General features: G+C 41.1%; 6 protein-coding genes across 18 annotated transcripts; 2 read left to right on the top strand and 4 right to left on the bottom strand.

Moving 5' to 3' along the window:
- The first annotated feature begins 216 nt into the window (after positions 1-216).
- On the top strand, positions 217-19,545 carry ACTA2 (actin alpha 2, smooth muscle). 8 transcript variants are annotated; one of them, XM_064430784.1, is made up of 10 exons: positions 274-319; positions 2,694-2,794; positions 12,597-12,768; positions 14,614-14,742; positions 16,065-16,175; positions 16,640-16,724; positions 16,808-16,969; positions 17,207-17,398; positions 18,304-18,485; positions 19,254-19,545. In XM_064430784.1, exons 3-10 carry the CDS (start codon positions 12,640-12,642, stop codon positions 19,395-19,397), a joined length of 1,134 nt encoding a protein of 377 aa, XP_064286854.1. In that variant the 5' UTR covers positions 274-319; positions 2,694-2,794; positions 12,597-12,639; the 3' UTR covers positions 19,398-19,545. The 8 variants fall into 8 exon arrangements, with proteins under 8 accessions (XP_064286856.1, XP_064286854.1, XP_064286853.1 ...); XM_064430783.1 differs by having other exon boundaries at positions 315-485; XM_064430786.1 differs by lacking the exon at positions 2,694-2,794 and having other exon boundaries at positions 217-319.
- Positions 19,546-20,205: 660 nt separating this feature from the next.
- STAMBPL1 (STAM binding protein like 1) lies at positions 20,206-42,528 on the bottom strand. 2 transcript variants are annotated; one of them, XM_064430779.1, is made up of 11 exons: positions 42,394-42,528; positions 31,303-31,496; positions 30,189-30,406; positions 28,576-28,651; positions 27,080-27,175; positions 26,102-26,456; positions 25,403-25,527; positions 24,397-24,534; positions 23,646-23,758; positions 22,017-22,116; positions 20,206-21,426 (listed from the first exon to the last, which is right to left on the bottom strand). In XM_064430779.1, exons 2-11 carry the CDS (start codon positions 31,384-31,386, stop codon positions 21,370-21,372), a joined length of 1,362 nt encoding a protein of 453 aa, XP_064286849.1. In that variant the 5' UTR covers positions 31,387-31,496; positions 42,394-42,528; the 3' UTR covers positions 20,206-21,369. The 2 variants fall into 2 exon arrangements, with proteins under 2 accessions (XP_064286849.1, XP_064286848.1); XM_064430778.1 differs by lacking the exon at positions 42,394-42,528 and adding an exon at positions 41,897-42,076.
- Positions 42,228-69,397, top strand: ANKRD22 (ankyrin repeat domain 22). 5 transcript variants are annotated; one of them, XM_064430792.1, is made up of 8 exons: positions 45,078-47,502; positions 58,102-58,318; positions 59,133-59,206; positions 65,389-65,580; positions 66,313-66,420; positions 66,727-66,804; positions 67,603-67,701; positions 68,317-69,397. In XM_064430792.1, exons 3-8 carry the CDS (start codon positions 59,171-59,173, stop codon positions 68,392-68,394), a joined length of 591 nt encoding a protein of 196 aa, XP_064286862.1. In that variant the 5' UTR covers positions 45,078-47,502; positions 58,102-58,318; positions 59,133-59,170; the 3' UTR covers positions 68,395-69,397. The 5 variants fall into 5 exon arrangements, with proteins under 5 accessions (XP_064286859.1, XP_064286862.1, XP_064286864.1 ...); XM_064430789.1 differs by lacking the exons at positions 45,078-47,502; positions 59,133-59,206 and adding an exon at positions 42,228-42,461; XM_064430794.1 differs by lacking the exons at positions 45,078-47,502; positions 58,102-58,318; positions 59,133-59,206 and adding an exon at positions 59,223-59,445.
- On the bottom strand, positions 44,855-53,907 carry LOC135306576 (lysosomal acid lipase/cholesteryl ester hydrolase-like). The gene is made up of 9 exons (XM_064430795.1): positions 53,776-53,907; positions 51,806-51,920; positions 51,360-51,558; positions 50,476-50,585; positions 49,508-49,644; positions 48,435-48,575; positions 47,616-47,687; positions 46,239-46,307; positions 44,855-45,088 (listed from the first exon to the last, which is right to left on the bottom strand). The coding sequence occupies exons 1-9, from the start codon at positions 53,905-53,907 to the stop codon at positions 44,855-44,857; spliced, it is 1,209 nt and encodes a 402-aa protein (XP_064286865.1).
- Positions 69,398-70,128: 731 nt separating the features above from the next.
- Positions 70,129-80,044, bottom strand: LOC135306572 (lysosomal acid lipase/cholesteryl ester hydrolase-like). The gene is made up of 9 exons (XM_064430777.1): positions 79,863-80,044; positions 78,438-78,579; positions 77,221-77,419; positions 76,494-76,603; positions 74,833-74,969; positions 74,103-74,243; positions 72,905-72,976; positions 71,913-71,981; positions 70,129-70,954 (listed from the first exon to the last, which is right to left on the bottom strand). Exons 1-9 carry the CDS (start codon positions 79,992-79,994, stop codon positions 70,721-70,723), a joined length of 1,236 nt encoding a protein of 411 aa, XP_064286847.1. The 5' UTR covers positions 79,995-80,044; the 3' UTR covers positions 70,129-70,720.
- Positions 80,045-85,076: 5,032 nt separating this feature from the next.
- On the bottom strand, positions 85,077-93,902 carry LOC135305871 (lipase member M-like). Its single transcript, XM_064429484.1, has 9 exons — positions 93,716-93,902; positions 92,488-92,605; positions 91,606-91,804; positions 90,989-91,098; positions 90,135-90,271; positions 89,489-89,635; positions 88,410-88,481; positions 86,800-86,871; positions 85,077-85,678 (listed from the first exon to the last, which is right to left on the bottom strand). The coding sequence occupies exons 1-9, from the start codon at positions 93,752-93,754 to the stop codon at positions 85,445-85,447; spliced, it is 1,128 nt and encodes a 375-aa protein (XP_064285554.1). The 5' UTR covers positions 93,755-93,902; the 3' UTR covers positions 85,077-85,444.
- Positions 93,903-109,774: the final 15,872 nt, after the last annotated feature.

Genomic DNA, 109,774 nt, shown 5'->3' with positions numbered 1-109,774 from the left:
GCTTTGCTCTGTCATGCTTCTCTTTCTGGGGTATCATCTGATAAGTAAAACTAACAGGCTTAGATAAAAGCAGTGTCGTGTGGCTGAGACTCCAAACACACTTGGTTTGGTTTCTTTTGATATCACTTAACCTTTGAAATACTTTGGGGGTGGGGAAGACACAACAGTGATGTGAAAAGCTTTATCCCTCCCACTACCATCTCAGATGCAGCTTGGCATCCGCTGTGACATCAGAGCCAGAACAGCCTGCAGTGATCCTTCTCTGGGTGTTTGTCTCCTGGGCACAGCTGTGTGCCTGCCAGCAGGACTTGTGCTTCAGGTAGATGCTCAACAGCTAAATCCTGCTAGAGAGGGGCTGTTGTGGTAGGAACAAAGTTTGGAGGTCAGAGGGTTATCACTGTTTCCTGCCTTCACCAACTCCCCCACTGCCACCACACATTTGCACAAACAGAAGAGAGGCCTGGCTAGCTGCTGAAGCTGCAGGAGTGAGTCATATTTTCTCTATTCAGCTGCACAGCCCACTGCATAGTAAGGTTTTGTGAGCTGTAGCAAATGGATTGAGTATGTAGTACAGAGTGATTTATATTTCTGTCAAAGTGCAGTGGATTGTTTTCTGTCGGTGGTTCTCATCAGCAATTAAATGATGTGCTTGGATAGCTGTGCATCTCTAAGGGTGGTCACTAGGAGAAGGAATGCAGTGATGCTAGCTGTCTGAAGCAGTCTGTTCAATTCCCAGATAATACATCAGTGTTATTTTTCAGCTGAATAATTTCTCAAATACTTGTTTTCTTTTGAAAGAGGCATCCTTTCCACACTGCACAGTAGCTGTCTCTCCTGCTGTCAGCCAGCTCAGATGCAGGAATGGCATGAGGGGCTGCAGAGGGATGGACAGCAGAACAGGCATTTCTGGTTCCCTGGGATGGGCAGCAGTCTGGTGGTAGTGCAGGTAGTGCAGGCCATGGCTCTCAAAGCCACAGGTTTCCCATAGGTTTCTCCCAGCTTGGGGATTCTCAGAAACCTCCCTGCCTGGAGGCAGCCAGCTGAGAGGAGAGCAGTTCCTCAGTTTCATAGGAGAAATGAAGAGGAAGTCACATGCCTTTGCTGTTAGTGTAGGGAAATGGTCTTACCTTTTCTGAGCATTGGAAGCAGAGGTTTTGGACTGAATTCTCATCTCTCATTTATTGACTTCAGAGAGTCATGTCTTTTGGTTGGTTTTTTTGTTGGTTTTTTTTTTTTTTTTGAGATCAATGGTAATTTTGATATTGCCTTGATTGAAGCTAAGGTTTCACTAACCTAAGCATAAAGAATATGCAAAGATATGTCAACACCCGGGGATTTGCCTCTCTAGGGAAGGCAGGGCTGGCCACCAGCCCCTTCTCCATCAGCTCCCTGAAGGGGCAGCGTGGTCTGTCCTGCACTGGGCACATGTCACAGCTTGGTGCAGTGAAAGGCTGTTGGTACATGGAGCTTATTCCTTGTCCTGGCAGCTACTGCCCCACTATTCCTGAGTGACCTGGTATAAACCCCTCGTTTTCTCTTCAGGGGCCCATCTGAAAAACAGGATCTGACAAAGACAAGTTACGAAAGGATAATAAGTTATTAAAAGCAAGGTGATAGGGAAGGTTTAGCCCTCATGAAAACAGTAGCTTGTATTGTATGCAGAGTAAAAGAACACAGATGTTAGCCCTTTTTTCCCAAGTGTGGTTATCCCCTGTTCCTTCCAGCCCCTTTTCCTGAGAAGGCCTCACTCATTTGCAGTGAGTGGTGTTCAGTCTCTAATGCAATAAAATGCTATAGCAACACTGTTTTGTTTAAATGCAGTTCAGAAAGGGGGATGTGTTTGTGCTGAAGATCTGCTAATTGCATCATTTTCTCCTTGTATTAAACAATGAGTTCATGCTGTGTAGTGCAGAGTAATCAGTGTGCAGGGAAATGATTTATACTATATTGAAGAGGTCTGAGCTTTTGACCTTGTAAATGAATTCCCAGAGACAGCTAAATACAATGCAGTAAGTAACAGGCTTTAATTAGGAAGCTGGAAGAATTGTACATAGTTCTGGTATCCTGATGTGGAAACTATCCAGGCATTTTCAGGATCCTTGTACAGCAGTGTTTTGCAGCAGTGAAAGGAGTTACTATGCCTTCAACAAGTTGCTAGCAAGGAACTGAAAGAAAGGAAACTCAGGAACTACTTACAGGACTGACAACATATGGTAGAAATTATAATTCTGAGACTTGTCTCTTTTTTAGTGATGTTTCTGGCTTGCAAGAAGAACAGAAATGGATCAAAAAGCAGTTGAGTTGGCAGAAATCTCCCAATGGCAGGCTAGACCTGGGTCCTGACAGTTTTCATCCCCCTTGAGACCAGTGGTACAAAAAACTGGTCCTGAAATGGGCTGGAATGAGGAAGAGCTTTAGAGAATTCTGAGTTTTTCCATGTTTCAGGAGCATGGTTATGTTTGTTTCAGAACTATGTATCTAACTCGTCCTTACCGTCATAAAAGGAAAGGAACAAAATTTTGTTCTTTGACCTGTAAGGGAATTTGAGCAAGCAGTTAAAGCTGGGCATGTAAAACACATTTAGTGGAAGAGGAAAAGAAAACCCTGAGTTTGGTTGGAAAATGCTTTTACACTTTCAGAAAACCAATGAAATTATTGAACAAAAATAGCAGGTTTTCTGTACTTTTCCGCAGTTCTTATGGCTGCCTGTAAGAAAGAGGAAGAAGAAACAACCTTACGTAACTGAGATGCATCTGCAATCAAGGACCAAAAGCCTGCCTGCTTCAGTTTTCTTGTGAGGCTTTAGCATCCTTTGGGGAGCAGTTTATAAATGGAATATTCTACAGCATGAGACACAGCTGTGTGCTAAGCCATCATCAGCTGTCTGTCTCCTTTGTAACAGGGGAAGGTCCCAGGGCCAAGCAGCAGCCAGGATGAGTGCAGGGAGGTGTGACAGAGCAGGCTGGCACTGCACACGGGGCACAGGAGAGCTCCAGTGAAGTCCTGTTCATCCTGCAAGCTGCAGTGGGTTAGGCACCACGTTTCAGGGTGTGTTTTCATCAGCCAAAATGGCATTCAGCAAAAGTGCCATGGGGCCATGGGGTGGGAACCTTCTGCACAAGTCACAATGCAAAGAACCTTCTCCTATGACGAATTCTCTATTTATTCTATAATATTCTCATATTATAAATAATTCTCCTATTATAAACAGGATTCTGTTGGAGAGAACTCTCTTTTATCTTAGATCTGTAATGTAGGTTGTAGCAAGTTATCAAAATACATACATGCTCACAAAGATTTTATCTGTGACCTTTTTCTGTAACTTATGTTATTGTTCAGATCACTGATAAAGGCATTAAGGTGTACAGCCAGTGCTGGGTCCCATGGAATTCCACCCACTCAGCAGTGATTTCCCTGCACTGTTGTGCTGTAAGGCTTCAGAGGCAGTTCTCATGCTACTCTGTATATGTTGGATCTGCAGTTGTTTGGTTTTTTAATGTTTTAGAATGTAAAGGGGTTTAGAGGGCTTTTACAACTATGTTCATAATATTCCTCAAAAAAATTCACAAGAAGTAATTTTTATACAGCCTTATTTTCAATGTTTATTATATTTTATCCTTTTATTTTTGTTGTTTGAATTCTGTATTGGCAGCTGTGATAGGTTGACTTATAGTGGTGTGTTCATCTGGCATGTTTGTAATTAGCTACTTCTTGTCATTACATGCTTGAAATTTTTGTTAAACTGCCTTTCTTCCTGGGGAAAACCCCACAAGCATTTTTAAGGGCTAATAAAAGTAAGTGTTGATTTTTCTGGAGGCACTTGGGCCTATTTGTAACACCTGTGTGGATGCAGGCTATTCATGCCTGCTGCAATGTCTATGCCCAACTATATTGATGGCTCTTTTAACGTCCTCTTGCAGTGCAGTTGAAATCCAAAAAACCCCAAAGAGTTTTTGCAAACTTTCGAATTGACTTCTGACTTCTTTTTTCTGATACAGAAAATGCACATGTATTCAATATGACTGCATTTGCCACATTACTTTTTACTTTTGCCTGTAACAGCACACACTTTCATTTAATGGCATGCCAATTCCAAAAGTGGGCTTCCTTTTTATCCAAAGGTATTTTTAAAAGTATGCGTTCACTTTAGTCACAAAGGTGATAGAATTTAGAATTCCTCTGGTATATTTTGTACATTCTTTAGTTTATTGCCACTTAACGCTCATTCCTTCACTGTTATTCAGTGGTTCTTGTGAAGTTAAAAAAAAAATAATTCAGCTGTGCTCTCAGCTGTTTGTAGGTTGTGCTGAGTGACTCATACAGAAGACAGGGAAGTTGCCACATCTCCTTGTGTTGCCCGACAATGACACTTAAACTCTGAGTGCTCTAAACCCACTGACAGGAGCAAAAAATGGAGACCAGGGCTGGGCCATTGGGAGAGGCAGGTACCGCCTTAGTGACATTTGTGGTGAGAGTGACTGCACAGTTTGCCATCATCTAGAGCCAAAAAGTGAAACTCTGGCACTACAGCAAATTATTAGATTTGCTAGTGAAAGAAATTACCTTGTTGAGGACCTTGTAGAGGTCCTCCTCCTCATGCTTTGCTGGAGAACCAGGATTGGTTCTCCATATTGGCTGACACAGGAGTTGAGCTGTGATATAAGCAAGCATTCACAGACCACAAGCTTAATCTGTCAGCAATAGCTCCACGAAACTCACTTCCAGCAAGTTTCTCTCAAGGGAACCATCTGATTTTTTACAATGTGCAAGCTCCCCTTGAAATCTTGCTCTTGGTAAGATAATAACAGGACAAGCACTTGCAAAAATGTGGAGGCGGACTTGTATCCTTGCTGCTGTCAGTCTGGGAATGTGTTGGTTGTGGAGCTGGGAGTTTTGGGGAGGAAGGACCCCTGAGCCCTCCCTGTCCCACACACAGGCTCTGTGGGTCTGACTTCCCTAGAAGAGCAGCGCTTGTTTTCCACAGAGCTGTGGTGGGAAGATGCCATTTACATTTTGACCAGTTTGGATAGCTTGTTGCTGCAGAGGTTTCTAATCATCATGGGGAATCTGGCTCCTGGGAGGTGTTCCAATTATTATTTCACATTGTTGTGAGGCCTTATCTTCAGTGCCGTTTTGGACAGCTGTGTCAGTGTGAGCTGTGACCCGGCTGCTGAGGTGCTGCTGATAGTTTGCACACAGTGGGTCAGAGCTCTGCCCTGGCCAGAGGCCTGAGGGCTTACCCAGCACCTCTGCTGTATTTGCAGCTCTTGGTATAGACAATGTTTCTTTGACTATCTTTCTGATATATTTGTTGCTTTCCTTGTAACATTAGGGATGTCTACACCAGTTAGATTGTGAGCTACGGGAGATGGCTTGCAGATAAAATGCAGTGTTTATTTCTGCAAAATAATAATAATACTAAAAAAAAATCTTGAAGAGCATTCAAAACTATGTATTTAAACTAGTCATATTTATGGAGGGAAAATATGAAATATATCTGCATCTCTTATGCATGAGGATATGGGTGCATACTCCTGTCTCAAGAAATCCTTCTGCTTTACATAAGGAAGGAGAGAGGATATAGGAAGAAAATTACCACTGTAGGTGTCCCATTTGTTTCCAAGCATCTGCTAGCAGGAAATCTCAGACACAGGATACTGAGCTATATGGATATCAGCCTGACCCAGCAGGACTTGTGCTTATGTACTATTTATTTATCTAAGAAGGATGACGAGGGAGACATTATCTCATTTTTACTTTGAACATGTTCCTTTGATTTTGAATGAAGGATAATTTTACCACATTACCATAGAGGAAGATACCTTGCTAAGAAGATGAAGGAAGGTTGTGAATTAATATTTTTCATCAGCCTACTTAAGAGGCCCAGATGGCAAACACTGTCTCCTCTAGCTCTTGAAGAGCACAACCAAAACTATTTCCCAAACTTTGAAGGTTGAAAACTGCTGTATTTGAAAATGATTAGAGCAATTTTGTCTTAGCTATTAGAGAGTGACTGCTGCAGGAGCCTGACAATCACAGAGAAAGCTAATCTATGGGTCTGACAGTTTATGGTTAATCTGACACTTTACAGATGCTTACTGTGTGACAGCTGCAATGAATCAGGTTATTGGAGTGACTTTCTGCTCCCTACAGCTTATTTATTCCTGTCTTTCTCAAAATAGGGGGTGGGGATGTGTCAAGCCTATCAATGAGATAGAGGAGAGGGCCTGAAGCCAGACAAACCAAAACATTTAGAGATTCTGCTAATGTTACGAAGATGAAAGGAATCCCCAAATAAAAAGGAGCCAGAGACATATTTAGCAGAGCCTCATTCCTAAACAGCCAATTGGATGGAGGCAGGAAGGTCTCCATGCACAACTCAGAAGTTGTTTTCCCTTATAAAGTAAAGCAAAGGGATTACTTTATTCACATTCTTCTATAGACTGGGATAAGCCTGCAGCTTCTGTCCTCCTTTACCAAAAAAGTATGGCATCTACCCTCTGGTGCTGGGCCTCTGAGCTGGCATTCTTTTGGCCATTTCCTACAGCTCCTGCTGCTGAGGAGCCCCAGGCACACTTTGTGTCCATATGGCAACCCACAGTTTCTGAAAATAAAGAACTTAAGGAAGGCATAGCTAAATTTCCATTGATACAGGGAAAGATGCTGGAACCAATAGGAGTCAATAGTTCCCAATGTGCATTGGAGCTTTGCTAGTATCTCTACTAGGAGATCAGGAGGAAAGATGCTGAAGAGAGAGGCAAAATTAGTTTTCCTCTTCTTTTTCTTTCTGTTATTGTACTCCAGACAAACTCCTGTGATGCAAACTGCAAAAAGGTTTAGCATGGAAAACCTAAGAAGTTCTCAGGGGAGTTAAATAAAAACCACAGGTTTTGGCTATGAATACAAAGAAAGAACAAGAACCTTGGAGTATGGACACACCAGGCAAATTGTGCTCTGCAGTTTCTGTACAAATGAGGGGGATAAGGACTGAAAGGCAGCAGAAGCTGGTGTTGGAAGTGGCCTCCAGAGGGAAAGCTAAACTACTTTCAGGAATGGTGTTTTGTTCTTTTCCTTGAAAAACAAAAAATAAACCTAAAGCCCCACTCCATATATATAGATATATTTCAGATGAGCTCTTATTTCTCCATAGCTGCAGAGGAAGGTTCAGAGGTTTGATCCCCAGCATCTAGGCTTGATTCTCAGATTTTTCTATGCAATTCTTTTTAGGTTCTCATTCATGCCTCATGCCAAGTTCATTCTTCCCTTTTTGGGAAGAATCCCATCCACTCTGGCAATGACCTAAGTTACTGAGAAGAAAGGTGTAAGTTACTAATGCCGTTTTTTCCACATGAGCTTTTATGTATAGAAATATTTTTGTGATCATAACTTCAGCATGGAGCCACTAAAAAGAAAAGAAATTCTTTTATTCTATAATGTCCCTGGAGCTGGACTGACCTAATTTCCTTGTATAGTTCACCTGTTTGCCTTCCTTCCTTCCTGCCCTGGCTTTTTCCATAATGTCCCACTGCAGAGACAAGCTGCCTGCTGAGCACTGCTCTTCATTGTGCTCTGGAGCTGTGGCTGGGCAGCACCTCTGCATTTTCCCTCTGCTGTTGCTGCCTCTCCTTTCACCATGCTCAGTCAGCCTCTGGGCTTACTTCTTCCTTCTAGTCTGCCTGTGCCTTTCTCTAACAAATATCCTTCATAGGGCAGCTCCTTCCAAAGAGCTGGTGTTTGCGCTGTATCACCATATCAACACCTGCCTGGTGTCAGCTGTACCTTTTTCATGAGCACCCTGAAATCCCCTGTGCCCATGACAGGGAAGGTGATGTGTCATCCCCACCCAAATAACCATTTCTCAAAGCAGCCAAGGGGCTGCTGCTGCCACCAGCAGTGATTGTGGTGTGCACCAGGGTAAGGTTACAGCAATCATGATGAAGCTTAACAGAGGTCCAGTCTCTGGCGTCTGCATGGCCACTGTTTCTTTGTGTTCTCAAAGACAGAAAACTGTTGCCTGTATTTCTAGCTGTGCCAAGGAGCAGTGTGGGTGATGTACCAGCTGTGCTGAAGGGTTGTACTTGGCTCTGCAATCTCACTTGTGCTGTACCCACCATAGTACAATCACCACCAAGTTTTTTTGGGATTGTGAATTTCTGCTCAGTAAGGCAGAAAGTTTGGATTCTTTTCAATCTTTGTCCCAGTCTGGGCATTTAAGGATGATGTTTCTGAAAACCTTGGAGTGTGATTCTTCTGATCTGGAAGTAATTGATGTTTGTATCTAAATCAGACATGATACTGCATTGAAAGGTTCTGCTGTGTGAAATTCCCCTTCCCTTTACCAAGGTTCCCTGATCTAATACCATATGTTCTATATGAGGTATGCAAATTTTCTCAGCTATGTTGTTGAGTGTTGTTTAAAAAGAAAGAATTTGGTTTTGGCTGTCCTTCGAATGTCAGTTGGAGATATGCAAAAAAGGGCCTGTTTAGATCCTCAATGGGTTGCTTACCTCAATGGATATTTTCTTTTTCTTGCCCATTTTTTTTCTTTCCCTTTTCCTTTTTGTTCCCCCCCTTTCTTTTTCTTAATTTCTTTTTCTTTCATTTTTTTATTATCTCTGTCTTTTGCCCTGATGATGGAAGTGAAATAATAAATAGCTTTTGCATGGCTCATGTTCCAGCTCTTGTTAGCTTCTGTTTCTGACTCTCCAAAGCAGTTACATTCCTTAAAAGTTCCTTTCCTTAAAAGTTGAATTCCTTTTGGTGTTCAATCCATAATTCTGCCTATTTACTATCTCTGCTAGTAGCTTATGCCTTGAATTTTCACATCAGAAAAACTTTCACTGTGGTTTCCTTGGAGGTTTTCTTGCATGAAAGCTACTCAGGCAGCCAGCACTCCATAAACAAATGCACAGTGCCTCTCCCTGTTGCAACAAGACTTGCAAAGCAAGGATCTCACTTGGATTATCACATCTCTCTTGGCTTGTGTGCTTGGAGAACTTTTGAATTTTTAAGGCTTAGTATTGCAGTTAAGAGATGCTGTTTCTCGTCTGTTGTACAAACTTAATGACAAAACATTGCTGGCTGTGAAAGGGCTGCTTCACCAGAATTAATCTGTCCACAGAACAGTTGGCTACAGCTGCAGAAATCCAGGCCTGTGCTGAAAATAACTTGTACAGTGAGAACTGTTCCTTTGTTTGTTAAAAGTCTGTTCAGTGAAATGATAGCTGAGGTTATAAAATTCAATAATCTTATTATGAACAATTTGGGGTGTGAGTTTCTGACAGTCCAGATTTGTGGGCATCAGTGGAGCAGCTCTAGGGCAAATTTGGCCTGCAGAGCCTAGAGCTGGAAAATAAGCTTTCACAGAAACAGAGTGGATTCTAACCCATCACAGACCAGGGAGGATCATAACAATCTTTTAACTGAACATTTTCACAACCTTCAAGGATTTCTCTGTGAGCCTTGTAAAACAGCAGGTCTTTTTTTACTATCCGTAAGCATGTGGGCAATATTTCTCATACAAGCAAAATGATAAGCTTTTAAAGAGACTTCATAGAAAAAAGTGAGCAGCTGTTTAGCTGGCCAAAAATATTTATTCATTGTTTTTATCAAAATCTTCAATGACAGCAAGGTGCTTGTTTAAAAAGACCTTCCCTGTTATAAATGACTGCTCTAAAGATTTCTCATTCTGCTTCTTGGATGTTACTGTGGAGTCCTGGACCTCTCGTTTGAACACATGATCCTCCTGCCAGAGGATGTCTACTGTGGGCACACACTCTCTGCATTTTAGCAACTCTCCTGAAGTCTTAAAGTGTTTATCTTACACAGCTGAAAGTCTCCTCCTGTTTCATGAGCTCTACACTGGAATGCAGTGGAAGAGACCCAGGGCCTGTGGCCACCCAGATTAGAGTTTTTTGTGTTAAGGTCCCTATATGGTTTTGTTAGAGACTTCAGCTCTGTCTCTGTCTGTCTCTGCTCCTTGTTTGGGAGGCTAGTGGGAGGAGAGGAGCTGAAGGGGCTATATAACCCCTGAGGTTTCAGATACAGAGTGTACCACCCTAGAGCAGCCATCCTCAGCCAAGCGCTGTCAGGGTAAGTGGCACGGAACCAATGGCATGATTTACAGGTTGCTGGAGGATTTCAATTAAATGATGTCAAGTGGAAGCTGTTCAGGAGGATGTACTGCTGTGCTGTAATTTGCTTAAAAGACTTATTAGAATTGAGTTGACAAAATGCTTTTAGTATCTATACTGAGTTGTCTTTATTTTATATTCTGAAAGGAAAGGTTCTACCCTAATAATTTTACTGCTTCTACCAGCACTTCAGCAACTGTATGAAGAAATGGTTTGTGTAATGCTACTGCTGGAATTGCAGATGTACTCTGGTTTAAATGAACCCGTGTGACATTGGGGGTGTTGGTTTGGGACAGAGCTCCTGATGGGGTGTGTAGTAGTGTTTCCTAGCAGATTTGCTTCAGTGCTTTCAGTCAAGTGTGAGGTGCAAGAGTGTTTTTTGCAATGTGACTGCTGGAAGTATGCAAATCGGCAGTGTCTAATAGGATAAAGTGAGGATGCATGTGTATTCATCCTTGTCTCTATGTATATGAAACTACTGTTCTGTAAAATGCCAAACATTCATTAACAAACAGGCTACACGCAGCACTTGTGGAGCTGGAGTTCTCTTTATAAATTATTGTGGAGATTGGGGAGGTGATTGATTATATTTGCATGTAAAACAGGGAGAAGTAAGAGGCTAAAGACTGTACTGTTTACTTGGGAGAAAAATTTCCTTTCTTCACAGCACTCAGTGACATTTGCTGCTCTAAGATCTTGCTACTGCCTGCCATGGCAGTCCTGAGTGTAACTCACTCGTTGGTAGCAGAGCCCTCTGTCTGATTTTTCAACTTTTTGTGCTTTATTACTAAATATGGTTTTCATTTAGAGTCCACTAAGCTCAGAAATGTAGCCTTTCCTGCCCCTTTCTTCCCCTCCCCCAAGTGATTTTTGGCATTGCATTAGCTGCATTGGTTTGAGCAACCCCCCTGACCTCAAACGCTGTTCCAAAAACAGACGGCTGAAAAGCATATTTCCTAATTAGGAAATGGTTTGTCCAAACCAGGCTGTTCATTCATGTTAGATAACAGTTGTACTCCATTCAGTAAATATTTTAATATAAAGAGCCTAAGGAGTTTAATAAATGAAAAAATTGCAACTTACTTTCCTTCCACAGTTAAAATGAAAAAATATCGGGAATACAAAGTTAGGATTTCCCTATCCTGGTCTTCTCCTGGGAGCTCTGCCCACGCAGCCTGCAGGAGCAGGGCTGCAGCCATGTCTCGTGGCTGCCTGGCTGGGAGACACAGAGGATCTCAAATGAAGCATTTGGAAGAACTGTCTGTGTTTGTTCCATCCATTGTAGAGGCCAAACAGATTGTGGCCTCTCTTGCTCATTGGCCATGGCTCTTGCTGACCCCATTCTCATTTCTGCCTGCACTTCCAGTATTCCTGCAGCAGAAGGTTTTGGAGGCTGCATGTGGAGCCAGCTGGTCCATGGATGACAGCTGTCTCCCTTAGCTGTTAACACACTGCAATTTGTTGAACTCTGCATGGAAACCCAGGCTTGGAGTGGGCCAAGTGATTCCCTACCACGCTATAAATTGTGAGCAAATAGTTATTCTTGAGTCCTGGTATTCCGTGCTTGTTTCTGTAATTGACTTCAATACAATGCCTTCAAAGCATTTTTATTACCCGTATTATCTTCCCGTTGCCAGAGGAAGAAAACAGTTTCTTTTTACTGAGCCAAGGAGCCAACATAAATTGTTCTGTCACTCTACAAATGTAGTTTATTATCTGCTTTGAAATGATGATAGAGCAGACATTATGACCTGTTTTTAAAACACATACTGTCTCTGACTTAATTTTAAAGGTGGGTTTATTTTTCTGACTGATTAGGGGAGAACTGAAAAAGACTTGCTTCTTTTTTTCCCCCCTTTTTATTTGGAAAATTTCTACCTTTTTAAAATGTTAAATGTAAACTTAATTGGCCATCTTCACCAGTGGATTAATATCTGCATCAGGAAAACACCCCTGGTACATGCATAGCATTTAATGTTGCTAGTTTTTGGGAAGCCCAAGACTAGAAGGGGAAACTGAAGTGCTCTTACCTTTTAACAGCTATCCACAAGTGTCAGAATTTTGTCAGGGTGATAGAAGAGCAGGAGAAGTTGTGCTGAATTCAATGCAAACGAATCTTTGTTTTTGCAGCTGTCAGTCCAGTGTTCTCTTTTATCTCCCTCCCCCAGCCGTGGATTTCTGAGACCAAATTTAGATAAACATTTGCTGCTCCCTGATCTCTCTGCCCGTGCCGCAGGGTGGGAAGTCTCCTCTGGAATTCCCTGAATAATCTCTAGTGCACACAGACATGGTTGATACCTCTCATGCTTCCAGAAGAAAGCCCATTCTCTCCCACAGCCCTGAATCCTTGTGATTCCCAGCCCAGGGCCATTCCCCTCCTTGCAGGTTCTGGTAGCCAGCGGGGCTCTGCTACCTGACTGTGATTTTTGGTTTTGATTTAATTCTTCTCTGCTGTTTTCACAGGGTTGTTTTCTGTCTGGAAGGCCAGCAGGCTCTGCCATAGAAGATGTGTGAGGAAGAGGACAGCACTGCCCTTGTTTGTGACAATGGGTCGGGGCTCTGTAAAGCCGGCTTCGCCGGGGACGACGCTCCAAGAGCCGTTTTCCCGTCCATTGTGGGTCGTCCCAGGCATCAGGTGATGGACTACTTTGGTTGTTCTTACTGGGCTTGTAGAAGGCTTTGCTGCCCTGTCCCCAGCTCTTCAGCCAGGGCTATCTGTGTCTGGGGCTAGTCCAGCCTGGGGTGATCTGTGTAACACAGTATTTCCAGGCAAAATGAGACCAGCACTGCACTCACCTGAATCAAGGCAGGTATCTTGCCTTGTAAAGGAATCCTTTTAAAATTTTTCACTGCCTTCTATGCCACCTTTTCCCTGCCCCTTAATTTTGAATCACCCAGAGAACTTGGTGAGTTAAACCAGCTTAAAGAAACCCAACCCAATATCCAAATAAGCCCAACACAGGGACATCTAGAAATTCTGGCTGCCTGTAAAGCTGATAAAAAGTAATGTGTGGAAGACTAAATGAGGAAGCAGAAGTTTTCAGTTAGCTTTCTCCTAGCCTTTCTGACTTTATTCATTAAGCTGTACCAGAAATAGGTACCTGTCTAGGGTTGAGTTTCCTTAGCTTCAGGCTTTACATTTGAGTGTACAATGCATTCCACTCCATTTTAATAGCTTGCAGAATACATTTATTACCTGAGCTGTTAATTATAGAGAGTTTATGAGACAGATCACCATAAGCATGAATTAGAGCAGCTTGTCTAGGTCACAACAAACTAATCCAAGTAATTAACAGATCCACCTAATTGCTTCTGTGTCACCCAAGGCCCTGGAGGGGAAAGGCAAGTTCTTTGCCAGATGAAGATTTTATATGCCCAGCAAATGCATTTTAAGTTCTCCAGGATCAGAGAAATACCTGCCTTTCAATAAAGAAACTAGGACAGGGCTAATTGTTGCCTCTGGGAATTGCCATAATTTGAAAAGTGCATTCAAATGCCACCATCTGTAGCTAGTGTAAATGATAACAATTGCTCAAAACCAAGCCATATAGTTACAATGGAAACAAATACAGATTTCTAGAAACTTTCTTTCCTGATCATTTAGAATGGATCATCCCATTAAAAATTGCAAAGGTGGGATGCCTCATTTTAAGACATGGATTTAGAGATGCCAAGGTTTGAAATCTCTAATGACTAAGTTCTGATAGGAGTATTGTGCACTTAAAGGATCCTACTATATTTTCTTTCATTATTTCTGATTTTAACATAGAGTCTAGTGTATATCCAGAGTAGTTTCCAGCTTCTGGTCCTTTAATAATATCTACAGGATCCATGAAAATATCTGTAAAGGAGACCAAACAGTAGATTTAAATTGTCCATCCCTATTTACAGTATTATGGCATTCAAACTGAGGATTAAAAAATGTTGAAATTGAAGCTTTGAGAAATGTATAGTGTGTCTCACTCCATCTTGACCCTTAGATGGCACAATATCACCTTCTGCTTTTACTCCACTGTATTATCATTTAGCAGACCGTCCATCACTAAATAATAACAAACATAAAACAACTCAGTTTTCCCACTTTATGAATTCTCACTTTAGAAATTATAATAATAATTATAATAAAATAAGTATAATTATTTTATAATGAATAATAATACAAGTATAATTTTATAATTATTATTTTAATTGTTTAGTGATAATTATTATGAAATTATTAATAATTATTTCCCACTTTATAAATGGTGCATTTAATATTGTACTTGTTCTGTTTCTTTAACTGGAAATATGGACTCCAGAGATTTAATAACCAAACATTTAATATTGGCAATTTAAGAGCAACACATTGCAACTCCATTTGTTAGTATTAGTAAACTATGCTGTAACTAGTATAACTGGCAACTGGATTTATTCCACAGCTGTCTGTCTACTTTATGACAGTTCTCCCTGAGAGACTAACACAATTTGTATTATTTTATAGGGTGTGATGGTTGGTATGGGTCAGAAAGACAGCTATGTGGGTGATGAGGCTCAAAGCAAGAGAGGAATCCTGACCCTGAAATACCCCATAGAGCACGGCATCATTACAAACTGGGACGACATGGAGAAGGTACTTCAGCTTTGAAAATTCCGTGTGTACTACTGGTAAACAGAACTATTTGAATCAAATATTTACAGAATATCCACTAAATTTTAGATGAACGTGTCATGCTATCCAGTATGGTTCAAGGAGAAGCTTGTTAACAGTGAAGGTTAATGTGCATCTAAAGCTTAAGTATTAGTAGGAGTACATCAAAATTGTAATTAGGAGTTCTTCTACTCCTGCCTGATCTTTCCTAGTTACTGAAAGGGGGTAGGGGGAGAGAGAAGGAAAGGAAGAAAGAAAAAGGAATGGATCAATTTGCTAGTAAAAAATGGAATTTAAGAAGGTATCTGTTTCTGCAAAAATGCAAAGCATGTATGTGATTCTGATGAGAAGGGCAGTGTTTATACACATACTTTTTAATGCTTGGAAGATTAGCAATATTGCATTGTAATCTATTTCTGAGCCAGTATTTGACTGAAAAGCTTCCAGAATCATGTTTCTAGTCATAGGCTGTGCAGATAATATAATTTCTAAGATTCTGAAATGGTATCTCCATTTAATGTAGTTCTGTGAAAATAGGGATATTTGGAACAGTCTGGACACCCCAACACACTGTAAGTGTGTGGAGTAACCCAGCACTTAATGACTCTCAGTATTGCACAATTTGCTTGAAAGCAAAATCTTTTAGATGCCAAACATATCAACCAGTCCCTAATGACTTGAAAACAAGCTTAGGAAAGACTTCTTGGTGTTCAGACTGAAATCTCTGGTTGGTTTACGTCTTATGAGTGTATTAACCTCCTCACTGCCTCATTTGGCCTCAGTTTTTTACAACTTGTAGGAACAAGTTGTGTAGAGGTGATAAACACAAGTTGACTTTCAACCTCACAAACCATTTATCTTCATTTATTTTTCATGAATTCTTGGGCTGGCCTGTACAAACCAGAAGAAGAAACTGTCAAGAGACCCATTATCTATTGAACTCTGTACATGTTCTCTGAGTGTTCTGGAACAGTTTTCCCTTTCAGTCATTATTGAAATAGCATTGCTGGAACCAAGTGTGTCCTGTTCTGTCTTTTCTGTTGTAAGAGTACCATATTCATTTTCCTTATATGTCCTTAAAGTGTGTCATATGTTACTGGTAGTAAAGCCTGAGGATGGTGCTTTTCTTTCTACAGTTGTTCTGGTAGTCTCTGTGGAGGCAGTAAGAACAACTGCATGACAAACATCACCAGCCTATATCTAGAGCTGTAAGCAGAGTGCTGGAGCTCAGTACCTGCCTGGAAGTGATGCTGAGCTGCTGACTGATGGTGTTTCTTTCCCTTGGCTTCTCTCACTATCTTCAGATCTGGCATCATTCTTTCTACAACGAGCTGCGGGTTGCACCTGAGGAGCACCCAACTCTGCTGACTGAAGCACCCCTGAATCCCAAAGCCAACCGTGAGAAAATGACACAGGTGAGCTCACACTAAAGCTATGGAATAGCCCAACCTTTTCATTCAACAGGATGTGAACGTCGTCATTCCAGTTAGTCCCACTGGCCAGCAGTCTGTCTCTCTCAGTTATGGGAGATGGAAATCACATAGTGACCACCTGTCACATTTACATATTATTACATATAGCTTAGAAAATCACTGTGTCCACTTTGAATGTGAGCACTCCAGTAAGTCCAAACTTTGTGATCTTAATCTGTTTTTATGCCCAGGCCTATTACAAAATTATCTTTAATATGTGCATGTGGCTATATTAGTATACAGGGAGATACCTTACAGGACAAATATTTTTGGAATTAGATTTTGTATTTTCCTTTCTTGCTTTTACCAAGCATAGACAATCTTGTATTCTACCTCTTTTTCAGTAAATTTCTTCAACTAAGCTTAACCTTCTAATGTTAAAGACAATTATTTTAATTGCATTTCAGATTATGTTTGAGACGTTCAATGTGCCAGCCATGTATGTAGCTATTCAGGCCGTTCTGTCCCTCTATGCCTCTGGACGTACCACAGGTAAGCCTCAGGGGAACCTGGCACAGATGTTTAAAATGGTTCCGTGGGATGATGGGAATGATCCATGTGTTGCCATCTCAAAGGGATCGTGCTTGACTCTGGGGATGGCGTCACCCACAACGTGCCGATCTACGAGGGCTACGCCCTGCCACACGCCATCATGCGCCTGGACCTGGCTGGCCGGGACCTGACAGACTACCTCATGAAGATCCTGACGGAGCGGGGATACTCCTTCGTCACCACTGGTAAGGACACACTGCTGGCCGGAACAGGGCATTGTTCATGGGCAGTGTTTCTACCAGCCTCAGAAGTTCTGCAGTTGAATAGGCATGAGAAGGTCTCCAACATCAAAGTCCCTTGAAAGACTAGCAGAGGATTTTTTTTGAAATATGGGGAGGGTGTTGGAGGATGAAAGGGAACAACCAGTCAACAGGTCTGGGTCCTTCCTGAATGCCATTTTAAACATTGAATCCTCTTTACAGCGGAGCGTGAAATTGTCCGTGACATCAAGGAAAAGCTCTGCTACGTGGCCCTGGACTTTGAAAATGAGATGGCCACTGCTGCATCTTCCTCCTCTCTGGAAAAAAGCTATGAGCTTCCTGATGGTCAGGTGATCACCATTGGAAATGAACGCTTTCGGTGCCCAGAGACCCTCTTCCAGCCATCTTTCATTGGTAGGTTCAGTGACTGTTCTGCCTTGGTAAACTGCACAGAAATACAGAGTCCCTATTTCCTTTTGCTTGTGCTCCATTAGTAACTCACCCAGATCTACACATGAGTGTGTCCTAGCACCCATTATAAAACAATCTTTTAGAATAGGTCTATTAATGTGGTGGGAAGAACTTCACGTTAAACAATTAGCTAAAATGCCTTCCCAAAATAAACCCACAATGTTTATTCCTGCCTTCTGGCATTGAGCCTGTGCCATTTTGTATGTCTGAATGTGTTTGCCAGGAGTGGGAAGAGGTGGGAGGGGCATGCAGGCAGCAAGACCTACTTTTATTTTTCCAAAAGACTGCTCCAAATCCCGAATCCATGCTTCATTGCCTTTTCAGAGCAAAGCCAAGAGGATGCCATGCTAATCAACACCCATGAAGACAGATTTGCAACTAGGTCACACAGAAACCCAGTGTCAATTCTGCCAACAGGCAGAATTTCAACTCAGAGATAAAGCAGTTGCATACCTAGAGGTATTAGGACATATTTTGACTGTTCTGTCTCGGAGTTGATTTAATTTGAAAAGGAAAAAAAAAGAAAAAAAAACCAAATTATTCCAAGACCATATAAGGAATTCTTAGGACAACTGAGATTGCCTGCAGAAGCCTAGTGGAAACTTTGCAGATCCACAGCCTCAGCTTTCTTTTTAAGGAGGACTTGTGTGTACGGGAGAGAAGAGGGCTGTACACTAAGGAACACTTAAGCAAATAATTTAGGCAACTGCAAAATGAATTTCCAGATTTCCAAATCTCTGAGACTGATGTTTTGCAAAGAGTCACTAAACAGCATGTAAGTTCTGCATTAACAATTTTAAGTCTCTGTATGGAGTTGCTTCCTCAGTGTTCTTCTGTACCTTCCCCAGGCATGGAGTCTGCTGGCATTCATGAAACCACTTACAACAGCATCATGAAATGTGACATAGACATCAGAAAGGATCTTTATGCCAACAATGTGCTGTCTGGAGGCACCACAATGTACCCGGGTATTGCAGACAGGATGCAGAAGGAAATAACTGCTCTGGCTCCTAGCACCATGAAGATCAAGGTATGTAGGGTGCAACCATTTGTAGACTAAGTGAGCTGGCATTTACAAAGTCCTCAATGATCTAGTGAAACGTGCAACTAAGTGCTTTTAACACATTCTGGATCACATCTGGATTACCTAGGAAATAATCACCAGCTGGTAACTTTGGTGCTGGAAGAAAGGAGCTTTCTCTCATTTCCTTGTTCATGGTGATTTTGGTCAAATGTCCTAATGTGGCCAAAGAACAGCATGAACCCAGGAACATAAATTTTCCTCTGGGGTTGTATGTGAGCTTCTTCAGCCCTTCTAGTCTGATGGACACAGAAGAGAGCAAATGCTGGTTTTGTCTTTGGCTAAAGTTTGAAAAAGAAAGACACCGTGACAAACAAATCTTTGTTCTGCTCCTTCAAAAGTTCTGTTCTTTGCTTTACAAACATTTTATCAGCTATACCAAAAGTAGTGCTCCATAGGTCATTGATTTTTTTCAAGCCCACCTGGACTGTCATTATGTGTTTCCAGAGCAATTATCTCCCCTTTTCTCATATATGCTCAGGAGCACATGAGTGCACCAGGGATAGGGGTCACTGAGGAGGCTGAGTCGGCCAGAGAATTTGAGGGTATAGATTTGTATAACAAATTCTAAACTTTCCTGCTTGCAGCAATGGATAGCACTAGCACATAGATACAGTGTTTTTGTTAATATCACAGATCACAGCTTTAGTATTTTTGTATAAAAATGTATTTTATTCACAGTAGACAGTTGTACTTAATGTTTTATTTCTTAAACAGATCATTGCTCCTCCTGAACGCAAGTACTCGGTCTGGATTGGAGGCTCCATTCTTGCTTCCCTCTCTACTTTCCAGCAGATGTGGATCAGCAAACAGGAATATGACGAAGCTGGCCCATCCATTGTTCACCGCAAATGCTTTTAAATTGCTTTTTCTTTATATGTCTCCTTAGCGTGAATGTATTCAGGGAAGTACATTCTTATAATTCCATTCCATAAAACCTACATCATAATTAATCTAATTAATTGGATACTGTGTATTTCTTAAAATAAATTTTAAATATGCTATGAAATTGCTGCTCCTATTTAAAACAAAAAAAAAGCCACGCCATGAGTGTGTGGAGATGCCATTACAGCTGGCTTGAAGCTCCATCTTGTGACATGAATTTATAATTACACTCTACTGGGCTTAACAGAAATGGTGGTACCTTTAGCTCAATTATACCAATGCCAGAAGATGCTCACCTGTCAGGCTGCATGTTCTCAAAGTTTAGCCTCAGAAAACATTTTAATCTGCAGACAGAACCAGCCATGGTTCTTACAAAGTTCTAGGCAGTAGCAAAGGAGCACAGCATCTGTTCAATATCAGGAATATCATGTTCAGTATCATGGGCACGCTGCTTTGCATCTGCTCTATCCAGAAATATAATCTATCCACATCACTTCTTACTTCACAGCTGTCATGCTGGAAAAGCTAATTTCTTACAGTGCATGGCCCAGGGGTGTATGATATGTACCACAACAATCCTGTGCTTTCTTTAAAGAAATAAAACCTGTTCCTTTGGGAGCATATCTGAACACTAATAGTAGGTCAAACATATGACTTTCCTATTGTATGCCCTCAGGATGAGTGCAGCCTATTATTTTTCTTTTGTGACGTCTAGCAGGATCTAAAGGGTAATTAAGCTGGCTTAATATACTTTATTTTCAGAACTGTTTTTTTAAAGGGGGGGGTAATGTGTTCAAAGCAGCTAAAATAATTTTGACAATTTTTTTTCTGTGATTTTTCTGATTCCATTTATAATCTTAAACACATCAGCTAGAAATATATGCTTAGAAGCTGAAGCAGTAATATTGACTTAGAAGTATATATATATGAATAAAGAATTCACTGAGACAGACCTGGAAAAGGTCACTTCTAAGGAACTTGCTGCAATCTGTATTCATTAGAGTTCAGGATAAAGGATGCTATTTATTTTTGTTAACCTATTTTCCTCTCTCAACTCAATAGTTTACCTCACTCACCTGTTACTTGTTGCCTTTCAAACTGTAAGCTCTTTGCAACAGCACCTGTTATTTACCATGTCTTCATAACCCCAGGGTTTCAGATCTTGTCCAGCTTCTGACTGTTAGCACATGTTGCAAACCTCCTTGTACTAACCTTATTATTTAAATTATAAGTCATCTAGGTTCTTGGAACAGTTACTAAATAAACTCTTGTAAAAGCAAATAACTTTGTATGGCTCTTCCTTCTAACTCTGTCTAGATCTTTTTATCTAACTCTAGATAGATTGAGGAAATCCTTTTCTGGATAAGGAGTGTCTTTCAATTTAAAGTTTCTACTGGCAGGTTTCTGGAGAAGACACATTTCTCCAAGGGACTCTGATGCATCCCTGCTCTCCCAAAATGGTGAAGATCAGCTCTTAGGTAAAGGATTTAGATATTTCTAAGTATCTTCTGCTTAATAGCTGAAACTTGGGCTATGGAAGATGGACAAGATAAAAATATGAAAAAAAAAATCACCTGAACTGATTGATTTGCCTCTACTACATATAAAAGCCAACCACTGTTAAAAACACATAATTCTCAGAAGGTAATTAATGTGAAAAAGTGACAAAAAAACCAATACTTATTTCAACATAGTTACTGTAGTTTGAAGTTCATTTTATTGTTGTGTTTTATGGGTGAGATTTGTTTACAGATTCAGGGTTAATGCCACTGAACTCCATCTTGACAGAGCAACAAAATAACTCCAAAACAGGCTAGAGCAATAAATATCAAACCATTCAATCTAAAATGTATAAATATAAAAGTAATTTCTGAAAATGTAGGAAAAAACAGGAATCCTTTTTTCTTTTTTGGCCTTTTGTAGAGTACATTGATGTGGTTCATCCGTATCACCTCAGATCCAGCACGATTATCTTTATGTCTTTCCCAACCACATGGGTACATGGCTGCAGAAGAAATCAACCCATTACTCTCAGAAATCTCAGTAAAATACCCAGTAACTTCATCCAAGAACTAAGTCTGTAAAAGACCACTGAAAAGAGCCTACCTGGAACAAAAAAATCTTAACTTTTTTCAGAGTTTGACTACCTTCTCATTATCCCTACACGCAATGATGAAAGAACAAAACAGACCAAAAATCTCTGACTTCTCGTTTTGAGGACTAATGATGACAACACAGTAATTTCCAATGTCTCTGAGCATGACTGCTCTGTACTGGATCATTTTGTTTTTAAGATATAGGAGATGCTTCTGTATTTGAAGTGAACCCCATTGAAAAAACCCAAACCCTTAATCATTCAAAGGTAAAGGCTCTTATCAGAAATGCCATTTGAATGGCAGCTTGTAACACTCACTTCATGGCTGCTACTGAAAGCTTAAGTAGTCTCCTGATGTCTACCTTGGTCAGTGAACTAAGGGTAATGAATTAATAAAACAGGGGGAAAATTATTAAGAATTATAATCTCAAGTTTCTGTTTGCAGCAGAACCATGGTCAGGAGTTTGAATAGTAAAAACTGTGTTGAATTATATACTTACATTAAATAACCTAGGCTCCTTTGTATGTGGATGGAATCCCTTCTTTTTACAAGCAGAAACTTCTAGCATGCCAGCATTAGTCAGTCTGAAGATGCCAGTGCTGAAAAGCAGAACATGAAACTCCTGTTACACACTGCTCCCACAGGACACGTCCAAGGTTTCACATACAAATTGCTTAGCTTAAAAGAAGGACAACAGAAAGGTGTTTGGTGACCTTCAATACACAGGAGCCCCAGCTGAGCTGGGCTTTTTAAGGTATTTTAAATCAAGGGAAGTTGTATTCCTGTAAAGGAAGAGATGATGAGGGGAAGTGGAGAAAAAGGACCACAGTACTGGTGCTGTTCCTGTTAGGCAGGTTAGGCCACTGAGGGATAAGGCTGGCTCACACAGGAACAAATGCAAACCAGAAACTTACGTGTTCTGGATTGCATTTCACCCAGGGCAACTTAAAAGATAACAGCCTTAAAACCAGCTGTGTAAATGACTAGTAGGAGTAAATCCTCCCCACTCGTTTAGGTAATCACACAAGCATTAGAAAATGCACTGCTGCATTTCTCCAGGTATTGTATAAAATGTTACAAAGCCATCCTTCTGTGAAGAGAATCTATTACCTACAGGGCAGCTCCTGACAAGGTAAATGTTACAGGTTAGAGTTGGTTACAGGGTATCAGCATCAACTGTGAGAGAGGCTTGTAAGAACAGAAATTTGGAAAGGTGTGCAGGCATGCTCAGGGTTAGAAATGCTGGTGCTTGTGCCCTTGCCTCCCAGTCTGTGCTCACAGCTCTGCCACCTGAAGAGCCCATTCAGGAAATTAGGCAACCAGGACAGGATTTACATCTACTGAGGCAGAAGGCCAGAAGGAAAGGCTGAAGAAATGCACACTCCAAACAATGGAATTGGCCCTGGCAACCTGACATGCCAGGCACACCAAAGGAGAATTACAAATTTGTTGAGGTTGGAAGGAACTTCTGAAGACTGTCTGGTCCAGTCTCCTGCTCTGGCAGAACCACCTTGAGCAGGTTGCTAGGACCACGTACCATGTCCAGTAATGTTTTGCATATCTCCAAGGATGCAGACTTCATGACATCTCTGGGAAACCTGTTCCATTACAAACCTTCACATTAATATTTGCACTACTCTATTTTTTTCCAGATACATAGTTTGTAATTTATGAAATACAAAAATAGATCCTTATTATCAAAAAAGTGACTTTTACCCTTCTGCTTTACAAACTGCAATTTTCATATCATTCTAGAGAAATAAGCCTAAACTCCCTTCACACTCTTAAGTAGCAGAATGAGGACAGATCTGTGGTAGGGCATTGGCAATGAGTACTCCAGAAGAATAGCTCTTGTAATTATTACTCTGTTGAGCAAAATATATTAAAAAAAAAATTTAAAAGCTGGATCTTTAAAGGGAGGAGAAGAGAAAAAGAAGAGAGAAGTGAGAAACAATGCCGTGCATAGAGACTGACTGAAATGCAAGTCTAGGCAACTTATAGAAAACAAAGTCACAACACAATGCTATGCCCTTCATCTGAGTTGACATGTACCCTTTGCATTTGATCAGATTTTATGACAAGAAGCATGGAAAAATACTAAAATATTACTTAAAAAATCAGAACTTACTCATTATGCTTTGGTGAACAAACAATTGCAATGGCCTCTGGCAACATTAGCTGATAAGAACAATGAGTATGGAGATCAACACTGGATAAGAATGCAGTTTGTGTTGGATGTGTCTACAAAAAAGAAAGGGAAAACTCAACATCATGAAATATTTCTAACAGATCAAGGTCAACATGCATTTAAGAACGAAAAATAATTTGTTACAAGCAAAAGCATCAGTACTTCCCCAGGCTGGTTTCTAAAGCTCTTAGCCCAGGTTCTATATTGTTCTACACTGTTCAACCTGGAGGTTGAATGAAAGCTTTTCAGGATGAGATTTATGGAGGCATATGCACAATCAGATATACAAGCACTTTTCTGATCATGGGGAGGAAAAGGTGGAATGAAGAAGCACAAGACAAATGGAAATGACCTAATTGTCGAAAATCTCTAAGAGAAAAATTAATATAATGTTTAAACAACACAATGCTCCCCTCCCTGACTTTTGAATATGGCATTAGAAAGTAATAAAATACGCCTAAATCAACATAAAAAAAGTTGCAGCAGCAAAAGTAGGCCCACTGTGTCAACAGGATGTCTCAATTGCTTTAAGGAGTTCTCTGTGGAGAACATGAGTGCTTATTTACATCACTACAATTCGAATTCAGTAAGCAAATTTGTATTACTCCAGTTGTTTCTTTTGTTTCTTTTTTTTCCCCACATAGTATGTAGAGCCAATATAGGAAAACCATAATCTGTGAGTCATACATACATGGATCCAACCCAAAGTGAGGAGATCATACTGATCCTGAATACCAAATAATTCTTCCACGTTCTCCATGTCACAGTAGTCTGGTCCTGCAGTTTGCTTTGGCACTATTACGTGTGTAATAGTAAATTCATTATGAGTCTGCAAAACAAACATTGACTTAGGGTGGAACAGACTGCCTAAAGAATAAATGCTGAATCAAAATCTGAAAGATGTCAGCTAAAACAAAACAGTACAGCTCCACTGATTCCAGTGCAGCTCTACCAACATACTGTACCTAAAAATATGCCTTAGCATTTTTTAGCATTTTACCATGAAAACATACAGGGTAGTATTAGTCACAACACAAGACTGTTGTGTTGAACCATTCTCAATGATCCGTGTGAAAAGACTGTCCTTTAAAATAATTAAAAACACATAAAAGTGCTTTGAGAGGACTATCATGATTTTCTGTGAAACAAGACTAACACTGCTGTTCTTTCCCTTCGTGCAGTTCAAATACACTTGGGATCATTTCAAATTCTTCATGTCAGCATCAGCCATGACATCTTTCCCTGCTCTCAAAGGACATTACGTGTAATCTAGGTCAAAGGAAAAAAAAAACCAGCCTGAAAATCAGATGTTCTACAGCTCGATACGGGGATTTCTGTTTTGTTGTGCCATTATTCATTTGATGACCCCAGTGGATTCTGGCAGTCTTTATATTTCATTGTCCTGTAACTAAACCTCACTTGCCTCTAGATGAATGCCAGAGAAAGTACTGGAAAAAGCCTGTATTGTACAGCATGCTGAAAAACTTGCTAGGCTTTACAGCAATAGCAGTGTACTTTGAGCAGATGTTTCCCCAGCAAAGCAAGCCCAAAGTGCTGAAACGACCACTCAATATGAAGTTCATTACATGGAAGGCTAACCATTTATATCTGCTTTTGCTCCGAAATCAATACATCACAGGATATTACAGCACTATCAAGTATATCTTCCCCATACAAATTTGAGGGTTAAACTGTACCAGTTTTCCACAGAGAATTCCACATGTCTCTATTCCTCTTATTGTATTTGCCTCTGCCAGCAGCAGAAATTTGTGACAGAGATCCCTGGGCAAAATGACACCTCTGAGTGCTTCGGCCAATTGAGCTAACCAAGAATAAAAAAAATAAAGAGAGAGAAAGAGAGATAAAAAGGCATTTACAGCCAACAGCTAATACAATGAAGATCCCTAAAATAAGGAAATATACACAGTATGTTATACTATATTACTACAAGTGGAAGAATTATACTTACCACATCATCATAGACTTTAATGAGAATAAACCTACAGGACAAGCACTTCTAAATTGAAGCCACCAACCCACAAGATGCACTCACTAGCCTGTCCCTGAGGTGACAGTCAGCTGGGACCATCTCCCAGGCCAGGGCTTTCCAGGGGGAACCACTGCAACTTCTGTTTCTGTTCTCTTGAAGCCCATGGCAAGATTCAGACTTTGTTTCACAGGAACACTAAATCTGAATCTTTATATCCATCCATTGGTACTCAAAGGGAAAATGCGAAACTGTGCAAGTGTCCCTCTTAAAATGAAGAAACTGTAAGGAAGTGCTGTGTTTGCACAAACCTGTTCATGGTATTTCAGTATGGGCATCCTCACAGTGAATGAAGTCATATGCAGGTAGATAAAATAAAATAGGGGATAAGAGAAATGTCTGCACTTACTCTGAACAGCACTTAGAGTAGCTGCTGGCTTTAAGACCCGTTCCACTGGCGGCGAATGTCCAGCACAGCCAGAGGTGCTGTGCCTCTCTTTCTTCTCCAGCAGCGCCGCAGATAAGGAGCTGTTCTCTGGTACAGAGATACAAGACAGCATACCTCCATCTATCTGTTCAGACATAACCACACTCTCTTTGATTTTCTGATCTCGAGCTAGCTCTTGCTTCTTAAGTTGATCCTCAAAGAATTGAAACTGCTCTGATTCCAGCTGCTGCTGCCGCATATGTGCGATTCGTTTCTTCTCTGCCTCTATGAGCTTCTGGTGCTCCAGTTTCTTCAGAAATTCAGTTCTACATTTGTTCTGAAACATACACAACGTAGTGACATTCTCAGAACACCAAAAATGCTGCAAAAAATTGAAGGAAAGGAGCAATCTAACAGTTCAATAAAACCATAAAATCCTGTCATTAAAGAGGAACTCATTTGGAACCTGGTTACTGAACTGGAAAATACAAATATATCCCCAAAGGTAGGATGGAAAACACAGCATAGATGGATGGAACAAAGAAGACATTTCTCGGATGCTTTTTCCAAAACAAGTTTTTAAGCTATAGATCCTGTTTTCAGTGGCTTCAGTCTCAGTTCAGAGTAGAGCACATTTGGAACTAAGGAATCTTTTCCATTTATTGACATGAATATCAATTTCATTTCCTTTATAAGGCAAAATCAGAGCATACCAAAAATCTACTTGGATCTTTGTAGATAGTTATTAATTAAATATGATAGCACATGTATTTCCTAGCACACATTTTCATTACATATTTTTAATGACCAGCTGATTCTGAAGAAGAAATGAGAAGTTATTCCTAAGCAGCTCAGGAAATTATTAGGTTCTTGTAAAACTGGCATTTTACTGCTTAATTTTCAAGTTTTATATGACAGAAATATACTCATGTCAATATTTAATAATCATATAAAACTTACTTTGTGTTGCATGTATTCTTGATATTCCAAGTTATATTTTTTTAAAAGATCTCTTTTCAGTTCATCTGTCCGTGGAAATGCAACCTCCTTCAATTTCTTTGAGGAGGGATGGGGAAAAAGATAAAAAAGTTTACTTTTCACTTTTAAAAAGAGCCACCTGGAAAACAAACTCAGCTGTAACACAGTTTTTTTTTAAATACAAAACAGAAAAAACCTACTATTCTTACAAGAAATAAAGCAAAAGAGGAAACACACACTATATCATCACTTTATGAAAGTTCTACAGTACATCAGTTTGAATAAATGTATTGATTGACATTAGTGAAACATGTGACATGGCTGCTTCTTATCTCAAGGTAAGATTAGTCCTTTTACTAGGAGTCTGTTATCTCTGTCTTGTTTAATAGGTGTGTGATGACTAATGTTTTTGTTGTAGGTGTAATTCATAAAAAAATTGCTAAGGCCAACTTAGAGAGTTTCAGGTAGGATCATTGCATTTTTACCTGAAACTTCCCAGTCAGAAATATGTCTAAATACACCCATTTTCAAGTCGGAAAAAAGGTTTTGTTTTTTAAGAGATAGTTTTACCTGTAGCTTTCTGTCACAGACCTGGCAAAACAACATTTCTTATAAAACAGAACCAACACCCAATGCTTTCTACTCATGTGAAGGCTACTACAAAATAACTCCGAGGCTGTAGGCAAGGGAGGGAAAATGACCTCGTGCTTAATGCTACTGAGTGCTACAGGAGAAAGCAATGTTAGATGCCCTTTCTCAGTAGGGATGCTCTCCTAGTGGACCACAGTCAGAACTTTGGCATGGATTGTTTTGGTTTTGAGTAAAACATTCAGTTTAACAGTAGAGAAAGCAAGCAAACATGGGGGCATGGAGCAAGAGACACTCATGGTCCTGTTAGCAACTCTCACTGGCCAATTCCAGCTGTTTTAAGTTCAGTATAAGGTTATACTTATAATTTATTTTCTGGAGGGGAAAAAAACAAAAGTAAAACTATTTTGTATGGAAGTGGAGGGAAAAATCTGGTAAAAACTAAGTAAATACATATTTGGTAATAAAGAAAGAAAAAATATATTTTACTTTTTTAGCAGAGTAAGCAAATACTGCACAGGCATCAGTAATGCCACACATTTCTCCTTCTGTTTGCAATAGTCAGTTTGGACCATTATCCATTCACATAATTGGGACCAGAATCAAACTAAGTACAGTTAAAATGTGCATTTTTAATATGCAGACTTTCAGAAATAGATGTACCTGGGCTCCCAACAACCTACCTACTTACTCAGACCGTTCTCATTCACGTTTTAGATAAATAATTTAATTTCCAAAATAAAACATGTATGAGTAGTGGAGAAAAGTATCCGAAATTGAAGCTGTGATGGCTGCTATGGGGAAAAAGAAGCTATGGCCTATACGGGCTAGGAAAAATGAAGAGGTTCTGAGCAAAATATTTCATAAATACCAGGAAACTATAACCCTACCTTAATAATATCTTGTTTTTCTGGTACTGCACACTGGTGATAGTCTCGGTGACTGGGCAGCTTTTCTACAAACAACCTAGAAAATTAAACATGCATGTGTTTAGTCAGAAAAATATCCATAATAGCGTGCATGTTGGCAAAAAAATCAGTTTCACATAATGGTTAAACACTGAATTCCAGATGACTTGGACCAGGGTTCTACACACAGTAGTTTAAACTAACACATTATGATATGGACCTGTATGGGACACACAGAATAAGGACAGAAGATTATTTTCCACATCTGATATATTTTGGTTTCCACTAGGACTGGGTTAGGTTAAAAAAAAAAGGGCAAACTAGCAGCCAGCATCTAAAAATATCCCTCAAAAACACCCTCCACTCTAGTCAGTGGTAGTAAATCTTATTTCTACTCTCTTTATCTGTTCTTAGCCAAAATGCTGACTCTCGATGAAAGACAAGAATGCAACACTGACTGTCACTAAAGCAGGTATTTTTACCAGACCAAGCTGCACAGATAAATTATGGCAACACTAAGCTGCAAAAAGTTTGTAATGCACAGCTGCTATCATTCTTCCAGCAATTTGCACAATATTCACCTCCAGACCCTCTTTTTATAGAGAGATACATTTGAAAACAGGTGGGCTAAGAAAGGTTATTTTTCAGAGTCTAAGGAAAATAAGGAGGAAGGATTTTTCCTTTACAAAAATTTTTAAATATGCACATTAAAAAAACCCCCAACCTTTCCAAAGTAATAAAACAAACCAATCAATCCTACAGCAAAACTAGCTAGGTTAAAAGTTTAAATCTGCCAGTGATATATTTCTCAGCTGTCTATTTTGAGAGTTGTAATGAAAGCTGGCCAGATTTGTTCTTTTGTGGTAAGGAGAATAATCATGAACATACATTGCAGATTTTGCATTTATTGTAAGAAACAATAAATTATACTTAAACCTTTTTGGGGGAAAAAAGTAAAATGAAAGCAAGAAAACACTTTTCTCATGCTTTTTAAATATTGCGCAGTACTACCATCCTTAAGATCAGCAGATGCTCATAGGACATAACTACTAAAGGCTTAGAAATCTTACTTAAACATTGCTTTTACAGTAAAAAATTGTATTTAACCAACATGGTGACATGGCTTAGAAATCTTACTTAAACACCGCTTTTACAGTAAAAAATTGTATTTATTATTGTGCAATACTACCATCCTTAAGATCAGCAGATGCTCATAGGACACAATTACTAAAGGCTTAGAAATATTACTTATTGCTTTTACAGTAAAAAAATTGTATTTAACCAACATGGTGACATATAAAGAATAATCTGGGGGCAACAGTGCTCGTGGTATGGCCTGGCAGAGTAAACTCAAAACTTCTGTATGTTAGGTTAATTCATGCCTGGCAGTTCACACATGGAAGGACAACCACATGAAAAAGTGAGAGGAAGTTTCAGCAAAGCCCATGCTCAGTGTAAAAGATCTCCAGTGAACAAATCCGTTCTGCAAGAACGCGTTGAACAAATTTCTCGTTATCTAAAGGGGTTCTCAGTGCAGCTCACCATTTCAGTTCACTCAGAATCACAAGCTGTAATGGCTACAGCTGCTTCCTTACGTTATGAACTTGTTGTAGAAGACGAAAGCGTTCTCCAGGTTCCCCTCCTCCATGTAGACGGCCGCCATCCGCTCCATCTCCACTCCCGATCGGAAGTAGCGCCGCGGGGTGATGTCCTCGTTGATGCTGATATTGCTGCCCAGCTTGCTCAAGGCACGCACTCTCTCCTCGGGGCTCACAGAGATGTCTGTGTGGTCAGGAATAGCTACCAGCTTTTTCTGAGAAAGAGCAGTCTCGTTAGCCAAGAGAATATTCTGTTTCGCTTTCAGTAAGTGGTCTCAGTCAAAATGCTCAGGGGAAACATTCAGCTAGTTTTTTCTGAAAATAGGCATTGGTTTCCCCACCTCTAGCCACAACTGAAACATTCCAACATATTTCTCAATCGCAAGTAAATTGTGATCTAAAAGAAAAGTGACTTTATTCCTTTTGAAAACAATAAAAAAGGATAAAATTAGGAAAATACCTGTAGGCAAAAAAAAAAAAAAAAAAAGGAAATTGCTGCAGAAATTACTAAAAGCAGTATAAAGTGTGTCCTCTTAAAAAAACCCCACACATGAATTCCACAAAGTTCTGTCTTAAGTTACTGAAATAATTTGATGGATGTCCTGCATACTCAGACTCCTATTACATTATGTATAGCATTTGACTGCTAGAAATAGTTCAGGAAACAAAGAGCAATAAGCTCCTCTGGTCAGTCAACACTTCACTTCAAATCTTCATTTCCAGTTTTAAATGAGGCCGTTAAAGACTAAGGAGTTTGAACTAATTACTGAAGAAGAACCATAGCTGCTTATTATGGTCATTACCTTCCAGGTAATAAATAAATAAATAAATTAATTAATTAATTAATTAATGGCTACTGCAAGTTGTTTCCTCTTTGATGAAATTTCTTATTCTTTCTCTGCAAAACGCTCATTTCAACTTCTTAAAAATCTGGTTGCAGACACCCCATAAAGCACACATACAGAAATATAAAAAATTCCAACAAAACTGTCAAGCAGCATGCAGGAAGAGACCCATGGAGCTGAGAGCCATCACTGTTAAACAACTCTCGAAATTTTTCCTCATTGAAAGAGAAGTTGCTCAGCCACTGTAACATCTCTGCAATACATACCAATGAGCTGACAGTGAATGGTTGCTCCATGCTGCTGTCTGCCTGCAAACCAAGGAGATTGCTCTTTTCCTCCAAAGTCTCCATCTGACTGAAAAGCCAGTATCAATCCTGAGCTCAGTATTTGCCACCAGATGTCTCAGGGTTTAATAGCCCATGGGAAACTGGAACATAGATATGCTGATTGTGGTCCTGTGCTGGAAAAGATAAATCATTCAGATTAGAAATATATTCAAATGTCACGTAACTTTGCATGCCACCACACACTCATTACTTTGGTGGCACAGTACCTACACATTTAATCATAATTTAAAACTTACCAGGTGTCTAGAATTTAAATTGGGAATGCATAAGGGCTTACAGTGCAGTTGTGGACTACTTGACCTGTACTAAGGTTATTTCAGCAGATTTGAACACAATAAATTATTTTTACAATTTTTATAGCAACTTAAAAACCCCCTAATTTTCAAGTATTAAATGAAAAACACAGAAGTTTAAGGACTTGTTACAGAATCTGTGTTTCCTTCAGCATATGTTTACAAACATATTTATAAAAATTATAAATCTGGTACCTTTATTTTCTGCTAAGACTATCAGAAATAAACATGCACAAATGTGTATCAGTAATATAAAGCAGAAAAAATATGTCAAACACCATGTGTTCCACCTGCACAGCTTGCTGATTTCAACACTCAAAATAAAATCAACTCTGATGAGCCAACTAATAAAAATTCCTCCTTGCACAGCTTTGAACAAGTAAAGAGAAAAAATGTAGATGTTGTGGTCATCAAAAAAAAACCCCAAAGGGAAACTAAACCAAAACAAGAAAACCCAACTCTGAGAGAGTAATGAAATACTCAAATTACACAGGAAATGTGAAAATTAAGTTTCTAAAAGTTTTTTCACTTGTGTGCTCAGTCTAAACGGATTTGATCCCGCATGTTGAAGGTTCTTTACATGTTGCCATAAACATGCTTGTGCTTTTGTAAAAGCATAGAATGGGTTCAGCAAACATATTTTCTCAGCACACCTCTCTCTGGAGGCCAGAGGAATCTGGGTTGAAGAAAATAACCCTAATGTCTTTTTAGATGGCTGTATTTCTCAAGTATTGATTTTTGTGTTTGTGTCTTCCTCATTTTTCTTCCAAAAAGCAACACTATCTATTAGATCAGTCCTTAATTTTAACCATTAGTGCAATTCATTTTCAAGAAGTTTTGCTAATTAAGGTATTAAAACCGCTTGCACAATTTGTAACAAAAAAAAATAAGCAAGGCTTATATATTTGAGAAAACAACCTTAGTTGTGGCTGCAGTGCTAATAAAAATAGTTCTCTAAACCATTTAATTTTATGGACATGGAGCTCTGGTGTAAATGATCACCTTGGCAGGAGAGCCTGTTCATTCCCTATTCACAAAGTGCAGAAAGGCCCCATGGGACAATGATAAGGAAATATTTTTGCTTTAGCCTACTCCAAGAAACTTTCTGTTTTGGGGCTTGTTCCACCTGAAACCCTTCTTCACTGAAGCCCTGTGGATGTGGAAGGCTGTGAAAGGACAGAGCTAAAAGCTTGGCCAGTGCAGTTTGTGTCAGACTTCTGGCCCTGCAGCCCAGATTCTAAGCAGAAATAAAACCTTCAACGAGAGACTCTGCATTAATGTGCTTTGTGGAACTCAGGAACAAAAACCAAACCAACCAAAAAAGGATGTAAAAAGCACATCTTTTACAAATATTTATCCATTCACTTATCCATCACTTGCAAATTTTAAATTTTATTTCCCCTAGAAGCATCTGGGACAGCTAAAATACTTGAATGGAAGAAAGGATTTGGTCTGAAGTATGCATCCAAGTACAACAAACTGCAAAATGTTCTAGTCACTCATATATATAAAAAAAACCTGTTCAAAGTAAAGGTGCAGAAATGTATTTCTATCCAATTTCTTATTTCATTTAGTAGCTTCTGGCAAGAAAGCTTTTCTGTAGCAGTTTTTCATTCTGCTTTCAAGGCTTTCTCCCTTAACAGCCCTTCTGCAAAGCCTAGAGAGGAAATGGACATTTAGGACAATGCTCATGAGATGCTTCCCTCTGAAAACATGGAATATGGATCAAATACTTCTTTCAACTGTTACTACTCCTTGGAGACTTTCAGTCTAGCTGGTAGGCAAGTGCAAAAAAGTTATTGCAAGTGGCAAACACAGGAGCCAGTAATTAGGAGTTTGGTTTATTTCTTTGGGGCCAGTACTCCCAAAGAGGTCTTTGTTAAAGAAGCCTATGGTCAAAATTCCCCTGTCAAAATCTCTTTGGAAATGCCACAGGAAGACATCATGGAACCCTTTACTTGCAAATATTTCTCAACTTGACTGGCTCTAAGAATATTAAAGTTATAAACATAATTCAGTGAACTTTAAACCTAAAGAAGCATTAGTTATAATAATTTTTTGAAGCGTAATAACAGGTATTTTAAACAGGAGACATCTGGTAATAGCAGAAACTCACACTTCCTCAAAATTGTGTCTGAGCCTGGAAAGGATGAAGAAACTCTGCAACAGACATAAGACATTTCACAGTGCAAGAGCTTAGCAGAAGAATGTCTGAAAATAAAAGAAGAAACTGGCTTTTTTAAATTTAGTTTCAGGAACACACTAAAAATGAGACATTGTAAATAAAGAAGAAATACTAAGATGAATTTGTATCCCTTGTACAAAAATGTCATAGAAGATTCAAATACATCACTATTACAGGTGGCAATGTAACTTCAGAAAAAACTATAAAGATTGTGGGCTAACTTATAACTGCACTCCAATATATTATCCTTAACACGTGAATACGCTGGCAGAATTATGAATGATTAAAACGCTGAGTGTTAAGCTTTACTAAAAACACCACCAGAGGCATGTGTGCCAGGTGCCTGGAATGCCTCTGTGCATAATGCTCCTCACGGCACAGCTTCCCAGTCACCTTCAGCTGCCGCAAGGGCACGGCACTGCCAGGGGCTCCCCTCGCCTCCCCGTCCTCCTCTGCGCTCTCCCTGTGCTGCCTCCACTGACCTCAAGGCAAATTGTAGCTGATCCAAATTAAAATTAAATGAACCTTTACTTCCTTCTCCAAATCAAAATGCAAAGTAGCAGGCAGAACCACGAAGCCAGCAAAGCAGAGAGGTTTGTCACTTTCTGAGGCAGTGCTGTCCTAGACTGATGAGCTGGCTTTGAAAGAGCACCCTAAGAGTTTGTATAGTTCCTACAACAATTGCCCAGTTCTGGCAAGTGACTCTGTTTTCTGGAAATATATTACACTTTACAAGAGTAAAGACAAATTCAAATACCAAATCTCTCTGTATAGCTGAAACTAATTATATTCAAACATACAAAATACTTACGCTAATAGAGTGAACTACACTCCAACCTCCACCACAGGGGATAAATACCAATGCTAGCTTGGAGTTGTTTTAGTCTATTATACTCTGAAGTGCTCAAAATTCTAAGAGTAAAGATGCATTTTTCTATTTCACTATTTCAGGCATTCCAGTTAAATTAGATGGACTTAGGTATGTTTGTTTGAGGAGAAATGCCAGGACATTTAGCATTCAAATTAAGTTTTTTTTTCTAATTATGAGTTTTCTGATAGTCATTACCAGATAATAATAATCTAACATTTATTTAATGGTTAAGAATTTTTTTTTTATTTCATTGGGAATAGCACTTCTCATCAAATCCCATTTCCTCCTCAAAAAGCATTTGTTTTCCCATATGTCCCATCTTATTATTGTATGTATTATTCCTTGAAAAATCCAGGTTTATTAAATCAAAGCCATTCAGCCACAAGAAAACAGAGTGAACTGAGAAAAACAGCATTTTAAATGGTATTGAAAGTGACTCCTGTTCAGGCTAACAAGCGTGGTACCAAGTAGCAGGGAAATGAAAAGCAGAGATAGCAATTTTAAGTGAAAGTATATGCCAAGAGTAGTACACAAAGACAGAATAAGCATATCAAGTACCTCAAGAGCAGGCTCATGAGACAGAGGTGCTGTGAGAAGGTCTGGGGAAAGCATGCACAAACAAACCCTTCTGAGAGCTGCAATATCACAGTTCACCACAATTCTCCAACGCCCTCACAGTTTGCTGGCATTTCAGCTGCCAGGCTGCCTGGATGTGGCCAAAGGAGGCACCCTGGCTGTGCTCAGGGCCTGACAGGCATGGCCCTGCTGACCTTCCCTGCTACAGGAGGGTGGTGTGGCAGTGACAGGTGACACACGCGGCTGCACAGCGTGGCTGCAGCGGTGCTGTTGGAGCTGCACAGCTGGCGCTTGCAATGCCTGCAGCACAGCCAAGGCACAGCCCAGCACAAGGAGCGTGTCTCCGTGCCCTGCTGGGACAGACCTCGAAATGTCCTCCCCTGACAGAACCTGGCCCTGGGAGAGGACTGTCCAGCCAAGCCAGGGACACCAAGCAGGACCACGCTCTGCCCAAGGATGCTCACAGGGACTGTGGCACCCAGCGGGAGCTGTGCTGCTCCAGCCCTCTGGAGAGGACACAAAGAGAAGCTCAGGGTGTCAGGACCTCCCAGAAACTGACTGCAGAGTGCTAGCATTGAATTTCAGCTCCTTGTTGTCATCTGGAGGCTGCTTTCCCCTCTTCAGTTCTTCAGAAGAGGTTGAACGAGCAATGTTGCTCATTCATGAGAGGTTCCGAGAAATGTTGAAAAAGCGTTTTGGATTTTCAAACAAGTAACTGAGTAACTTCCATAAATATTAGTTAAATATATAGTTTTCCCTTTGCAACATTAGTTACTTTGAAACATTAGTTTCCTCTTTGTAACACATTTTTAAATTTCAAGGGAGTTAATCATAACATGGACTGCACTGCTGTCAGCAATATTTATCAGTATTTTGATTATTTGTCTTATGAAAAAATCTTTGTTAAAGAGATCACTGGCAAAATTTTCCAAAGCACTTTCTTCATTCAAAGATTACGTTAAAAATAATCTATGCAATGATTTATTCTCTAAATATTTTTAATGGTGCATTATTCCAGAAATACTCATCCTTTTGTTTGATACTTTTGTGGAATGTAAAGCCTAGATGAGGTTCCCACCAAAATCATTGACTTCACTCCATTGGGATCAGGATTCTTGAAGTATATATAGAAATATTTGCTAATATAGAAGTTAAAATGTAGTATAGTTCTACTTTTTGAAGTTACTCTTGAGAGAACTGTTCTGCAGCTATCCCATGGCAAGAAAAAGCTTACTTTAATATTGCTATGAGAAGTTAACACAATCATACTTCATGTTACTATACTAGGAAGTGTGATGATTACAGAATCCTAGAATAAAGATGCATCTCAAACCATAAGGAGGTCAGTCCTCATTAAAATAGCCAAATTAGCAAGTGCAACTAACACCTTTCAATTACCCATAATGGAACGAAGTTGTCTCAGCAAACTTTAAATAGGTCACACCAGTGATTGCCAGATGAAGGTAAAGGACCATTTCATGCCAGTAAATCACTCATGAAGCAGATACTTAAAATTTTGTACTTGGAAGTGGATACTCAATTGAATTTGGTAAAAACCAGGTTAGAAATACAGGCACCTATCTCATTCAGCTCTTTTTGAAATTCCAGGCCGTGTATTGGCACAGCACATGATTATTTATATACACACACTTAGGTTTGATATATAAATATGCTAAATACCAGCCTAAACAGCAAACTGCCTTCTGTTGGTTCTCTCCGAAAAGAAACAGCATATTCATCTGTCAACATGCTTTTTGTAACAAGCATTCATCATCACAGCAAGTGATTCAGCTGGTATAGTAAGTAGTCTCTTCTGGAAAATAAAAAACCAACAAAGCACTGAATGTCATGGCAAGATGATTCTCTTGTGCAGAGGAAATACCCAATCAACAAAACTCAACAGAATGGCCTTTCAAGGAAAGGAACCACTGCGAGGAGCCAGTTCCTGAAAACCCTGTGCCTTTCAATGGAGAAATTGCCCTTCACAGCTACTCCTAAGCTCAGCTCTGGAAAAGCCCATCTCAGCTCACAGTTTGACAGTGCTCCTTAGCTCCACAGCTCCCTTCAAACAGCAGTTCCAAGACCACCTCCCAAGCTCCACTAACTGCCAGAAGCAGCTGCTGAGCTGTACAACAATCTCTCCTAGAATGAGTCTAGAACATTTCCTCTTTCTCACTGTGAAGGACCAGTGCCTGCCATGCCCCAGCACAGTGCCCAGAGGCCTCTCTGCGTCAGGGCAGGATGGACAGTAGCACCTTCACCTGCTTGGGTGCCAAGAGGGAGAAATCACAGGCAGGGAAGATCCTCCATGCACAGGTCTGCCAGACCCAAGCCTTGCTTATATGCTTAGGCCATTCAGTGCTGTACCTTGCATCACAAAACTGAGCTTTATTTTAATCTAAATAATGAATGGGTGACACAAGGCTCTGTTTGCCCACTTCAAAACAAAGTTTGAATTAACTGTCTGAAGACTGTTATAGCTGTTCTGCAAATATTTGGATGACTGCAATTAGTCAGTGTAGTTTCTTGAATATCATTGACTACCTGTTTTCTAAGGACAGCATTCCTCTTGGCACAGATACAAACATTACTGCATCAAGAAGCTACGTTAATAAAATCAGATTGCTACTGGTTCTGCTAAGACTGATAAACCACTACAATATGCAGATAATGTCCAACATGGCACGTGCAAGAACCTGACTTCTGCTCCCTACAGAGTATGTGAATGCAGAGCCTACAGGCTTCTCCCTCCTTTTGCTTCAAAGCACAGAGGAGACCTCTGACTGTCAACTATTTTCTCATTCATTTTTATGCAGGCTGTTTTGAAATCAACATCAGGGACACCAATCAGTTTAGTGACACCATTCAGTTTTAGCAAAAAGCTAAAACACCATTTTGTCAACATTTAAATGTCACCATTTAGTGACACCATTCAGTTTTAGCAAAAAAGCATTTTTAACACAATGGATAAATATCAACCATGGTAGAATGTCTTGGATTACAAGCAAAATCTTTCTTAGGCAGTCAGTGAAATATTACTTATGCAACACAGAACAGGATCTTTCCAGTGACCCACTAAAAGGATGTTCTAGACATGGTGTAGAAAAACAGTGCCATTTCCTTCCTTTGGGAAATCCACAACAGTCCCCCAAGCAAATTACACCAGGGCACAGTAACCCAGAAGAGGACAGAAGTACAAGAAAGAGCTGGTTTTATACAATTTGTTCTTTGATGATTCAACTGAAATACTGAAAAAAGGAGATATTTGCAATCCATTACATCAGTGATAAAACTAACTTCCACCATGAAGACAAGAAGCTGTGTTGCTAAGGGAAACAAATGAGAGGTTAAAATCAGCACAGAGGCCTGCAACTTCTTACACTTCCAAGAAACAAAGAGAGCATGATTCCCTGCAAAGCTGATTTTTTTCTGTCTGTATCCCTATTTCTCTCAGGGGCAAGAGGAGTTAAGAATCTTCTGGTTCTTCCTATAAAATGCAATTATATTTTTGGCAAAATACAGCCCACCTAAATTTAGAAGACTTTAAGACTCCATGGCATCTAATAAGAACACTTGTTGAGTGAGTGACTGGTTGCAACAATCAATTTCTGTCTCTATCAGATGACAAATTCTTATGCTGTCTCACTTTCTATAACTCAAAATATAGGGGAAAAAATAAAGGTGAGCCAAATTTATTTGACATTTCTGACATACAAATTCACAGTTTATTTTAAGCCAATTAAAGTGCCTATAAAGAATGAAGTTTGTTTTTTTGGCCTCAAATCTAGAAAAAATAATTTGAGGCATTAGTTCAAAGGATTCTGACTGTTTTGTACACAACTGGTTAAGTAAGGAAAGGTAAGAAATGGACAGTGAGATTACCTACAGGATGAAGTGTGATCAAGCAGTATGAACAACTACCCTTTAATCTGGCATGATTCTGCTGTACAATGTTTACATTAAAATAACACAGCTAGTTGATTTCATAAGGAAATCTTTGACGCCCCCTATTCTAGATGATTCAGGAGGTAACATGCTACAAACAAAAAACAACCCAGGAAAAACAAGAGGAATGTCTGCTTCTATGAGAAGAATTCTGTGAGCTTTAGACTGCTGTTCTACTTGGATAGTTACAATATTTTATTTCTCTTACTTAAAGTTTCTAAGATTGACAGTGTTAAGCACATGTTTTATAGCAGCACTGGCTGTAACACAGCCAGCTCACAGGGCTGCTTGACAGTCAGCTGAATTATCCAGAATATCAAAGCTGAGCACGATGTTTTCTGGCTAACATTTTGTACGCCTGCAGGCCAACAGCTTCATCCTAGTGAAGCTACACACAGTCCACCCTTGAGCCCTTCAAATTATTTGCTTTTCCCCTCAGGATGAGCCCCATTGATCTTTGCAGCCTATACAAGCTCCTTTTTTATATCAACATAGAGCAATAGGCGTCTCTGAAGGCTTTTTGTCAGCGGTTCAGAGATGCTAAAAGAGGAAGATGCTTCCTACGTTGATTATGTGGAGAGCCCACAGCTTCCATAACGCAATTCCCTGTGTTGTGTGCTGAGTGTGACTCATCCAGAGCTGCCTGTAGGAAGTGGTAGGCAGCGGGTTGTGTCTGAGGAGCTGCCTGACTCACAGCACTTCTGAGAGGCATCAGCAGCCGGGCAAGATTGAAAAGGCTGGATTTTTATAATAGGAATTTCTTTGCAACACCACTACTAAGCCACTGCACACGGATTGTTCAGGAACTGCACAAGCAAGATAATTTTCTTTCATGGACTGATACTTCTATTTATAATGGAAAGCATGACCAGAAAATATGTTTCCTGGCACGACAATCTAAATGTCCTAATTTTATTAAAATTGTATGCACAAATACTTCCTTTACATGGCAGCAAACTAATTTTCAGAACACAAATTGGAAATGTAACCTTTGGTGCAGAAATAAAATTTCAGAAGTGATAAAACCAGAAAAAAACCCATTATTCATGCATGTCCAGCAAACAGAGACCAAAAACTTGGTTTTATACAGTATTTGTTCAGTGCCTCCATGCACAAGTCACCTTGGCATTCCCTCAGCAGCTGAAGATTTCACAACATCCCTCACCTTGAGCTATTCTCTTCCTGATCTTGGTGATTAACTTCCAGGAAAAGCCTTAAGGCCTAACCTTCAGCATGTTTAATGCACATAAAGAAAACCACACAAGAAATGCCTTCACAGCGTCTGCAGAGCAATAGCAAGTAATACAAATGACTGCAGGGTTGATCAAAACAATTTTTAAACATAATGCTACAAAATACCCCCCTGCACTTACAGCCATTCAAAATGCTGTACACACACCCCCACACAAGGACCCCCAACTATGAAATTGGTACCTACAGAATTATACAAAATTTGGGATGAATGCTTCCTGCATTCCTACCGTATCCTGTGATCTGTGAAACTCCAGACTTGTAAACACTGGCCTTTGGTTTACTTATCAAAACATTTAGCATTTAGACATGCAACATACCAGCTGCAATGCATTTAGTACATGAGAAAACTCATCTGTTTCAGAGTATATTGCCTGAGCAGCAATTGCCACAACAGCAAACCTGGGCTCCATTCTCCTGGGAATATTCAGTGAAGTTCTGGGTCTATATGCTACTTTCTACAACTTGGTTGTCTAAGGCAAGTCATCAATATATGCTAACTAGTATAGTTTTGGATAGTAATCCACTTAAGCCTGCAATGAGGAGAAACCTCACTTCTGTACAGACAGAACTTTCTCAAAGCTGGCCTTCACTTAGGGAATGAATGTCCTGGGAAGTACAGGGTCTCCAAGATCTTATATTCTCACTACTTCCCATTCTCAGTAGAAGGTGGGGGTTTTCCTGCCCATGACTTCTCAGAGCATTCAGAACCACGTGCATATTAAACACAAATAATTCCAGATCAAGAGGAATTCCCCCATAAGAGACTTTTTGGCATCCTTCTGAAACCGGGCAGCACATGAAAGAGCGAGATACATTCCTCAGTGCACTTCAGAAGGACACCTGAGATCCTACAGAGGTCAAAAGGAGGCAGGTACAAAACCAAGTGCATCAACAGAAAAAGCTCATCAGAGAGTTAGGGATGCTCAGCAACCACAATTTCTACCGCTTCACATCCTTTCACTTTCTGTTCCGATGACATCTTTCACATATATAGATAAATAATTTAAAGCCAGAATACTGCTATCAGTTTGATTTGTCCCTGGCACAGGGCAGCATCCCGGACTCCCCACCGCGCTGCTGTTTGCGTGGGCGCGGTGGAGCCAGCAGGTTCAGCGGCCGGGCTGGCTGCCCGCCGCCCCCGCCCAGCCCGGTGCCCCCGCACTGCCCGGAGGGCTGTCCGGGAGGCCTGCGCGGCTCCGCACCTGACACCGGGGCGGGGACGGGGCGCCGGCCGGGCCGAGGAGCGGATGGAGCTGGTCCCGGCCCCCGCTGCACGGCCCCGAAAGGGGTCCCGGCCCTTGTGGCTGTGCCCGCAGGAGCAGCGGATGGAGGCGGGAGGCAGCGCCTCGCCGGCTCCGCTGCCCGCGGCGGGCAGGGGATGCTGCTTACCGGCTCCCGCATCCGCGGGCAAAGCGCGGGGCGGGGGGAGCGCCGGGCGGCCTGGGCCTCCTCCTGCTTCTCGTTCTCTTCCTCCTCCTCCCGTCTCGCCTGGCCGCGCCGGGACGCGGAGCCGCGGGCGCCGTGCGCGGAGCGGCCCCGGGCGGGCAGGTGGCGGCGGCGCCGAGCGCCCTGCGCCGCCGCAGCCGGGCCGTGTGGCGGCGCGGGCCGAAGGGAGGAGCCTGCGCCGAGCCGAGCCGCGCCGGGCGAGCGGCGGGGCCGCGTCCGCTCTGCGGCGGCTCCGGCCGCGGCCCCGCAGCCGCCGGGGGCTCGGGGCGAAGGGAGGGGCCCTGCGAGGGCGGCGGGCGGGGCAGAGGGTGCCGGGGGCAGCGCGGTCCCGGCGCACCTGGCATGTGTCCCCTCCGCATTCCCCGCGGTGCCCGTGTCAGCCCGGCCATGGCTAAGTCAGTCTTTGTCTGCTTGGGTACCGGAGGGTATGCACACCTCACCTGGACTGTCCTGAACTTTGGGAAGGGCTCACTGAGGGGAAACAATTCCGTTGCGGTGGAAGCTGTGGGTAAGGAGGAAAAGGACGTAAATTAAACTGAAGGTGTGGTTGCCAGTGTGGGGCTGCTGTAGCTGGGAAGGGGCATGCCGGACAGGAGGGCCTTCCTCCTCTAAAGCAGAAGGGTAGGCTGGGTTTCTGAGGAGGCAGGGCAGTGCTCTGGGCTGGCCTAGCCTAGATCTCTGCTGGAATGTTCAGCCAATGCAGCAGTTACTCACTCCATGATAAACTTGGATGACCTTCATGTTGTCTTTTTGCTGAACTTGCTCGGCAGGTATTGATCATATTGATGCCTTTCTTGGACCCCAAACCTGAACATGGAAGTCTAGACATGGTCTAAGATACTTTGTATATAGCTCATCCTGCACCCCCAAACACAGTAATGTAATTTTCCTTCCCTCCTTTCAATGTGTGCTTCTTGGCTTCCCAGCCTTGAAGTACCACTCTTGGTGCCGGTGGCTGTGGAGTGAGACAACAGGTCTTGGTCCTGACTTTAAGAACAGGAGGGACTGATTTGGGCAAGCAGCAAAAATCCAGTATGTTCAAACACCTACCCTTTTATCTTGGATTTGGCTGAGAGAGTTATGAAACAGAGGCTCCAGTCTATGCCATGGAGGGTTTTCAGTGGAACTGTTAGTTAATCCTATCCTGAAGCAGACATGGAAAGGACACTTTCAGTGATGCAAGGATTTTGTCTGGATAGCTAATGGTTGTCCAAGGGGAGGTGTAAAGAATGCCTATTCCTGTTGTCCAGACCCTGTGCATTCCAGGACTGCATTTCTGATGGATGGCAATAAGAAGATAAAGTTTGCTTGCAGGAAAATTTGGTAAATGGAGACGCTATGAGATGGGTATTTGGAAATTCTCAGTTAGAAAAACTGGCAATCCTTTGTAAAACTCAGTTATGTCAGGGGTGAAGTTAGGCTGAACGTTAGACTTATTTAGGTGTTCAGTATTGAAGACGCTGCCAATGGTGTTCTTTCCCAAGAACTGTTGGTCACTGACCTGAATGTTTCCCTGTAACCTCTTGCAGGGTGTGTCTGTGGCTGGTTCTTCTTGTACAGCATGGGAAGCTGCTCTAGAAAAGTTTGAACTTGATGTCCTGGGGCAGCCCTTGGTGGCTGTTTCCAGGATGAGCAAAGTTAATTTCAGACCAGTGTCCACCCAACCAGATTTTGAGGAACTGCTAGATCCACCTTCCTTCACCTCCCTGAAAGGGCTGCGTGTCCCCACTGCTTTCTTCAGCTGGGCAGAGCCATGTGTTCTGGTTCATGGAGAATCAGTTCTAGTTCACGATCAGCCCTGCCTCTGCAGCAGGGAAAATGCACCACTGGTGAGGGTGGAAGGAGTTCAGTGCTGTGATTCTGTTTTCTTCCCTCCCTTCCACTGTACGCTTTATGCAGAGTCACGCTGTCAGGTTCATCCCGTGCACCTTGTCTGAATGCTGGGTGGTGCTGCAGCAGTGTGAATGAGAGCAGAGGAGAAGGGCTTTGCTGCCAGATCCTTCAGAGAGGCCCTCTCTCCCTCTTTGCCTAAGCTGGAATTGCGGATCCTACTCCCCCTCCCTTCAGACCCGAGGCTGTGTCTGTATGGGGTGAAGTGTTTGCTGTGCCAGTGCTGGGTCTGCCCTGCTGCTTTGAGGGGGTGGGCCAGGTCTGTTGTGAGCTCCCTGGGGCAGTCAGGACACAGGGATTTATAAATGATGTGGTGTGGGCAAGAGAAGCCACACTGTGACTTGGACTGCAAATGTCCCCAGGAGGTGAGAACTCAATTCCCAGTGGTACCACAGGTTGCTAGAGGAGGTGTGTCATTTGCATATGTTTGCATGAAGGTGGCCTTTGCATGTGTTTTCTGTGTTATGAGAGACAAACATGTTTTGTTTATATTGCTCTCTATCTCTCAGATTATTATCAAATGGGTTTCACTTTCCACAAGTCTTGACTGAGAAATCTTGGCTTATGCCCCCACCCAGAAACACCCACAGTGCCTGAGCTTCCTGACTTGCCCTGTAATGATGAACCCTTTGGTGTGATCTGTACCCCCTGGAACAGTCTCATAGGCAAGCACTGACATGATGAGCTGAGGACCTAGAAGAACTTCAACTTCTTTACTGATGGTGGCAGGAATATTTATTGAGATGGATGCAGTTGTCTTTTATGCACAGTTTGCTGCTATTGCCAGGTTCTATATTTGTATTTTCAGTGGTCATTCACATGTACCTCAGCTTCTTCAGAAAGACTGCAATTACCAAAATAGTGTTAACACCATAGGAAGCAATGTAAAAATATTGCAAACCAATTTTCAGTAGTTTGTAAATCTCTATACCTATCCCTATACCAATAATCAACTACTAAATAGAAATCTCTGGGGTTTCTACTGCATGAATTAAATCCTTCTGTAGCACTTTAAGCATATTTTTTTAGTAGTTCAATGATTTTCACATACATTTTCTCAGTTGCTTCAAGGCCCCAGAGGAAATCAAGATGTCCCCATGTAGGAAATTGCTCATGGTAAACGAGATTAGTAATCCGAGGAAGTAGCCTTGCCATGTCTTTTGGATCTGCAATTTTGTCCTGTCCACCACTCCACACAGCAGTTGGTGTCTTTATCTCCTCTATCTTGTACTCAGGAGGAGCAGTCTGTAAGGCAGGGAGGAGACCTGAGTGAATGCTGCTGCATCAGAGTTGTGTTTAGAGAAAGGTTTCTGTGCAAGCACCTCTCTTTTGCTTCTGCACTACCTACCGTAAAACCATAAAGATGAAGGCCACCCTCTTATTTCTCATTGCCCTAACCCCATTCACTGCCTTGCTTGTCATCCCTGAAGAAGTTAAAGAAACACAAAAGATTAAAATGGAGATGAGATCTGAACCAAATGACTTAATGCAGGATGGTTATTTGTCAGTGTGGTAAGGGACCACGCACAAGATGTTTTGAAACTTGCCCTTATCAAAGGGTGGTTCAGTTATCTTTCTTCCTGACTGCTTTTTGGACCATTTCCTAATCTTCCACAGTATTGGAAAGAAAGCATTGCCCATTTTAGAGTTTAAACTTCAGGTATTTAAAGACCATATATGTGTATGAAAGGTGTCTGAAAAGGAAGGTGTCCTTGTAATCTTCACCCGCTTGTAAAACAATGTGCCACCCATAAAATAACCTGCCCTGACTCACAAAGCACACAACAAGCCAAGTGATCTGATCAAACCTCAGAAAATAATCAGGTGAGTTATAAGTGTTGCAATAGGAGCAGAGCATTTTCAGGTGTTGACTACACAGTAAATAAAGCTCCTAAAGACCAAATTTTGCCTGTTTCCTTTTTTCCATAGAGGATGCTTTAGTTCTCCCCAGCAGTCTCCACTGTGCCATACTGAACCATCCCTTAAGTTTAATTTTTACAGCAAGTAGTCTCTGAAAACCAAGGTATGCATTTCCACTTTTTTTTTCCCCCTTTTCATCCCCATTTTAGTGTTTAACTGAAACGCAGACATTGAGGATTTTTGGGGAAGAGCTCTGTATTCATCCAGTCTAGGACCTGGTTGTGACTCTTAGCTTTTTGGGAATGGCAGGTAAGCTGACACGTTGTTGGACACATCCCTGCATCAGTAGGGGAGGCTGCAAGAATCTGTCATGTTTGTGAATAGACTCTGACAATTATGACTATTAAGTTCAGGTGAAGCTTTACCTAAGACCACCCTTCCCTTCTTTTTGTAGCATTCAAGGTGCTAATGTATGTATTTTTCTGTTCTTAGTTTTGCCAGGACCCAAGGATGAGTTCTCAGAAAAATGCCTTACCTGGTTGTATTTCTTCATGTTTTCCTTAGAGCCGTAGTCATAAGCTTGAAATTTGTCTGCATGTTTTATCTGTTAATATTGTAACGAGGACAGATAAAATGAAAATGTTAAGAGACAGAGTACAGGAGTTGTTTTCTTGCATATGAATGAACTCAAGTCTCAGGCAGCAGACAGGATTCCAGGGATACTGAGGAGGGATTGTGGGATAAGTGGTTCACCACCTTTCCCCTTGCTAACATTTTCTCTTGATCTTCAGCCACCACCCTTTTTATGTTTAGTAATTACAGCCTTACTGCCCTATCTTAATTGGCTCTTTAGTTAGCTAAAGTAGCTCTTTGTGGTGCAGGAGCATGTCAGAGCTCTCACTAGCCTGGGATACCTTCTCAAAATCCTCAACTTTTGTGTGCCTGCTTGGTCTGGTCTGTTCTGCTCACAGGAGTGGCAACGATATCAGAGGCTCTGAACTGCATACAAGAATATTGGGAACTGAGTGTGAGTACCTTAGCACTAACCTGGTGTCTTCTGTGATTTGTCTAAAAGGAATATCAAAATAATAAAAGATTAACCTGTCTTACTGATAATGTGTGTGGTTTTTTTAAATCTAAACTTCTAAGTAACTGAGGATATGATAGAACTCTGCTAGCTCATCTCTATTTTCTGTCTCTGGGTTCTGGGTTTCTGGTACGAGGAATTTTAGGCAGGGGATGTACAGCAGCACACATGTATTTTAGGGCTGGCTTAAGTGGCACAGTTCACTTAGAGTTCACTTAAGTTCACAGCTCACATAGAGTTCACTTAAGTTTGCTGTTCACATGGAGTGATGTGTTTCTGAGCCAATGCTATCTTGCCCTCGTCTGATTTGGAGCCTAGGCAGAACAGGCTAGAGGTCTGAAAGTGGCATAAGGTACCAGCAGAAGAGGCAGTTCCCCATTTTGCCATTGTGCCAGCAGAACCCTTTGTGCAGTAAACTGGCTTTTGGAGGTAATCTGCAATTAACCCTCTGGGAGACCATCTTTAACCTAGATCACTTCCTTGTCTGGTTTTCCCTGACTGTAAAGTTCTCACTTATCCCACCTGCCAAGTGCCTAGATTGTGCTTGTGTTCCCTTCTGCAGCTTTCTGCACACATCTCCATAAATAAAGATGAAGGCTGGAGACCATGAGAGGCGTGATGTGCCCTGAGGAAATCTCAGAGCCTGGTGCCAAAGGGGAAATTCAGGGAATGATCTGATGAGCCATGAGGAGCAGGACTCCCTCTGTGACAGGTGAGAAGATGTGATGGGCAGATTTCCAGATCTGTTACCTCTGGACTTCCCTGTTGGCTGTCAGTGGCATAAAAAGCCGTACTAAGAGTGTTTATATGTCAGCACAGTTATACCTGCTGCCAATGGATAACATTCTGTACTGATGTCCCAGCTGGGTAGTGTCCAATGTATGAATCTGTTCGACTCTGGAGACAAAGCAGAAGTGTTATGAAGGCACAGATCCAGTGCTGTGACAGAATAAAGCTGTGAAGACCCTGAGTACTATACTGCTGCATATCCCATTTTATAGGATATTCTTCAGATATAAAAATGGAAGTTGAGGAAAGATTCACAATTTTTTCTTAACTTCCATTTTCACAAATTCACAAATACACTAGTTTACAGTAGGAATGATTACATAGGATTTTATATCTTTGGGACAATCTTTTCAACATTCTCAATGTAGAAAAAACATAATTTGAGAAGCGTGTATAGTCTTTTTTTCCCAGATTGTATGATTTGTATAATACTTTTAAATATGCTGTGCATAATCAGTAGAGGAAGATTGTTAATATACAGTTCTCGTGAGCATAATGAAGCTGCGTGTGTGAGCGCTTTTTATGGGTATACTTGTTAAATAGTCTGAGAGATTAAAGGTGACTGGAGAACAGACATGTGAAAGGTCTGTAAGAACAAGAGGTAGCAGCCAGAGTAAAGGAATACAATCTTTCTGCTGGGAGAAGTGTGAAGAAACAGCTTTGAGTTTTGGCTGGAAATCTTTCAATGTGTAGCAAGCAAAAAGAAAACACCTCTTATGTTCAGAGGAGCCAGATGTCTTGTTGTTTAGGAAGAAAAAGATATGAATTATGCAAAAGAGAAAAAGATCTTTGTCCAGTTGCCCTTCAAAGCTTCTTCAGATTTACTTGTGTGAAGCTTTTCTTGGAGGTGCTTACCGTGTTCATATTTTGTATCATGCCTCCGGCTAGGTAGCACAAGATACTGCCACAAACTTTCCCCAGACATGCACAGAACTGTGTTAAAGGTCTTTCCGTCAGCTCATTGTGTTGAAAAAATCCTTTGCAGCCAAATAGTAACTGAGGGGAGGAAAAGTGCAAAACTTTTCTTAGCTGTTGCAAGATTATTTCATGCAGTAAACTCCCTCTTCTTTAAGTCACTCTCTCTTCTTTAATAGCCTTGCCTCTTCACAAGAGGCAGGATTGCTGAAACTGCTTGCCATCCTACTATCCATTATAGAGTGTTCAGACCACTTGTTTCTCCTTCTCCTTGAGATGAGTGCTGGAGGTCACTGTCCATCTGTTTTTAGTGTACTGATCTCAGTGAGAAAGGAAGTTGCACTGCACTGCACTGATGGCTGCAGAATATAAGAAGTCCCTTTTTGCCCTAATACTTTTTCCTGGCAGGTGCAAACTGTACTGTACTGCAATCCTAAGTAAAGAGGGATCAGACAAATGAGACAAATGAGAAGGGTAAAGAGCTGAATGCTCTATAGTCACATCATGGGTGCAGCTTGGACAGGAAGAGGATGTGCTTCTGTGGTTTGACATACAGTATAGCATGCATGATTTCCACATTCCCAACAAATTCTATTAAGTTGACACCTTCTAGTGTTTAAGTTTCATTTATCACTCTACAAGTAAATACCTTACAAGCATAAATGATCCGCATGTCTGATAAAATTAAGATGTGAAATATCTTATGTGTGGTTTTTATTAGTGCTTAAGGCTAGATTTAGTAGACTATATTAGATTTCTTTTGTTCTGGTATTTAAAAGCTTCCTTCAGAAATAATTTGACTTAAATAAATAATGGTGAAAGTATGCCTGCTACCTTAAAGAAATGGCAAAAACCATACCATGTGAAACCTTGCAGGTTAGCTCTTTGGGAAGTTTGAAGTCTGATACACTGAATTCAATTCTAACTGATCACCCCTTAGAAGTTCAGGCTGAGTGAGTCCAGCAGGGAAGCAGACAATTATGTCTTTCTCTTCAGAAGGAGAAATTACTTACCCTGATCAGTGCCTCGGGAAGCTTTGTAATCGTTATCATAGGAGTGGTAGCATGTGTGATGGTGGTCACTGGTGCCAAAGCAAATAATGCTTTAATCTTCTGAGACAAATCAGGATAAGTAGAAAGTGCTATGAAGCCTGCAAGCTCAGAAAAAGAAGTCAAGTTGATAAAGAGATCTGCATAGACCGAATAAATAAAAAAGCAGTAGGCAGCAAAGGAGTGAGGCTAGGTTAGCATCCCATTGTCTGTTTTATATTTCTGTGCTGCAGGCCTAAAGAGAATGTTTGATTCTTGCTTAAAACTTTTATTTGGAAGATAAAGTTCATTCTAAGGATACAAGCTCATTAGAGCATGTCCTGATACTGCTTTCATCAGAACTCATAACTTTGGTTATCAGTTTGGTTGAAAAGGTATATTAATTAGATATTTGAAATTCAAATTCTCTCTAAAGTTCCCTAAATTCAAAATAAAAAGTTTCTTGTCTTGCAGTCTCTAAAAGACTGTACATGTGTATGCTGCTGTTCAGCAATACAAAAATTATCTGAAGATTAATAATTTTTCCTTGTAATTAAGCGCATACTTTCATGAAGGTGAATTCACACATAAAGGAAGAGTATAAGGAAGGCATTAAAGCTAAAAAGGGTTTGTCCCTGTTTTCTGAATGTGTTTAAATTTCTCCACTGATGGATTTGACTGGCTGACATAGTTAGCTGAAAACAAAGAAGGTGGCGATTTCGTCTGATCTATTAATTCTGTAAAAAGACTCTTAGAACACACATATGGGAAGAAAGGAAAATAATTTTCTAATAATGCCACTTTCCCCCATTTTCTCCTGTGTTTCTAAGTTTGTTTTTGTAAAAGGACAACTGTACACTCTGACATAAACCCCAGACTCTGCTTACAGGCCTTTTCTATAAATCATAAACACTAACACTGACTGTTTGGTACCGAGACAGTTCTAACATTACCTGCAGCAGATCCTTCAGAGTGACCAATATAGTAAACATCCTTCTGTCCCGTTTTATTCATGATGAAGTTCAGCTCTGCTGGAATATCATATTTACCTATCTCATCGAAGCTGTGGGGAGAAACACAAAAAGCTGGCAGACAATGTGACTATCCCAGTGTGAGTTACTGACTGTCAGTTCTGTTCATGGCAGCAAGCAGCACCCATTGAAGGAGGAGGTTGCACACTGTGTCTGCATCCTGGCTTGAGCTGGGGAAGTGGGCAGAGGGGAGCAGCTGTGCAGCCTGGCTGCCTGATGCCTTGGGCTCTGTGTGGATGAGGTGCCAGCTTCACCTGACAGCTGCAGCCCTTGGGGAACTGAATTTAATCAGTGCTTTCACTTGCATGGGTTACAAGAAATCTTTTTCTCTCAGATAACATCAGCTGCAGTAGATCAGATTTCTAGACTGGGCTGAGCACTCTCCTGTCCTTTCTGCACTTGGGACATGGTGTCTGGTGGGAGACTTTGAGGTTACAGATGCCTCCCAGTTTTGGAAGCCTTTTCCCACAGAAAGCAGCAAAGGTGACCTGTGTACTTCCAGCTTTGCTTCTGTGTGTGCTGATTCCAGAAGAGCCTGTCCAGCTCATGCAGCTGATCCCTTCTTATAACCATCCTGATATGCCTGGGCTGCATCTATGGAAAAGAGTTTGTCTAGTCTCCTTAAATGTTGCATGTCCCACTTGAAGACAGATTATATGAAAACATGTTGCATTTTCATGTAATTCAGAAGGGAATTTTTTTCATATAGTCAGACGGGGAAAAGTTCTACATTCTAGTATTAACTGCCTAATCTTGCTAGTTCCCTGATAGTTGCTTTCTTCTGAAATTCTTTCTCCAAAGAGTACCTGAACTGCCAGAACTCTTTTTGGCAGGGCTTAAGGGTCTTATGTTTTAAAGACCAGGTGTTTCCTCGGCTGTTTCCCAACCAGACATCATAGCCAGCATCTGCAAGGATGAAGCCCAAGCTGTTGTTGGGTAGGTTGGCAATCCAGTGAATAGAATCTGATAAAATACCATGATGTAGCAAGACTGCAGGCTTCTTCCCTAAAACAGAAGAGATTTTCTTAAGCTGTAACAGTAATAAGTAATGTGTACTTAAATCTGGGGGGCAGCATTTGGTTTTGCAGGAGTTTTTTAACCAATATACAGAATTCAGGCTGCATTCTAGCTGAATGACTGGGTACCCTTGCTGAGATGGAAAGGTATGGAACTTTGCATTTGCATAGGGGAAGGATGGGGAATCCATGTAAGAGTTGGCTCTCAGACTGTCCTTATATCCTATATATCATACCTGTATTTTGGCTTTTCCTTCCAGAAGGAATTCTGAAAACACCAAGAATGTATCCATCCTCCGTCGGAACTTCATATTCCTCGCTGGGGAATCCGTGATATCTGATAATTTCACTCTTTGGAAAGCCAAAGGAGAGTTTGTTATCATGCATTTACAGTGAAGATATTGGTGCAAGAACTGTTTGGAGGCTGCTTCTGCCCAGGAATGTGAAGTTAGCCAAGAACATGCCAGGGAGATAAATGTGATAGCGTATTGCTAGCCTTTCTCTACTGTGTTGTAGTGGTAGGGAGGGACACCAAAAGGGATTCCTGCAGGAAAACAAACCCCATGTCTCTCTTTTTTGTGAATGATCCTATAGCTGCCATGCTGTAGCCATGGAGGCTGGAGGATGCAAACTGCAGCAAGAGGAGTTGGAATGGGTTCTGTGAAGTGGTTTGTGTATTCTACTTAATGCTTAATATCACTCAAATTGTAGTAACTGATGTAGCTGTGGCACTCAAGCACTACACAGACTTTTAAGAGTAGCAGGATGCAGTAAAATCTTCATCAGACCTGCGTAGATGGTAGTTGTCTGAAATTTGATTCCCTATTATGGGGCAAAGTGAGTGACTAACCTTTTGGAGATAGTTTATCCTGTTTTACGATGCTGACACAGATCTGTAGTATGATATTCTGCCTTGGAATGTGGTCAAACTACTGAAATAATATCCTATTTTGCAAGCTATAGTGGTAGGCTGAGAAGGAGCATCATGTATTTCTGTTGTGTTGAATTATGCTAAAACAGATCTTATACCTCAACCCCAAATTAGCATCCTGATAATGAAACAAAAGTCTGGCAAAGATAAACTGCTAAGCCAACCTGGAGACATAAGGTTGGTAGTCAATCGCTTTATACTTTCAAAGTCCTGTCCACTTTCATATGGTCAAGTTCTCCTAACATATCCCTTCTTGGACCGTGTATGAAGATTTCTCCTTTGGATTGGGATGCCCCTCAAGTTGCTCCTCGAGGCTGAGCAAAAGAGATTTTGCCCACAGGTGTTAGTGTGGGTGAATTACATCAATCTCTACTTCAATAATTGTTTCTTTTTGCTAGCTTTAGTACAATTGCTTTTATATGATTGTTTTGATATAATGCACTGTCCTATATTATCTTATACCAGTAGTTTTAGCTACTCTACTGTGTAGTAAAAATTTCTGATTAGGTTATTTTTGTCTAATCATTAATTATAATAAATCATTCTTTTTTATATAAATATATCTGGTTTTCCATGGTTAGTCTTGCAGGACAAAGTTATAGAATGTTTCAATCACACCTTTATAATTCCTTAGCCTTCAGCAGTGAGAGTCAAAGACTGGATTCAGCTGCATCCAAGCTCCTCTTTGAGAAGGAGTTTAGAAATCAAGGGGGTCCCTTCAGCACCTCACGACTCAACAGAAAGGCTTCTCTAATGAACATTTTCTGAAGCTCCCACTCTCCCCACAGCAAGGTTGTACCTTTTCAAACAGTAAACATGCATCAGTATCTCTATCTGATCCACAGTGAGTCCTTTCTTGCCGAAGTGTGGTTAAGCAAGCCACGGAGGGTGGATCTCCTATTTCAGACTCACAGTACCACCTACTACACTGCTGCCACAGTGAGGAAATCTTTGGTGATTCAGAGCAAGGGGTTTTTGTTTTGAGAATCTGCTGTTTGAAGAAGGGGTACAAGCACCCTTACCACTGTACTAGGCAAAGAGGTTGTTACAGAAGGTAGGCCTTGAGACTAGAAGCCAGCCTTTGTTTCCACTGCAAAGGAATTCTCTCTAGCTCAGGCTGTTTGGATAGGAGCATCAACATTTCCTCTAGGTCTCTGCTGCTGGAGGGACCCCTTTGAAGGGAACTTACTTTAGTCTCCTGATAGGCACTGTTAGACAGTGGTAGTGGTAGTGGGAGAGAAGCTTTAGAAAAGGACAGAGGGTGACCCAACTTACAACGTTCATGAAACATTCCGGGTTGCGACTCTTCTTGCAGCGGCCTGTGTCAACACCTGCAGTGGAGGCTGCTGTGAATCCTGCTGAAAAGGCAATCCCTTGGGAGCAGAGCAGCACGAGGAGGCACCACATCTTGGGGCTGTGTGGAAGAGCAGGTGCTCTTTGTTCATTAGGAAGAGAGTGGTGTGGAATTCCACAGGAGGACCCAAGAGGAGAGTCTCCTGAAAGTTGCCTAAGAACTGTTCCCCAAGGGCTACCGGAATAAAAAACTGTAAAGGAAGGATTGTCTACAGCTTTTCCTGTTTAATATGGACTACAAATGAGTCAAAGGCTGCAGGATGAGAAGGAACCAACCTGTGTTTATATGGCATTGGTGCTAGTTTGTGATGAGTACCTTCCTTTCTCTCTACATATGGTCTTTTCTATTGTAAAGCTGTCTTTCTTGGAGAAAAGGCTGAATCTTCCTGGATTTTAGGTGGTCACAGCAAAGCTTGCCTGAGCAGAAATCGTAGTGCTCTCTGTGTAGTTAATGCCCTGCTTTTTTGGTTGTAGTCACCTTTGTAATTAGCACGGATGGAACAGGTCATAAACCCAGAGTGTTTTATCTGAATCACCATGGGGAAGATCATTAAGGTTTGTAGAGTATAGAAAGGACAGGTAAAATATTTTTTCATTTGTTTCCTCTGAATTTCTTGAGGAGGGAGGGAGTGAGTGGGTTGTCAATTATCTTAATTTTTCATTAAATCTATCATATCCCTTGAGTGACTACAACATTTGGATTAAGCCACAAATGGAATATTTTAGATAGATGGATAGATATAATATAAAAATTATATATCATTATATATTATTAGAATATATATACAGTGCAATATTATACTTTTAATTTTGAAATCCAAAGTAATTGTGATCTATCCACTTTGTAGGAGATCGCTCCAATTATTCTGTACAACAGAAATCCTCTTACCTGTGTGCTCTGGAAGCACAGTTTCAGAGTAAATATTCCACTGCTTTTTGCTATTTTATTTAGTTCAAACAAAAGTAAAAAACACATTCCTCTTTTTCTGCATGTGGAGCATTGTTTGGAAAAAAACCTGAAAAGTCCAGCATAAGTCACAGTTTGTACTAAAGATGAATCTATGTGGTAGCTAAATTATTACCTTTTTTATGGTGTGCCATTTTCTATGTACTGTACTGAATATGAAAGCTTTGTATATCAGACACAATGCAACAATCAACTCGAAGGCTTGGCACACAGCTGTCTCATTAATTTCAATGGCCAAGTCATAGGGGCTTTGAACAATAATCTAGTATTTTTATGCAATGAAACAATGCCAAAGAGTGACATTTACCATGGCAAACTGGAAATAACTGAATTATTTTAAAAAGGAAAAAAAAGGTAGAGGAAGATGCCTGAAAGACACATTCAGAAATGCCATTTCTGGAGGTTTTTGATATTAATGAAAACAAACCCTAAACCTTCTAGAAATTCATCAGTGTACTCTTGAGAGAGTCATATGGCTTTTACATACACTATAACTGGACATAAACACACCAGGCTAGCAGGTGTCAGAATCTCTGAGTTAACTTGCAGGGAAAAATCAAAAGCTTTTGCAACTGTAAGAACAAGATTTATTTAATTTATGTATAAGCTTTCCGTGCTGAGATTTCCATGCATCCACAGTGACATTCCTAGGGGAAAAAACAAGGAGAACAAAACGAAACCCTCAGTTACTCCTTTTTCCCTTTGCATGGGCCAAAGGCCTTTTCCTCTCCACCTCTGGCAAACCTGCCCTTTGATGCACAGCAGTCAGGAAGGATGGCAGGCTGGCTGCTCTGAGAACCAGCTACTCAGAACCAGGACAGCACATCTGCATGGAGACAGGCAAGGGAGAAAGAGAGCACGGATGCACATGAACAAACTTACCTGTGCTTTGACTCCCGCGCTTGCACCGCCTGCTGCAGCTCCTGGTCAGTCTCCTGCTGATTCCCTGCCAGAAGCCTGTGCCAATCAAAGGAGCAGCAGTAGGGCTCTGTGTGATCTGCATGCATAGGAGAGCATGTTTCAGTGCTGCTTGTTTGGCAGTATTTAAGGAGTGGAGCTATTCTATGATAAATAGCACCGTTGCATGAATTCTGAAAGACCAAATTGCATCATGGATCTGGTGAGGTAAAGAGGCATCTAACCTGTCATTAGAATACTTATGAGGAACTTGGTTATTCTTGTTCCCTGAGGCTGTGGCAGATCTTTATCTGTACTGCTACCTGTCTTACTAAGTGCTGTAACTACTATATTTTGGGATAAAAAGGAGAAGAATCCATCTTTTCTCAAAACTTTCTAGTTTTGTGAATGTGATCTCTGCTGCCGTGAATAGTACAAAAGCTGTTTTGGTCACTGGTTCCACACCAGTTGCTTGTTTTCTGAATTGCTGATTGTTTGGGACAATCCTTCTTTGTTAGATAATCTTAGAATAAAACCAGAAGTGATTTGAAAGGTGTGAACCCCACAACATACAGAGTTTGGTCTGAATTACCCTTCTTCTGTAGGGATTCTCAGGAACTGAATTAAGTTTGAAAGCATTGTTTAAACTTCAAGTCAAGAGAGGGTGCTAACACTCATTCTTATTATTTCCAAGCCACCCCCATAAACTCTGTGAACACAATATATTAAGACCCTTGCCTAACCACTGAATTAATTGAAATCAGCCTGGGGGGCTTGATCCTCACTGAAACTGGCCTGGCTTCTGGATGCTACAAATTCTTTGAAACGTGGGTGCTAATGATATGCTGCCTTGCCTGGGAAAATGAATGAAGTAAGTTCTTGTTAATAAACAAAACCTGAGAGTCACCACAGAAACAATTCTGCTTTATGAAGTAGGGCACACTCTGTGGAAAAGCCAAAATGGTGATTTCTCAATGAAAAACATCACAGTTCAGCAGGTCTGATACCTCCACTTAGTGAGAAATATTGAAGACTTTTCTCTGCTTTATTCCCAGATAACACCATCCTACAATTTTTGTTTTATAGAATTGCCAGCTGGGAATGACCTGAAACATTTTACGTATATCACCTTGTGGTGGCATACGGGATGTACAATATATTTCCTGATAGTGTTGATGGGAAGAGCAAAAGATATGTTAGCCCATCTGAAAAGGGAAAAGAGAATGAAAGTAATGCTTATAAGGAGAGAATAAAAACCACAAAGCCTAGAAACAGAGACTTCCCAGGATGGGCTGCCCTTACTTAGAGAACCAGGGAAGCTAAGAAAGTAAGTATTCCGTTTTAAAATGCTGTGTCAAAATTGAAGTCCAGGTGGTCAGGCCTGGAGCTGGACACAGCATGAACTCAGTTTAGTGTTATAAAATACAGGTTCTGGTCCATGCCATGGAGGGGTCTTTGGGTTTGTTGGGTCTGTTGAGTTAATCCTGTCCTGCAGCAGAGGTGCAAGGGACCTTGCAAGGATGTTGTACAAGTGGTTAACAGTGTTCTGAGGGGAAGTGCAAGTGTCCCTCTTGTGCAAACATTGCCTGTTCCAGGACTGCATTTTTCAGGAATGTGCATTTGGGAGGACTGTTCTGCACACATGACTCCAACAAGCCACAGGTTGCCTTCCTGAGAGTAACGTAGCTCATGTGATTTGTGGCAATACAAATTCTTGTGCTTGGAATTTAAAGATACAAACAATCTTCTGAGGCTTTTGTTGAATATGCTGCTCTTAAGCTATTGATAGCTGGTTTGAAAAATTAGTTTACCTTATTATTGCCCTGGTGAAGAGCCTTCTGAAAAATATTTAGTTGCCTTCTGGCTCAATGAAACTTTTGAATGTTGTTGAATTCTGTCAGGAAATAAGAATCATGTTTCCTACACAGACTGGGCAGGGAACAGTTTGCCCATGCACTGTCTTGGCACCCTTTGGAGAAAAAAAATCCCCTTATTTATTAAAAAAAAAAAAGTTTTTCAGGATTCTAATCTTCATTTACAAGCATGGCGAAGAGCACTGAAACAATTGGTTAGTCAGAAGTGAACCTGTGACTATATGCATTTGCATGATTTTCATATCTCATCATGGCTGGGCTGCTTGACTGTTCTTCAGTTGAAGCTCTGACCAAAGTAGTCACTTCAGTGCTTTTCAGGAGGACCTAGGATGTGATGCTTTAGAGAGGATGGATTTTTTCTTTTTTTTTTTTTTGTTGGTTTGTTTGTTGGGGGTTTTTTAATACTTTTTCAGATTACCATACATTTATTTATTTTTGTTAGGAAGAGATTAATTAAACTACTAAGTTGTTTTATGTAACATCTTAGTGATTCAACATTTCTTTCAACAGGTTGTAGTTTATAAATTCCAACAAGCTGGTCAGTAGATGCAGGAGGATGTGGATATCTTGGGATCTTGATGTGAAGAAGATCTTAATGAAATACTGCTTAGGAAGACCTTTTCACCTTTGAGGTGTTACTTGCTCTTCCATGTCCTTACTCCAACGTCATGTTCACCACATGCTTGAAGACCAGTCTGTCGTGAGGATCCCAGAGAGTCTGTCACAGGTAGGTGTTGTGTCTGTGTCTCTTACCTGCCAGCCTAACTTTCTTCTGAAACAGCCACTGAAAGGGCTAGAAGTGGTGCCAGCAAAAGAACACTACCTCCAGCGGTGTTGTACTACTTTAATTAGACAAGGCTGGAGATAGAATAAGAAATTTTATATGGTCTCCACCTCGCTGGGAATAAACACTTAAATTATTTGGAAATAAAAGTTCTCAAATGTAAGGCAGAGGGCTTGGATTTAAGATGCATACTTACATGAATATGTCTTAAAACTTTTTTTTTAATTTGCTTGAGATACATGAAATGTGATTTAAACTATAAAAGGAAAAGATATTTTTGAGGTGAATGCAGTAATTTGTAACACATGCCTTACTCAGAAAGACTGATGCCGTCAGCATCTTATCCTCAGGGCCATCAGCAATAATTCTCTTCCCAATTAGCATATAAAATTATCAGGTTAGACATGAGTCATATTTCTTGGTTGGGCTGGGCTAGAAAGAGAAGACTGAGCAAAAATGATGAAAGCGGCCGGCCTGCTTAATTAAAGAGTGAGAGGCTAATTACACTGGGAGTTTTCATTAAAGGCGTGGGATTTAGTTGCTTCCCTTTTCTTGACAGGCATTTTCTTGCAGAAGGTTTGGAATGTGTTTTAGTCAACAGTATCTTGAGTGGTAAACTAAGTACAATTGTTCATTATTTTAAGTTTTAGATTTCATGCTCTTTATTCTTTTCACTCCTCCATTTCTTTACTTGTGAAACTTCCTTCCCTTCTCTCTCCCTCCTCTCCTCAACCTGTTTTTCTACTTTCCTTTTTAGGTAAATGGAGGATGTTGTTGCAGAAATGACAAAGGAAAATGCTTCTGTGTTGTAACTTGTTCCATCAGTCTCCCGTAAGCTGCTGTTCTCAGGTTTACCTCCCTGGGTTGGGTTTCTGAAGACAATTGTTTTACGCTACTAAGTAGAAAGCACTGAGAGGAAATATAGCTTAAGAAAAAGTGATACTTTTATGTTAACTATTAACCAGATTCAAACAAGCTCGAGCACATTTCAGGTGAGGGTAACTTGCTGGGCTGTTGAACAAGAAGGAGCTCCAGAGTGAAGAATAGGCATGGGGATACTCTATTCAGAGGTACGTGACCATTTTCTGCAGTTGCTGATGCTGTTGAAGGTATGGATATTCACTGGGCTTGGTTTGTCCCGTTTGCAGCCTCCCATAAACAGGCTTATAGTGATCTGGAAGTTTTTTCCCTTTGGAAATGTTTTCCTTTGTCTATTACAATCTGTCAGTAATATTGTTTATAGAAGCAAAGAAAATGCAATAACTGGCATAATTATCATGGCTTCACAAAGTATGTGTTCAGCATTTTCTGTTGTTCTGTGTTGAGATCAGAACAATCTGTACATGGTGCAAGCAACAAACAGCTTTGCAAAAGGCAGACAACTCCTTGGCTTACACTGAATATAGATAATAAAGTTAATGCCTAAGAAAACCTTCCACTTCCTCCGTATTGTTTTAAGAAGGTAATTATTTTTTACCTTATCTTTATGGGTTTGTCCCCAAACCACGGTTCATTTAACATTTTCCTGTACTTTAGCATAAATTCTACCTAAACATATTCTGTTATAAATTTCCTATGTGTACACGTGGGGACAAATGAAGACTTTGGTCCTTTGTGACTGTGAAAAGAGTGCATTGCACTGTGTTTCTTTTTCTGGAGGCAGCATTACATAGTTAGTGCTTTTAAAGGTTACATTTCTATACTGAAAGCCACCCTTGTATTTTCAAAAAAGCTATTCCGTGAAATCAGGTATCTTCTCTTTCAGAATTACAAGGAACTTGAATCTGGCATTCATAGGGTGATCGGCTGAACAGACTGTAGCTTATTCTGAAAGGCTTTCTTGCCTCTCTCCAGATCTACTACTCTGAGATAGTATTGCAGTGGAAATCAGTGCTGTCTAGCTTAATTACACAGGTTTTTAAAGAATGTTTAAAAGCTTTCCATGTTTTTCATGCTTATTAGTTAATATTTTCATATAAATTCATTTTCTCTCTTTAAACATTTTGAGATACAGTTTTCTGTGTAAATTGTGGCTCATTTATACAGGATAGAAAGCTAGGGCACTGAAAATAAAGAATTGTAAGTTGCCTTTTCTGGGAAGCACAACTTACTTGGATATTAGTGTATTTCTTGGCATCCTAAACATAATTTAGACTTTTCTGTTAAGTTCATAGCATGCTTTTTGTATAAGTTTGGTGCAATGGAGGAGGCTATGGATTGGTTCAGAATATTTTGACATTGCAAAATGTTTTTCTTTTTTTCTAAACAATTGCAAAGAGTTGATGTAATTTAGGCAATCCCCTGGAGTTCTAAAGGAGGAAGCAATTGCAATTGAAATTGTTCTCCAAGTTGCAAGACAGGCTTTACCTTCACCTCCTCTCTATTGGTTGAATGCTTTGTCCTTCATACTGTGCCATTAACCTTTACTTGTGTGGTAGAACTTGCTAAGTAGCTGGAGGTTTATCACTAGCTCATCAAAGCTGAGCAGAGAGTGATGCAAGAAACACCAGACAGGTTCAGATGTGGTTGTTCCCCTGGATCTGGATAAACTACCAGGACCTAGCATCAATCATGTTCTGCAATTGATTAAAAAACCACAAAAAAATGGTTCTATAACTGCCCTTTCTGATAGTGGAAGTGTTATTGCTTTTCTTGCACCACTTATTTGATGATCATGTGATCATGTACTGAGTGCTCTCAGCCATGAAAACCCTTGCATGTCCTGTGAGTATTTCTCACAGGAAATGCAAGGGTTTTCATGGCTGAGAGCACTTGTTCAGTATATACTTCCCTGAAGCCTTATATACTGAACAACTAAATTCTGGTCTGAAGGGCTTGCAGAAGAAGAAGTATTGTAGAAAGAGAGATTTTAAACACTCAGTTATTAGCATATTTAATCTTCAAACTCTACTTTCCATTCTCCAGTGTCTGCCCCCTGCTTTTCAGCTGGGCAGGCTGTGCTCTAGTTCACGATTATCCCTGATGCTGTGGCTGGGAAAAGGCATCTCTGGAGAGAGTTAAAGGAGTGTTTGGGGCTTGTGATGATTTTTCCCTCTCTTCCACTGCATGTTTTGTGCAGTCCCACTGTCAGGTTCATCCTGTGCACCTTGTCTGGATGCTGGGTGGTGCTGCAGCAGTGTGAATGAGAGCAGAGCTGAAGGACTTTGATGCCAGATCCTTCAGAGAGGCCCTCTCTCCCTCTTTGCCTAAGCTGGAATTGTGGATCCTACTCCCCCTCCCTTCAGACCCGAGGCCGTGTCTGTCTGGGGTGCAGTGTTTGCTGTGCCAGTGCTGGGTCTGCCCTGCTGCTTTGAGGGGGTGGGCCAGGTCTGTTGTGAGCTCCCTGGGATTTGTAAATGATGTGGTGTGGGCAAGAGAAGCCACAGTGTGACTTGGACTGCAAACCACTCCTCCAGAAGCTGAGAACTCAGTTCCCACTGGTGCTTTCTCTGGTGGGAGCACTTCTCACACATCCCTGCAGGAGACTCCACAGACACATCTGCTCCAGTTGCCAGTGCATCTCTGGGAACAAGGGAAGCTGCAGGGGCTCTCCTGGCTGTCCTCCACTGCCATCAGACTTCTGCTCTCACTGTCCTGCTCCTTGCCACAGCTGAGCATGAGCACAAGACATGAACTTTGGATTCTTTGGGTATGGCTTGCCCCTGCAATGTGAAGCTCAGGTATTCTGAGAACTATCCCATGGGTTTATTTCTCTCTTGTGTATGATGAGTGGATAACAACAACACAGAAACAGCAATAACCATAACACAAATATGAAACTGGCTGTATCACTACTGAGGCAATCTTCTAACACTGTAGAAAACAGAGTGAGATTTTCCAGTCTCTTACCCTCCAGCATTTTCTAGAGACTTAAAGGAAATATGTTTTCTGGGGTTTTGGATGGAACCTACTGTTCGTACCTAACACTGATCTAACTCCAAACTTGTCCTCCCTGCTGATACTCCAGATAGGTACTACCTGTTTGTAAGGAATTCTATTATTGTCTTAAGAGAAAACTTTGAGGAATAGTTTAAAATAGTCTTAAGCACAATTAGTGCTCCTTTAGATAGGTTTGCCAGGCTGACAACCCAAAAAACCTGAGAAGTGGAAGAGTTTTGTGGCTGAGGCTTCACAACCACAGAAATCCTGGCACATGCTCAAGCCCCATCCTGGGGCCAGGCAGGTTTTGTGTCCAATCTGTTGCTACTGGAAGCTCGTTTTGTTACTTTACTCTGCTTATGAATACAAATCTCTTTCAAATTTTCATGCTAAATTTTTTGGTCAGATGTATCACGTTTTTCACCATGTTCCTTGAAATTAATTGGTCTTCTTTAATACTGACCCTTTAATTTATTTTGGACAGGGACAGTGCTGTCTCTCCCTAAGCAAATCAACCTTCAGGCTCTTCATATTCCTCAGTTGTAGAGATGTTTCATGCTCCTGCCATGGTCTGATCTCATTTCAGGACCCAAATGACAAGAACTCTACACACTATCCCAGCAAAGTGTCTTCTGCAACATCTCTTTCTGTGAGAGACACTATCTAACATAGCATTTGTCTTTTTGGGACAAGTGGCTGATTGTAACCTATTTGTATTTTTTCTTATCTTTATACTTTCCTAACACATTTTTTCTGAATCCTTATCGTTATTGGTATCAATATCATGAACTCATAGTTGTTGGCAGTGCTTTGTTCCTTTACTTAAATATTCTGCTATGATGTTTGCTTTTCCAGCCAGGGAAAAGCCAATTTGAGAGATACATTACGAGTTTGGTCTGTGAGACTTTTCACCTTTCTTTGACTGAAAGGTATTTTCAAGAATACAAACCAGCAGAGTGGGCCTCAAAAAAAAATTCCATACAAATTGGAAAAAAGTTTGTGTTTCTTTGTTGTTTTTTTCCTTTAAATGTGAATGGAACATGTTAATGCAGACAGTAAAATTTCTACAAAGTACCCCCACTCCAGGGGAAATAATAATGATTCAAAATGCATCTTTACTTTACATCATACTTTAAATACATCAGTTTCCCAGGTATTAGTTGCTGGAATGGATGAGAACTGCTTCCTTACATTTTCTGGCTCTGGATGTTTTCTGAGGACAGCTGGTTTCAGTAGGTGAAAGAGCACCTGTGACTTGTGTGTGCTGGCTCTGTGCATGACTTCAGCCCCAAATAACGTGGTCTCTTAGGGAGTGGTCTGTGTGCCTTCATTGTTCATGGCTCTAGAACTGTGTTCAGCAGTAGTGTAAGGTTTAGAAAAAGATCCCACAGATCAATGAGAGCATCGGTCAGAAATGCCTTGGGTTTAACCACCTAGCAAGTAAAAGTCTTGGAGGAAGCACAGAAAGGAAAGTAAATAAAGCATATCCTTGAGCTGCTGAATGAGCAAAACCAGCTCAGAAAGGAGCAAATTTACATGGTAAATGACTGGGATTTGAAAAGATGTTCAACCAAAGAGCAAATCTCCTGCATCTTCTTAGATATTGCAAAGCAATATCTAAGAAAAAGAGAAGTAGGGAAATCAGAGGTGCAGACTCCACAGAATCTTCTCTCTCCTGGGCATGAAGATAAAGTACTAGACACCAACATGACAGAGAGCAAGGTTCTAGAGAAAAACTGATCTTTTAGATGGCACCTGTGTGCAAATCACACCAAAAGGGGCTTGAAAGAGGCTTTTCTCCTCAAAATCATTAAAACAGTTCTGGTTCTGGTGAAATGCAAAATCCCAAATTGTATAAGTATGCTTCTATACAAATACAGACAGATGTGCAAGTTTAAAATATGGAATGTGTCCTTTGTAGATTTTTGTCTGATATAATAAAAACAAAACAAGAAGTGGTGCAAGGTCTGGTAAGCATGTAAATACTTTGTTTGGAAACAAATCACTTCTCTTATGCAGCTGTACAGAAAACTAGGCAGTAATTATGCTGGAGATAAACCTGTGTTGTAGATCAAAGTTTGGCTGAAAAAGTGTAAATAAGATGAATATTTTTAAGGCAGGAAGGTGTAGGAGTAGAGATGAGGACAGAGAGAAGGGAACAATCTGGAGGAGTGAGGAAAGAACTCAGAGTTCAGGACTAGATCTTTTTCATATAGAGTATTTAGGATGTAAAAAAAAAGGACAGTGAAGAGGAAAAACTACAGCTAATATTTAAAGAAAATTTCTGTTTTGGAAAATGTTGGGCAAAATCCTCAGTACCAAAGAAAAGGAAGACGTACTCTGTTTTTGACTGGAGAATTCAAATGCCACCAGTCTGCCCCATCTCTAAATGTTAGTTTCTGCCTGTATAAGGCTGTTTGAAACCTGCAGTACTCCTGCCCTTCTCAACTTCTCCTTAGTCTGAATTCTTGCTACTGGAGAGGAAAGGAATTGCAGTTTAGGTCAAGGATGTGTAGAAATACTGAGCAAAAAGCTGACCAGCAAGCAGTTCTCCAAAGCCAGGCAGGATCTGACCTGTGGGCACACTGGCATGTATTTTTTTAGCTATTTCAAGGTTTAGAAAAGAAACATTGGTGGGGGCTTGGTTTTTCAACTTTCACCTGAAGTGTGGTTCTCTTCTGGGAATGGATGAGTCAGGAGTGTTTCATTCTGCTCAGCCAAAGGTAAAGCCTGAGGTAAAATCAGGCATGGGGCTTGTCCCTGCTTGCTGCTTAATACAGTGACCAACTCCTGGGAGAATGCAAGCCGGCTTTGGGTTTGTTTTTGGTTTTGTATTTGTTTTTTTTGTTGGTTTTTTTTTTGCTAATGGCTGCAAATAGACAGGACTTATGTCCTGGATTCTAGAAATAGCATCCAAAATGAACAGAAAATCCATTCCACTGTGCAAAGGCTGTGACTTTGGGACTGAGAGCTGTGTAGCAGCTGCAGGAGTGTCTCCTACCACCATCTTCTGGAAGGCACCAAGAACTACAGCCTCTGTCAAGGGTTTTGGGGTGTGTGAGTAGTAAGCCAGAATGGGAAGTGTGGATGTCTTAGTGAAACACGTGCTGATGAATATTATCTTTTCGTTTCAGCCCATCTGCCAGGCAGCTTATAACAACGATTTCAACAAAGTTCATCTCCTTTTGGAGAGCAACAGCAACTGTTTGAATGTCCAGGACAGCTTCCTTGGAGACACCCCCTTAATTTGTGCATGTAGACAAGGAAACAACAGGATAGTTAACTATCTTCTGAGGAAACATGCTGATGTCAACCTCAGAAATAAGGTAAGTGGCCACTGATTCTTCCTTTGTGGGACTGTTCTTTCAGATTCTTGGAGTGCCAGTGGGGACACTGGGAAGCACAGACAAACCTCAGGTTTGTTACCTACTGAGGATATGTGGAGAAACAGGTGGAACTAAAAGGCTTCTCTGCTTATTTTGGGGTCCTGTGTCCAGCTCCATCTTGACAACCTGTTGCAAGTTTAACACTGTAGCACAAAACTTTGCAGAGCTGCCCTTTAGTTGCTTTGGTATATTCAGTATTTAAAGACTTTAAAACTATTCTCAATAGGAGTCTGTGGTGGTTTTTACTACTTTCCTGTTTTTCTCTGATCTAAGGTCTCATTTGTCCTTGCTGCAGCAGCCAGCACCTCTGTAAGAAGGGGGGCTGTGGTGTGATTTACCTTGCTGTGTGGCAGCAACAGCCACATGAGATACCCACTCTCTGCTTTGAATTTCTGCAGCCAGGTCTAAGTTTGTCAACATACACATGGAATCCTTTGGATCCCACATCCTTCTTGCATGTGTAGTCCAATTTCCATGACCCTCTATGTGTTAAATGTGCTTCTGCTTGAATGAAGCAAGATGCATGTGTCTATTTCTGCTTGAAAATCACAGGAGATTTCCTATTAGACAGTCTAAAAGAAAGCTTGTGTAATTTAAAATGGTCTGCTCTGTTCAATATTAAGTGAAGTGAGTTCAGTGAATCTGTACTAATGAGAGTTGCTTTGTGTTTAGAAGGACTGCACTTGCCTCCATTATGCTGTGAGGAAACGGTTCACCTTCCTTGACTATGTGCTCATCATAATCCTCATGCCAGTTATGTTAATTGGATACCTTCTCATGGTGAGTCTGGATGGAAGCAAGAATCACCCTGCATCTTTCCCTTGCCATTTTTCATGGCAGTGTTTCAGGCTAGAAACCTCTACAGAATATGGACTGCTTTCTTAAAGCAAGACTGAATGTGTACAACAGAAGGAGCAGGGATTTTGCTGTGGCTGTAACTGGTGAAGGGACAGATCTGCATTGCTGCATCAGTCTGACATTTCCAGAGGCAATGCCTCTTTTTGGAAAAAACCCCATAGTATTTAGTACAAATATACTTAAGACTATATACAGATTAACTGTTACTCTTTCCCTTGCACCAAACAGGTCTCAAAGACAAAACAGAATGAACACCTGGTCAAGATGTTGCTTAGAGCTGGAGTCGATGTGAATGCTGCTGACTCTGTAAGTGGGTTTATACAAATGCAAATGTGGCTCACATGCAGGAAATAATACTAAAAACAGACTACAGAACCTTCTAGCAGCATAGCTGTAGTAGGAGTATCAGGGACTGAACTGACTAATGTACCAGGAGGGTTCAGTGTTTCTGCATGACACTCGGGCAACAGACTTATAGTGTATAGAGAAATAATTCCCCACTGACCAACTAATCCTCCCTTTCTGAACAGTGCCCTCATAAGAAAATCCTGGCAAGCTGGGCTCAGGTACTTATGTATTAAATACCCAATTCTGTAAAGCTTCTAGTGATATAAGCATCTGAGTCTATCAGCATTTATTTTGAACTGGAACAAAGTTGTGGGCTACAGGGCAAGACGCTCTGTCTTCTCTTGGTCTTCAGAGTGTGCTGATCTGCCATATACAGAGTTATGGATCCACTAGCCTACTTGGCTGAGGTAAAGAGCTCCTCTTCTCTAAGACAGAAAAGGAGAAACACCAATTTTATCAGCAATGAAATTCTAAAACACTGAAGTGCAACCAAACAGTATTGTTTAAGATGTAGTTTCTGATGTCAAGCTCATGTGATCCTCTGAAATTACTGATTTCCTACTAATGTATCAAACCTATTTTAGCAGTTGCGTCCCAGGGAAGGAATTAAGTTTTTCGTCCTGTTTTTCTCATGGAAATGTATTTGTTTTACTTTGTACTGTATTGTGACAGGAAATGCTACAGGTAGTCTTACTTACCTAAGCTCTACTAAAGAAGTCATAGAGATAAAATTAATTTGCTTCTATTTCCCTTCAGTCTGGCAGCACAGCCCTTCACTATGCTTGTGAAATGAAAAACCAGGCAGTCATTCCTCTGCTGCTTGAAGCCCATGCAGACACTTCTGTAAAGAATCGGGTAAGAAGGTGAATTTGATAAATGTATTTGCTTATCATGGTGGTCAACCAGTAAGTACATTGTAGGCCTTAGCTGGTGCACAGCAATGTAAAGAAAAGGGTGCACATCTTCCTGGCAGCCAGTTTGTCTCCTGTTTTCTTCTTAGCTCAGAGCTACTCTATAGTTGTTCCTAAGATGCAGGTTGTAGGGCAAGGATAAAAGTCTTCCTAGGTGGTTTTTGTACTGTTGAGCACCCTTCTTCTGAGAGGCCAAGTCAAGCTGCTTCTGTCACCAGAACAGCTCAAGCGTTGCCCAAATCAATATTGACCTGGGAGTATCTGCACTGCTGAGTTGAGGTGAGCAGTGTATTACCTATGTTGCTCTTGAAATCAAATCTTAGCTGAGCTCCGTACACTTGGATATTACTCCCAGGAAACAGTAGAAAGGCTTTCCCTCCTGTAGGGGAGGTCTCTGTTCTTTTCTTCAGCCAGAGCAGTATTAGGCCCAGCATGTCCTGAAATGTTTATTTTAGAGCAGAAGTGACAGGGGACCTTACACAGGTGGCAGAGTTAGGAAATCTGTTTGTATGTGACCCATATCTGTCATATTGCAATGTATTTCATGTGTTTCTTTCAGGATGGGGAGACTCCCTTAGATATAGCAAGAAGATTACAGTTCCACAACATTGAAAGAATGATAAGAAAAGATTCTTAGCCATCAAGGACTCTCAAACATGCAGAAAATTACCTCATCTGGCAATCCACCTTTCACAACAGCAGAAGTGCTGCAGAGGATGAGGGCTGACACTTCATAAAGACTCAGTCCACCCATTCCATCCAAAGACTCACATCCACCCATTCCTTGCTGCAGACTTGTTTGTGTGAGATTTATCAGTACCCCAAGGCCATGAAGTTAATTTTATTTTACCAAGCCATAAATTACTACAATAGTGTTCAAAATATTGCCCTTTCCATCTGCTTCATCAGTTTTATTATTTGACTTCTGCAGACTGTGGATTTTGAAAGGTAGCTATAAAATATCTGGAAGCCTAAACATTGCATATGATGGTTGGCAGCCAATGCAAAAATAAAATTTCCTTTAGAGCATGTGCTACTTGTTCCATAGGGGAACTAAATAATGTGCTACAGCAGTTATAAAAGGTTTGGTACCCTTCTTCTTAGTATTTATCTTCCCAATGGGAGGGGCTGGGAAAATAGATCTCTCAGTTGAGCCCTTCCTCCTTCCATCCTTCCTACAATTTGCACACACCTTAATTCTCACTGTGTTTCTACAAAGGTGGGACTTGGGTTTCATCTAAGAAACAGCAAAAAGAGATTCAATGCCTTGCTGGATTGAGAAAGAAAGTCAATTCCCAGATCACTTTAATGCATTAAGAAATAGTAAAGAAAATATGTTTGGCTCAGTAGAGAAACTGGTCTCTTGACTACCTTTCCAATATAAACAGTGTACTAAAGAAAAAAAAGAGTCAATAAATGAAATGCTGTTGATGGAAACCAGATGTATCATTCCCATGGGACTAGGCAGGATAGCCTGCTGTACAGAGTGGTGCATGCAGCAGGGGATAATACCAATCATAATAATAATAATAATACATCCATGAGTCTTCTCTTGCATAAGTGAAGGCAGAAGAAAACCTGCAGTAATAAGTAATGTATTAAAGTGGTCCAGTGCTTTGTGATTTAATAAAGCAGCAATAAAGGAGAAACTTTCATACACTGCTGTGTTGTGACTCCTTGGTCTAATATATCTTTATTTTTGTTGACAATTTTGGCCTTTTCCTGTAAGCTGTCAGAAGTGCAGTACAGCATTGCTAATGGGTGCCACAGTGGTGTGTGGACAAGCTAGTGTACTTTTCCTGTGTTGCATAGACAGATATATTTTGCAGTGTAACTATTGTATTGGACGTCAACTCCAACTACAAAGGGTCTTGGCTGGACAAGATGAGCTTGAAGCTGCAGCCAGAAACACTCCATGAAATAAGGCTCCTTGTTGGAGCCTGTAATAATGAACATTTTGTGTGCAGTCTGGGGACAGGCACTCCAGATCAGCTGGTAGGTGAGAAGAGGGGAGGCACTTGCATGGATTATGAAGACACCATCTCTTAGGGCTGATGGCTGTAAAGGGAAAACATCCAACTGCTTTGCTATGATTTAGGAACTGCTTGAGTGAAGAATGGCCCAGACACAGAGCTGTGTAAAAGTGAGTGCTGACAGCTGAGAGTGCTGGCAACAGCTTCATTGCCAGTGTGAAGAATAATTCATAGGGTGGAAGCTATATTGCCTGGAGTGCGCCTTGCTGGATGGGTCTATGTCTCCTTATTCTACAGCTGCCACCCGTGGTCTTTGAAACTGTGAGGGGCTCAGGGTGTGTGAACAAACATTTGTGTGATTTGTAGGCATGGGGAGAAGATAAACACTTCAATAAATTTTTTTGAGGTTGGATTTCTTGATATTTTTTGGTCATCTATTATTTGCTCAGTTTCTTGTGCTTGAAGATCTCTTGGTTGTGTTGACAATAATGTGTAATTTCAGAAGAGAAAACAAAAAAGACAGGTTCTCTGTCAAGAGGATAAATAATTTAATTTAAGCAAAATTGTTAATTTCAACAGAGAATCAAATCACACTTTTGGGTCTCAATAGGACAACAAAAATTGGGAATGAGAATGCCTCAATTGGGTAAATAAGATCTATCTGAAAACAACAGAATTTAGGCTGAGGAGAATTAGTCCTGTAGAAACAAAAACTTTTGAAATTCAGTGGTCCCTGCAGTATGAACTCAAATATATTCCTGTTTTCAACTTTCATTCTTATATACCTCAGACTTCTCAGGAAGACAGCAGTCACAGTAACACCATGGAAAAACTCAAATTATGAGGAAAGAAAGAAATAAATAAGAACAAATAAATACCTATAGAAGTATCCATTATGTGTGCCTGTGTGTTTACCTCTTCCCCAGATACCACCCTTATTGCCAAATAGAAATCTTGGAGGTTTTTACAATAAACACTCTGCTCATGGTTTCAAAAATATTTTCTTAATAATTCAATGATTTTCACATACATTTTCTCAGTTGCATCAAGGCCCCAGATGAAATCAAGATGCCCCCATGCAGGAAAATTCTCGTGGTAAATGAGATTAGTAATCCGAGGAAGTAGCCTTGACATGTCTTTTGGATCTGCAAAAGTGTCCTGTCCACCACTCCACACAGCAGTTGGTGTCTTTATCTCCTCTATCTTGTACTCAGGAGGAGCAGTCTGTAAGGCAGGGAGGAGACCTGAGTGACTGCTGCTGCATCAGAGTTGTGTTTAGAGAAAGGTTTCTGTGCAAGCACCTCTCTTTTGCTTCTGCACTACCTACCGTAAAACCATAAGGATGAAGGCCACCCTCTTATTTCTCATTGCCCTAACCCCATTCCCTGTCTATGGAATGACCCCCTTCTATTCCTGTTCCTCCTATGAAGCATGGCTAAGGGTTGTCTTGCAGTTTGGTCCTGGCTTGCGCTCTTCAGAGGGGTGGGCATGGAAAGAACAGGGTCAGTATTCATTAGTCAAGGGCTGTGGAGATTTTTCCTGTGTGTATTCAGGGTGAGGTGATATATATGTTTTTTTGGGTTGCACAGAGTCCAACTTTTGCTCTTAGTTTTCATGCTTGGAACTGCAGTGGAAAGGAAATAATTTTGTCATTTGTGATTTCATCCTAGAAAATTTCTGCGTGTGCGAGATAGAAGTGATTGTAGCTCTGCAGCCTTTCTGTTTGTGGAAAACAGCATTTTGGTGCAGCACAGGACACTGCAAGTCAAATGTGGTGGTTAAAAGTGAAGTCGTTGCCAGTCCACTGTGAGATCTGTTTCCTCTCTAAAATGAAAGGCAGGCTTTGAGGGTTTTTGGGCAAGTGAAGAGCTCTGTACTCACCCAGTCCTAGGACATGGATGTGGTTCTTATTCATTTTTGGAATGACATGTAAGTTGACATGTCATTGAGCCCATCCCAGCATCAGTAGGGGAACAAAATGAACTTCTGTTAATTGTCTGTGAGGGTCTATCTCTGCCTTGTTTGTGAATAGACTTTTACACTTGTGTGTGATTCAGCTGAAACATTATCTGAGACCACTCTTCCCCTTGTTAATACTCACAGGTGCTAAAATTTGAATTTTTCTATTACTAGTTTTACCAAGACTCAAGGGTCAGTTCTGAGGGAGGCCATTTTGCCTTACCTGGTTGTATTTCTTCATGTTTTCCTTAGAGCCATAGTCATAAGCTTGAAACCGGTCTGTATGTGCTAGCTGTTAAAAGAACAGACAAAATAAAAGGTCTGAGAGATGAAGGAGTAGAGTGCAGGAGGCATATTCCTGCCTGTGAGTTAAGTCAAGGCTCAGGCAGTAGACTGTTATTCCCACACCTTCCTCTGGTTGCAGGCTTCCAGGGTGCTGAGGATAGATCACAGGGTAAGTGGCATCCTTGCCTTTTTTCTTGCTAACTTTCTGTCCAGATCTTTATCTTCCATCCTCAGTATGTTTTGTTACTTAAAATTTTGTTTTACTACTTTAGATAACTAAAGTTGGGGTCACTGTTTGCCATGCAGAGTTGGGTCCAGTTGTCATATGGAAAGAGAACCTGAATGTCTATAATGTGTCAGGGCTATTACAAGTCTTGTGTCAGGGCTATTACCTACCTTGTAGGACTGGTGAGTGAATACCTGGAGTTATTTGTTTGTTTCAGTAATTTAATTTTTTGCACAAACATGACAAGTAATTTCACTTGCGAGTGGTGTGTAATAAAGCGTGAGAGAAACCCAGTGTCTGTCAGTTTAGAAAACCTTTGCTCCAGGATTTAAGTAGCTGGGTATGCACTAAAAATCTGCCTGGTGCATTGTCTTTGCTCTTCTATTTTCCTGTATATGTGTTTGCTTTGCATCCACTTGATTTCGTTAAGGGTTGGCAAAATAAACCATAGAGTCACTGGCTGGTTGTGGTTTGTGTCCATTTCCTGGCTAGTTGTATCCTGTGGGACTGACTGTTGGGAATCTTTGTCTTCAGGAGCACGTCTATATTCTAGACCATATTGAATGTGCAGATGCTCGTGGCAGTAGGTGAGAAGGTGTGATGGTCAGTTTCCCAAATCCAGAGCTTCTGGATTTCCCTGTAGGCTGTCAGTTGCATAAAAAGCAGTAGTAAAAGACGGTTTACATGTCAGTGCACAATGATACCTGTCGCCAATGCAAAATGTTGTGTACCGATGTTCCAGCTGGGGAATGTCCTACGTACATATCTACTCGACTCTGGAGAGAAAGCAGAAATTTTATAAAGACAGGGATCCAGTGCTGTGACAGAATAAAACTGTTAAGAAAGTGAGTTTCTCTTAAAGTCAGCTTACAAAACATTTTTTATTGTTCTGTTAGGGAGATGTCCCAATTCCATCTCCCTGGGTTCTTCTTCAGCTATGTTATCTTTCTCTGAGGACCATGTTAGTGACTTAAGTAAGACAGGAAATATCCTTCATGGTTTAGCTCTGCAATTCCAAAGCTGCAATTGATTTTGCATTGAACCTTTGAGTCTAACTGCTTTCCCATATGCGCTTTTAAAAAGGATTACAGATGAAAAAATGGGCCCAGTTGTTACAGACACTGCAGTAATAAGCATTATACAGGCCAGCTTCTGCATACTTTGGCCACTGTAAAGGGGATTGGCACCACAGCATCCATATATTGGCAAGCAGAGGGAAAATACTGCTGTCTCTCCTGTCCCCTCTGACTGATGCACAAGTGTTTGTGAATCCCACTGTAGCTGTGCTGCAGTCCTCAGCACAGTGGAAGGGCTTTCTGTAGCTCTACACCTTGTGGATTGAACTGTTGGGCTGAGTTCTAAGGTCACCAAAACCAGGAAAATGCCCCTTACAGTAGTTCTTTGGGACCAAGTCTTTGGTGCAAATAGTCTGAAAACTAGGAAGAAGAAGTGTTTTTTCTCCTGTCTTTTACTATTTCAGTGTTCAGAGGACCCCAGTGTCTATATGCTAAGGAAGGAAACTGTCAACTGCATTGGCAAGAAGTCTGACTCCATCACTTGTTGTCTCTTTTTAAACAATTGTGTGTGCCAAAAATCTGGTTGGCTTAGCCCCAAAAGGGGGCACATCCTGACATCTGCAATGCAGCTCCACTTTGAACTCAGCTCTTTCTCTCTGCCACTGGAATGTGCCTAGCTCTTGGTCCCACCCATCACTAGCCCTAGCCATGTTGCCACTGCTGACAGTGTACCACGTCCTGGCGTTCCCTCGGTCTGCTGAGAGCTACATTGTGGGTTATGGACATTGCCATGCATGTCAGTAACTAGACAAGGATATAGTGCACAAGTGCAGCTGCTAAAATCCCTTCAGCTTTCCTCTGAGTAGGTGTTCTTGCATATACTTACTGCGTTGATATTTTTCACACTGCCTCCAGCTATGTAACAGAGCACATGGGCACAAAACTTATCCAGGCTTGTACAGAGCTGTGTCACGGGTCCTTTCAGAAACTCGATCTGGTGGGCAGCTCCTTTGCAGCCAAGTACTAACTGAGGGAAAGGAAAAGTGCAACGCCTGTTTTTCTTGTTACAGAAGAATTTTATGCAGAAAATTGTTGCTAATAATTGTTGCCCAGCCTTCTTAATGCAGTATTCAATGAGTGCTGGAACAGCTTACCCTCACAGTATCCCTTGAAACACCTTCTTCCCCACAGCACATCATTTATTCTTCCTCCTTCATATTACTATCAGCAATCCTCAAGCAAGCTCTCCTTCTATTTGTAGTGTGCTGACACTAATGCCCACTCATTTTTAAAATCCTACAGATTGTCATATCTGTTATTGCAGTTCTGGTTTAACTCCTCCTGCATGAGACTAGCAAAATTTTAGTTAAACTGCAGGAATCCTAAAACAGGATGGAGTTTCACAAGTCTCCTACTTCATTGGGAGCTGCTGCTACAAGCTCGACATCCTTACTATTTTCACCACAGGGTTTGGGAACAGTTTTTTCAAGAACACTCAGTTCATCCCAAGCTCAGTGTCAGCATGTCACTTGGTTGGGAACACTCAAACTCAGGCTGAGGGAACCCAGTGAAGATTAGGCAGGCATTGGACCTCTTAGAAGGAAAAAATGACATACCCTGAGCAGTGGTTCAGGAAGATTTGTTATCTTAATCAGAGGGCTTGTAGCATGTGGGCATGCAGTTACTGGGCCCAGAGCAAAGAACACTTTCACCCGTTTAGCCAGCTCAGGGTATGTATAAAATGCTATGAAGCCTGCAAACACACAAGAGACAGCCTGAGTTAGTGAAGATATCCTCCACAGACAAACTAAATACATGCACAGCAGATAGCAAACAAGACATCATAGTAGATTTGCACCCATTTTCTGTTCGTGTTTTACTTAACGAAAGTGTTGAAGCAAAATCCTGAAACTAATTTTATTTGGGAGGCAAAGTTCATTTTAAGGTTTAAAGCATGTCTGGGCCTTGTCTCTATCAGAACCGTTTTTGTAGGCAACAGGTCAGCGAGGTTTTGAAGAGACCCTCTAAAGTTCATGAAACTCTCATTTTAAAAGAGTTTTTCAAATTAGAGTCTCTAAAGATCTAGATATGCTTATGCTTTCATGAAACTATGGAATAATTAGCTGAATACTGGGAGCTTTGAATATTTTCAACTGATTGCTTGCATCACAGGCAGAGGAAGAAAACCTAGATGCCTGGTTTGTTTTGCTGCGAGGGTCCTTAAATACTCTAATGAGAGGCAAAAAAGAGAAAAGGTCAGATTTAAATGATTTTTTTTTATATTATTTTTCCTTGCTTCCTTCTCTTTTTTTTTTTTGGGTTATTTACACTAACAACTGCCAGTGGCTTGTTTCTAATCAATGTCCATTCATGGATCTTACACATAAACCATAACCATCAAGAACTTTCAACTAAAGAAAAAAGAAAGTTAATTGTATTTAGAGGCCACAAAATGAGTAAAGACAAAGACTGGACCTAAAAGAAAATAAACTATTAGTGTTTCTCCTTTCCTGATTTTTGTTCTCTGACACTGTGTTTTTAAACAGCAATGTGGCCAGTTATAGCCAGTCATTAACTACAACTTAAATTGTAAGATTGAAACTAAGCCATGACTTAGTAATGTTAAGGTTATTTTTCCTTGCCTTCAAGCAATTTAATTTAAATAAATGTATTCATGTAAATTATGTATTATATGGGCGGTTTTATCTTTTTAGTTTTTCCATCCTGTTCACAAGAACAGGGTTCCCAGGGCAGTGGTCACAGCACCAACTCTACCAGAGTTCAAGAAGTGTTTAAACAATGCTCTTAGGCACACGGTGTGAATGTTGGGGCTGGCATGGGCAGGGCCAGTAGTTGGACTTCAGTGATCTTATGTCCCCTTCCAGCTCAAGATATTCTATGAGTCTATGATTCTAATTTTTTAATTCAAAATTATCTTAATTCTACTCGTCTTAATACAAAACAAACTTGTAAATTCCTGTTTCTGAGAAAAATACCCTCTAGCAGTACCAGAATACCCAGTAAATTACTGTTATCATGACTGTAATTATTTAAAAAGTTGAACTATCACTGGATCTCCTATTAAGTTTATTTTCTTCTTCAGGGTAACCAAAGCTGATTTTAGAAAAGTTTTGCATATTTTCCAAATCTCAACACAGAAAAATCTCTATATTTTTCTAACTCTCTACAAACAAGAAAAACAACAGAATTAGTGGGGAGAGTCACCTACTGATCAAATAGGAACACAAATGGTTGTCAATAATTCTCCTGACATTACCTGCAGTTGTCCCTTCAGAGTGACCAATGTAGTAAATATCCTTCTGTCCTGTTTTATTCATGATGAAGTTCAGCTCTGCTGGAATATCATATTTACCCATTTCATTGAAGCTGTGGGGAGAAACACAAAAAGCTGGCAGACAATGTGACTGTCCCAGTGTGAGTTACTGACTGTCAGTTCTGTTCATGGCAGCAAGCAGCACCCATTGAAGGAGGAGGTTGCACACTGTGTCTGCATCCTGGCTTGAGCTGGGGAAGTGGCAGAGGGCAGCAGCTGTGCAGCCTGGCTGCCTGATGCCTTGGGCTCTGTGTGGATGAGGTGCCAGCTTCACCTGACAGCTGCAGCCCTTGGGGAACTGAATTTAATCAGTGCTTTCACCTGCATGGGTTACAAAACACATTTCCCTCTTGGCTGAATTCAACTGTGAGAGATCAGATTCCTAGACAAGGCTGCTCAGCGTGTTCCAGATAAGGTTCTTGCTCTCCCTGTCACAGTACAGTCTCCCTTTTCCTGAGCATCCAGTTTCATTTCCCAGTCTCTGAAATCTCTTCCCCAGCCAATGCTCCCAACTCTGGGTAGCAGTGAGTATCCATCTTTGTCTGGTTCTTTACTCTCCTGGGTTGGTGTAGATCCTGATCTGATGCTGGTTTAGGTAAAAGCCATCAGGCTGAGGCTATCTAGTCCCCTTGGAGTTTCTATGTTGAATCTTTCTCTTTCTATTGAGTACCTGAACTGCCAGAACTCCTTCTGGCAGGGCTTAAGGGTCTTGTGTTTTAAAGACCAGGTGTTCCCTCTGCTGTTTCCCAACCAGACATCATAGCCAGCATCTGCAAGCACGAAGCCCAGGCTGTTGTTGGGCAGGTTGGAAATCCAGTGAGTGGCATCTCCTAGAAAAGCATGTTGCAGGAACACTGCAGGCCTTTGCCCTGAAAAAGATTTAAAAATACTTTTATTTGAACAGCAATTAATGTGTATTTAGTATTGGAGTGCAGAGTTCAGTTTGTGAGAGGTTTCTATCGTCTAGAGGCTCCCAGGAGAACTATACATAGATATTAGTTTGAGAAACATGAAGGATTTTTTCTATGCAAGCAGGAACAATTAAATGACATTTCATAACCATTTTACGACAGGTCTGGCAAATAATGAATTTACTGAGGATGCATGTCCTACCTCCTCTTGCACTGGAAAGCCAGATTACAGCCCCTATGCTGAAACCATCTGCCCAAAGGTGAAAACTGCTGAAGGCACAACAGTGTATGGAAGAGAAAGAAAACTTAATCCAAAGAAGGAAATCCACGCTTCAGTAACCACTGAGCAGGGCTGAGAGGCCCCTGATCTAACTTGGCTAGCCTTATGTTGAGAGTCAGGCTGGTGCAAATTATCTCCAAAGGAGATGCAGTTGGGGGAAGGCATCCAAGTAAATCATTCTATAATACTAACAAGGACTAATAATCAAGGTAACAGTACACAGAGTACCTCAAATTCCAGCTAGAAATTTTTATTCAATTCAGAAAATGTTATGAAACTGATGAAATACATTTGCTTTTCACTGACAACCTGATTTCTTTCCTCCTTCCTGAGGAATATCTCTGTCCTTCAGAAGCCTGGGAATTATTCATATGCCTAACCTCAGAGGCTTTGTTGTCAGGCTACTATTTTACATGTATATGATTTAGGTTGTTAAGGTGAAACCTTCCCAAATCCTGTTTACCTGTCTACCTGCCAGACCATTTGAGGGAAAAACCCTCCAACCCTTGGATGTAACAAAATTATTAGGAAAGTCTGAAATAAGGACAGAGACACTGAATGTGTGGACTTCAGATGGATTCAGGATTCGAGTCGCGCTTCTGACTAGGTGCCCTTGTGGAGATGGAAAGGTGTGGAACATGCCATTGCGCATGAGAAGGAGAAAGATGGGGAGTCCATGTAAGAGTCCTGTCAGACCTTCCTTGTGTCCTGTAACTGTCACACCTGTATGTTGGTCATTCCTCCCGGCAGGAATTCTGAAAACACCAAGAATGTATCCATCCTCTGTTGTAACTTGATATTCCTCGCTGGGGTATCCATGATATCTGATAATTTCACTCTGTGGAAAGCCAGAGGAGAATTTGTTAATGTGCCAGCTGTCCTGTTCTAGAGCCTGACCAGATGAGCATGCAGATGTGGATTGTGCTCAGATGGAAGTGCAAGGCCCCAGCCACAGAGACCATGGATGAGAATAAACATTACAGGTCTTGTTAAAAGATGAAGCAAAGTCCTCTTCAGACCTGTTTAGATGGTGGTTGTCTGGTATTTAGCCCCCTGTTATGGGACAAAGCAGAATTGTGCTGAGTGACCAACTCCCTTCTGAGAAGTAGTTTGTCATGTTATGCAAAGCTTATACATACTGTACCTTTCTACAGATAAAATATGCAGCTATATCTGTATAAGACAATGCCAATAGCTGTGGGGATGGTCCATAATGAATCCCTTCTTGGAAAACTGTGGTTAGGCAAGTCAAGCAGGCAAAACAAACAAGGGTGGAGATCTTGTCAAAGGAACTAATGGGACCACCTACACCTAATTTTGCATGTACTCTGAGGAAATCTTTGTGACTCAGGGCAAGGCATCTTTGATTAGTTTGCATTGCAGTGAGAATCTGAAGAAGGGGTTCAGCCTCCCTTACCACTGTTTTGAGCAAACAGTTTGTTATGGAAAGGTAGCACTTTGCTTCACTTGAGATTAGAAAAACAGCCTTTGCCTTCACTGCAAAGGGCTGTGGCAGCCCAGATTGTTTGGATAGAAAATCAAGGTTTCTTCCAGGCTAGTGCTGGAAGGTTCCTTGTTCTCTTGCCAGGTTTGCATTCCTCCTGTTTTGCAGTAGCCTGAAATACCAACATGTGTTGAGAAAGCTGACTGCAAACAGGTATTCTGAGCCATGACACTGCTCCACATTTATCATATGTCTATTGGGCTTCACCCTAAATGCAGGCAGCAAAGTCTGTTGTTCAGTTTAGTATGGACTGGAGCAGTAGTCAGTGCTCCGTCCACAGCCCAGGGCTGAGTCTGGCCACTGGGATCAAAATTATAAAGTGTGGTTCTCCAGTGCCCCTCAGGAGGTTCTGGGGAGTAGCCTGGCCTTGGAAGCAAAGGTAGCAGCCAGCAGTCCTCACTGCAGTGCTCATGCAATGAACAAGAGGCACATCTGTCCCTGGCACGTCCAGAGCCAGCCCTTATGATGGGAGTGATCCTAAGGCAGTGGCTTTGGAAACAGCAGGCTGGGAAAGCAGGAGATGCAGAGGAGGCTCTTCTTAGCTTTCCTGACAAGGAGTATTAGTTATGCTACTGAAAGAGAAGCTTTAGAAAAGGACAGAAGGTGACCCAACTTACAACGTTCATGAAACATTCCGGGTTGCGACTCTTCTTGCAGCGGCCTGTGTCAACACCTGCAGTGGAGGCTGCTGTGAATCCTGCTGAAAAGGCAATTCCTTGGGAGCAGAGCAGCACGAGGAGGCACCACATCTTGGGGCTGTGTGGAAGAGCAGGTGCTCTTTGTTCATTAGGAAGAGAGTGGTGTGGAATTCCACAGGAGGACCCAAGAGGAGAGTCTCCTGAAGGTTGCCTAAGAACTGTTCCCCAGGGGCTGCCTGAGTAAGAGCCTGTGTGGGGATGGGCTGTCTTAAACTCACCCTGTTTAACAGGTAGGGTTGCAGAACAGGAGTGGAAAGCACCTGGGGATACCATGCATGAATATGCCTGAGCACTCTGCAGATTACCTGGGAACTGGGGTTGGCACACAGGCCCAGCTCTTGGCACGAGCCTAGCAGAAGCTTGACAAAGAAGCATGAGCACCTGAGATGACCATCACCCAGCTTGTCTACCTTTATCTGTCTCCACCCTTCTGCCAGAAGGAGAGCTGAAGGGAGAAGAAAGCATTGTTTGTTTTCTGTCTCCTCAGGAATGAGGTGAAAGAGGTTCAGGACGGGCTCTCTTTGAGCTTGCCCTCTCTTCCTCTGGAACTGAATGCTATTCTTGTGTCTGTCAGTGGTCTGCTGTGGGGAGGGATCAGATGATGCTCATGAAGGGGCCAGGAATAATTCAGGCACTATGTGAGGAGATTTAATGGATATTGGGCAACATGCTTGCACGTTCACTGCACTGAGATACAAGCATGTGCAGTGATGGGGGTCGCAGCAGCTCCTGAGGAGTGCTCGTCAGGGAAGGACAGGGAACTCCAGAGGGTTCAGCCTTGCTGGGCGGGAAGGCAGCCAAAGGCAGCTGGTGTTATGTTCAGCAACAGCCAGAAAGAGTGAAATTGTCAGCATTTCAGAGTCCATGTAGCTTTGCAGTAGCCTTAGCATACATGGTTTGCGAGTGAATTTCATAGGAGACCTTCCTGTCTTACAGTTTTTGTAAGGAAGTTAAGCAGGCTCAGGAGACAAGTATTTTGGGAACCAGGCATTAGACATGGAGAATGCAATTGTTAATGATGAATGGAGGTTCTCATGTAGCCACATGTTTCTCGAGTCTGCTTCTATCATAAGACATCTGTTAAGATGAGATATGTTGCTCTGGGAAGTTTATTTGTACTCAGGAATGTTCAATATCAAGATCAAGAGATAAAAAAAGGAAGTATTCCGCATCAAGTAACGGGGAAGAAGAACAGAATTTGCAGGATGAGAGAGAGATAAAGAAGTCAAATATGTTTTGACTTTTAGTGATCTTCAATTTGGCCTTTAAATTTGACAGAACAAATTAAAGAAGTCAAACCTCATGAGTCATCAAACAGTTGAAATGAGGGAGCATTTGGAAACACCCAGAACTTTAAATTTGGCATAAAAATACACTTCATTAAATTCCATTTGTGTATCAAATACTTCTTAACTTTTTGTCAAAACAGGAAGCCTCACAACTATATACTCAGGCAGTGCAACATTTTGTTTTGCTTTCTGCTGTTTTACTCTGTTCTAGTAGGAGCAAAATATGCCTGCCTCTCCCTGCACTGGGAATCTCAATTTGGCAAGAAAAAGTTCTGCTAATATCTCATCTTGTTTTCACATCAGTACCAAAATTAGTTGAGGTAATGCAGAGGCTTAATTATTCCTCTTAAGGCAAATTTTCCTCAATGCACTCTGTGATCACCTGCCCTAGCTGGCATGGCTTATGGACTGCCAGGTATTCACCTTTTAGTCAGATGCAGTGGGCCAAGTAGCATCAACCTTGGCAGGCCACTGCTCCCTTAAACTCTAGGAATAAAGACCAGAGATGTGAACAGCTGTTTTCATCTAGTGAAATGAAGCCATAAGTAACTACTGAGCATGGTAAACTATCACAAAAGAATATGCTTAGATGGAAAAAATATCGGAGAGAGAAATGCCCTTGAAAGTTCCTCTAGATACTTTTAAGATTTAGCGAAGCTAAGACGCAAGACAATCTGAAATTTGTTCTTTTATCCTTGTGCCTTAAGCAGTCTAAAGTTTACTTCATAGAACCTGTAAGGCATAGGCACACCAACCAGAAGAGCAACTGTGACTAAACATGCATGAGAATTTGCTGCCTTACTCACTGAGAAAACGTATACACGCATTATATGGAAGGAAAAGGAGGTCCAGGTTACACATTGTTGCAATACTTGCACATTCATTCCCTTGTTCTCAGAGGGAAGAAAACAAGTAGGAAAAAATTAAATAGTTTCTCTTTTTCTCCCTGTTGTGCAGGTCAAATTTCTTTGTCTTCTAGTTTAAGCAGAGAAGCATGTTAGTGCATAGCAATAGACTCACAGATGAGAGGAAAAACACTGCTTACTTTTACAACCAAATGCACAAAAGCAAGGCAGCACATGTTTATGGAGACAGGAAACAGAGAAAGAGACCATGAGCATGTACGTACAAGTAACTTACCTCTGCTCTGACTGCCTTGCTTCTGTCTTGTGCCACGGTCACTGGTGTGTCTCCACCAGCAGACTGATTCACTGGCAGAAACCTGCGCCGATAAAAGGAAGTCAAAACGAAATGAGCACTTCAGGGAAGCAGCTGTGAGTGTCATGAGCTGGCAGCACGTATTGCAGAGCGTGTTTAAGTGCTGATTTGGCAGTATTTCAGAAGTGGGGAAATCTTTGTGATGAAAAAGATGATCTGGTTTAATTCACCACCCCAAAATGCACCATGGAGCAGGAGAGTGGAGAGACTACCTATAAATCAGTGGTTAGAATGTTTAGCTGGGATCTGGGTGTTGCAGTTCACTGGGGCGGTGGCAGACCTTGATCTGTCCTGTTGCCCAACTGAGGGGCTGCTTCAAATGTAATCTTTTAAGATGAAGAGGAGGAAGTATTCAGCTTTTCTCAACATAGTATCTCAAGAACACTGTCTCTGCTATTGCTTTTCATTTGGTTTATGTTAACTTTAACATTGCAGACTGACTTAAATCTGTTTTCCAGTGAGCAGTACAACTAATGAAATCCACCTTATTAATCACACTCCAGTGCCAAAGAAGGCTTGAACAGCTGTAACCTTTTTCCCACTGAGGGAACAAACAAGGGTTCTTGTTTATCCTGAGCCATTTTCATCACCTCTGAAAACACAGTATCTGGAGATCTTTCCTTAACGGCTGAATTAGCTGTAGTCAGCCTGAGGGCTCTGTCCTCACTGAGATTGGCTCGTTGACCATGGGAAGAAGGACTTGTTCTGTGTCCTTGGGTAGCTGGGCTATAAACTAAATAGAATCCTCCTACATGAGGAGGAGGCTTAACAATTGGCTTAACAACCTGTTAAGCCAATTAACTCACAAGTGTCTTCAGGAGAGCATGAGTTTCATGGACTGACAAGCATTTAGAAGAGCACCAGATGAGAGGGATATGTTCTTGGGAACATCATTGCACAGTATGATGAACTACTGGGGAAGGGAGGGAGTGAAACAACAGGATGTTGGTGATGAAACAGTAATAGTCCTCCTTTACATACAAAGTAAAGAACATTGTTTGGCATAGTGGGAAAGGTAGTTTGATAATTTCTCAGTGAAAAGCACTATAACTTGACTTCTCTGATATCTGTAAGTGACAATAACTACCATCAAACCATAAACTGATCACTCAGAAGGACTTCTGCAACATGATATCTCATCCCTTCTCATGTCCCAAGGTGGGATCAGGAGTCCCCATGATATGTCTAATGTTGTTTACTCCTGCTTTTCCTGATTTTCCAGAAAATTCAACTCTCTGCCTCCTCTGTGGTGTATCAGGTTGCAAGATAGCTGTACAATTGCAAACTCCTTTCTAGGTGACTTTATGGAATGCTCTGCCTACTCTCAGGGATGATGCTGTTGCATTTAGCATGGAAAGGATTGAAAACTTATAAAGCAGGTCTCATGTCCTCATACATTTTCCCTACAAGCAGTGAGTTAGTTGAAAGATTAACTTTCTGAAGGGTATTTGTCTCCAGGAATTTATATCTGATGGAAGGAATGTCCTTTTCTGGATGGGCACTCTTTTGTTTGGATCAAAATCTAGTTACTTTTGTGAAACAGAAGGAAACAGGACAGCCCTCAGCAGTCGGGTCAGGAGATGAGAAAGGCCTGTTGTTTCTCTTGGAAAAGAAAGGTGCAGAAGTGGTAACAGCCATGGTTAATTTGTTTGGCTAATGAACCATTACTCAGAGCGTGACATTGGTCCTTTGGTCTCACAGTGTCACCAGTGAACAGTCCCAGTGCAACAGCTGCACTGTGCTGGCCAGCATCCCAGACTTGTCCCACATTAACATTTCATTGAAAAAGAGAATGAGGGTGTCAGGCTGAAAGGAAACCCCTAAATGCACTGTGCTTCTTTCCACCATGGAGCTAATGGAACTTTGTTTGGGAGGAGTGGTGACCTATAATGCTGTAACCTAATAACCACAGAGGTTACCCTTCAATTGAGTGGTTTTGTGCAGTAACTACCTATTTGAAACAAAATTGGTAGAGTCATAATTACCTCAGGAAATTAATAGGATGAATAATTCTTCAGCACTGTCTTGAAAGCAGCTCTTTCCAGGAGTGGTTAAAGTGCTCTAAATTTACATGGGATGAAGATGAATTCTTTCTAACAATGTTTAGGTACTTCTCATTTTAGTGTTTAAACTCCGAAGAAGCTGCTCAGAGCCTTGACAAAGGTTAGCTTTTTAGATCATCTCAGCTCTGTGATAGCCAGTAGCTTACATATGAAACAGCAGGAGGTGTGAGGTTTCTGCTGGTGTAACTTGGAAATAAATGGTCCCATGGAAGTGCTGCCATTGCCAAAACAATTAACATTGACGAGCAAGGGTTTCTCTTTTTCACGGTGGGTCTTGAAGCCAAATTTCCCAGCTTCCAGGTGCATGCTTGAACCATGATACTGGCTACTGTTTTGTGTTTGTCTACCCTGTGTTCCTTGCTCTTCCTCATGAAAACTGGGGAGCATTCCTGTTTCAAAGACAAACAATCTTCTTTTCAGGAGTGAGGTGTTGTTTTTGTTTGTTTGGGTTTTTTTTTTTTTGTATGAACTCACTTTTTTGTTTAATAATCCTGCTTAAAAATAAAATTATACAATACCACAACTAGAATAAGAATAAGATTTTGATTACACTATGCCTTTGAATAACTGCCAGCCCAATAAACTGAGCAACAATCTGAAGAATGAAAAATATCTAGAAATCAGAAATGTATCCAGAGAAAAGAAATGCTTTCATTACTGTTACAGTCTAGAGAAGAGAGTAGGGTGGAAGCAAACCCTGTCTTTTGTTAGCAAAGTATAGTTATTGCAGAATTGAAGATGTATCAATTGAAAAAGTATTACAAAGCCACAAGGTTTCCAGAAAACATGAAATGCACCATCAGGGTGCAAAAGGCATTGGAGTGACATGTAGTGTGCAGGAGGAACCCTTTCCCTCACTCCAGATGAACTGAAGGGGGTTTTGGCACCCAGTAAATCTAAGTGTTGCTTAGGTAAGGCTTCTGGTTGTGGGTTAAGGATACTTCTGCATCAGGTCAATAATTTCATTGTACACTTGTAAAGGTGCATCCAATCCCCAGATGAAATCCAGGTGTGCCCATTCAGGAATCTTCTTGTGATAGCTAAGCTTCTTGATTTTAGACAATAGAATGGCAGCATCCTTGGGATCTGCCAGCAGGTCTTGTCCCCCAGTCCATACTGCGGTTGGTACAGTCATCTGTTCTATGTTGTAGACAGGAGGAGTAGTCTGGAAAACAGTACAGGAATTAATGTCCAGGAGAGCACAGCAACTTTAAACATTCATTTGGGGCTTTCTTCTGCCACTGCTCAAAGTAGAGGTGTCTAAATCAAGGAGGAAGTAAGTTCCTTGTTTGCTTTTTCTATCTGTGCCCACAGGGATTACTCAACTGACAGCACAGCCAAAAGTAAAACACCTCCTGAGCTGACAAAGAGTTATTGTTGGGTCTTTGCCTTCTCAAGTGGGAATCTTAGGGCAGGAACCTGAGATGTCAGGATGCCTCTGGATAAAGCCCCATCATGGTCCTTTTGAAGTACTGGTCAGTCCCAGGAGACATGGGCTAGAGAGAAAATACAACATGGGACAAGGATGAAAAGGATCATAGAATGGTTTCTGTAGGAGGAGAGGGAAAGCAGCTCAGGACTCCTGTGTTTGGAAAAGAGATGCCAGAACAAAGGCAAGAGACAGGTTTATACAACCACAAATGGTATGAAGAAAGAGCACTGTAAGTAATTTTCCCAAACACAGAACCTAGAAGGCATCCTGTGACTTTCCAGGAGCAAGCAAATTCAAAGAAAACCAAAGGAAGCTGTGTTTCATGCAATTCATCATTAAAACATGTAACTTGTAATGACAGGCTGCTGTGGAGGCCTAAAGGTGAGGAGGGTCAAGGATGGGATTAGATTGTTGAATGGAAAAGCTGTTCCTCAGAATCTGCTTGAGGACAAAATCCTTTTGTTTCTGGCTGCCAGAATCTAGGGATGGCTGTTAGTTTTCCAGTTTTCCTATTCCTAATGTTGTCATCTGTGCCAGTTACACTAGTAGGCAAGATGATTTTGTTATTTTCTGTGTACTCTTCTTTTTCAAAATTATTTTCTCTTTTTTCTGCCCTTACTTTCTCTTGTTCATGTTGATCATTTAATTGAAAAGTTTTTCTCTTCCTCTCTGTCTCTTCCTTTTAAAATGAATTAAATGTATTATTGCCACTAATGCTTGCATGCTTTCTCTATTGACTTCTAAACAGAAAAGCAATAATATTTACTTATGTTCTGAAAATGTGTCTCCTGCTAGGTTCTTGCTCTCTTCCTGTGTGTTTCTGTGCTGTCCAAGGTTGCTTCACCAAGACATACCTGTTGGTATTTTTCCATGTTCTTCCTTGAACTGCCCCAGTCATAAGCTTGGAACTTCCCCGAGTGGGCCTCCTAAGAGGATGAACAAGAGAAGGGTAGTTGTAAAGCCATCATTTGGGAAGTTTGTGTGTTCCTTCCCTGATGAGCCTCTGACTCCAATCTAAACCCCCAACAGAAGTTCTTCTAAGAGCTATGAAAGAGCCGATAGTAAATTAATTAGAAGTATCAAAAAGTGAAAAGAGTCAGATTTTTTTGTCATAATGAAAGAAATTCACATCTTCTGCAGACAGACCCAAGGATGTCCTCGCAGGCAATTTGTTCAAGTCTGTAAAACTGCTGTTAACAACTGCTGTCAGCAAGTTCATCTCAGTGCTACTGCCTTGTCCTATTCTTACAGTCATGTTGCCAACACTCAGCTCTGTGAGTGGCTCCATCTTATATTTTCTCTTCCCATTCTGTTTTGGATACAGAAATTACTATTTTTAGTTCTTCCCCTTCTTGGCTTTACCTACAGCATGGGTTGCTCCTACTCTGAGAGACACCTTCACCAGAATCTTAGTATTGAAATTCTGCTAGTTCCTTTAGTTGTAATAACAGTAAGGACTACAAAGACTTAGGAGTATTACTTCTGCATGTTTATGCTTGTAGCCTGTGGTTAGATGCTGAATTATATCTGAGTCAATTTGCAGAACTCCCCCCACTCTGCTTTTGTAACTTTTTCTTTACAGAAAAAGGTCTAGGCCGTGGTCACAAAAGCAATTTATTCAAACCTACTATCTAATGCAATCTCACAGCCAAAATTATAATTTTATTTTGAGTAAGTGTCCATGTAGATGTCACTCAGACATATCTGTGTGTTTGCTTTGCTGAAAAGGGCACAAACACTCCTGCAAGTTTTGTGCGCTCGCAGCTGCTTCCAGCGCCGCTCCAGATCCCGTGGTGCTGCCAGCAAACCTGCCTTGCTGCAGAGGCTCCTCCAAGGGAGCTCTTTGGATCCTCAGAGTGTGAGCCCAAAGGCAGAAAGGCAGCTCCCATCAGCACTGCTGCTGAAGAGGTACTATGGCAGTACCTTGTAGGTAAGGGATAGAAACAGTCTACTAAATAAAGTGTTTATTATTTATGGTGCTACTGTTGTCCAGACACTGACAGCCCTGAAATAGATAGAAGAAACTGCAAAGGTTTTAATAGTAAAATGTGACCATTTATGTGGCAGCCTAAATCCTGCTCATTACTTGACACCATGCTGGATACATGATTAATTTAATATAAACTCCCTACAAACTGTGGACATGATTTATAAAAGGTAACGGATACATAATAAGAAGAGTGATGTGTACACCTGCACACACAGCTTCCAGCCTACATATTTTTACTCAAATGCAGCTCTTCATTGTTGGCTTCAAATGTATCTGTATCACACAGGGCATTACTATCCTGCTGGCAAAAGAAGGAGCAATGAAAAATAGTGTTCTGAACTGAGGTTTCAGTTGCAATTCATAAGTTGCATATGTTTCCAAGAAGATGGCAATGGCTTCACAGCTGGTTCTCTCTTACCTCTCTACTCAGCTCAAGGTGAGTACCTATCTTATCTTTCAGGGGATTGCTCATACCTGACTCCAGTGGACTATGTTCTGCACAGAAGTTCCAGCAGAGGTTTGGGCAATATACACGTTGATTCGGTTCTGAAAGAGAATATTCAGTGAGCATTCTCTTCTTCCCTTCTATGCAGATGTACATCAAAAGATATGCTACAGCAGCATCATGTATCAATTAAACCAATAGAAATTGCAGTGACATGATTGGAGACTCCCTCAGCTTTACTTCACATGTGGCAGTATATCAGGAGTAGCACTGAGAAAGCAATCCCTAAACCGAGCCTTTTCCAGGATGACTAAGAATCTAAAAGAATCTGCAGGTGAGAAGGAATGAATAGAAAGGCAGCAATTTAAACCCCAATCTGTGTGGTGTTTTTCAGCATTCTGTATCAGATTCTGTGTGAGAGAGGATCACTGGCGGACAGAATAGCAAAGGGAAATATAATTTCCTGATGAATGCACAAATATTTGAAATAAAACACACCCTAGTACTGCAGGGGTTTCTTAGTAAGCTGCTGTGGGATCCTTCCTCAGTGAACACTTTCTGAGGCATTTTTTGAAAAATGCTGGAGCAAAATTTTGACTCCCAGGTGATCTGACCTACAGCTGGACTTAGTGTGAGGTGCCAGCTACATCCTAATACTCTCCTACCCTGATGGCCTGAGGCTGGGAGAACAAGGACATGAGGAATATATGTGTTCCTTTCTGAGCTGCAAAATGAAAACATTAACCAGGCTTTTAATTTCTTCTTCTTCAGTGTGCCAGCACTTGAAATATCTCTGATGAGACCAGTAGCCACAGTATGGACCAGGATATGGTTCCCTGGGTGAGGTCTGTCGGAAGGCAGACTGCAGAACTCTGGGGGGCTCTGAGCAGCTGTCACCTGCAGAACTGGCCCAAATGCTCTTCTGAGGGGAGAGGCAGTGGCTTCCTGATAGAGAGAGGGCAATCAGCAGATACTGCTGTCCAGTAGTGGGGACTGTTCCCTGCAATGAGATACTGATAGAAATTCAGGATTCACCCTACAGGATAGAAGGTGAATTTGAGGAGCATAAGCTTAAACTCCCAGTAGAGCTGATAAAAGTTGTACGTACCACATCAATGTTTTTCAGGTTACAGCCACCCAGATTGAAGAAGACACTTCTACAAAGCCTGGCAAAAGCTCGGTGGCTGCAGACAGGGGCTATTATCCTTGTTAGACACTCAGTCTGGGGAAGGAATTCTCTGTTGCCAAGCATACTCTGTGAAATACAATGATAACAATAATTTGGGAATGTACACACTTCTCCATCAATTTAATGGTTCTTACTCGCCTTTTCTCCATTTGTCAGATGATGTTCCCACAAACAAGTGAGAAATTACTTGGTTTTCCATTGCATCAGCCTGCTTGGGCATTACTCAATCTGCGTTACTTCACTTTTAATGAAGAGATATGTTAAATTAACTCCAATTCACAGTTTAAGCTTTTATATTAGTGGCTTTGCCTGGAGGAACCTTGGAAACCTTTGAGGATCTGCCTCTTTGTATCTCTCTGGGTGACCTGTCCCTGTGCTGCACTATTGCCTCGGACTGAAATTTTTCTTATTGCTCTGTCTGAACTCTTGAAGACCTCACCACAAAATAAACCTGCCCACATGCAAATGAGTCAACTTCACAAAGCCCTATACTTTCTATTTACCCATTTTAAGAGCTGAACAAACAAGTATATAGTTAAACAATGAAAACCAAGATATCACACACCCTGAGCATTTTCTCAGGAAGGTAGAGGAGTTTTGTTGCTGGGCCTTTAGCATACTTAATAGCAGTGACAGGTGCCAATGCAAAGAAGAGTTTGATTTTTTGAGCCAGCTCTGGCATTGTTGAAAATGCAATGAAAGCTGGAAAAAAAAAAAAAAAAAAGAGGAGTTAAACCCCAGTATTTTTACAATAGACTGTTTTCAGTATTAATACATATTTTGCGCTTTCAATTTATAAGCAACCTTGTTGTTCAGAGACTGTGGTCCAACCTAGATTTGTATGAAATCCCTCCTTTCCACAAGGCATCAGCTTGTAGGAGTTTTCCCTTACTGAGAGAAATTTCTTTCTTTATTTTGCAGCTTTCTTCCAGACTTGATTAAATATACATTTCTGATGTACATTCATGTGTTTCTTATACTATTGGGTGGGAAAGTAATTTTTCTTCTGGTCAATCCAATTTAGTATTTCATTTATTCATGCCTACATCCGGTCCAAACTGACTAACATCTCCTTCTGTACTCTCATCTTCCTGTTTTGTTTATTTTGGTGAACTGACCAGCTGCTGTTGGGCACACCCTTGCATCTTGGATAGAAACAGTTTTCATGGCCCACGCACAACATTTTCCATTATAAATCTTAGTTGACAGATTTCCTGTAGCAGTGCATTTGATCCATTACGCTTTATTATCTTTATAATAAATTTTAAATGCCTACATGTTGAAAACTGCTTATACTAACACAGTATTTCACAACATCAAAGAGTTAATGAAAACTTTAAGTACATTCAGTAACTCAGTATCTTAAATCATATTTTACTCCTGTTTTCTGGAAGAATTCCTCTCTTGTGTGTAACTTACCAATGGTAGTACCTTGTGAATAACCAATATAGTACAGCTTCTCCTGTCCTGTTTTCTCCAAAATGAAATTTATTGCTGCTGGAAGATCAAACTTTGCCATCTCATCAAAACTGCAGGCAGGAGATTGAAAGAGAGGCATGCATAAATTAAAACCCAGACTTTAAATTGAATTTGCATTTTTATTAATAACTTGTGAGCAAAGAAACAGTCTGACTGATTTAGTGAATAATTCAATTGTTCTAAGTTCTTTGTTTTTCTGGCACTGGATATGGAAGATACTACTCAAGATTGTTTTGGGGTTATTGTATTACACAGACTAGTGTTTTTAAGTAGCTGCCAAAACTGGCTCCAGGATTGAGGAACAGCTTGGAGATGGCCTGTTCAGGCTCCTCTGAGTCATTCTGCTGCTGTGCCTCTAGTTTGAAGAACCTGATCAAGCAGTAATTAAAGTTGTCTCCACTACTATTACAGTTCACATGCTTTTATAGGGGCACATCAGCAAAAGCAAATGTAAACAATGCTCATTAATGTGTAGCATATGTAAATCCTTGATTTAGCCATCTGAAACAAAGATGTAAGCATGGGCAATGGATATCCCCTTCAGTGGTTCTGTCTACCTGAAAGCCCAGAATTCATCTTGATCAATGGAATACTTCTGATGTTTTCTTGACCAGTGATTCCCTCTGCTATTTCCCATCCAAACATCAAATCCAGCATCAGCTAGCAGGAAGCCCAAGCTGTTGTTGGGCAGGTTTGTGACCCAGTTACGAGCATCTCCCAATAATCCATGCTGGAGAAATACAGCAGGTCTTGAAGCTGAAAAATAAAGCAAAACCAAAACAGTTTATAATTGTTTTTATCTTTTAATTTCCTGGTTGTTCAGAGACATTATTGTCTCATATTCAATACTGTGATTTTTTTCCTGAATCAACAAATCAGAAGAACAAAATACCTCTTTCTGTAAGAGACAACTTCTAAGTTTCTGAAACAATTGATGGAAAGATCTGCCTGACAGCACAGCAAACTACCTTGGCACCCTCTGGTCATTGTTTGTACAGCTGAGACTCATCAGCTTGAGATTCTCAGCACTGATAGGGAGATGAAGGTGTGGGATTGTTTTCAGACATTTCCTTTACCCAAAATATGAATCAGACTGATAGTAACCAGGTGTAAGCAAAAGCAAAGCAAAATTAGAAGCTGGAAAAGCTTTTCCAAAACAGGTTGATTAGGCAACCTTTATCCTATTTATATTTTTTTTCAAGTTTTACTCATCAACGCTTACTAGAAAGCATATGCTTAATACTATGGTGGATTTTTATTATAAATAGATGCTTGACATTAATTCTGTAGGTCTTTCAGGTTGTTCAGGGCAGCCAGAACTCTTTGCTGAAATTTCACTCATGTATACAAGCTTTGGTGGATGTTTTAGAAATACAAGCTGTCTCTTTTGAGAATATGTCCTGTCCAGGGTGATGTTGTGTCATATTAAATAACTGTACCTGGCTTTCCTTGATTCTGAGTACCATAAGGGATTCTGTTAATGGTAATGGTATAACCATCTTCTGTCATCACCTCATACTCCTCACTGGGGTACCCTTTGTAAGTAATGAGCTCATTCTAGGAGAGAAGGTACAAATGCATTTACTTGCACAAGTCCATTTCATATACTATAAGATAGTCACAATGAAGAAATGTTAGAAAGCTGGTGTAGCTGGGGATTTAACCTACATACATTAAGCATCTGAATGCATGTAACTCTAAAGCAACAACAAATTTCCTTTTTTCTTTACATTATATCTAGGGAGTTTGCTACCCAGTTAAAATATGTCATATAAAACCTGTACTACACTCCTGCCATTCAATCATCACAAGCCCTTGCATTCTGGTGATATAAGAATCCCTATAAGCTCACAGCAGGACTTTATGAGCTGAGATGAGGTGGGTGGCTGAGACGAGGAGCTCTCTGGGTGCAATGCTTCTGTTTTTGATACAGCCTGGAGCCAGATTATTTAAACTACCTTCAGAGAAATCCAGACAGCTTCACAGCTGTGGTTTGCTGAACAACATAGATGCAGTGAGCACTGCTGAAAAGCTGACTACATTATGGGAGGGAAAAAAAAAGATCAGGCATTTGCACAGTTGCAAGGAAAACTAGCACAGCCCATCTTAAGCTATGAAGTAAATATTACTTTTGACCTGTAATGTTCCATCTGTTTTGTTACAAAAGGATATTGGGTTTTATAACTTGTACTCAGAGAATTACTAAATTTATTTTGCCATGCAGGACAGAACCTCCAAGATTTTAACAAACAATGAAAGACCTACACAAGCTTGCTTGGCAAAAGGTGTTTTTCTGAAAGGCTGGCCATTTCTGGTCTCTGCTGGTCACCACTAGTTGTTTACAGACTTCATTGCTGATGAAATGCTGACATTCCAGGTAGTCATTCTTTCAGATAGGCAGGCACTGCCAGCAATAGCAAGCTGGTAACTGATATTTAAAAGGAAAACAATCTGGAGATTTACTATTTGCTTTAATTTCTTCCAGAGGGAAGATGGGCTGTTACACATGCAGGCAGAAGAGAAGAGAAAGCAGTACTACATACAATGACTACAGAGGATAGGTTAAGGCAGCTTACCTACCCTGTTATTTCTAACACTTAGAAACCCCTCTGTTGTAAGTCATGCATACCATCCATCCTCAGGTCACTCCATCAACCATCAACTTACAATACTCATAAAGGCTTCAGGATCCACAACTCTCTTCATTCTTTTCAGTTCTTCTGAAAAAGCAACTCCCTGAAACAAATATGTCACAGCAACAAACAGCCATATCTTCTCCCTGCAAAATCCAATATATTAATCTGTCAGTAGTCCTCCTCTGCACTTGCAATCCAGATAGTTCTGTACTTTTCTGATGAGGAAAGTGCTGTCTAATTATGAATGAAGCCACTCTGGTACTCCCTACTTGTTAATTAAATGGAACAAAGCTGACTTCAAACAGCTGTCTGAGGGTGTTGGGCAGAAACCTGGACTGTCTGTCAGGGTTTGGGCTATGGTGTTGCTCTTGATCAAGGCAAAAGTATCAATGAATCCAAGAAAAGGAGCAAAGCTTCTGGAAAAATGAATTTCCCTCATTTGTCTGAGAAGTAGGTCACTTGCATTTGATTTGTAGGTAAATTTGGAAACCTTTCTGGCTAACTCTGTGAAACACAGAGTTATTGGGTAACTCATAAGCAAAGCAATCATTGTCACAGTGAAGATTTCACAGTAGAAATAACAAAATTGTTGGATAGTGAGTGGAAAAAAGTAAAAACAATTGCAAACAAAAAAAATATTTATAATTTAATTTAAAACTTAGAAACCGAAATAAAGAAGTTCTTTATATTTGCAAAATTTATAAAAATCTGCTTGATGACAAAATTTATCCACTTTATAGGATGATGATGGATTAAGGAAAAGAACACTTTGCTAAATGTAATGCTAGGTAGAGGCTGAGTGCAGGGACTAGGATCCAGTTTTGTTAAGCAAAAAAGGAACAAAACCCCCCAGGGAGGTAGCTATCCTGCTTAGAGGCACACATAGCAGCTCCTCTGTCTGTGAAGACCTACATACTCTTGGCTCAAAGAAAATGCAGTGTTTATATTAGCATCTTCTCTACACTGTATAACCCCCAGAGGCCACACCTAAACTTCTGTAGTCGCAGTGATAGATCTTTCAGCCAGATTGATTCAGCCAAAAAATCTATTGCATTTATTGTTTTCCTATTCAAGAAGCCTTTTAAACTATTTTCCCCCCAAATGATAGGAATAGCATTTTTTTTTCTTCTCACAGAACAACAATTTATACACTAACTTCCTAGCACTACATTCTGGTACAATCTGTGTGTTGAAAATGCGTAGCTCCTTTTTTAGAAAAAGGGACATTTAGAGACCTTTGTTTTAATGAGCTAGCACCTTCTTTTGGTTTAAAATCACCACTTTCTGATTCTCTTGCTTGCCATCTTCCCATACCTGTTCAGCTACCCCAGAGTTACCTAAATTCAGCCTAGGTGAGCCAGGCCTGAATCTCTTTAGTCACAAGGAATCTTGCAAGAAATAGCCATACTTTCACCTACTTATAAGCAAAACAACACAACAAAATGTATTTGTTCCCAAATAGTAAAGCAACTCCTCAAGTTCTGTTTTCATACCGTCTTTTGCAGCTCCCATGAAGCCTTCACTGGTTTTGGATCATAAATAAATCAAAGCATTACTGACCTTGTGCCCAAAGTCATGGGTTTGGCTGAGCAGCTGCGGCTGCAGAAGAATGAAAACTCAATTCCTGGCTGTTTGGAAGCGGTGCTGGCAGTGAAAGGATGGTCATGCACTGTTTTTTCCCCCAATCATGCAGCAACTTGACAATAAGCCTCTGTTTCTTTCCCTTTACTCATTCCTTCTGCTATCACTTCTGCTTTTCCCTGGTGCAGCACCAGAGAGGGGTGACTCCTTTTATTCTCAAACCTCATGCTTTTCAGCTCCTTAGCCACCACAGCCATAACAAGGCTCTTCTACTATCACAGATTGCTGGATTTTTAAGGAGAATACCAGCCTCTGTAGAGTGGCAGAGCAGAATCAGGAATTTGGAAAACAAATATATTCATAGATACACCTTATCATACCTAATGAAATTGTCCACAGACCTGCAACAATTTTCTCTTTTACCAACAACCTACCAGTTTCAGCTTCTCATGCTATCTGGAAAGGAGGGAAGGAACTCTGATACCTCTACAGATGTTACTGCACATATTTTTCTTTTATTTTTTAATGCTTTGGTTGCTGCTCCATAATTCTGTGTTGCTGGAGTGATTTCAGGAGATTTTCCTCCATTTATATTTCACCTCTTAAATGGGAATAGAATTGAATGGATACTCCCCAAATGAATAGTTATGAAATTAAAAGGCTTTTCTGTAATCTGTATGGACTCAGAAAACATTGCTGAGATGGGCACACGTGTGTCAGTGGTCTCAAGCATACTCTGCGTGGGCCAGAATTGTGCAGCAGTGGAAATTAGGTAGGCCTGAACAGAGAGTCCAGACAGGTCCTTTTTAAGGCATTCAGGGCAGTGACCTCTTTAAGTCTCTTCTTTTTGTGCAGGACAAGCCCTGTGCAGCCGTATTCCACCGTGAGTGGTGTCCTCCCTACAACAATACAAGATTTGCAGAAGTACGAGTGAGGATCTTTTTTTTTCCACTTGCGTACCCTGGTATAAAGCTGATGGGTTTTTCATTCTGCATGTTCCAAGTATTTTTAAATCTTGAAACTAATTATTCTTTCTTGTTCAGTTCCTAATTTTTATTCCTCCAAATATTCTTTCTGTCTCATAAATAATGTTCATCCACACAGAACAGATCAGCTTAAACACTGAGACGAACATTGGAGCAAGGTGTTGAGCAGGATTTGATATTTCTATTTATATTATAGCTTGCATGCTTTCTTTTTGCAGTACTGCCTGTGGTTAGGATCAGAAATATTCAATATATCCTCAGAAGTTATTTTCTTTAGTATTTACAGATCAGAAAGAAACATGAAAGAAAATCTCAGGAGAAGACCTCTTCCTACAAAACTTGTTATCAGGCTTTCAAAGAGAAATAGAAACATCTGAGTTCAGTTTCTGGCAGTGAATTAGGAGAGGAAATGATTTTCAAGGATCTGGTTTAGAACATGGAGTGTTTTCAAATATTGATTCTACACATGGGATGGGATGTTTTTGAATCTTCTCATTATTTCCTTTATATACTCCAAGTTCTTTCATCTTTCCTGTAACAAAAGCAGGTTTCTGCCTTTTTAAAGTCTCAGTGTCTTTTGAAGCTCGACAAGAATTTCATGAGTGAACTGTTTAAATGTGTACTTGCCTTCAAGTACCTCATGCTCTTCTAAGTCATTAAGATGTGCTATTAACTCACTGTGAACAAAGCCAGCTTCATTCTTTAGTGCAAAACAATGCTCCAATAACAAAAAACTCACTAAAACATTGCATACACGTGCCATAATACCATAAATAGCAAATGACTGGAGAAAGTCATTGCAGGCACTATGTGTTTAAAGTGAGTGTTTGAGATGGGCAAAGAAGGTGAACTAAGGTTAGTGTTGGGCTGATTTTTTTTTAAAACCAGGCATGCACACTCTGTTGTAAATGGTCAGGTTTCAGGGGAAGTTACTCACACTATAATCAGGCATGGAATTCAGTGGAAATGCTTAAAGGTTGAGATGTTGCTGTCAGAGTTGTAGCTGCATCTTCAGAAGTGTGGTCATATGTAAATGAACCTTAAACTGGTCAGTCTAGGTGACCTTGTATAAATTAGTGTCTTTATATAAATTGTTCACTACATGTTCAGTTTATGAACTGAACTGAACTCAACTCAACTCTTTCCAGTGCTTTTTATGGATAAAACCCCTATCAATGTACAGAATATAATCCCTAGCATTTTTGTGTTTTCTGTAAACTCTTTGCTTTCCCCATTCCCTTCTGCTGCAGGAATTGGACCTGGCTCTGGAAATTACTTAGGAATGGAAGATATTTTTATACAGCTGAATATAGCAGTTCATCATGGATCAAATATGTCCTTTTGGCTTCTTCATGCAGCTAGTGAACGCAGTTATCAGAAATGTTTGGCTATTTTAAGTATGTTAAGGAGGGCCTTTTAGGGGAGGTATGCTCTATTGAGAGACAGACTTGTTTTTGTGGAAGTTGCCATCCAGGAGTCTCCAAGGGAACACATAGCAGCAAAACCAGAAGGATCCCCTTGTGCACTCATAAGACTTTAAAAACATTTCATGTCATAATGGAGTAAACATTTGCTTCCTGATAGTGAGAAAAACACTGAGAACTAAGCGCAGGGTCCAATAGTGTGCTCTCCACTGAATCCCTGGGATAATACCTGGTTCCCACAGCACACAACTCCTGCCCTCAGCCAGCCACCCCATGCTGTTGCCTCAGCTGGAGTGCTGTTGACCCCCTGCACAGGCACACTTTGGGGGGGAAGGCAGAACCTCCCTCTTCATCAATGAACTCTACACCTCCAAACAGCAAAGGAACTGCTCTCAGGGGCGTCCCTACACACAGACAGAGGTGCAGAAACAAAAATCACTAACGAGAACAGGCACTGCTTGGGTGAGAGATTCTTCTCAGCTCTCTCAGGCCAGCAAAAATATTTCTGGTGGTCATCATCAAGGTCAATGGACTTGCCTGGGGATTACCACTACTGGGCTGAATGGAACAGTATTTGTAAGTTATGAGTGAGTAGCTCTGCACTGGCACTTGGATAATTATGAAACATTCCTGTGACAAAGGTAAGCTAAAAAGTGTCAAAAGGAAGGGCTCATGACAGACAGAGAGGGCTGCATGCCTGGCTGAGCTGCTCACACTGCTGATGCCTTGTCTGGAAATGTCCCAGGCAGCGTTGCCCTCCTGCTCAAGTGCCAGTCACCTATAGAAGGGGCAGCTTCCACATAGAAAGCTCAGCACCAGCCTGTCTGTTAACTTATCCAAGGGAAATACAACTTGCAAAATAAGCGATTATTTCCACAATACTTTCTGGCTGATGCTGAAGTTTGTGAAATGTCTGCAAGCCAGGACTTCTTCACCTCCGAGTGTGGATGAAGCCTGTGTTGCAATTTATGAGCTTTGAATTGTTAAAATTGTTTTGCCTCACAATCTGCAGAAATTTTTTTAGTCCTTCTGCTAATTTTGCAGCAATGCATAGAGCAATGTATAGAGCAATTTTGCAGCAATGTATAGAGCATTCCCACAGTCACCAGATCTCAATTATATAAACTATAATAAGAGAAGAAAGGAATTTACACAACTGCTGACTCGTGTGGAAAGCTGAAAATTACATATGCTTTGTTTCTCTTGCACTTGTTGCTAAATGAAAGTCTTGGGAGTGTGAGTTGAAGTCCTCTGGCAGAAGAACTGGGAGCAGTACAAGCACTGTGCAGGCCTTGCACCCAGTGTGCAGCAGTCTCCTGGTGAGCAGGGTAAGCACAGGCTGAAGAAGTCTCTGGTCAGCTTTGTGCTGCTGTCAGCAGGACCTGCCCAGCTATTTTTAGGCGTCAAAGGGACTGTGGGAAGAGCGGCTTGGCTGTTCTTAATCCTAAAAATTAAAGTAAGGGGTTTGCTCTGGGAAAGAAGGAAGGTGCTGGGGAGGTTAGATACAGCACCACTAAACCTTTGTCCTCCATTCAAACTGGGATTTTTGCATACCTGCAACTGGGTTGAGTGGGGGCTGAGTTAGCAGCATCCCAGATTGGGCTGGGACCCCTGTCTCCCTTCCCATGAACACCTCTCTCCTTGTCTTCTTTCCGCTGGAAAATTCTCATCAAATATGAATTCCATTACTAATCATCTCCATCATGGTTTGTTCATTTTTTCCATGCATTAAAACCAACTTCCCCTTAACTTCACACAGAATCACTCAGTTGGAAGAGATCTTCAAAATCATCCAGTCCAACCCATGCCCCAACACCTCAACTAGACTATGGCAACAAGTGCCACAACCAGGCTTTGTTAAACACAGCCAGGGATGGTGACTCCATCACCTCTCCAGGCGGGCTACTCCAGAACTTTATCACTCTTTCTCTAAAAAACTTCATCCTAATTTCCCTTGATGCGGCTTAATAATGTGTTCTCTCATTCTGTCAGTTGCTGCCTGGTGAAAGAGACCATCCCCACCTGACAACAACCACCTCTCAGGAAGTTGCAGAGAGTGATAAGATCATCCCTGAGTCTCCTTTTCCCCAGGCTAAACACCCCCAGCTCCCTCAGTTGTTCCTCACAGGGTGTGTGTTCCCAGCCCCTCTCCAGCCTCATTGCTCTTCTCTGGATGCACTCAAGTGTCTCAATGACCTTCCCAAACTGAGGGGCCAGAGCTGGGCACAGCACTCAAGGTGTGGCCTCACCAGTGCTGAGTACAGGGGCAGGATGACCTCCCTGCTCCTGCTGGCCACACTGCTCCTGATACAGGCTAGGATGTCTTTGGCTTTTTGGCCACCAGGGCACACTGCTGGCAACTTCTGCTATGGCAGCAGGGAAGATAGTCATAAACCTGTCTTTCCAAATTGTAGAGCACTTAATTTTTCACTTGTACCTTTATATATTAGGAATTTCTTTTGAGACAGCAAAGGTTTTGCTGACTCATAGATAATTTAACTTTAAAAAGTGAACATACAGTCACCAATACAAATGAATTATTTGCTCTGAGTATCAACGTTAATTTTCCCACATGAAATAATCTACTGTAAAAAGTGAAAAATGAAATATACAGTAATTATAAAATTAAGGTGATTATTTTGTACTTAGGATGCAGAATATTGTTTTGGTCTTTCGTGATCAAAGTATTTTAACCTTAGCTATAGAAATGCACTTTAAATAGCAAAGCTGCTCATCAGATATAGTCTGTGTTTCCAGTGGAAGTTTTCCCTTATAAGGACAAAATTTGCCTGCTGACCCCAAAGTGATACTTTCCAAACCAAATGAAGAACCTACATGTTCTATTTTACTTATGTCAACAAAATGTTTCATACTCTTGCTACGTGAAGGAAGTTAACTTTTAATATCTTAGTGCCAACACATAGTTCCACAACATTGCACAGAGGAGCAAATGAAACTTATGGACCTCTTTCAAGATCTGCTCCACTGAATGTTGCTTTAGACACCAAAAGTTTTCATTAAACAAGGGAGTATTCTTTCAGTAAGACAGACAATATCAGACAAGGGCATAATTGTTACCAATCCCAAAGAAATTCATGTCCTTTTGATGATCAGGATGACCTCTTTGCTTTGGAAGCATTTTGTGAAGGGTCTTGAGGCAGGAAGATCCCTTTGCAGAGGGGTGTTGTGGCTATTTCACTCCCCTGGAGCAGATAGTAGTGGCCATCTGAAAAGCAGTCAGCTCCCAAAGTCTGTGTAAGAGGACACTGTCCCTCTCTGCTAGTGGGACTGTCAATCTGCAGGGGAGAAGCTCGAATATTAGAGGAGAACAGGTCTGAAAAGCTGGTAATTTGTATTTTCCTTTTGAAAACCAACAGGACAGCTAGTCAGGTCTTCAGTGTCCAAAAAGTTGTGGTGCAGTGATCCTCAGGCTGATTCTGGTCTGAGCTGGCAGCAGCCCTGCAGAGCAGTACACAGTGGTCCCAGCGAAGACCCGGCCCTGGCAGCACCACTTTTAGGCTCTGCACCCCTTGCACTGTGCCCTGTCCCTCAGCTGGCAAGGCTGGGCTGACATCTCCCTGCTGCAGCAGTGCCCAGCCAAATCAGTCAGCACTGCTTGTAGCCACAGTCTTGCTCAGGTCATCCTGACATCTTGAAATAAGTGTCTGGTGTCCACGTCTAATGACTGGGACATTGGGCCACTCATCACTGTTATTGGATCTTCTCAAGCAATTCTGATCTCTAGGGCTTTTGTTTCCTTCCTGTGCTTCAGCTGGCACCTCCAATTAGGAGGATTTTGTGCACGTCCCTGCTACTTGTCTGAACAGCTTCTAAGCTGCAATCTTGTTAATCTGAATAAATATTCAAGTAAGTATATGAAAATTGTGGCTGAGATCCTTCCCTTTGTGCCCTGAGGGATGTCAGATTTTTTTTCTCATATAAATCATAAATCGTGTCCTAATTACAAATTGTACTGAAAGAGACTTCAGAAAATGGATTACTGGAGATAAAAATGTCATGTTTTTTGCCTTGAGAAAAAGAAAATATCTGAAATAAATGTTTAAACAAGAATTTAACAGTGGGTAAATTCTCACAGTTAGCAATCCTGTAAAAATTTTCATACGATCCTATCAGAATTCTTCTCTGTTTAATAAATAGTTCCCTGAGCACTAGATGAGGCCGCCCTGGTTTCCTGTCAGTTTGCACCCTACAGTTGATTGCAGGCGCCAGTCTGCAATATTTAGGGTATCTCTTGGTCTTCTTCCTGTTCTGATTTCCTAATCATGCTGCATTCTTTACCGGTCAGGACACTTGCAATCTTTCTCTTCTAGTTTGTCAACTTTTTGTTATCACACAACAAGGCCTTAATTATTTTGTGGAGGACTATGCTGAAAACCAGGGAACATGTAGACAAACACACAGGCAGCATAATCTGCTGAACATTGCTCCCTTAGGAAGGCAGCTGAACCATCCTCCCTTAAGCCTTTGAATAAAATCACTGTATGTTTCTTTACTTCTGCTGGATTGCTCATCTTCATGTTTTGAAAATGGATTGTGCCATTGCAAAACAGAATTATTTTTTAGACTATTTTCAAATAATGAAGACATGTACAAGTACTTTTAATAAATTAGTTATTCTGATATTATGGAACTTTGCAATCAGACTCACCCTTAAACTTATGGGCAACGTATAGTGCCAAATATGTACGTGATGCATATACTGGATACCTATCTTTTTAGTTTCATAAGAAAGCATTTGATTCCACAGAAGGCATTGGATTAGGAGGCACCCTGAAGTTAGTGCCACTGTTTTCTGCATGGTTCACTTTTAAAAAGGGAGGAACTGAAGTTAGACCAGTTCAGAGAAAATGGGATCCACCCAAAAATGGATGGGACTTCCCAGTCTCCAAGGATCTTGGCATGTATGTGGAAAGAATCATTACCATTTTGTATATTGTGTATTCTCACCTGGCATATTCAGCACCCTGGAGGCTGTTCCAGATTGTGCAGAAGTGAACCACGTCTCCACACCAAGTTCTAGCAAGGGACATTGAGAAGGGCCTTTGGGATGATCCGTGGAAAGAGACAGCCTTGCCTTCCCCGCTGCAGGATTGCTAAAATCAGCAGATCTTCCACATGATTCCTTCCCCACACGTGATGCCTTCCCCACGCACGATGCTGCCACTGGCGCCAGGGAGGGAGAGCAGCATGAGGGCCAGGTCATCTCTGAGATGGCTTCTGTGACCACTGGTCTATAATTTTCACTTGGGACTGCAGAGAATTACAGCCTTGGACTTTATTTATTAGAAAATTTAATCACAGCCAGGGCTAGATAATTGCTTACAGCAAACTGACTTCTCTACGTGGTACACCAGCCATCAGCTACCAGTGGGGAAAATCATAAATACAGAGTGTATATGCACACAGGGTGTGCTCATGAAATCCTCTGCTCACAGTGGCTAATTTTTCTCTCACATGGCAATTCACTTCAGAGGGAATTTTGGGGAAAGTGTTTGTTGCAGAATCACAGAATTTCAGGTATTAATCTCTCTGCTTTTTTCCTTTTTATTTAAACCTTGGTCACTGGGGGACCACTGGGAGACACCGGACAAAGAGTGGAGAGTATGAGAGGAAGGGGTTACTCAACACACCAATAATCAAACCCTGGATCCATCTGCAAGAAGTAACCCATGGGATTTAGTGCCTTTTCAGATGCCTTTGGGAACCTTGCCTGCCTCTGGGATTTGACTCAGGCTTTGTATGTAGTCATTTTGGCTGAACCAGTTTCTTGGTTGATCATGTCTGGACTGTGTTTTATCTTAATCTGTTAAAGATTGCTTTATTTACAAAACTATAAGTAAATAATGAAGACTGGATTTTCAGGTAAACTTCACATGGTTTATGCAAAGCAACAGCCATATTTTGAGGTGGAGAAGAAATTTTCTATTTGTGAGGACTGATGGGCATAAGTTGTTTAAAATCCTGAACGTCTGTGGTTTGCAACATTTACAATGTATGTAGATGAACATTATAGGGGGGGAAAGGATGAAAGAAGTGGTCGTTTATGGGAGAAATTCTAAACATTTTCCCTTTCCCAGGTGATGCAGACTAGTCAGTTCTGTGCATTCAAAGCCACAAACAAACTCTCCAAGATCAGCAGCTGCTCCCAGTTTTCAGGACTTTTCCCTGTGACAGAGCCATCTCTTTGAACAGGAACTGTCTGATATCCCCACATGACTCCAGGAGCAGCAATCTTTATGGAAATGCCAACCAACCTTTCAGTAAAATCTTAGTAAATTCATTAATTTATAACATCATTATAATTTCAATTGTGGCTTTTCATAGCTATGACAAGCCTGGGAATTATTAGTAGGATTGTATCCAGATTGATATTATCCTTGGACTTCAGAATACTTGAGAGATAATCTTCCAGTTTCTTATCCAGTCCTTTGATGTTGTGCAGGTTACAGGGTTTTGATTTGTCTGTTTGTTTTTGCTGTTACTGATATATTTGGTTTAGTATTTAGAGTGGTGGTGAGACTACTTTACAACATTGTGACTTTTCTAGCCATGGTATATTTTCTTACGTGCAACAGACTTGGCTTGCAGAGCTCTGTCCAACACAGAATGTGTGTATAACCATGCTGCAGGGGTTAGCTCTGTTAGCATGTGAACCCCAGAGGGTTTGCTGCCTTTGAAACATCAAAAGCACGGTGCATCAGCTACCCAGTGTGCATACAGTTCTTCCTGAGAAATTATAATCAGAAATAGTGTCAGTGCACCTAATTGGAGACAATCACCCTGATAGTTCCCATCAAAGCAATGTGGATTTACCAAAGTGACACAGAATGAAATAGCAGGCTCTTATTATGCAATGCACATTGTCTTGTTTATTAGTAATAGATAGGGGTGGTCATTTAAGGTGAACCTGGTTTGCTAAATACAATCATGGCATGGAAAGGTGTGGTATCTCCTGGATGAGCTGAGGAAAAGCTGGTTAGCTCCAGTGGTGGTGCTACAAGGACAAACCATTCCCACACACACCCTGGCGTGCCATGGCTCAGTGTCCCAGGCAGTGACCTCCCTGTGCACAGGCAGGTGATGCACCCTGTCCTGCTGCTGCTGCCACAAACCCACACAGCGATGCTGCAACAGCAGAGCATTGCACAGTGCTCAAGCCATCTCAGAATTAAGAATTATACAGGGCAACTAATCCTCACATATCCATGTTTGCTTATGTTTGCTACATATTTCCATTTTTTGAGTCTGCCTTCTGGTCTTCGAGGGGGAAAGAGACACTTCTAATATATGTGGCAATTTCAGTTCCAAATTCAACTATATGTTGCCATACTTCTGCTCAGGGAGAAAGAAAAAAAAAACCAATCTTCATTTGCCCTCTCCTGCTTTTCATATGCATTCATTTATGAGTGATTCATCCAGGGCAGAGTAAGTTTATAGACTTGTGAACTCAGATGTAAATCATGATTAAATAGATCAAATGAAATATAAACCACAGTATAGTGAAACAGAAATTCCCCTTGACTTCAGTTCTTCTTAGCAGCTATTCTGCACAGGTATTGACACCTCTTTTCATAGATGTCAAACTTTCTTTAAAAGGATAAAAAAAGGCAAAATGCAATATTCTTTCATCTTAGTAACTCCAGCATTAAAATATTTGTAAAACAGATTAATTTTTCATAAATAATAAATATTATTAAACTTATAATTTTTAATTATTGTTAAGTGAAAGCTCTGTAAAACTTGATTAACAATTATTATTACTGATTTTCTACTTGAGATTAGTTTTGACTGAATTCCATCCTACTTGTAATTTCGACTGTGCTTGCCTGAGATGTAGAATCTTTTTAATAAGAAAAAACACCCATCTCAATGGCTGATCTGAATGCCAGTAACATGTGGGTTACAGTCTTATAAAAAATGTTTAAGACATTGCTCACCTTGATTTTTCTTACTTTTGTTTTGAGTTGTTATACAGACTTAGCTGGTTGTAGGGTAGTTATTTGAATAATTATTTTTTCCATAAATGTATTGAGTAACAAAGCTCAGCTTGTGCATGGCAGTTCTGTGCAGTCCAGAGTAGCTACACGAGCATTTCACAGGTGACACAAGAGTTTTCACAGCCCTAAGAAATAACAAGAAAGAAGAGAGTCTGCCCAGAATGGTACACAGGACACCGATTTGGGCCAGAACCAGAACAGTGGCTGCAATGGCATTTCCATGGCAATATAATTCCGTGAGGTATTTTTCATTTTACCTTGTCTGGTAGTTTGTCTCACATGATCTGTCATGATATCCTGTCTAGATACACAGTATTGATAGAGTAATTCATACCTGTGGCATGGCTTCAGGATGAGCAGCACTGAAATTAACAGGTTTGGGGCATTCTTAATTGTAGCTGTGGGACATAAAGCAAAAAATATTTTGCCACTTTGTGCCAGTTTTTCCGTGGTTGAAAGTGCTATGTAAGTGGAAAACAAAAAGATGTGTAATTTTGATTTAGAAGGAATCAGCTTGAATAATGAAATGTTTGTGTCTGTGATTACTAGTTGGAAGTGAAGAAAACATGAAACAATGAGCTTGATAAAATGATTATAGCAGAAATGCAGTATTTTAGTACTGGATAAGAGCCAGGAAAAGTAATGATAAAAGCAGAGCTTTTTCCATTTCCAAACCAGTCAGCAAGATTTTGTTTGCAATTTCCTTCTTAGGGCACTTCCATGGGATATGTTGACAGTAAGATTGTGATATTTTTTACACTGTCACAGCATGTAGTCCCCATGTGAAACACATAACATGTCTCTGCTGGAGAAGACACTGAATTTCCATTTCTGCAGCTGATAATTTCTTCTGAGATTGCAGATGTTTGCATGAGAAACAGATGCTGAGATGGAATAATAATTAAATAGATACTAATAAGATGGAGCTCACTTTCCTGCCTGCACCCAGGTTTTTGAGGGAAAGGTGCTGGCTGAAAGCTGAAATTTCCTTCTCAAGTCCAATCTCCCAAGAACTGCTCAGAAGCTTCCTTGCCACGCTGCTGCAAATTATATATGCAGAAAAGGGCTGGGGACTCTTTCCTCAACAGGCACAAAAGAAAAAGAAGTTATAAAGAACTCAGAGCAAGTCTTCCCACCTTGAAAGGGAGAAAGTGAGTGCTACTATATCAAATTCAAAAGTCCTACCATTATACCAAACTCCCTCAGAGAATTTTACTTGAGCATGGCTTAGAGAGAAGCCAGTGTATAAGAACTTTTTTCCCTGAGTTTTGTGCACAGTAAAACCTTTTTGTGCTTTTCTGCCTTCCCATGCTATTGAAGCAAGTAATGCAGTCTAGCAAAAACATAACTGAAATATTTTGCTGTTTTTTATGGAACAAATGATTTTTTAATGTGGGTTTTGTTGGTTTGATTTTGGTTTTTGGTTTTTTTTTTTTTGTTTTTTTTTTTACATACTGCATCAGCAGGCAGTTGGAAGAGTTGGAAGATGAGGTTTGCCAAAAAAACTCTGGAAAAAAGTAACAAGTTACCTAGGACTGCTCTATAGTTTCTCTTTTCTGGGCACATTCCCTGTGTCTGCTTCCTTCTTTCCTTCTGGGCACAATTTGGAAGATGTGAGCTCCCTCTGCAGTGTTGAAAGCCTCATCCAAGACTGCAGCTGCAAGCGTGTGCCTCCAGGAGAGTGGGGCAGGCGGGGAGCTGGGCACCAGCAGGAGGCTGGGGCTGACGAGCAAGGCTGGGCATCTGGGGAGCACCAAACACAGCTACTCTTACAGAGGGGTTTGGAGAGGGAGGGGAAGGAGGAACTGTGCAGTCATGTCACAGTGAATGTAACTTTGTTTAGCATGACTTGATCAAGACAGTATTTCCTTTTAAACAGTGCTCTGGAGAGGAAAAGTTTGGGGTGAAGAAGTGGCTGAGCAGAAAGAAGAGATGAGAGTGGGATAAGGATCAGTGTTAAGATGCTGTTCACCTTCCTCCTGAGCTGTAGGAAGTCCAGGATGTGATGAGGAGGAGCTCCCAATAAATATTAATCTTCCTTTTTTTTTTTTTTTTTTTTTTTTTTGGCATATGGATTCCCTCTTTAGTCTGTGATCCAAAGACCTGGCCTGGTTCCTGGTGTTTGCCTAGAGCCTCAAAACAAGATTCAATAAAGTCACATGCTGAGTGAATAATTGCCTTGAATTAAAATCCACGAGGTACCTCAAACATTCATTAGGATACAACCTATGCAGTCATTTCACTAGTGGTCTGTCAGCTGGTACACGATGACTGGAAATCATATCCTGCTTTTGCATCATGCCAAGCAGACAAGGGAGCTGACAGCTCCAAGCGATCATAGGAAAATTAGGGATCTAGTTTCGGTTTCTGCAACTTCCCTCACAGCACAAACTGCAGGAGGCCAGCCAAAACGGAAACTGCATTTCTGTCCCAGCACACAGGAGGATCTCCTCGTTGGGATAGGAGAAGGTGCAGGGCTGAAGAGTGGTAGGGTTGCAGGTGTGTTAGTATGCAGCATTTGGAATCAAGTAGAGACAGATCCTCTCCTGCACGTGGATATGACTCAGTACTGGATTAGAAGCCACCAATGCCACTGATGCTGATACTGGTGTTTGCTCATGTGAGTGTTGCAGTTGTAGGCTCAAGTGGGGCATTTTTGATTTTAATTACTGACACCGCAGAAATGGAACACTTTTCAAGTGTGCTTTATTTTCCTAACACTGCTGTTGTTTGGGTAAAACATTAATTTCCATATGGAAATGTTTCCAATTTCAAATATGGAGCAGTGCTCAGAGAAATGGGGCCCAGAGTCCCAGTGGGGATTTAGGGAATTAGGAGGGTGACCATGGAGCCCCTGGTGTGAGGTGGGAGCACTGTGCTGGGGCAGGGAGCATGCCTGTCTCCAGGGCTCTGCAACAACTGCTTGTGCATTGGAAGAAGAGAGGAATTGTAAGTGAAGCTGGCACTGAAATCTGATTTTCCTGCATGTAAAACTTAAAATGGAATAACTGCTTGCAACATACCAGTTCACGACATTTTGATGGGAGCTGTCAAGTAGCATTGTAGAGTTTTTCCACTTCACACGTAAAGCAGGCAAATTTTTCCTGATGCAGGGGAATTTTGGTGGAAATTTTGAATGAAACAATTTCTGCCAGGATTACCTCACAGAGTTTTACCTTACACATTTATTTCTTTTGGATGATTCATCTCATTTCCTTTCAGTATGTGAATCCATAGGAGTTTATAGCTTTATGCACTCTAACTCAGTGGATTAATCTCAATGGACCAGCCAAGTAATGAATTTTTGCAATGCAAGCAAAAATTACATAGCAGAGTTCATGTAGTGGTGTGTGGACTTGCAGTTCAGGCAGCTCATATTCAGATACAGTGCACTGCAAAGTTAATAGCATCAAGTTCTCCCTCTTTTTCTTTCCCTGCAATTACCATGCATATATGAGAGCTTTTCTCATACAGACCCCCCACAGCCCTCTACATCATCTCTGGTGCTTTCAGTAGCCCCTGGGAGGCTCTCACAGCTAGACGTAGGGAGTGGGGCCAACAGAGAAGTACACACTTGAGTGAATAATCTCTGAGGCCTCTGCAAAGTCATCTGACACCCCCTGAGGCTGAACATTTCCTCTGCACTGGGTTTTAAAGAAAGCCTGAGGCTTTGTTTCTCTAAGCAGTTGAGCTGCTCCAACAGCCTGCTGACTCTGAAAGAGATTCTTTTATCCCCCATCCCTTAATTTGTGGCTGGCCCTCCCTGAATTTATTTGGCTCATTACCCAAGAAGATAGCCACCTGCTTTCTTTTTCCTAATTATTGTTCCTCTGGGCTAACAGGTCTGTACACTGATGGAGCTGGAAGGTGGCACCAGGAGTGGGATGGGTGGTGAGGAGCAGAGAGGGATGTACAAATGGACTCCTTGGCAGGGGGAACCTGGGAAGCAGCTCAGGTGCTGTTTGAGGCACAGCTTTTCTGCCTCTGGGAGAGCAGCCACTTCACCAGCACGGATGCAAACTCCTGGCAGACTCCAGGGTGAGTCAGCCATGGACCTTAACTGAACAGGCAATTTAATACC

Source organism: Passer domesticus, chromosome 8, assembly GCF_036417665.1.
Source record: "Passer domesticus isolate bPasDom1 chromosome 8, bPasDom1.hap1, whole genome shotgun sequence".
Classification (NCBI taxonomy): domain Eukaryota; kingdom Metazoa; phylum Chordata; class Aves; order Passeriformes; family Passeridae; genus Passer; species Passer domesticus.
The sequence above is the reverse complement of the archived record's forward strand: the minus strand, read 5'-3'. Positions and strand labels throughout refer to the sequence as shown.

What these genes read in the sequence shown, in the direction of transcription:
- ACTA2 (XM_064430786.1), top strand. Translation starts at nt 12,640, where the DNA reads ATGTGTGAGGAAGAGGACAGCACTGCCCTTGTTTGTGACAATGGGTCG. An exon ending in ACTGGGACGACATGGAGAAG is followed by an intron (nt 14,743 to 16,064) that starts GTACTTCAGCTT and finishes CACTATCTTCAG; the next exon opens with ATCTGGCATCATTCTTTCTA. An exon ending in ACCGTGAGAAAATGACACAG is followed by an intron (nt 16,176 to 16,639) that starts GTGAGCTCACAC and finishes ATTGCATTTCAG; the next exon opens with ATTATGTTTGAGACGTTCAA.
- STAMBPL1 (XM_064430779.1), bottom strand. Translation starts at nt 31,386, where the DNA reads ATGGAGACTTTGGAGGAAAAGAGCAATCTCCTTGGTTTGCAGGCAGAC. An exon ending in TACTCTAAGTGCTGTTCAGA is followed by an intron (nt 25,528 to 26,101) that starts GTAAGTGCAGAC and finishes ATTCTTGGTTAG; the next exon opens with CTCAATTGGCCGAAGCACTC. An exon ending in TGTTCACCAAAGCATAATGA is followed by an intron (nt 22,117 to 23,645) that starts GTAAGTTCTGAT and finishes TCTGCTTTTCAG; the next exon opens with CACTGGCATCTTCAGACTGA.
- LOC135306576 (XM_064430795.1), bottom strand. Translation starts at nt 53,907, where the DNA reads ATGTGGTGCCTCCTCGTGCTGCTCTGCTCCCAAGGGATTGCCTTTTCA. An exon ending in AAGGAAAAGCCAAAATACAG is followed by an intron (nt 51,559 to 51,805) that starts GTATGATATATA and finishes CTTCTGTTTTAG; the next exon opens with GGAAGAAGCCTGCAGTCTTG. An exon ending in TGATACAAAATATGAACACG is followed by an intron (nt 47,688 to 48,434) that starts GTAAGCACCTCC and finishes CTTTGTCTCCAG; the next exon opens with AGTCGAACAGATTCATACAT.
- ANKRD22 (XM_064430789.1), top strand. Translation starts at nt 58,241, where the DNA reads ATGTCCTTACTCCAACGTCATGTTCACCACATGCTTGAAGACCAGTCT. An exon ending in TCCCAGAGAGTCTGTCACAG is followed by an intron (nt 58,319 to 65,388) that starts GTAGGTGTTGTG and finishes TTTTCGTTTCAG; the next exon opens with CCCATCTGCCAGGCAGCTTA. An exon ending in TAATTGGATACCTTCTCATG is followed by an intron (nt 66,421 to 66,726) that starts GTGAGTCTGGAT and finishes TGCACCAAACAG; the next exon opens with GTCTCAAAGACAAAACAGAA.
- LOC135306572 (XM_064430777.1), bottom strand. Translation starts at nt 79,994, where the DNA reads ATGTGGTGCCTCCTCGTGCTGCTCTGCTCCCAAGGAATTGCCTTTTCA. An exon ending in AGTTACAGGACACAAGGAAG is followed by an intron (nt 77,420 to 78,437) that starts GTCTGACAGGAC and finishes AATCTTTTTCAG; the next exon opens with GGCAAAGGCCTGCAGTGTTC. An exon ending in ACATTTTGCATTGGCGACAG is followed by an intron (nt 71,982 to 72,904) that starts GTATCATTGTGC and finishes TTCTTTTAACAG; the next exon opens with CTAGCACATACAGACCGGTT.
- LOC135305871 (XM_064429484.1), bottom strand. Translation starts at nt 93,754, where the DNA reads ATGAAGAGAGTTGTGGATCCTGAAGCCTTTATGAGTATT. An exon ending in CTGAAGCCTTTATGAGTATT is followed by an intron (nt 92,606 to 93,715) that starts GTAAGTTGATGG and finishes CTTCTCTCCTAG; the next exon opens with AATGAGCTCATTACTTACAA. An exon ending in ACATAGTCCACTGGAGTCAG is followed by an intron (nt 86,872 to 88,409) that starts GTATGAGCAATC and finishes TCATCCTCTTAG; the next exon opens with GAGGCCCACTCGGGGAAGTT.